At 39.4% G+C, this 129108-nt stretch overlaps 3 protein-coding genes across 9 annotated transcripts; 1 reads left to right on the forward strand and 2 right to left on the reverse strand.

The window, feature by feature from the left end:
* Positions 1–4700: 4700 nt before the first annotated feature.
* Positions 4701–11325, reverse strand: LOC119723094 (UPF0686 protein C11orf1 homolog). The gene is made up of 3 exons (XM_038193618.1): positions 10970–11325; positions 7876–7960; positions 4701–7743 (listed from the first exon to the last, which is right to left on the reverse strand). Exons 1-3 carry the CDS (start codon positions 11186–11188, stop codon positions 7601–7603), a joined length of 447 nt encoding a protein of 148 aa, XP_038049546.1. The 5' UTR covers positions 11189–11325; the 3' UTR covers positions 4701–7600.
* An 850-nt stretch (positions 11326–12175) lies between these two features.
* Positions 12176–65770, forward strand: LOC119723102 (leucine-rich repeat and IQ domain-containing protein 1-like). Of its 3 annotated transcripts, XM_038193629.1 has the most exons (29): positions 12176–12321; positions 16967–17133; positions 17610–17772; positions 20137–20225; positions 21388–21544; positions 29138–29358; positions 32086–32160; positions 32538–32677; positions 33952–34113; positions 40684–41475; positions 41760–41895; positions 42133–42285; positions 42502–42652; positions 42880–43073; positions 43208–43335; positions 44351–44424; positions 44866–44959; positions 45445–45606; positions 47678–48238; positions 48773–48872; positions 50498–50632; positions 51565–51872; positions 53228–53319; positions 53512–53610; positions 54453–54528; positions 55975–56098; positions 61282–61375; positions 65306–65393; positions 65452–65770. In XM_038193629.1, exons 2-29 carry the CDS (start codon positions 17008–17010, stop codon positions 65483–65485), a joined length of 4728 nt encoding a protein of 1575 aa, XP_038049557.1. In that variant the 5' UTR covers positions 12176–12321; positions 16967–17007; the 3' UTR covers positions 65486–65770. The 3 variants fall into 3 exon arrangements, with proteins under 3 accessions (XP_038049557.1, XP_038049566.1, XP_038049576.1); XM_038193638.1 differs by having other exon boundaries at positions 12177–12321; positions 41763–41895; positions 65306–65770; XM_038193648.1 differs by lacking the exon at positions 47678–48238 and having other exon boundaries at positions 12177–12321; positions 65306–65770.
* Positions 65771–69252: 3482 nt separating this feature from the next.
* On the reverse strand, positions 69253–110122 carry LOC119723117 (tumor protein p53-inducible protein 11-like). Of its 5 annotated transcripts, XR_005270518.1 has the most exons (7): positions 91413–91808; positions 88398–88491; positions 84147–84254; positions 80825–80924; positions 79430–79531; positions 77481–77737; positions 77205–77296 (listed from the first exon to the last, which is right to left on the reverse strand). XR_005270518.1 is itself a non-coding variant. In XM_038193686.1 (6 exons), the coding sequence occupies exons 1-6, from the start codon at positions 91445–91447 to the stop codon at positions 72834–72836; spliced, it is 627 nt and encodes a 208-aa protein (XP_038049614.1). In that variant the 5' UTR covers positions 91448–91782; the 3' UTR covers positions 69253–72833. The 5 variants fall into 5 exon arrangements, 4 of the variants coding, with proteins under 4 accessions (XP_038049614.1, XP_038049598.1, XP_038049606.1 ...); XM_038193686.1 differs by lacking the exons at positions 77205–77296; positions 77481–77737 and adding an exon at positions 69253–73021 and having other exon boundaries at positions 91413–91782; XM_038193670.1 differs by lacking the exons at positions 77481–77737; positions 91413–91808 and adding an exon at positions 109867–110122 and having other exon boundaries at positions 76774–77296.
* Between the last annotated feature and the right edge of the window lie 18986 nt (positions 110123–129108).

The raw sequence follows: 129108 nt of genomic DNA on the forward strand, positions 1-129108 counted from the left end.
TTTTTTCCGTACAGCACGTTTCCGCGGATTTTCTCCTAAACGGTATATGATATTAACTTGTAACTATTAGCATATATTGACCCTCATTCCGAGTAGTGCATATTACACTGACGTCATGATGACATCATCGGGTGTCAAATTACAAGTGATTTTCGTTGAAAAATAACGATCTTCTTTCATCTATAACTCTTCAACAAAACGATCAATTATGCTCCAACCTTGTAATCAGATAGACCATAAATTGATAAACATTTTTTGTCGTGTACGTAAACTCGCTTGACCTTTACTTCTGGTTCTATCCGGAAGGTCAAAGTTAGGTGAATTCAAAATGAGACATTAGCCTGAAATCGAAACAAAGCACAATTTCTTCCAAACGGTTTACGGTATGATCATAAAACCTTGTGTGAACTTGTACCATGTTACGAAGATGTTATAAATGCTGTTACGTCATCATGACGTCATCAGGTATCGAATTACAAGTAATTTGATTGCACGATTTGACAAAATAATTTGACCTATATTCCTTGAACTAAATGTATCGTGTTCGTTTTTTCGTGAGGTTGTAGACAGTGCCTAGAGCAACATTTCTTATTCCCGGGCACAAAACTGCTTGACCTTTACTTCCGGTGCTACCGGAAGTGCAATAGAAACTGAATCTTACTCTAAAACGGAAGCATTTTACTACAGACAAATATATTATGGAAGTGTTAAGTGAGGAATGCCAATCACAAAAACATAATTTTGACGTCATCCCACTAAAAGGCGCCCTCTAGCGGCACATCGAAAACCGTTTAATCTTTTAAAATGTTACAGCCCTCAATCAAATTTTTATGATATATTGCCCCTATATATCCCCTTATGCAACCACAAATGAATTTGCAAGGTTTCATAATCATGACGTCATCAGACCGGAAGTTACTGTAGGGAGAATTCAACAATGATCATTTTATTTTGAATTTAAATCCATCATTTGATCCCTGTCTCATGACTTTTTTTTTTGCCCCCCCCCCCCAAAATGACATCTGTTACACTTAATATTGACCTTTTGCTTCCAAATACTGTGACGTCATCAAACTGGAAGTTATCTGTTATTATTACATACACTAATTTTAACTTAATAATAAGCAAGTGTCCTCCCTTCCCTTTTTTGACTGATGATGTCATCAAACCGGAAATAACTTGTACGTGTACCTAACTGTTTACTGAAATTAATCATACCTTAAAAGATGCATTCTTTTTGTACAAAATGATTGGTACTGGAAATGTTGAAGTTCTTGGTCCTTCTGACATAAACATATCATAACTTTATTGGACAATCTCTAATAAAATGGTTGTCTACCCGACCACATTGCATTTGTAACAACAAACGCGAACCTCTAGTTATTATATTGAGTTTTATCAGAATCACATTTTATTTATGAACATTACAAATAAATGTGAAATGAAATAAAGATGTAATCTCTTCTTGTTAGCATGTGAAATGTGTTCGTGTATGATATAGGTTTGTGGTCTCCCTCTCTGCACTAATTTACCAGTACAAGCTAATGCCGCAAAAAGTGTAAATTCTGATTTATAGAGCTCTTATGTTTCTAGTCATGGCTTTAAAAGTTTTCAATCAATTCAGTTTATTTTTCCACAGGCAATAATAAACAACATCAACAGCTTGGGAAAAAAAACACCAAAATGATTTAGTCTGGCATGAATATTTGTTTAGATATGGCCACTGATTTGTCTGGGGCCGCTTTTTCTGGGACCCACTGTACACAGCTAAAAAAAAATAGTTTTATTGTATTTTACTTGTGCAAATGTGTACTTCAATATTTTTTCCCCTTGCTGCTGAAGAAAGAAATAAGGGTTTTTGTACCTTGTGCATATGAGATACCTTATATGTTAGTAATGCAAAACAAAATGTTGTTCTTGGCAAGACATTTTTAGTGAAGTCCAGTACATTGCATACATGTGCTGCAATTTCAACCATGTTACTTTATTTAGGGCTACCAACTCTCAAGCATTGAGCATCAGACTCACGCATTTCAGGTTCTTCTCACCCTCTCATGCGCACACTGGATTTCTCACGCAAAAGAAATAAATACAATTCAAAAATGATGTTTAAATGATGATCTGCTGCTAAAAAAGAATGGTTAAAGTGGTCAGAAATTACCTCAGATCACACCACAGAGCATCTAGAAAGCTGTTAGGGCTTTGCGATTTGCGCTCACATTAGCATGATTACTTCTGATCAAGCTCCATCGCCAAATTCTCACTCTCAGCTCTTACTCAAAGTTGGCAGCCCTGCTTTATTTATCAAACTATTTCTGTTTGGTATTTAATGTCACTTGTTTAATAACAAAACCTAGTGTCAAATATTAAAAGTACATTCATTGTTCAAGGCAGGGGTGAGATTTGTCAGGAATTTCCTGATTTCAGGATTTTCTTGTGAGGATTTTTTCCCAATTTGTGGATATTTTGTCAGGATTTTTCCCGATTTCAAAATGTTTTTTTATAGGAAGTTTTTGTGATTTCAGGATTTTTAAAGAATCCCTCCTTTGGAATTTGGGCGATTCACAATGCAAAGTGCCACCAAGAATTTGCAACGGAGAGTTAATTTTTCCCAGTGCATTGACATGATTGAGGGAGATGTAGTTTCAGTAGTTTCATAAGTGTATGATTCGAGTATCCGTTTGCCCATTTCTTCGCTTTTTATCAATATGGTGTTTTTTGTAAGGCGGCAGAACGTTATGCCGCAATCTATAATAAATTATCTCAAGTTGTCTACTGACATTCATTCAAATTGGCCATGTTTTGTGGACCGTAAACTTGAAAAATTGACTCTTCAAGGCAAACTCTTGGTGGCGCAATGCATTGTGAAACGCTCGAATTCCAGAGGTTTTTCTGTAAACCTGTTTTTGCCTATCAAGGTATTAAAAACAACATTGTGCAAACATATTCCATAGACCCTGTTGCCCTGGGCCCCCGGAGACCCTCAAACCCTCTGTGGATTGTTTTGTGGCTATTTCATTTTCTCCCAATCTCACCCCCGTCAAGGTTGTACACTAAATAAGTCAAAATGTTGAAAGATATGTGGAAAAATAATGCTAAATGTATATAAATGTTATTTTAAATGTTTTAGAATCATTTTAAAAATGTGAATTAGAAATAAGCTCTTATTCGTGTAAAAATCATAAATATTTGAATTACTCCAGAATGTTTGATTGTTCACAATTCTTGGGTCTTTTCTTCCATGTACAATGTGAACATCTTTTTAGTTTGACTGAAATTTGTGCTCTTGCTATCTTGAAAAATGTTGTGAATGCAATGGGAAGTATATGTCAGTTGTCTTTTTACACTCTACCATGGACCCTGGCAAGAACGGTGCAACCCTTGGTGGCATACTCCAAATTATTTGAAAATGTGATAGGAATAATATCCTTACTATAATTCCAGAAATCTGTGTGTGTCTGTCTGTACGCCGATTATCTCCTGAACCGGGCACCGTATGAAGTTGAAAATCGGCGGGTGTTTTGCTCGGGACACCAGAATGTGCAGTGTCAAGTTTGAAGTTGTTTGGACAAGCGGTTCTCGAAAAAGCTGCAAAAAAGTAATATTTTCTGAGGCAAACGTGCCAGTATATAGCCTAGACCATTACGCACTGATGTTCTTTTCAATTGTTTACCTCATGTTTAAGCTAAAGCGCGCAAACAATGCAAAAAGGACGGGCACGCGCACGTGCATTGTAGGGCAATACCATTGTCAAGTATGGGTGAATAGCACTGCATACCATGTTTCCGTGTGTACACGTCCGTGTGTGGTGGCTGCACGGGCACATGTATTATCTTTGCAGTCGACTGAGCGACCATTATTGTAGGCGGTCAACTGAGCAACCTTACTGCTGGGCGATACCATTGTCCAGTAGGGGTGAATATCTGCACTACTTTTTGCAGCTTTTTCGAGAACCACTCGCCATAGTGCAGTATGGATGAATAGCACTGCGTACGATGTTTTCGTATGTACACGTACGTGCAAGAGTGGCAGCACGGGCTCATGCATTATGCAGTCGACTTGAGCAACCGTCACTGTTGCAGTCGACTGAGCAACCCTTATCGTAGGGTGAGACCAGTGTCCAGTGGGGGTGAATATCTGTGCCAGGGGATGGCGACATGTACAAAGTGTGCGTTCAACATGCGAGTTCAAACAACACCATTGAATCGTGTGCGTTGTTTGCACGAGGAGTTCTAAATTGCTGCCCCGAACAGGCGCATTTTTGACGGGCACTGCACTAGAAATAATAAAAACCATTCTGATATGTACATGTATAGCGCATACCACTGTGAGGTCCTTTGAAATCAACAATTGTACAAATTTGAAGAGATGGTTTGACCCGGATATTGAATTGTTCTGATGTTTCGGCCCGTTTGACATCATCTGGCAACTGAACTGCGGCTGATTGGAAGGAGCCGGAACCACAGGACTTAGTTTTAATGACTTGAGGTGTCATTGACAGAGATGCGTGGATAAAACACAGATTTCTAGCTGTGTGTGAATGTAGGGTTACAGTAAACAAATATTGACTGCTTTAAGTGGTTTTGAGGCATTTATGGACTCAATCCGAGTACATATAGTCCATATACATGTATGGGCTAGCAGACAGACATATCATTGTTTCATTCCCCCAATAAGAAAAAAACAACTAGACTTTCACATTGCATACAGTCCACATACAATTTATTGTACATGTAATAATGACAAGTTGAATTACAAAAAAAAAAAATTGTTTAAAATAGTGTAAACAAAAAAACCTGAAAAATAAAAACAAAATGGAAGTTTCAAACCTCAATTGGAATGCAAAACAGCTTTTCAAATGAACATTTCCAGAGTTAGCACATCCCATATTTTAAAGGGATTGGGCCTATGGGAACAGCATACCTGCCACACCTTTTACAGTTTCCAGAAATTTAAGGAACATAAAATATTCAAAACCAGTATCTGATATTGGACCAAAATTACCGGTAACTTTGGTACAGAAAGAAAGATTTTTAGTGCTTTGACTAAAACATTGTTGCGTTGCTTCGATGCATGTCTAGAATTCACATGCCTGTGAGTTTACAGATAATTCTGGGCATCATTTTAAACCTTCGGTATGTCACAACATCCATTGAAAAAAAATGAACGATCATTTATAGACTGAGCATAAATATAAATGAAGATATGCAAGCATGACTGTCTACAATCGATTCCAACAAAAATTCTTGTTTAAACCTTTTACAATTTAATAGTGACAAAAGTAGAAACATTTTTTCATGCACGAACATTGTTATAAAAACATAAAAGATTAAAAGAAAACAACCTGTTGGTCAGCAATTCAGCCAGTGACCTTCCATGTCTTATCAAGATTAATGACTCCATCATAGCAAAAACTGATTGCTGTAAGTTTTGGGGCCTTTTTTTTGACTGTGGACTAACATGGAATAGTCATGTTGATTATGTCTGTAAAATCATTGCTAGAAATATTGGTGTGATTAACAGGATCAAACATTTTCTTCCTGGACCGGTTCTTAATTCACTTTACAAAACTCTGATTGTATCTTATCTAAACTATGGGATACTTGTATGGGGAGCTAGTTCTGTTACTAATCTGAACAGACTCCTCCTTTTGCAGAACAGGCTCTTCGAATTATAAATTTTACTGATTTCAATTCACATGCAGATCCCCTTTTCTTAAAGCATGAGACTTTAAAAGTTAAGGATATTTATCGTCATCAGCTTGGGTCCCTCATGTACCAGCTTGCTTGTAAAAATTTACCTTTTTCTATCTAAATTAGTTTTTCTCGCAATTCAGAAATTCATTCCCATTTTACCCGTCAAGCTTCCAATTTCCACATTCCTTACACCCGTACTTAGCTAGCTCATAAAGCCCGGTTCATACTTCACGCAAAAACAAGTGCGAAGCGAAATTCATGTCGTCAACAATGGTGGACGCGCTTCAAACGTATTGTTGACGTCACAAATTTCGCTTTGCTTTCGCGTGAAGTATGAACCGGGCTTAAAACTATTTAAAATGAGGGACCAATGCTTTGGAACAGGCTTAATGACCAGCTCAAAGTATCCAAAAATATTTCTGCTTTAAAACGTATTTTTAAATCTGTTTTACTGGAATCTTATTGTTGATTGTTCTACATTCTAACGCACTGATCTGATAAGACCTCTTTGTAGCTGTTGCTTTGTAGTCTTCGTCCATTGTTTGTGTTGGTCCACATTCTTGTATAAATGTTAGTGGTAAATTGTCTTTCTTCCTTTTTTCCTTGCAAACACGCGTGTGCATTGAGACCTACTATTACATTTTTTTCATTGGTTCATTGGCCACGGATGGTTGGATTAACATTCTTTTATTCCTGTCTCAATGCACGTGCATGTAAATTAGGGACCATTGAATACAAGCTGTGCTTTCTACATGAGTCCCACTGCAGTATCACAATTACCTTGTATACATACATATATTTCTGTGCATTAATTCTGCATAAAATTTACTTAGTAAAATGTATACAATTGTATTTGATTTTCTTTAAATGATTTGTAATTTGTCGGTTTTTTGGATACTGTGGAAAATAAACAAACAAACAAACAAACCTGGAACTTAAGTACATTTTTAGCCATTTGATCGATGAAAAATACAATCTGCATAGATTTGCACAGAGTCAACGCAGTTTACATTGTACAACAACATACATGTACACATGCCAGATCCTATTTTATAGTTTTGTTCAGTGCATAAATACGTGTTTGTTTGTTTTTTTTAATTTAGATTGATAATTATAAGACTCATTGTGCAAGCCTGGAAGCTGTATAAGGTTTTTTTACATTATTATGTTACTTTTCATATCACTTCTTAGAAATATCACTTCGTCTAATTTTGATTTTGGATTTGTTGGTAACAGGGGCGATGTCATAATTTTCTTAATTGATCATATCACACTAGTATTAAACTTTCTTTCATGTATACATTTTATAGTATACAAATATTAACTGGTGGTGACTTCAAGTGGTGTAGTACAATTAGCCTTGATTCTGAGTTGATCCATGGAGTATTAGAGAATGCTCCGTGGATCACCGAGGGAGGCTTGTTTTGCTACACCACAAGATATAGCACTCACTATTTGTTTTATAACACCTCTCCCACATATTCTGCTTGATTTGAAGCGATAACTGATTAATTAAATCTAAATACAATTCAAATGTACTTCAATTTGAATACAAAATTAGTTTCCTTGCACTTTCCAAATTGCCACTTCACGAAATGTCTGAAACCCATGCGCAATGCGCACACCCGTATATGCATTTGCACACAATACCCGTTCTTATGCGTATAGTTCTTTGGTTGTTACGGGTGTAGTACTTTTGGCCGTTCACAGCAAGATAGCAAAAATAGCGAAATGCCATGTGTGACTCGCTCTCGGTCAATCAAGATACATAATCTTTGGCTGAGGTGTTATAAAACAAAATATGTCTGCACGATGAATTGTATGCTTAATTGGCATGATTAAGTGGATATGCTGTACATCCTTTGTGAGTGCTCGTCTACATGTGCCGTCTTCATCCAGCCTGACTATGATGTATTGAGGGGTGTTGTTCTCAATCTGGGGTCAACATATGCAGCTCTGGATGTTGTCTGGAATGAATTATATTCTTGCTTGGTTCTTGGAGGGTCTAACTCTGGTTGTGATGCTGGAAATGCTCTGGCTTCACGAGCTGATGTCAGTACAAATAACAAATAATATTTGTCGAAACAAACTGACAAATGCATTGTATAAAGCCCAACAGGGCACATTGTCAATTTTAAAGTCCATCTATTGGTTAAAATTTATAATGGGATGCACAAACCTGCCAAATGAACGAGTGAACGAGGAACCGATTTTCTTTCCATTTTGTAGGAATCAGCATGGGTTGTTTCAAAGTAGTGCTCAAACTACAACAAATAAAAAAAAACACATCAAACTTTAGATTTTAGCATGCACATGTACATATATATATATATGCACTATACATAATCATTCAATGTGTAACAATATTGCAATTGATATCATATCACCCAAGATATAATATGCAAATTTCAAAACAATACAAATGTTATTGCAGACAATGCCAAGCTTCATGTTTTAACCATTATACTGCATGAAACATTTGAACCCATTCTCTGGGCTTTTAATTATTCAGAATTTCTTACAAAAGCCCATGTTAGATTTTGTTAAGAAGTTGATGTAATATAATTAGGTTTTCCTTCCTTCTTTTCTTGTTTAAATTTTCTTGACGTTGTTTACTTTGCTAAGCATTGCTTAGCAAAGTAAACAACGTCAAGCAAGAATTAAAAAATGATGCAGGGTTGATCAGTGCATGCAGTCTTATGAATGTGTGCATAGTTGAAAACTGCCATGACTGCAAGGCACATCAACATGGTACTTTCATGCTTTTAAAACATATAATAATTATACTTTATTAAAAAAAAACACTCAATCCTAATTCAAAATCAGTCTGAGGTCCCCTCAGGGAAGGAGTTCCATACCTGGACATCACTTGACATCCTGTGCACAAACCCTATCAGACTGGTCTGAACAATTCCAAGTGTTTTCTCAGTAAATGCTTCAATGTTTTCCTTGCTAAATTTGACTTGTTATTTAAGACATGTTATCGCTTTCTGATGGCTGATAGGTCACTGCAGGGAAAAACGAGTGATGTGCATCTATGGAATTCTTCCCCCATGGAGTTCTGAATCCTGATAAAACTCATTCCCAAATCAACACTTTGTTTTCAGGTCAACTTGATTCCAAGTTGAAACTCATTCCCAAATCAACTTGTTTTGGGGTCAGCTTGGTCCTAAGCACAACTTATTCCCAGATCAACTTGGTTTCACCTCAATTCCAAATCATCTGTTTCAACTTGGTCCCCATAAGTCCGTCTCAAATCAACATGGTTTTCCGAATCAACTTGGTTTCATCAGGTGAACTTGGTCTTAGCCATCTGTTTCAAGTTGTCCCATCCCCAAAGGTATATAAACCCAAAGGTATATAAACCCAAAGGTATATAAACCCCTTTTCACATAGAAGTCTTACTCCAATAAAGTGCCTAGTAATGCACCTATCAAAGGGGGCATAACATTTGTGGTTTCAAATTGAAATAAATTGTACGTGGACATGTACATACTTTCCTGTACAATTTTGACAGTGCTCTTTTTAGATTACCACACAGTTTCCTTTCAAAATCATAGCCCTGAAACTTCCTTGAATCTCTTGGCTTGCTATTGACGATTGCAGGTCAACTCGCCCCCTGGCCGACTCGCCTGTTACCGACTCGCCCCTTGCCGACTCACCCCCTGACCGACTCGCCCCCTGACCGACTCGACCCCTGACCGACTCGACCCTTACAAGCTCGCCCCCTGGCTGACTTGCCCCCTAGCTGACTCGCCCCCTCGCCAACTCCCCTCCTAGCCGACTCGCCCCCTGACCGACTCGCCCCCTGACCGACTCGCCCCCTGACCGACTCGCCCCCTGACCGACTCGCCCCCTGGAAAATGGTGCACCGTACGGGGACATCGTAAAAAAAAAAAAAAAAAGACAGTGGAGGGAAACACAGAGGGTCCAGCAAATCAGCTTCGTTATCTGAGTTTATTGCCCAATTCAAAATTTGGTTCTGAAAGTTCCATTTCTGAGCCTCTTTTATTGCCCAATTCAAAATTTGGTTCTGAAAGTTCCATTTCTGAGCCTCTTTTATAACTTTTTCAAAACCGTTCGGTATGTTTGAATGCTTCTAGTACTACGCGCACATGCCCAATGGGCCCTATGCCACGGGCACTCCGCGAAAATCACGCTGCGCTATATCGGTAAAGTTGTGCTAATAAGGTGTTTCCAACCCAAATTCTTTATAAAAGGATCAATAGTTTTTTGCATTGGTATCGGAAATCCTTCAAACTTGCGTTTGAGTAATTTGGCTCCATTAAGTTTCACGTTGCGACCGGGCAATTTGCTCCACTGTCTTTATTTTTATTTCACGATGTCCCCGTACGGTGCATAATTTTCAAGGGGGCGAGTCAGTCAGGGGGCGAGTCGGTCAGGGGGCGAGTCGGCTTGGAGGGGAGTTGGCAAGGGGGGGAGTCGGCCAGGGGGCGAGCTTGTAAGGGGCGAGTCGGTCAGGGGGCGAGTCGGTCAGGGGGCGACTCGGTAAGGGGCGACTCGGTAAGGGGCGAGTCGGTAAGGGGCGAGTCGGCCAGGGGGCGAGTTGACCTGACACCCTATTGACATAGACCTAACTGGAGCTGAGAAATAGAAGTGGATATTTGTTTGCTTAACAGTCACGGTCTGCAGAACTCACGGTCTGCAGAACTCACATTGCCTTAGAGTTAGACCCATACAACTCTGTCAATTATCCTAGATCCTCCTATTTCTACGCAGATAAGGCTTTGCAACCAAGTAGCTTGAAAATAGCAAAGCAACCACTCTTTTCCTCAACAAAACTCATCCACCATACTGATTAACCAAGCGAAATCTCTTTATTTGTTGCAGCAAGCGGGATTTCCAAAGCGTGCAGATTTGGCGTTGTAGAAAACTATCAAGATGTCAGATTTTAATAGTTCTGACCAAAAAAAAATCCCAAATAATGTAAGAAACGTGTCTTTTTGGTTGCACCATTTATAGTTTTACACCCCTGTAGAAACTGCAAAGTATTAATGTAGCCTACACAGTGGGAGACCAAGAAAGGTCACCTAGTTAGGGTCATATCTTGATAACTTCTGCAGGCCCAGAAGCATCTGCATGCATTTGTAGTTAGTAGAATTAGCAAAAAATAGGCAAGTTGAACTTGAAGTGTAGATAGAAAATTACACCGCAACAAAATTCTTAATTATTAAGCAGAATCAGATCAGCTGTCTGCATGGGCCAAATAGCATAAGAAAAATTAAATGCGGACAATAATGCTCCAAACAAACCTGTGACGGTAATCTCTTTGGTACCCTGATCCTTTCAATGTCAAACCTCTCTTCATTCCAATTACCAACAAGAGTTTGTGGCGAATAGCAATCTTCTTTGGTGGTTGTCCTCCATCCATACTGCTTGAATTTCAACTCATCCGATGTATGTTGCCAGACTTCTCCTAAACCCGAGGCTCGAACCATTGAGCGAAAGGCAACTTCATCTTCTGTAGCCATGTCTGATTTCGTTTGGAAACAGAAAATTACACCACAACAAAATTCCTCTTCTATTTCTAATTCAACTGGTAAATGTACACGTCGCGTGCACGTACGTACATGTAGTACTAGCGCTGTTATTGTGCGCGTGCATAAATGGATGACAGCGTCAGCCTTTACTTCTGTTGCTAGTAGCAACATAGTCTGGCTCTTTGACCTAATGAGCACATGACTGCAGCATGAGTTGTCTGGGAACCAGACTACTGTCAAAAACTATAGACTTGAATCAAGTCGTCTTACTTTGCACGCGTTTAGTCTCTTATTCGAGTCGCCATGTTTTCCATTAGACCATCATCCCAACCCCAAATATTTGAAATCCTTTTCAGTTGTATGTAGAATTTATTTATGTACTATATAAAGACAAAAGTATGTAAGTCACGGTCTGACTATACGACCTTGTAACTTGACCTTTTTTTCCCTGCAAACAGGTTTAGTCAATGCGCATGCATGTTCGTGCATCTTTCCTTTACAAAAAAACTACTCCTGCAGAGAGCCATGAATCACAAAAAGGTGAATTTTATTTCAGTACTTTATGATTTGATTAAACACAAGAAAATTAATTGTCCCCCCCCCCGAAGAGCTTGTCAAATTTTTTTTTGTAATTTTTGTTTTTAGTCCCACGATTTGACCTTGGTGATATGTATACATGAATAAAAAATGTTAACTTCTAAAAAAGTTTGAAAAAAATTGAGCCCCCCCCCCCCCCCACAAGCCAAATCCTGGCTGCACCACTGGTGTAGTGGGCATGCTGCGACTGCAATATACAGTGTACGTACATGAGCCATGGAGGTAGCAATGAACTTGAAGTGACACATCAGCGCCGACTGTTCGGACGCATGATTATAATTGTGCAGGAATCGATCAGGGTTCATACGCATTGGAGTCACGAGGAAATATCAGACTTGAACCAAGACTACATATATCATGTCATGACCCACATCCGATCCACGCACTACACTGTACTACTACTACTAGTACTAGCAGTAGCACGGAGTAGCACTCTGCACGATACACCCTCTGCATGCACACAGAACGCACGCGATCGCTGGACGAGTTACTTCATCAGTTCATGTGACAATGTACTACAGCCACAGGTAAGTTCCACTTTTGAAAAGAATGTTGCATCCTGATCCTGACGTTCCTTTTTTGGTAATCCTAACTTTTAGGACACCTCTATTTTTTTAGGAGTTCTGTTCAAAACTGACTTTTGCAGGCTAGGGTCCTAAAGCAGTCTTTTTTCTACATATTATATAAAGGCAGTGGATATTTTGCCGGAGACGGCAAACCTTCAGTAGCCTAAACGTTAGTTTGCCGGATATGTACTGAACATGTGCAGTTACTGTTTTTTTTTACTTAAACATTTTCCGGTGACAAATTTTAGTCTGGCTCCATGCCAATATTATCGTTGTATTTACAAGATGGGAATCAGACCATTTTATAATTTCGGACTTTATTTCCCTTCAAAAAAATTAACGAAATTTTGCCCCCCCCCCCCCAAAAAAGTGGGTCAAAAAATTACGGCTTGGGCTTTGGGGCCCGCTCAAGGGCCCCAAAAAATGTTTGGATTCGAGATGCTCTGTGGTGCGATTTGAGGCAATATCTGACCATTTTAACTGATGTTTTTTGAGGAAAAGATGGTGGTGTACTCATTGCCTGCCTTTATTACGACGTCACATAAAAAAAATGGTTTCGGTTTTTTTTTTGGGGGGGGGGCATGACCCCTTTTGGCCCCCTGGATCCGCCCTTATCATCACGAATTGCTCGTTACGAAGAACAACATTTCTTTAATTGCAATCAACATGCTCGCATAGGCCTACACCGTTTTATGACTGCACTGTATCTATTAAAGTATAAGTTCAGGTCTTCAATATGGTTTAACTAAAACAAAATAATGATTTACTTCTATATTGACAATTCTCCCAAGTATAACAAAAGGGGATCCAAGAAACTGATTTGGGAAATTTTTATTTGCTGGCCCAACATGGTCAGAAATATCAGCATTATCTAAAACAGATACATGCAAATCTTTAGCACTTATCAGGGAGACATATACAACCAATCAGATCTATTCCATAGTTATATGCAATTAAAGTGATCATCTCATTAGCCCCACAAGTGTACGGAATATTTTTGCAGCAAATCTATTACCATGGTAACAAAATGTGATGCTACAAAAGTGGAAGTGTGCCCAACACACAAATCTATAGGGTGCTTCCCTCCTCCATGGTAATACGATTAAAATGGTAACAGCAAAATTTCGAACAGATTTATCTGGAAAATGCAAAAATCTATGGGCCTTGAAGAGCCTTGACTCAAAATTGCAAGGCCCTGAACCCTCAAGGCCAAGGCCAAGGCTTTTGCCCTCAAGCCTCGAGGCCAAGGCCAAGGCCCTAAAATCCAGCCTTAAGGCAGCCTTAAGGCCAAGGCCCAGCATCAAGGCACTACATCACTGACAGCGCCCTCTGTTGATATGGAATTGCCACGGGCAAACCTTTAGTAAACGTTAGTTTGCCGGCGTTACCTCTGGCAAAATATCCACTACCTATTATAAACTCATGTTAGTTGTAATTTTGAAAGCACTTTCAAAGAAAATGTTACTTTCCTACCTTTGTTCGCAGTCGGACGTGCATGTAGTTCTCACAACACGAGTGAAAGCCCTACATAATGAAAGCCCGATGCTGATTGGCTGCTAAAAAAAATAAATAAGATGTTTCTTTTTGATAGTGGATATTTTGCCGGAGGTAATGACGGCAAACTAACGTTTACTAAAGGTTTGCCGGCGGCAATCCATATCAACAGAGGGCGCTGTACTCTTTAAGATAGGGCTAAATTAATAAGATACATAATTCCCACCAAAAGTTGTGTAGCACGTTTGGTGTAGTGGTTAAGCAAAAGCTCTAGTGAGCGGGATAACTCGGGTTCGATCCCGATCCCCGCCACATTTTAAAGTTTTTTTTTCCCATCCCCAAATAAATAAGAATATTCTTCTTTTATTATTTTAACATGTCTCAAACATTTTATTGCAGAGTATTACATTTTCTTTTTCAGATTTGTGGCTCTGGAGGATTTTTTTTAAAAGGGAAATTAAGTCCGAAATTATAAAATGTTCTTAATCCCATCTTGTGAATACAAGGTTACAACAATAATATTTGCATGGAGCCAGACTAAAATTTGTCACCGGAAAATGTTTAAGTACAAAAAAACAGTAACTGCGCATGTTCAGTGCATATCCGGCAAACTAACATTTACTAAAGGTTTGCCGTCTCCGGCAAAATATCCACTGCCTTTATTTTTTATCAGCCAATCAGCATCGAGCTTTAATCGCATCGAGCTTTCACGTTTGCCATCTTGCTTTTTGAGTCTGTTTTCTGGTTGTCATCGTCATCTTTTACTTCTGAATTTCCCTCATAAATCAAAGCCCTGCCCTCTGCTGATATTCAAGAAGGTGTCATTGCCAATTGTTCAGATGTGTCAAGAAGTATCAGAATGTCAATTTTGAGTGTCATTTAGTCAACTGTTTTTGGTGAGTCTTTCCCTTCCTATATAGGAACGGGGTCCTAAAAGTAAGGATTACCCCTTTTTAATCATTGTAGCTATAGCGTGGCTAAAATATCTCAGTTAAAGGTCATTTGTTGCAAACATGTCGAAAAGACATGAATCTGGGAGTGAGATGAGAAACATTTCTCGTCAGTCCACCTGTTGTGCGCTTTCTTGAAAATCACGTAATCTTAAGAATGCGCGCGCATTCTTAAGAATGAGCGCGCATTCTTAAGAATGAGTGCTCATTGTTAAGATTGCGTGGGAATATCACGTGCACAATTTATGAATTTTGCGCAATCTTAACAAACGTTGCACGACATAATTTATATGTTAGAAATAAATGAAATGTATAGCGGTTAAAAGGGAAACAATTCATATAAAGAGGAAAGAAAATGTTCTATGCTTCTGTACTCGTATAACTACGATAATTTGAATCAAATTAAACCTGTTATTATTGCTTTTTTCTGTAATAAGTTTTGTAATAACGGAGGACTGGGAACTAGTCTGGGAAGTGCTTTGTTTAGGCTAGACAAGTTACAAGTCCCTGTATGTATCATATGCATGCCACAAAAAAAAAAAAAACGATGTCCAGAAGCTGCCAAAATTGCTCTTTTGACTAGATAGAATCCAGCTCTGTGGCGTAATGGTGGGGGTGTGAACAATAAATTGGTGGCAATTTAAATGGGAAATAGCATTAGCACTATGGGATGTCACAGTATTCATTCTCATTCTTCACATTCTTCATTCTTACGTCCCCCCCCCCCCCCCCCCCCCCGCCTTTATTATCCCAAAAATCAGAATTCTTTCCAATACACTATTATTAAGTCTCTTATTTTTTTCCCGGTCTTCCCCCCCCCCCCCCCCCCAATGTGCGTACATTTTTCATATCCACTCTACTTTTCAGCGCCTTGCGTTGCAACAGTATAATGATTAAGAATCAGTGAACGAGGATGCAGCTAGACTTGCCAAGCGCAGCAGGTGCTCGGTATCGACAAGACCGTTATCTTGTCGCGCATTCTTAAGAATGTGCGCTCAATCTGGAAGAGTTATTTTTTGCGAAGATTGCGCAAGAATCCAATTGCACAATCATAAGAATGTGCATGCGCATTCTTAAGAATGCGTGATTTTCAAGAAAGCGCACAACACACCTTAAAACGACCAGGATATGTTTTGACGCACTCGCATTTAATTTGCGTTGGACAACGCGCGCGCGTTGCAAACATTATCTGCGTCAATTAAGGTGACTTGAGTTTGTTAGAAAATACTTTGAAAATGCAGTCGACTCTTGTAACAGCACTGCAGTTACACAAATAGGCACAACTATAGAAAACAGGGCCACTCCACTCTACATCCGCGCCTCTGTATGGCTGCGTGGAGCTAGCTGTGGAGCTGTAGTCGACCTACCTCCGAGAATAGCGATTCTGCAACTCGCAATTTGATGTCACGGTGACTATAATCATGTGTGTAAACCTTGCTCAGTGCAGTGACGACTGGTTCCCGCCGCGCTGCCCAGGGGCAGTAACCAGTCTGTCATGGCTATGCAATCGCTAGCGCTAACATGGCTATGCATTAGGCACGTGCACTGTCTGTGTCAACTGGTCGGATTCGACATCGTAAAAATGCCAAGAAAACACCTCGTTTGGAGTGATACATGCAGCGTGTTTCCCGAAATTTTCGACCGTAAAACGAGGTCTGTCGGCCGTGGGCCACACATGCACAGTGCATCACACACTTCGGAGTTTTGGCCAGCTTCTTGTCTTGACTAGCGAACGGCCTGAATTTTCCATTATTTTTTAAGAATTATCGAAAGTAAATATATTGACAATAATTAAGGTAGGTTTTATCCACTTTTTGTGGCCATTTTGTGTATAGCTTTCGTAGTGCAATGGAAATAGTTCAGGCTAAAACTTCACATATAATTGAATACCCCATTCAATCTGCATATAAAAAATTGGCCAAAAAAAAAAAATTCTGATTGACCAACCCTATTTTTGAAAGGCATGTAATCGAAAGCAGAACTAGTTTTTTTTCGGCCTTGTTATCGTTCAGGATCAAAAGGTCAAGTTTCTTATGGTTAGAAGTAGATTCATGCCTTAACATTCTCCTTAAAGGGTTAACGGGTTACAACATCTGTGTTGTCATTTTTTGAAGGTTAATTACAAATTACCACCTAAAAACATGTCTTTTGTTACTTTAAAGTTGCTCGTGGGACCCACGTTGATGCGAAACAAACATACATCATGAATCCTGAATATGAGGAGGATTTGATTGAGGCAGAAATCCAACAGCAGTTGAAGTTGCTTACACTTTCAGACGATGGAATAACTGTGAACGATGATTATGAGCTCAAAGACAAGCTGGATGAGGTAAAGAGTGACTTCTCTAAAAACATGGTCAAATTAAAATTTTCCCAAATCTTAAAAAAAATCAATTCTTTTCTTATTTTCTTCTAGTTTTAAACTTGTTTGTTCAATACTTTCACCCTCTGCCTGGACAAAATCCCTCATGTGCTTGTACGTGTACCATGTGCATCCCTTAGTGTGTTTATGTAGCCCGGGATACAGTCTTCACACTTACTTCTGAGTATCCATTGCAGGATTGACCTCATTCCACATGTTCAAGACATGGCAATCTATTACTTTAGGATGATGAATGTCTCATAGAACACATTGGGTGTTGTCTTTAGGCCAACCCAAGACTTAGTCTAGATTGAAAAAGAAAATCAATTTGTAACTTGGTTATTCTTTTGGTTTGGTTTGGTTTGTTTGTGTATTTGATTTTGCAAACTGTAGGCCTATTATAAACATGAGATGTTAATGAATAATTTGTCTGGTTGTTTCAGGTTGAAATGGTTGGCATGGAATATGCCGAGTTGGATGATGAAGATGACAATATGCCAGACAGTATTCAGCAATACCTTAATATGGTCAATAAACGATCAGAAGGCTTGCAGAAAGACCTGGAGGAATGCGACAACCTCTTACTGGATACCAGTACATTGCAAGGTCATTTGAATATATCGTGTTATTATGAATAGGTGGTCTTTAGTGGGTTCATATAGCCAGTGACATGTGCACCCAATGATCTTCCATGTACCTGGGTTGAAGGTTTATCCAGTGACATGTGCACCCAATGATTTACCTGGGTTGAAGGAGGTCATTCAGTTTATCCAATGACACGTGCACCAAATGATCTTCCATGTACCTGGGTGGAAGGAGGTCATTCAGTTTATCCAATGACATGTGCACCCAATGATCTTCCATGTACCTGGGTTGAAGGTTTATCCAGTGACATGTGCACCCAATGATTTACCTGGGTTGAAGGAGGTCATTCAGTTTATCCAATGACATGTGCACCAAATGATCTTCTATGTACCTGGGTTGAAGGAGGTCATTCAGTTTATCCAGTGACATGTGCACCCAATGATCTTCCATGTACCTGGGTTGAAGGTTTATCCAGTGACATGTGCACCCAATGATTTACCTGGGTTGAAGGAGGTCATTCAGTTTATCCAGTGACATGTGCACCCAATGATCTTCCATGTACCTGGGTTGCAGGAGGTCATTCAGTTTATCCAGTGACGTGCACCCAATGATCTTCCATGTACCTGGGTTGAAGGAGGTCATTCAGTTTATCCAGTGACATGTGCACCCAATGATCTTCCATGTACCTGGGTTGAAGGAGGTCATTCAGTTTATCCAGTGACATGTGCACCCAATGATCTTCCATGTACCTGGGTTGCAGGAGGTCATTCAGTTTATCCAGTGACGTGCACCCAATGATCTTCCATGTACCTGGGTTGAAGGAGGTCATTCAGTTTGTCCAGTGACATGTGCACCCAATGATCTTCCATGTACCTGGGTTGCAGGAGGTCATTCAGTTTATCCAGTGACGTGCACCCAATGATCTTCCATGTACCTGGGTTGCAGGAGGTCATTCAGTTTGTCATGCATGTCTGTGACTAATGTTAAAGGAAATGTACAACATTTGCTTTTGCTGCAATTTTCAGAAATAAATGGATTTGGAGGATTAGGCCAAAAAAGTCTCCAGTTTCTGGTATGGAGCTTGCCCATAAAGTGGTGCGGCGACGCGGCTTTTTTTTTTTTTAACCTGTTTTTTGGCTTCAAATGTCGGCTGATGACTGCAAATGGTGCCCGACTAAACTTAGTGCAAATATATGGGAGTCCAGAGAGGCCACATAAATCTTATACTCGATCATAACCCCATCTAAAAGCACGTTTAAATTGTGCGGCAGCAGGATTCCAGTCAAACCAGAGAGTTTGGCGGTTTCGAGACATCATCTTGTATTGAAAAAAACTTTTTCATTTTGACGACGTGCATGGCTATGGCGACGCGTGCGCATACCAGAAACCGGAGACTTATTTTTTTTGGCCTTAGTATGTTATAGAAAATATTGTTACACTGACTTGTTCCACGTTTTGGGTTCATAGATGCTGGAAAAACCAAGAAAACCAATCATATTATTGTATCGTTTCGGTTTGTGGTAACACCATGTGGTAATAACTACTGCTTAGAAGATATTAGTTCTGAGAAGAACTTGTCCTGTTTATTATCAACTTTGCTAAGTAGTTTTTTGTTCTGTTTAGAACAGTCCTGCTGTAAGTTCTAAAAGAACTTGTCTTTGGTCTCTTTTAGAACTTACAGCAGGACTGTTCTAAACAGAACAAAAAACTACTTAGCAAAGTTGATAATAAACAGGACAAGTTCTTCTCAGAACTAATATCTTCTAAGCAGTAGTTATTACCACATGGTGTTACCGCAAACCGAAACGATACCGATACCCCACCATGCAAAGCCTCAAATCATATTATTGTAGTCTGGTTCCCTGGCCCCACTTAAGATAAAACGGACAAATGTATAGACTTTGGGGAATTGTAAGATCAGAGAATCAGTCTAGCAGGGTTTTAGTCTTCACATGTGTGTAACCAATTGCAAAGAAAATGCAGACGAACTAAATATAGCAAAGTAGGAGCACTTTTTGAAAAAGGCCAGTTTTCTCCAACGCTGGTCAGCCGACCAGCGTTGGAAAAATACAGTTTTTCTTGAAAACGTCAGCACACCAGGAGCCACAACTTTACAGGATGCTTTAGACTGTAATTCCCTAACAATCCAGTAAGATATTTCGCTTTATAATTTGATCATTTCGTTGTTTGATGTCTGCAAATTTTGTATCTTCCCTTTAACTCTATATTGCGATTATGGATTTGTATAAAATGTGTTGTAAAAAAATTAAGTAGAATGAAAGCTAGGTCCTCACTCATTGCACGATGTTGCCTTGTGTATTTCTTTGTAATGATGATGAGTGACCATCTTTAACATTTTGTTGACTGCTCTTGTTGTCATAATAGGAGGCAGTGATGAATTATACTACCAGTCTACTGAGATGAAAGAATTAGCGTTTATGCTGGGAGAAGATCCAGAAGAGTTGCGAGACAGGGTAATAAAGTGTATGGATAATAAGTTTCCGTACTCCAAAAATATGCTTACCCTTTTGAACTTCTGATATTATGCTTGATGATTTCTCAACCTCTTTGGCTGAGGAAATTATGTCGGCATATATTACCGATGCAAACAAGCAGTAGTCAGGGTTGTCAGGATAGCCTGTCGCAGTCACTAGTTTGAATGGACGTGGAACGTGACCCCAAATAAGCTGTAGGAACTGAGTCAACTTCTATGGAGGTGATGGGACGGCTGCTGTGACGTGTACTTTTGACAGTTCAGTGCCTCTAAGTAGCTGATTTATGTGTACTGAAATCTGGTTTCAGCACACAAATGCACACAGATGTACTTCCTGTTGGCAGTTGGCAAGATAGGAATAACTAATTCAAGACTCGGCTAAATATGTAAATGTCAGAAAACATTTGTCCTATTGTGCAACTGCAACTTTATTCTTATTGCTCACTTGACTATGCAAACCTTCAAATCTGATCTGACATCGCTCTACAGGGAGCTTACCTTATCTAAGGTTAGGTTGAGTGAGCACCACTCCATCAAGTGCTTGAAATACATCAACAACCTAGCTATCTATTCAGTCTCCCGACGACGGGCAGAGCATACTGTCCAAAACATTGCGTTTCCTGTGGTTCTTTTCATAACCCCACAAACTCACAAAAGAGATACATGTACTTGACACATGGTGCAACTGTAAACGTACTCTTTTAAAGGCCCTTGTCGTTCAGCATGCACCGAGGGCGCGCGCGCATTCAGCAGGATAGATAATACAACAATTTTTCTCGCGGACACATGATTGTTTCTTTAACCTTTTTTTGCACTTCTTTAAATTCAGGGTCATGTTTCAAATTGTAAATTATATGATTATTGATGGAATATACATGTATACATTTTGTGACGATGCTTTTTTGGCGTAAAGAAAATGATGAGTGGATTCTTACTAATGTGCCACTGTTTGTAATAGATAAATCGTGTTGATTTATTGCATACAAATTTCCTATTTGTACTTGCCACCCATGGTAATGGCACACCTCTGGCTTTTCTATCAACCTCCCTCAACCTTCTATCAATCAAGTCAAAAAAAGAAAGATATTTTGTAGATCCTGTGTGTTTATTAACTATATTTTTTGTATCGTGTACATTTGCAGGTTCTGACTGAGGTGGAGAAAGAAGAACGTAAAGAGTCGGAACATGTGAGGGATCACATGACAGATCATGTGACAAACCCTGAGACAGACCTGACAGGAGAAGTAAAAGCAAATACTGGTAGATCACCAGAACAACATCAAACAGTACATACAACAGGTAAGAGCATTTAGTAGGTAAAGGCTCATCAGTATCAGAGTTGAGGACGAGCAGTAGTTTTTTCCAGTGATCAATGGGATTAAGAGCTTTGAGATATATCAAGATAATCTCTCATGCATAAAATTGATTATTTGATCATTGTCTTGAGAGGGTGAGTTAATGGGTCGTATGTATAATAACTGGTATTTGCTTGTACAACCTATTTTTAAGCATTTACTTGCATTTGTATGAATAAAATTGAAGCATTTGCTAAAACTGAAAAGTGTTACTTTTTACTTTGTAGCTTTTGCTTAGCATCTGCTTCATTTGGTATGAATGAAAAGGGGTAAATGCTTCAGATTTGGAATATTTAGTTGTCATTTTAAAAGGCTGGGTCGGGGCAACCTTGAAAAGGGAGAAGCTAATAGTAGTATGTAAAATGGCAGCGTTATGAATGTGGTTCGGCAGGAGAAAAAGGTATATATATATATAAATATATATGCATCGCACCGCGGAGGGAGTGTGTGAAATCAAAATACAAGCAGCTGTACTGGTTTAGCAAATAAATGTGGCATGGATGGCCAACCATATCTTGGAACATTCTGGAGAGCCAAGAGGGGGAACACTGACTGCAAAAGTTTGTTTTATTATGAATTTCAAGCGTAGACGCTTACACAAATGTTGTTCAAGTGTAAAAGTAAAGCTAATAAATAATTTTATTTCCAGTCACATTTAAAAAAAACCAGATCATCTTTTCTGTTTCATACCAGGAAGGAAAAACAAGTATTTGACTATAAAATAAGAATAAGATACAGTACTCTGCTCACTTTTTTTCTTTTCTTTTTTCTGGGCATACCTTCTTTCGAAGTTTATTATTCTGTATATTTCTTGGCTTTAATGAAACAAAGAATGTATGGAATAAATTCTTTTAATTTTTTTTAAATTATAAGTTTTCTTTAAACAATATTGACCAAAAGATTCAGTCGTCACTGTCCGATTCCGATAGTCCTATTTGATGTTGCTGCATTCTTATTAGTTTGAGCTGCTCCAATAGAACCAGTGTCTATAGCTCAGCTGTCGAGAGTCCCTCGGTTTCCTCTGTTTCTGGAGGAGTTGATGATTTTCTTTTTTTCACAGGCCTTGAAGGAATCACATGAGTTTCCTTCTCTGTCCTCTAAGGCTGAGACTTCATAGACGTCTTGGATGTAGAGTAGGTGTAGGGTGTTACCTAAGCCAACACGTATGGCACCTGAATGAATTAGCAATAAATCTCTTACTTTATGACGAGAAATTCCAGCAGACATAAATACATGTAATTTCAGGCCACATTATACAAATATTGAATGCTTCGAGTGGTGTAGTAAAAATAGCCTCCCGAGGTGATCCAGGCTAGTTTTACTTCACCACGAGATAAAAGCATTCCATATTTGTTTTATAACACTTCACCCACAGATTCTGCTTGGTTTTAATATTTTAAATTATTGAAATCTGAACACAGTTGAAATAAACTTCAATATCAATACAAAATTGTTGGAAAATGTATTTCTCTCTTCCAAACCACCCCTTCACGAAATGTTTGAACCCAACTCTGCGGCGCGCTCTCTTTGGAACAAAACGTGCTACGCACAACGCGCACACCATTCATTTGCTTACAAATACTGCGCCATGGATATAGTATTTTGGTTGCTAATGGTATAGTACTTTTGGCTGTGCACAGAAAGATAGCAAAAATAGAAAGTATCATGTGACTCGCTCTCGGCCAATCAAGACACAGAATCTGTGGGTGAGGTGTTATAACACAAAATATATGTCTATATATATAAAATAATAATAAACACTTATATAGCGCTGGTATACGCCAGTGGAGATACTCATGGCGCATTATACAATGTACATGTACAGCGTGTGTCAATAAAAACGCAGGATTCAAAGCGATTTTTTTTCTGAGAAAATTATGCTACTGGTGTGCCTAATTTGATAAGGATTTGATTGTCCATAATTTCATCTTTGACAAGATTTTTGTTTGGTGGAATTTGAACTTTTGGTTCAAAAGTTATGACAAGTTTTGTGAAGCCCTTCTGAAGCAGGTTGGTCTGATTCAATGACCTTAACACAACGACCAGTTATGTACAATGCAGGTATGCATTGAAGACAATTAAACCAGAACAAAACTTTCTTTGAAACAACTGATGATAAGTATCACTTAAATTTAATAACTGGACTATCATTGTTTCAAAGCATCACTTGGGCAATTATTGACTAATAACATTGATTGTGGACTAAAGGATTATGTAAGCCTAATCTTGCCACACATGTCCTTCTTTGTGATCCACAAATACTTTCACCTGTACTGAATTCAAACCTTTCATTAGGTATGTGTGATTTCACAAATCAGACCAGCTTGGAATTTATAACCCTTCTTCAATGTACTCTATCTGGACAGGATTGTCCAAATGAGATGGGATAAAAAGCATAGTGAAGAGAAGGAAAGGTACTTTGAAAAGAGGGTTAACATTATGATGAATAGGGGTGGTTTATATTCTTAATATTTTTGTTTCTAATCCTGCGTTTTTATTGACACATGCTGTATATCAATAAACAGTTGTGAAATACACAGGAAAAATGTATTAAACTGAAAAATGTGAGATGAACAAATATGTCTTAAGGGATGATTGGAATGATTGCAAAGAAGAACACTTTTGTAATTTAATTGGAAGATTGTTCCAGAATTTGGGAGCGGCATGTGAAAAAGACTGTTCCCCCATCAGTGACGTGTGCGGGGGGACAATCAGGTTGAGGCTTGGCAGGATGGCATGATTTACAGTGTCAAATTCTGATGATAAGTCAAGCAATACCAGAGCGGTCACTCTACCAACAGCCATCCGTCTGAGAACATGGTTAGCAAGGTGGACAAGAAGGGTCTCTACACTGTGGCTCTGGCGACATGCAGATCAGTAGCTGTCCATTTGATGATTTTCCAGTAGAAATGATGATGCCCTTGAAAAGGCGATGCCCTCCAGTATCTTTGAAATATAAGGCAGGTTTGAAATAGGACGATAGTTTTGGAGTTTGTGGGGTCGAGAGTAGACTTCTTGAGCAGTGGTCGCACTTGGGCATGTTTGAGATGGGGCATGTTTGTGATGGGGGGGAGGGGGGGGGGGTGGAGGGAATGACACCAGATTCCAGACTTTGATTTTTTTATTTCTGTGATTGTAGGTACAATGGAATTAGCACATTGTTTCAATAGCCACGTTGGGATGCAAGGGCGGATCCAGGGGGGGGCCAAAGGGGGCCATGGCCCCCCCCCCCCCAAAACGAAACCAATTTTTTTTTTTAATGTGACATCGCAATAAAGGAAGGCAATGAGTACACCACCATCTTTTCCTCAAAAAAAATTGGTTAAAGTGGTCAGAAATTGCCTCAGATCGCACCACAGAGCATCTAGAATCCAATAAGCCGTAATTTTTGAGACCCACTTTTTTGGGGGGGACCAAATTTTTTTTTGGCCCCCCCCAAAATTGTGTTCTGGATCCGCCCTTGTTGGGATGGGGTCTAAATCACAAATTTCGCTGGTGATTTATAAATGGATATACCAACTTCCTTGAGAGAAGCTGAGCAAAGAGTTTAATTGTCCACATTGTCTGGGAACTAGACCTGTCAGGCACAGAAGGAGATAGGGCATCCCTATTACACCAAGAAACAGCTGAAGCGATCAGTGAGAGAACTCACAGAGTCATGGGGGGGGGTAGATTAGGCACCTAGGTCCTGCGAAGAAGTTTATTTGCAATAGGAAACAGTTGTTTCTGATCCCCAGAGAACTCTGAGACTCTGCTGGCGTTGTTGGCAGTATAGTTGGTCTATTTCAAGAGATGATACCCTCCAATACCGTTCAAGGTGGCATCGCTGCTGTTTGGCCCGAGAGACCTCTTCGTTATACCAGCCAGTATTAGACCGAGGTTTGACACCTCATTTCTTAGCAGGGGCGTGTTTGTCAAGGATGCCTGAAAGTGTCCGGTTGTACGTTTCAACTGCATCCTGTATCTGGTCAGCGCAGCAATTTGAAGGGAGACTATATGCTTCAATGTCAACCATAACTCTTCCGGATTAATGGCACGCAAGTGCGTAATAGATATCACCCTGTACTGAGATTGGGGTTTACAGATCAACAAATTACATGTGATGGCAGAATGATCTGAAAGGCCGCTTATCACCTGTAGAGATGAGAAGACGAGAGCATCAGCCACTCGTATGATGAGAAGGTCAAGTGTATGACCAAGTTGATGGGTAGGGGCATGGACATGTTGTTGAAGGCTATGCGAAGCAAGTAAATCAACAAACTGTGTGGCTTCTGATGCAGAAGGATTGTCAATATTGAAGTCTCCAGTCATGATGATTGAAGAAGAATCGAATAAGAAGCTGTCAGCAAGGCTGTAAAACTCTTCAATGCTTGACATGAATGGATATCTGGAACCAGGAGGTCTGTACAGGAGCACGAGGTGGATTGTTACAGCATTGGCTATAATCTCAGTTTGCATTAATTCGGTAGTGTCTGGAGATTGTTGAGCATGCAGAAAGTGATTTGCTGATCAGATTTACTATGCCCAGATCTTGAATGTTTAGAAAGTTGAATCATGTTGTGTACATACCAGAAGGAGGGTTTGTCAGAAACAAATTCAGGATGTAGGGAGTCATTAATGACCCTGGAGAATCCCTGATTGCCGTTAATGACAGGTATAGATCTGATAGTCTTCTTCCACCTGTGTATCCTGGCCTTCATCCACGGTGTGTGCCGGCAGTTTTTACAGTTAGATGCAAGGGTTGTAACAGGTAAAGGGTGGCTTGCACAGGGTACACGTAGCAGTGTTGTAGTCGAGACCTCCATGTCCGTGACCAAGACCGAGACCAAGATTCCGAGACAGACCGAGATGGTGATGGTTAGTCGCGTCAGCGGTGGGCCAATGACGAGCTCTGGTGCATGGCCGTATGGTGTGTGTGGGAAAGGTGTAGCTGCCAACTCAATCCAGTGTACAACGTGTAGGAAGTGGGTTCACAGGTGATGTAGTGGCTTGAAGGGTAGTCTTCAGGCTGCTAGCACCACGTTCGTCTGTAAGAGATGTCGGGGTGATGGTCTACGGCCAGAGGAGAGAGAAGCGGGTCTGGAGGTCTGCGGTGACACGTATGAGGTGGTGGAGTCGTTCTGCTACCTGGGTGACATGCTGGGTGCTGAGGGAGGAGCAGATGCAGCAGTGACATCACGCGTGAGGAGTGGGTGGAAGAAGTTCAGGGAGCTGGCCCCATTTTTGACATCCAAGGCGCCGCCCCTGAAGATGAAGGGCCAGGTTTACACCGCCTGTGTCCGAAGCAGTATGGTGTACGGCTGCGAGACATGGCCCACAAGGGTGGGGCACATTCAGCAGATGGAACGAGCAGAGATGAGAATGATCAGGTGGATGTGTGGGGTGTCTCTGGCTGACAGGCTGTCAAGCGAGGAGCTGAGGAGGAGAGTGGGAGTGGAGGGGATCGGCATCGTATTGAGGAGGCACAGGCTGAGGTGGTTTGGTCATGTGGAGAGAAAGGAGGATGTCAACTGGGTCAACAGGTGTACCAACGTAATTGTGGGTGGGCCCACACCCGTCGGCCGACCGCGCAAGACTTGGCAGAGCTCCGTGTCAGATGACATGCGACTGCTTGGAGTCAATGCGAGGGATGCGACGGACAGGGCCAAGTGGAGGAGAGCCATAGGGAGAAAGCAGGCCAACCCAGAACAGACTGGACAACGGCCTTAAAACCGACATGATGATGATGACCGAGACCGAGACAAGCATAAAGAAAAAAAAACAAAGAAATCTTACATTTCCAAATATAGTATGGGCAGGTTGAAAAAAATTCAAAAATATTTTGGATGAGTTTCCTACTTACCCTGTTGATTGATTTTTAATGTAAATTTTACTAACAAACAATGCAAGACCTTGCCCCGAAAACAGTGTCTAAAATGTTGTCAGTCAGGCGAATTCCGATTTCAAAATTAGGCCCTTTAAATTACTGCCTAAATTGCAGCCAACAGAGTTTGATAAAGTCGGTGTACAACTTGCTGCAAACAAACTTCAAACTTTGTCTAGCAAATTCTCACTAAATTTCAGAAAGGAAGCACAAGAACATGTTACATTTGCACGTGCAAGCGTTGGTGGTCACGTCTAGGACAGTACAATGTGTAGGAGTGAAATACATGGGCAACATAGCTGTGCACAGGTACCGAATTGACAAGCTGAATTGACTGGTCTTTATTCCAGCTTCATTCTTCAGCATGAAAACTTACACTTAACAAATTCTTTCATGTTTGGAATAAAGACTAGACTTGTACGTATTTCAGCTTGCAAACGAATTAAGCCATACTTAAATGGTGCATTTTGTTGAGGTCTCGACAGGTCTCGGGGGTAAGACCCGAGACTTTTGCATCCGAGACCGAGACCGAGACCAGAGCTTTCAAGACCAAGACCAGCCCTCCCGAGACCGATACTTTGATAGGATGAGACTGAGACCGAGACCACAAAAAAGGTCTCAAGACGGTCTTGAGATCGAGACCAGGTCTCAAGACCTACAACACTGCTCCGTAGTAGATCGAAAGATACAATTCTACGGCAAGTTTCATAAGTAAAGGGGCACTGAATGTATGAGTCTAATTCCTTATTCAGTGAATGCATAAATGTTGGTAGATACCTCTGCTGGCAGGAACAAGCAATCGGCATTGTGATACCCTGCGTGAAATACAATGGATTCATCTGCATACAAAGTCCTAGATCCATGGAGATGTCTGAGCTGCCAATAGCTCTGAAAGGACCATTAACAAAGAATTGGTTATATACCTTTTACTCCACTGATCACCAAACTACTTTGCGTCTGCATCATGCCCAGCAGCAGTTTCTCCTACTCCTTCAGTTGGATTGGTTTGTTTCCGGTCTTTGACACATCAGACTTCAGTTTCACATTGCTCTTCATGTTGTTCAGCTTTTTATGATTTGCTTGTATGAGTCTGTCGGGGAGATGCCTGTTGCGCACTAATACTCAACTGCCAGTTTCTTAAGTGCACACTCTTTCACTGTTTTATTTTAGGTAACTGTGACATCGTAAGGCCCAACAAAAAATACCCGTGGTTCAGATCACTCGACCGACCCTATTTTTGAAAGCGATAAAATGCGACCCACACATTATTAAATTTTGCCCTTCACCGACGGAGGGAAAAACCTAATTTTGAATTGACATCACCCTGATGCAAATTCCGTCTTATGAATAGCATATTAATAGATATGTTTGGTTTCGAAAAGACAAACTCTGCCTTGGCCTTTTTCTAAAAGTCTCTTGGTTCATTTTATAGCTTTTTAATTTCAAATATTATAATAGATGTTCAATTGGAGTTGATCTAACATAGAGCACTTATATGATGATGAAACTCACTAAGGAGGAACATGTGAACGTGTTTATTGTGGTGACAGGATTCAATATTCAAAGTGATATGAAATGATTACAGATGTTGTGGTGGTTTTTATCAGTTATATTTAGAATAGAGTTAAATATTAGGTTTGATGATTGACACATAAGTACTTTTTTTGTCAAAAGGTGATGGGATAATAACAAGAGCTGCAGACTCGGAGCAAAAAGCTTGGCAAGACTTGTTGAAGCTTGATGGTAAACTGAAGCAACAGCAGCTAGATATGCAGCAAGACACACAACATGAAATCATGCTGCAAGCATCAAGAGATCAAGTCAAGGATCAGACGAGATCAGCTAAGTTAAAACAACATGCTGATGAGTTGAAGCAAATGCAGCAGAACAGAAAGGTTAATGTACAATTACTTGTTGGGTCGTTTTGTTGTTTTCAGTTCTCTGCTTTGGCTATTTCACTACTTAGCATACATTCCCAAGGAGTATACATGTACCTCCAAAATCCAAATCCTCCAAATGTACATGTAAACTTGTTAAATTTAACAAAGAAAAACACAATTTGAGCATTTCCTATTTGATCCTGTTGTTGGGAAGAGAAAATGCTTTAATTGATTGAAATAAGTTCTCAAGCCGAACCACAAAACCAAACCAAAATTTGCCATACATGGCACTTCTGAACCCAACCAAACAAACCCAATTTGGTTGTCCCGTTGGGCATAATTCAGCAATGCATCATTTAACATTGCGTATACGGATTTGCTCAAACAAACTTATCAAAACTTGCACCATAAGAAATATCAAAAGTTTCTTTTGAATTAAAAGAAAACAGTATTTAAGGCTGAAAATACCGAGTTAAAATGAACCTGAACATTGTTCAGAGATGAAACTTTTCCGATTTTAATCGGAAATCCGACTTTTTGAATTTTCCAACGAAATTTCTGATTTTCTTACAATGTGTCCCACAAAATTTGATTTTGTAACGATTTTTTCACAAAATGTCATTTTATTTCAATCATAATTTCGAAGAAAAGTCGATGAAAAGTCAATGGAAATGGCACGTTAAAATCATCGCGAACGTAGTTGTAGAAGATACCGATGGCGGCGGCTGTGCTATAAATAATTTGGTCACCGACATCACACGACTGGTGATAACTTCGTTTAATCTGTAACAATAAATATGAAAAAACAATACAAACATTACGATAGGTTCCAATTATTAAGCTACAATATACATCATATTTTGGTCATGAATATCCATGCAGTTTAAAAATGAACGAATCAATAAAGAGTATTTTAATTTACTTACGACTTTGTTGGCATTTGTAGCACACTTCTATGAACGTTGTTTATTTTACAAACATGTAAAAAATCAATGAAGAAACTAGTAATATGAATTCGAACAATTATTTGTAAGCGCAGCGCACACGCGCAAAGACGTGCGTGCACCAGGCGCGCGCGCTACAACGCCCGCTGACAAACATTTTTGACATTAACAGTAGTTTTAATCTCTTTCACCAGTCGTTATTGGAGTGTTTCAACGGTAGAAACACAGGCCATAACACTGATCGGAGCCTTTTTCCGGCTGGACAAAAGGTTAAACATTGACAGGTGACATGGAAAAATCACTGTGTCGCACGTGCGTGCATATGTACAAAGATGCAATGGCTCCAGCGTACGTACCGCACCGTCCGCTAGTGCATAGCACATGGCCGGTCGGGAACGATTAGCCTCGTGAACGATCCAGTGGATAAACTCATTATGTTGTGCGATTTTCGGAGGTTTCAGATTTTATTGTACAAAATGCAATGCTTTAAAAATCATGATGATTATCTGGAGGATAGCGAAGAGAGCATTAGGGAAACATTTCGCCGGCATTTGTTGGAACAGAAACACGATAATGTCTGATTTTTCCCCACGTACGAATGCAAGTGGAGTAGTGGAGTTGTGTGGTTGAATCATGGACATGATTGAAGCACCATGAACGGTGCCCTTGTCTTTCAGACTTTTTCCTCGACTTTTAAAGTAAGAAGTGAACTTCTTTGTTGATGACTCTATTACTCTAACCGTAATTGAGGTGTTTTATTCAATGAAAACACTGACCATTTTTTTTTTTCATCGTAAAATTTTGTTTGAATCTAAAATAATTAAGCAGGAGTTGGCGTCCGGAAATTGGGCATGAAGTGTATTGTACATGCAGGTACATGTGTGTAACTGCAGCGCGGCCCAGATTTCGGACACGTATTTTTGTTGACGTGTCTGATTTGTTTGCCATATGCCAGTTTCATCTCTGATTGTTGTCGTGCACATGCAGTAATTTATTACATGACCAATGGCCAGCACAATGTTCCGATGATTATTTGTGTTCTCTGTTGCACCGTATCACCGTATGTGAACTGACCTTGTGCACACACTGGCAGCCATTTGCAAATGCCACTTGCTGAAATCTTCAGTGTTAGATGGTATCAGAAATGTTTCCGTGACATACATCCTGCAGTCTTTAAGGTGATGCTTTCTCTGAACCGAAAGACCATTGTACTGGATATTATGTGCGAAATTTTTAAGATGAATGTTACAGTAACAGTTCACCCTTACTAAAGGGAAGCACGTGAAAACCTCCAGAGAAATTGATTGTATCATTGGCATTCAGAACACACGTATACCCAGATAGCTGAAATGGTTCAGAATTACACACTGAAAAGTTTTTATAAGATGGAATTTTGCGTCGGGGTGATGTAAATCAAATTAGGTTTGCCCTTCACCGACATATAAACACTGTATACTCAGAGTATACACTGAGTATACAGTCTTTATACGTCTTTGAAGGGCAAACCTAATTTGATGAAAGTTTTTGTATGACAAATCATTTATTCAATTCTTGAATATGAATGAGGATCTCGTATGTTGTGTTTCCTATTTGGTTTACATGAGGGAAATGTATTCAAGTAGCTATTGTAATTGTAACCAGTAATCAACAACATGCAAACCTAGATCACACTGGAACCATCTGTAACGTGCTTTACGTCTTTTAGCATTTCCAATTCACTAGAATCTAAATGATTGAAATAGTGTTAACTCATCAAAGATTCATTGATAAAACTACTTCTGTTGGTTTTTATTTGAAGGTTGTTGAGGCCAAAGCAGCACAAGAGCTGGAATTACAAAGCAAGAAAAACCAGGAGGTTCTAAATAAGCACCAGGTAGTATTATGCTTAGTGTTTAGTAAGCACTGCTAGTTATCATTAGCATCATTTTGACTAATATAGTTTGATTTGAATTCACAACCACACATCAATGCTTGTGCTGATAACAGTGCTGCTAATAATGAATGATTATACCACTGGACTCATAAGACGTAAATAACAAGTGGAGGGCATGCAGTTAACAATGAGAATTATCTCATGCAATGTGACTGCTATTATTTCCAAAGGCAGCTTCATACTCAGCATGAAATCAAATGTAAATATCAGAGAGAACAGGTATGATGCGAAATCAGGTCATTGCCTGAGTAGGATTCACATTCTACTAAGAAGAGGAACATGTAGCCACACTGATTTATCCTGTCTTTTTATTTGAGGCTGACATTGAGAAATTTGCCAAAGAAACAGAAGCGGAGAGATTGGAGTTTGAATGCCATCTTGCTGCCGACAGAGAGCTCAAACAGAAAGAAAGATTGCATGCAGCTACACTCATTCAGGCTGCAGTACGCTCATATAGGTAAGGTAGTCTTGGCAACATACTTTGTGACGCTAAGTCAATCAATACATGAATCAGTTTTGTTTGGTCCTTACTGGATGACGATGATGTAGGCTTGTGGAATGTGACCAGGCAAACATTGCTGTCACTGGTTTGAAACTATGTTTGCCATATTACAGTCTTTTCCAAAACTTGGACTTCTTATCATATGACACATCTTTCATTTTTCATATGTGGCTAACTAATCACAGGTGCCTTCTGAGTGACATTGGACAAACTGGGCATTCGTTGGGTGCCCAGTGTAGAATCTCTCTGCCATATAAGTCTAAAAATAGAGCCACATTTTGAGGTGCGCAACATACATCAAGACAAAAGGCCACAGTTCAGGCAAATTTCATAATCTGTTACTTTTTCAGTCCTGAAATTGTACTATATTTGTATACTGGTAAATGTTATGATAATTAGTGCAGTGCAAGGCCATTTTACAACATCTTTTAAGAAAGGTTTTTTTTCATCCTAACAGTATGATGTTCAAATTTTCTTGAACAATGTTTGAACAAAGCTTTCCCTTTTAAAGCCATCAAATGACAAATGAGTTGATCGCTGAAAGTGTCAACAATTAAAACTCAATCCTGTTAACTGTTCACTTGTTGTCTGCTGTGGAGATGATACAGTGCAGATACAGTGACATAGTTTGCAAGGTGTTTTCTCACGTAGTCATTCAAGTTGCACTGTGCTGGGCTGATCCCATCAGCCTTACCAACAAGCCCTGTCAAACTACCCAGGTTTTATGTCAATTAATATTCAGATGACTTTATATCGCACGCGGGGTTAAATTTTCCTTAAATTTTCCTTGACCTCTTTCAATGTTTCAGTTTTACATCACGATTATGGTGGTGTTACAAAGACATCAATTCTCCAGCTTTCCCAAAAGACTTACATCTGTGATTTTCTTGGAGAGTCTTGGAATTTTTTTATGTTAACGTGTTCCTTGAAAATGTGTTAAATGATCTAGTACATATTGACAGACAGTGATTAGGTTTTCAAGAAATATTTAGTTCATTAAATAACACTTCATTTTTGTGTCTTATGTAATAACAACCCTATCAAAGTTGAACACTATGTTCATAAATAAATTGATGAGAAATAGTTGCCTTAAGTAGTGATTCGGCTCATGCTGAAGATAGGGGTACTTGGTGTGAAAACTACATTGTCTTGATCCGTGACTAGCAATGAAGTCTCTATCCATCTGGATAGAAACTGCTTGATGACATTATATTTTTCTAAAATTGCAGAGTAAGAAAGAAGTACATTTCTCGTTTGAATCGCTTAAGAGAAGAAAGACACCAACGACAGCTTCAAAATAGACAGATGGAGATTGTTGCTGTGCGTAGAGCTGAAGAGCAGAGAAAGAAACGAGAGAGAGAAGAAAGGAAAAAGAAAGAAGAGGAGGAAAGGTAAGGAGCTAGTCAGTCATACTGGAGTAGAATCATCACAACTGAGTCTGAAGTACAGCCTTAATATGAAAGATTGTTAAGCCCTGCCTACACTATAGGAGTCTGAGTCTAGAGCTATAGCTAACTCACTGTACACAATGCAGGCTCCTGGATGCATTCATGTCTGTATTTGATACCGATTAGTACATCAATCCCATACGCCCAAAACTGAAATGCACTATCAGTCAATTGAACTCTGAAACTCCACAGCGTTTCACTTGTGGGATACTGAGGTTTCTAAATACCTTCTTGTTAGTCCCTGGGATAGGGCCATTTAATCGCAAAATTTTATGATTAATCTTAATATTATTTTCTGTTGTAGTATACCTTGGGACATCTGAAAATGGTGCTCTTAAGTTGCACAGCCGGTATTTTTGCCTTCCAGCTCCAAAAAACTGATATTTTGGGGGGCTTATTTTTTGAGAAACGGCTAAATTTATATTTTGGGCCTCTGCTCTCTCCAAAATGGTCCCGTCGTGACCTGTTTGCACTTTTTACCATTCTGATAGGATGGGTAAACAAGAAAAAATATGGTTGGTCACAAGTTTATCCGTTTTTGTGTTCCCAGGGCATATATTGCTTTGCTGACACCCCCCAAATCCTGTGACTTTGCCCTGTTTGGGGACAGAAATGAGTTTGAAACTGACACTTATTACAAAGATACACACTTTTATAATTTAAAAACTGCCTGAGGCCACAAGCTTTAATTTAAGTGGTAGATAAGCTTTCTGTCTTGAAAATTGGGCTCGCCATGGCCATTTTTGCTTCCCCTACCCCTAAATCACTCAAAACGGCTGTATAGTGGTTGGCATAGCAAACTTATTGTGCATTTTATGATAACAATGCCAAATTTGGTACAAAGATAGACCAATATCATATCAACAAATGTGGATATTAAAGCATCGCAGATCTGGCCCTTGATGGCCGTGGGAGCCATCATTTGAAAAGTGCTGAGTCATGCTGAGTCAGCACTATTTTGTAATGCGTTTTCTCGTGCAATATGGAGGCTAACATTTTTTTCTGCCTTTTTTTCTACACGCTTGGAGGCGAAACAGGCATAAACAATGGATTTTTTTTCAATACGTCATTGAAAAATCTTATTAATGCCTGCCAGGTGATGTCAGGCCTGGCTACACCTGCAAGAATTGTACTGCACTGTAATGTAGAATACAGATGTATATGTTGTCCTACACAAAGTTAGTTGGGAATTCAAGTTCTGACTCGCCAAAAATGACGTCCTGACAATGTTTAAGACCATCCACTATCATAGCAGGAATGGGTCTGGCAAAAACCTTGCCCCACAAATAAAAATCAACTGATTTTAGTCTCAAAAAATGCTGAATCAGCATTTTTTAAATGTAATTATGTTTCAAGCTTACAGTAGGTGAAAAAAAGATTGCTAGGTCATTTTCATAAAGTTAACCATAGTATCCGTTTACAGACATGCTTGTAAAATGCAGCGATGGTGATTTATGGGGTGTCGAAGGAAAACATGGTTAAAGGTTGGAGGGGGGGGGCAGGGGGCGGGGTTTGGACTATCAACAATATCTATGCATATCGAATTCCTAGTACATGCGCACTTGTGGTCTAGAATGTGCAAATGGGTGTAAATATGTCATGGGAACACCATTTAGGGAAAACTTACACAGCACATTTAGGTATACCGGTACAATGTACATTTGCTAAAAGAATAGGCCTATAATCTATATATACGCACAGGGATAATTTTTTAAGGGGGGGGGCGAACATGAACCCACCCCCCCCCCCCCCCACGATCCTCCCTCCCCTGGGGCAATGCCCCACATTCCCGATCGTGTCCAATCTGTCCATAGAAAAATGGATTTGTTTGTACATGTATTTTATTAATTACACGTTTTTTAGTGCAGCCCGGGCATGCATGGTAAACGGGTCCAACTTAACGAAGTCTTATATAGCTATAGAAACTTTTTGAAATTGCTTCCACACAACAAAATAAGCAAAATGATACCAATAAATTAGACATATGACATTTCTGTTGGTTTGGAGAAAAAAAAACCGGATGACAACAAGTGGCATAGTGGGGGTGAAGCCCCACAAACTGACCTCCCCCAACGGCGGATTAAAGGGGGAGGGCGGGGGGGGGGGGGGGGGGAATGGGGCCACGCCCCTCTTTCTTTTTAGTAACGTCGCTAAAAAGGCAGCTATTGCATACATCACACACAAAACTCAACAAAACAATAAATGTGCACCTCCTCCCCATGTTTTTCTATTAAATTTGGGGCAGACATTTTTGGACACATTTTTTTCTTCAACTAGATTCCCCCCCCCCCCAAACAAATTGTGTTTAATATGGAAAACAAGGGGAGTGGGTACAGATTTATTGTTTTTGTTGAGTTTTGTGGGCGGTGTACACAATAGCTGCCTTTTTGAGCGACGTAACTAAAAACAAAGGGGGGCGTGGCCCCGTTGCTCCCCCTCCCCCCCGCCCTCCCCCTTTAATCCACCGTTGGGGGAGGTTAGTTTGCAGGGGGTCCCTACTATGCCACATTTTGTTATCCGTTTTTCCCAAACCAACTAAAATATCATAATCCATTGGTTGTATTCGTTTTGCTTATTTCGTTGTGTGGAAGCAATTTCAAAAAGTTTCTGTAGCTGTAAGACTTCGTTAAGTTGGACCTGTCACTGACCAACATGCCCAGGCTGCACTAAAAACGTGTAATTAATGAAATACATTATACAAACCAATCCGAGAATTTTGGACATGGCCCCGGGGGAGGGAGGATCATGGGGGAGGCGGGATCATGTTCTGCCCCCCCCCCCCCCAAACAAATATCCCAGTGCATGGTCACAGACCAGTAAATCGGTCCGAAACTGCTTACCCCGGCCAAATCACGATTTGCATGCCCTCAAAATCTTCAGTATTTGAGCATGCTGTGGGTCATGAACTTGAGTGTTTGTAAAAAATATGGGTGGGAGCCGTGCACAGGACTGTGAGTTTGTAGTTCCGTTCAATTTGGATAAATTGGGGCAAAGCGCTCTATTTTGCAATGGAGTGTAGGCATCGTTTTTCATAATGGCGATGGGCTTCAGGACTATTTTCAGGGGTGATCATCTTCGGATGGAAATTTCTCCTAAAAGTCATCAGTTGACCCCCCAAAAATTGAAAAGAAAATGAAAGATAATGAAATAAGCTTTAATTTGATGTGTGTCTCAAACACCTTGGAGAGTTGTGAGTATTTTTCCCGAATTTCTGAAGTAGGAGCATTCACCATTGGGGTCTATGGAAGTTTATTTACTGGTCTGCAACCATACAGGCCTTTTCTTTTAGCAAATATATATTGTTATAAATGTGCTCTGTAAGTTTTCCCCAAATGGTGTTCCCATGACATATTTTCACTTATTTGTACATAATAGACAACAAATGCAACATATTAGGAATATGCATAGATATTGTTGACAGTCCAAACCCCGCCCCCACCCCCTCCAACGTTTAGCCAGCTTGTCCCTCGACACCCCATAAATAACAAAGAATCATCATCACTGCATTTTACAAGCATGTCTGTATACGGAAACTAAGGTTAACGGTGATAAAAATGACCTAGAAATGTTTTTTTTTTCACCGTAGCTTGAAACAGAATTGCATTTAAAAAAAAGAAGCTGATTCAGCATTTTTTGAGACTAAAATCAGTTGATTTTTATTTGTGGGGCAAGGTTTTTGCCAGACCCATTCCTGCTATGATAGTCGATGGTCTTAAACATTGTCAGGACGTCATTTTTGGCGAGTCAGAACTTGAATTCCCAACTAACTTTGTGTAGGACAACATATACGTCTGTATTCTACATTACAGTGCAGTACAATTCTTGCAGGTGTAGCCAGGCCTGACATCACCTGGCAGGCATTATTTAGTTACAAGCTGGTTTACCCGATCATAGATCGGGTAGGGCATAGTGATGGGGGTGAAAATGTGGGGAGTTAAATGTAAATGGGGGATATAGTTGGGGAGACATGCAGTTAAAGAATAGCAATTTCTGTGGTGTGATCTGAGGCAATTTCTGATCACTAACACCAATTTGAGCAAAAGATCATCTGTGAAAGTTTTGAATTTTGAGTAATTGAATCAGCTACATGTATTCTGAGCAATAGAATCATTATTGTAGGCTACAATATTTTTATTCGGGGAAGGAAAAGTGTGGGGGGAGACCAAACAATGTCCCCCCTCAAAATGTGTGTGTGTGTGTGTGGGGGGGGGGGGGGGTTCCCCTGTCCCCCGTCGATTTACGCACATGATAATTATGTACCATGGCAACTGTCTGTAAATATTGCCGTTGGTCTGTTAAATTGGCTTTTTGTGAGGCAGTCGCATTTGGAAAACGTAGTGAAAATGTTACTGTAGTACACAGGCGAAGGCTGGTTGTACAGTTTGACAATAAATCATAATGCAATAAAACGTGAAGGTGTCATTTAAAATGAAAATGTTGAGTGTTACCCAAAATTACAAACGGTCTTAATCATGGAGGAAGGTCATAATTAAGTTTCAGTATTGGACTCTTCAACAAACGTAAACTTGAACTTCTTACAATTTGCGAGACCGTCTGCGATGCAACTTTTATTTAAGTTGGTTCAACCATCTATATATAAGAGCAAGTTTTACTCGGCCTCCGAGAAATGTTTGCTTCTGAACGGATCTGAGACCGCGGCTTCACGTCCGTGGAAAAATGTGGGTGTCTTCCGCCGGGTCGCACACTTTTTCGTCGATGTTTTTGTGACTTCGTTTAAGATCGCGATATTTGAAGCAATGCATCGATCCTTCGTTGACCCCAAACAGGCCCCCGAAATTATAACGCGACACTGAATAATACGTGGCGGGCAGCGAACTCACAACGCTCAGCCTTGGTGGTGGAAGCATGGAGCTGTAAACACATTATGGAAGCAACAGCACTCTATCACGCGACGTCACATGCTTGTGCTTCAAGTAGTGAGCACCGTAGACTCAACCTCGTTTCCAAGGTGTGGAGCAGGCTGCAGTACGCGTTGCCAGTGACGGTTTTACGCATAGCCGGGAAGTACCACGCAGTGTAGACTTTCGATTGGTCAGACCGCGCTAGGCATACTAATGTGTAGTCCTTCTGAATATTCGTTGCACTCGGCGCAGGGGCGGCAAGCGAAGCATATGAAAGAATAGGGACACTTGGTTGCCACGCACCATGGACAAAAAATATTTTACCAAGGTCACCCCATACTAACGTTTGGTGAACGCTTTTGCAGAAGGGCCGAGTAGAACACGTAAACGAAACCCCTACGTTGACCTCGCTGACCTCGCACAGTCTAGACACGCAGAAAAGCCAGCACGGGGGGCGGCCAGGCAGTCAACGTGAAAGTGCACACGACGGCAAATTCCTGCGCAAAATCCAGTCACGAAAAATCGACGAAACGGATCGCCGGTCCGTACGGGAAAATTAGGACGACCCGAAGCGTCCGACCCGGCGGAAGACACCCTCCGCATTTTTCCACGGACGTGGAGCGATTTTGGGGCTGCGGGAGCCTGCGGTCTCGGATCCTTTCAGGAGCAAACATCGTCTCGGGGGCGAGTAAACTGCTCTCTTATATATATAGATTTTCAATAAGGTATTGAAAGAAAATCCATTGTTTATGCCTGTTTCCCATCCAAGCGTGTAGAAAAAAAAGGCAGAAAAACATGTTAGCCTCCATATTGCATGAGAAATCGCATTACAAAATAGTGCTGACTCAGCATGACTCAGCACTTTTCAAATGATGGCTCCCACGGCCATCAAGGGCCAGATCTGCGATGCTTTAATATCCACATTTGTTGATATGATATTGGTCTATCTTTGTACCAAATTTGGCATTGTTATCATAAAATGCACAATGGGTTTGCTATGCCAACCACTATACAGCCGTTCGGAGTGATTTAGGGGTAGGGGAAGCAAAAATGGCCATGGCGAGCCCAATTTTCAAGACAGAAAGCTTATCTACCACTTAAATTAAAGCTTGTAGCCTCAGGCAGTTTTTAAATTATAAAGAAAGTGTGTATCTTTGGAACAAGTGTCAGTTTCAAACTCATTTCTGTCCCCAAACAGGCAAAGTCACAGGATTTGGGGGGTGTCCGCAAAGCAATATATGCCCTGGGAACACAAAAACGGATAAACTTGTGACCAACCATATTTTTTCTTGTTTACCCATCCTATCAGGATGGTAAAAAGTGCAAACAGGTCACGACGGGACCATTTTGGAGAGAGCAGAGGCCCAAAATATAAATTTAGCCGTTTCTCAAAAAATAAGCCCCAAAAATATCAGTTTTTTGGAGCTGGAAGGCAAAAATACCGGCTGTGCAACTTAAGAGCACCATTTTCTGATGTCCCAAGGTACCCTACAACGGAAAATAATATTAAGATTAATCATAAAATTTTGCGATTAAATGGCCCTATCCCAGGGACTATGTGGGGTCACATAAGCCATATATGTAAAAACACACTGATGCACACATGCACTGACTTCTGCACTGTGTTTGTTTGACTTTGTATTGCTGTAAGGAGGAGAAAAGAGGAAATCCAGACACAGGAAATTGAAGCAAGGCAGAGGCAAGAGAGACTGCAGAAGGAGAGGATAGAGCAAGACAGGAAACAAATGGAGGTGTTGGAAAAACAAAAGAAAGAAGAAGAAAAACAAAGGCGAGACCAGCAACTGAAACAAGAACGGGAATTAGAGGAAAGAACACAGCAAATTTTGTCTAAAATTAAAAATGAGGGTAGTTTTCCTTCGGGGCTGACTGATGAGAAATTGACAGAGAATGAGACAATGAATGATGATGCTCAGGAAGTATTTCTAACCAACAGACAAGAAATTCAGACAACATTAGAACATCAGTACCCTGATTATGAAACGGTCACCAATCAACATGCCAGCAATGCAGCAGAAACACCCACATTGTTAATTTCAAAAGACCCATCAGATACAACAATGCCAGTCATTGCTGGTACAGACATGCTGCTACGCAATCATGAGACTAGCTCTTCTGAAGATAGAAGCCCCACACCAACATTAGACTTAGCTACAAGTTCTGGTTTAACTGAGAAAGTCAAAGCAGTAGCAACATGTTTGCAAAGTGCAACTCAAACTATCCCCTCAGAAACTACAGATGTGAACTCTGATCACAATCCAGTTGTATTAGACAGTGGCATTCAAGGTAATAGTGTCCAAGTGGTGAATGACAAGATAAGATCCACAGAGGAACTCTATCATCAAGACAGTAGCACATCCCCAACTCTTGCTGCAGACATTGAGGCAAGACGACTACAATGGATGCAGAATTCTGCCTCGTATAGGTAAGACATTGCATGTACATTATATGCTACCAAAACACATAGAAAGTGAAATAGAAAACCTAATATCACATCGGTACACTGATGATGCTGTCAGTTTTGACAGCCTTCTGCAGATACTCCAAAACAGTGCCAACTGATAACACCGGAAGGGATGTCACATAACCTTGCTGGTCAAACCTAAAACAGACACATAGCTGCCCAGTAATAATTAACATTTCAACTAAGTTTAAGTGATCAGCGTTTTCAGTCACAATAAAATGATTGGTGTGTTGTTTTTATTGAAGTAGACCTGTTGTTAGTGATTTGAGGTCTACTGAGACAAGAAGACCACTGAGGAGAGTCCCGGGTGCCAATAAGCTGCCTGCTCTGACATCATCACAATTACTTGCTGCTTCACAATCAGGAACTCAACTCTCACAGGTAAATGATCAGGTAACTCCTCGCTGGAATTGATAGTACAATGTATGTCAGAAAACAAGTAAATAATACGTGCTCCATTTCTTTGCTTGAACAGTGTGGCAGTTGTAATCAAAACAAGAGTTGACACGGTTTCTTTCTGCTGTGTCGTGTCAGTCTGCAGTATTCCTACATGGTGTAATGCTTTGGTTCATGTTTACTATCTGATTCAATTCTTCAAGTCTTATTCTTACTGACTAGGTGACAGTAGTCGTTATAGAGAAGTCTACGCCTTGCTGCTTGTCCTCTCTGGTTAGTTGTCCTGATCTCACATGTCTTCATCTTCACCGATGTGGAATCATGCTGCTGGAGGCTTTAGACCATTGTTCAAGTATCACATATATAGATTTACAGGTAAGAGCCTCAGTCATTTACGTATAGGTAAGAGTTGAACATTTACACACATTTTTTTTTTAAACCATTTTTGAAGTTAGTCGTTTTCTTATTACACAAGTGAATTGAATAGTGTTTCACTGAAATGAGTAATGTGTACAATTGTGTGTGCATGTGCCGTGTGCACTGCTGTGCATTAGGTAGTCATGATCCTTTAAAATGAATTTTGATCCACAGCACAATAAAGTTGAAGGAATTCATTGCCGAGACAGAACTCGACTTAAACAACTGATGTTGCAAAACAACAAGCTCACATCATCTTATGGACTAGAGGGATGCACTCAACTCAGATATTTACAGCTGAGTAAAAACAGTATTACCAGAACAGGTAAGAATCACACCAAACTATTAACGGGCATTCTAAATCAATCTGTGCTGTTGAAATGTAGACTTTGGATTTGTATGCCTACAGAAGTGTTTGAATAAACCATCACGGTCCGCACTTGGCCTCGCAATTAGGCAACACAGTGCCTGTACATCCATAGCCTTGAGAACATAAATTATGACCATTCCAGGATGAATAACTTGCTGATTGTTGTTTGATTGTTCTTACAGGGGGTTTGGAGTCTCTTGTTAATTTAACTCACCTAGACGTGAGTCATAATCAGCTAGTCAGCATCAATGGCATTGGTCAGCTCATTCATCTCACAGACCTCAACGTATCACACAACCATCTATCTTCTGTACAAGATCTCCAAACATGTTGCTTGTTACAGAGTCTAAACATTGAAAGCAACAGTCTTGTAGAGGTATGTCTCTTACATAGACCTTCGTTTATAAACATGTTGAATTGTTGGATTGAGCCTGTTTGAAGTGTGATTGACGTAGAATTTCATTCCAGTATTTGTAATAGACCACCGGAATTTGTTGTTTCTATATTTAGATGCCACCAGTGCAGAATCACGTGTTGCTGAATGATCTGAGACTGACTGACAACAGTATAAGCAGTATAGTGCCATTGTGTCAGGCCTGGTTACCACTGCTGCAGTATGTCTCCATAGCACAAAATGGGTAACTATATGCGCCGGTCACACAGAAACATGTTTATAAGCCATATACCTAAGACAGTTTACTCATTCCTATTTGTTGAGAACCCGTCACTTGGGTGGTTTTAAATAAGGGAATAAATGTGCGCTTGGGAGGTGTTAAACACTATGTTTAAGACTGGTTGGAGTCTGGAATGCTGATAATTACCCGAGGCGAAACCGAGGGTAATTATTGTTGTGAAAGGAACAGATGATGCTCAGTAGCTTTGGTGGACAGCCGATCCTTTCCAGAAGACTGAAAAGACCGCTTCTGCTCACTAGGTCGAAAACCTTGGTGCAGTCAATGAAGGCAATGTAAAGGGATTTTCTTTGCTTACGGCACTTCTCCTGTAATTGGCGTGTAGAGAAGATTATGTCGATTGTGGATCTGCCAGCACGGAATCCACACTGTGACTCTTGATACACACGTTCAGCTAGCTGTTGGAGTCTTTTGAGGGCTACATGAGCAAAGATCTTCCCAACATGCTGAGTAGGGAGATACCCAGGGTCGAGATTTTTCTGGATTTCCGGATTTTTGGTGAGACTGATTCCGGATTTCCAGCATTTTCTGTTTCCGTAATATCGCGCGAAGCACTAGGTGAAACATCTGGCAAAATGTAGGCGGTATTTACGATAATGGATGGACTGGTGACAAGTCTGATATGCAATGTAGTCAAGTACCAGATAGAAATCAATGTGGTTTGAGCAGTAAAACACTTGAGGACCAGACTAATAATAAGTTTCAATGGTGTGTGCACCTCATGTGTGCGTATACAAGTATTATGCACATGTGCAGTGGCAATCCGTGAGCCAACATATCGGTGTCAATTTTGCCGCAAGGAGACCCATCAGTGCCTTCGGCTCGGGTCATTATCCGCGTCCAGGCCCCTAGCCGGTTGTAAATGTACTTATTTAAAACCGACCAACTACATATTTACTCCCTCATTATTGAATGAACTGAAAGAACCGTAACATCATGTGGATTGCATTATTTGTTTCAGCTTGTCAGATCTACCAGATTTGAAGTATTGTCTTATGTTGAGAAGATTTGACATCAGTCACAACTGCATAACAGGTAAACTGAATGAAATCAGTTATTCTTGACTAGGAGTCTGCATTTTCCATGTTCTTTATTTATCACATGAAATCCAGTTGGTTTTTTTAGGACGGTGAAGATTTAAGAGTGGCACAAACCCAACGTCACAAACATGGTCATCAATGATAAACGTTTATGCAGCCATAACTTGAACTGCTTTGATCAGTTAACTGTTGAAACACATCAAAGCAAATGAGATATTCTTTGATGAATGAATTTATGGGTACAGGGAGGTCTCATAGCATATTGATCATCAAACATGGACATAATGTACTATTATGTACATAGCCAAATGTAATTGTACAAAGAAGACAGTATGTCCTTCTTATCCTGACGTTTGTTTCATCATTAATAGTCCTGATCATTCGATGCTGTTCCATTTACCTTCTTAATTGTATTTTTGGTTGGAATGCTTTACAGATATGGATATAATTGTTAATGGTTTGAGAGACTGTAATCATCTTGAAGATGTATGTCTTGAGGGTAATCCAGTCACCCAGGATGATCAGTATAGGTAAGCTGTGAAATGATAGGAATACAGGGCCGAGGCTGGTCTGTACACAGCATGACCTCATATGGTCCAGCTCAAGACTTCAGTTATCTTAAAGGAAACATGAAATAGGATTTTTATGACTTAAATACATGTAAAACAGCTTTCTTGCCATGTAGCTATGACTTTCCACCTCCTTTGTAACCACTTCCTTGTCATTTCCAGTGAAAACAAGTATTAAGATCTTGTATGTATTGTTCCAACACATAGTAATGTGCATGAAAACAAGATGAGCTGAATTTCCACTGCATGTTTCCTTTAAGAATCTGTGTACAAAGCATTTTTAAATTGAAACATACGGGTATCATTTTCAGATGTGACAATAAAACAAGTTTGCTTTGGTGATACCTTCTACGTATCTTATGCAGTGGTCTCATGATAGGCCAACCCGTACGAGTGCTTCGCCTCATGATGTATGCATTGACAATGGTTGTATGTTTACATGACAGGTCTGCTGTGTTGGGTTCTTTAAGATGGTTGCATGTACTAGATAATGAAGCTATTATCAAGCCTATCTCTGTACCATCACCAAGGACTCCATTGGAAAGAATGTGTTTATCACAGTTATATGCTCAGGAGCAGCTACATACAACATATCAACAGCATACAGCGTAAGTTGACTGACCTTTACTGGCGTTAACAGGTTCCTGATCTTATTCTGCAGCTATATAGTTTTTTACATGATGCTTGTTTAATGATGTTTCGGATTTTGTTATGTACTAAAATCGCATTCCAGTTTTCTGCATTAAATCAGTGGCATTGTAAACATGTTCAATGGTAAGCTGATATTGGCTCAGAATGGCACCTATGGAAAATAGTGTGTTGTAATCAACAACACAAGCAAGGATGCAACCAACACGCGGTGTAATAGAGTTTTGCGCTGACATTACAAATATCTTCAGAAGACTAATTGCAAAGTATTCAAAAGAAATGTTGACTGCTGTGATGTGGAATATGGCCTCTTTATCCCCCTTGGGATAACACCATCTCCCACATCACATCATCAAGTACTGTTAATTGTTGATGATGGGAGCTTAAGCAGTTATATACATCATTCAATTTTAGACAGTGTTACAGCCGTCGAGACTGGTCTTGGTCTCGAGACCAGTTTCGAGACCAGTTTGGACGTGTAATTAGGGCTGGTCTTGGTCTTGGTCTCGCACTTGATGTTCTCGGAATTTTGGACTGAGACCAGCACGAGACCAGTTTAAAAATGCACTTTGCACCTCATAACCTGACAAAATATCTTGCAGTTGCCTAAAGAAATCCAAATCTCGCGAGAACACATACAACCGTTAACGTTCGTACTGACATAATTGACTACTACGTTGGATGACTGGGCTATGGCTGCCATCAACAAGCAAACAGAATGACGTATTATGTACATGTACCTTGTGCATTTGTGTCATCATGCATACATGGATGACTGGGTGTATAGCCACATAAATTGCGTGGTCCCACCAGTTACCGTCTGTAAAAAGACGCGTATTTAATGCATGGCTGGTTGTCGGGGCCCGTAGTAACATATTGCGTGCTCCCACGGGTTACCCTCTGTAACTAGACGCATGTGGTGTGCACTGTTGGTTGATCTTGACTCACCTGACTGGCAAGGCACCATGCTATTTTAGGATAGCGTATGTACATTGCCATGTGGGAAGCGTTCTTGCATGATCCTGAAAGTCTGTAGTGCAATTGCGCAAAAGTTTGTCGCTTTTTCTATTCATCAGATCCACAGTTGAATCATGTCTGCCAATTTGGCAACCATATAGTATGCATACAAAAAGCACAAGAAGTACATCAGTGCCAAAACTGGAAGCATGTGTGACAACAAATTAGCTACATGTTCAGGCATTCTTATTCCTCAGACTTTCAGAGGAAACAGTATTGTCACTTTTATTGTAGCTACACGTACATGTAGGTACATCAGTATCTAAAAGTGCTGAAGTTACTGCATGCACTGTGAATGTTGTGAAATTCAAATTGGGCTGAAAAGTAAAAACTTTATTGAAGAATGGAAAGTAAAAACCATTTGCAATGCTACATTGCAAGGCCATTCCTGTCAAACTAACTTAGCTCTATGGTCATACCCCATACCCTAGCTGAACCTCCACAATTTTACATCACCGTACAAAGATGATTCACATCCCTTTATTTACAAGTCAGGTCTTGGTCTCGGACTCTTGGTCTTGGTCTCGGACTGCTTTTGTTGGCCTGGTCTTGGTCTTGGTCTCGGACTGTCGGTCTCGGTCTTGGTCTTGGTCTCGGACTGCTTTTGTTGGTCTGGTCTTGGTCTTGGCCTTGGTCTCGGACTGTCGGTCTTGGTCTTGGTCTTGGTCTCAGACTGCTTTTGTTGGTCTGGTCTTGGTCTTGGCCTTGGTCTCGGACTGTCGGTCTTGGTCTTGGTCTTGGTCTCGGACTGCTTTTGTTGGCCTGGTCTTGGTCTTGGTCTCGGACTGTCGGTCTCGGTCTTGGTCTTGGTCTCGGACTGCATTTGTTGGCCTGGTCTTGGTCTTGGTCTCGGACTGCTTTTGTTGGCCTGGTCTTGGTCTTGGTCTTGGTCACGGACTGCTTTTGTCGGCCTGGCCTTGGTATTGGTCTCGGACTGCGTGGTCTTGACTACAAAATTGATTTTAGACATGCACAGAAATTTACCAACTTTGTGAATTGATGTTGCATTTGTAGGTCATTGACAGGAAATTCTCCAAGAGACATCCTGCAAGCAAATCAAGCAAGAGATGCATACTTGGAAAGTAGTTTGGAGCAGGCTATCAGGCATCGATGTATGCATGAGACTGGTGATATGACAGAGATTCAACTTGTCTCATCAAGCAGTAAACAATCTACATTGTATGAACAATTGTCTATGCAAAGAAAAGAGGAACGGAGTACAGATCCATCCGATGTCATGCCATCAGGTGGATATGACTCTAAAGATGACTACACCAAGATAACACAGTGTCGTCATAGTCCTGCAGATGACTCCGTTAATACGTTACCGGGAAGACATGTTCATGTTGATTACGTTACAATGGCAGAAGGCATGCCGGGTTACCAACACCAGTCTGCAGATGGCAACTTGATCCCTGCTCATAAGGAAAGTCAAACCGATGATGTGATAACACATGAACGGTCTTCATTGAACAGTGGATGCTATGCTTTGGAGCACAGTATAACATCTCCACCAAGCAGTTCTCAAGCAGTGAATAAAGCAAAGGACTCTCACCCACCGCAGCATCCAATCAGGTTAGCTCAGCACATGAGTGCTAGGTTGTCCTTATTGGGCTTTAGCCAAGTTAATGAAGGGTACAAGCAATCCTAATGACACTGAGGTTTAACATACTGTAACCAAATTATCTTATTTTTCATTGTCATGCATTGTTCAGGAGGTTTAATGACGTAAAATTACATGGGTATATGGGAGCTCTCAAGGAAATACGAAACTTCCGTTATTACAATGTAATATTCTGTAACATATTAAATTGAACTACTCTCTTTAGGGATGATACATGGGGCTTTTATGTCAAAGCGTGCTTTCACGTCAAAGCGTGCTTTCACTGAACATCTAAAAATATTCCCAAATATTCTGACTAGTTTTTATACATTGATGGGTTGGAATGAAACAGTGTGGGGGTTGTGGCAGTGGATTGTCTGCATAATATGGACGATTTGCCTGAGAAACCTCCTTACTTAGAAATGTGAACTCCCAAGCCAAGCAATCCCACAGATACCCCAGTATTAGTCTGTTCCATCTTTGGCTTTGTTGTTCATGTATAATAGTCATGCAGCAACAGTGATCCAAGCAAGGTGGAGGGGCTACGTAGTCAGACGAGATCTGGATATCCATACTAAGCAGGACCTGGCAGCACTACACATACAGGTAATGACGTCCACACATAAACAGTGTCATTACAACCAGCCAAACTGTGTGCAGCCTTGCTCATGATTGGATTTGTTGCTTAATTCATGGATATGAGTGAAGGATTTTGCAAGCTGTGTGTGTGAGGGGGGGGGGGGAGCCTAGCTCATTACTATCAATCCTGATCCAGCTTTGATCTACCACTCGCATTCAAAGACTGCGTATCAGGTCATGGCATAAAGTCATTTCAAAAATGCTGATTACCACTGATCAACAATTCCCTGAATGGGTCATGTCAGCTTACAGGTTGTGATTCAGCAATTGAGTAATAATAATAATAATACCGAATTCTTATATACATGTAGTGCACGCATCTACCAACAGTTAGGTACTCAAGGCGCTGGAGTAGACTTGGAACACAGTGGAATGTGTGCCATATCAGCCCTGAATCTTATCCCACATGTACCATTAAAGGGACAGTACGTCCTGGAATGCGCCCAATTGGGCTACTAAACAAATTGAAACGAAATGATGAAATAGCATTTAAAAGTAGAATATAAACGTCCACACAACCATCCTTAAAAAAACTGGCGTTTTTGTGTTATTCTTGCGAGAACCATGCGAGAATGAATTTCGGGGGTAAAAAAATGTTTGACTCTTAAATGTCAAGCGTTTCAGTGCTATTTGTGAATCCTGCTGCATCACATTCTGCAGACGTGCGAGAAACAACATTGGTGTATTGGTGCTGTGTGTAGTGACACTCACACAATGTGTAGCATACATTGAATGGATACGGTTGGATGTACATATGCTTATGCCATCAAATGTCCGCGACGTCCGATGTAACTAGCTATTCTCCTGAATGGTAAGACATAAGGATAGTTTCTTTTCAACCAGACCTTTGAAATAGGATAAGTCAACTACCAAAAACATGATTTTTTTTGCAGATTTCAGGCCACATTAGTTGTCACTCCTCCAATGCTTGTCAAGCCCCCTTGCTGGATATTTGACCTTGTCAATCCCTTCATTGAGTCCACTCCTTCATTGGGAGTGTCTGGCCGAGCGGTTAAGAGCACCGGACTCAATCTCTGGTGTTTCTGATCAGCAGAGTCCCGGTCTTGACACTGGTGTGCTTAAGCAAGACACCTAACCATTATTGCTTTGTCCTTGGATGGGACGTAAAGTCCTGGGTCCGTGCGTTGTGTAATGCATAAAAGAACCTAGTAACACTTATCGCTAAGAGAAGGGGTTTGCCTTGGTGTTTCTGGCAGTGTGTTTATCTTCAACCATATGGCAGCACTTGCAAGGAAGGAGAAGAATCTGAAGACTCCAGCAGATTTATGTCATTAAAGGCATCTATTTACTAATTGTTACAGGTTTGTGTACCACTGGACAAAAATTACCGGCAACTTGTGCCAGGCAGTCTCCAAGAAGAAGTTGACAGGCAAATGTTCATTCCCTGTACTGTAATTTGCCAAAAAATGTACTTGATTCTTGCCAAGGGTTCCTTTAGGTTACACTGCATTTGGTTGCCTCCAAGTTGCCTTGTGTGACTTGGCCAAAACAAAAACTTGAATAATTGTTGAGTTTTGCTGTGTCTTACCAGCTGTCTATTTCATTCTATGCATATTTGTTGAACTGTGCAGACATTATGGAGAGGTTATAGAGTCAGGAAGATGGTAGCCGTTGCCAGACAAGCAGTACGTTATCGTGATAGTGAGGATGAGGAGGATGCTATGTTATATGATGAGATAGATCCTACATCATGGGATGCAGCCCAGGTAAGTACCATATGGCCTTCATACCAGGGTATATCCAAGTGCAATCATTCTTATTTGATTTAAGGAAGCCCTTTTATTGGATGGGCATTTTACTTCAGCAAAACTCGTTAAAATAGTTAGTGTAGTAACAGTGAAGACTTGACTCAACTAATTACACTAGCTGAATAGAGAACAAAGACAGCTGAACCTGAGCAATTGGGTTAGAACCTGTTATTTATGATTGATCTTGAGCTCAGTAACATCCAGGACCCAATTTCATGACTCGACTACACTTAAAGAAATTACTCACAAGTAGTCCAGTACTCGCGAGTAGTTAACCAAATTCCCACGAAAGCAGAAAAATGACATATACGTTAATTTCTTAATTTGAAACTTATTTGTTATCCCCACTTTTCCAGTTCAGGAAGTTGTAGTGTTTATGAAATGTTGATTTTGAATTTGAAGGAAAATTTACCTTTAACCCCCCCCCCCCCCCAATTAGATCTAAAGTGCAACAGAGAGCTTTTAAAGTAAAACAATTTTCAGGGCCCTTAAGCAGGCCCCGAACCCCACGCCGTGGCTTCGCAAGTTGTTGAATCACGATGGAACTTCCACCACAGGTTTGAAAAAATCCAGGGGAGAACCCTGCTAACAGTTAGCATATTTCACAGGTTAGCAAGGAATTCCGGCTTGTGTGCATACGTTCATCCCGTCGTAAGTAAAGGATGTTGGTATGATGGAGTTAGCGCAGAATTTCTTGGCTAGCTCAGTTAACACAGAGTTACAGGCCATAAGCGCAGAATCCAGCGTTACGGATTCTATAAAATTGGGCCCAGGTTTGGTTGTAACAACATCACAGTTCACAATTCAAGAAAATAGAGAAGTAGTGCTCTATTAGGACAGAACGATAAGTTTCTAATAACATTGTTGATTTGTTAATGTTATGATTACAGGCAAATGTTGATAGTGATTGGTTGGCATCAGAGACTCCCTGTATACCAAGATCTCATCCTTGTGTACCTGCCACTAAGAAGCCATGGAGTTCACATCAAGCAGTCATTCAGCATGACATACCACAACCACCAAGGCAAGCTTGGTATGCTTCACCCATACCAAGCACTGTATACACTAACACAGATACTCAGACATCAGTACCTCATCTAGTCAGCAAACCACCCATACCACCAGTGCATTCAAGTCCAGCCAGTGATACACCTAGGACAACAAAGAGTCATCGACAAGATCAGATATCAGAGGAATGGTAAGACAGTGGCCCCAACATTATTTGACTGTCACTAATAGCTAAACTGCCTGCATACAAAGCTTGTGGCGATTCAATGAAAGAAGTGGACTTAACTCAAAAGGATTAGTTGTTCATTCAATTATTGACTCCCATTCAATATGCGTGGAATGTTGAACAGTTCTTTGTATTGTCTCTATATTTCTGTGGTCCTTGAATAAAGATTCCTAATGTTTCAAACGGAATCTGCAATTGTTTCCTGACATGAAATATTTACAAATATCCAGGCATTCAGGATTCCTCTTTACTATTATTAAACGCATGTCTATCTTTGAAACTAACAGCCAGAACATGCTTGGTTTCAGTAATTGACCTATCACCGTTTGTGAGTTGACCACGCCCCTTAGACATTTTGGAACACGAGCTGCATATGTACTTCTGTGTGCAATGCACCATACGCGCTAGTAGTAGTAGCATACAATGGCAAAACTAGTAGCATACAACGGCGCATTAAGTGCGCGCTCTCAAAGCAGTTGCTGCACACTCAACCGAAGTTGTCTCAGATTTCTGACATAACTTTTCATTTACCAGATGTTCTTCATAATGTGTATCAGAATTACACGTTCCCCACTGGCATCTGTTTGTATGTTTACAAGAAAATTCACGAAAACAACTACGGCTTGGCCAATGTGTTGTGAACAAGATAAGCGAATGGAAACGTGGCGCACAGCGCAAAGGAAGTTCTATTGCACGGTGAATAGAACTTCCATTGCACGGTGTCACTGCTGCTGGTGGTGGCGCTGTTTCAAATTGAGATCAATTGAATATGATTGTTTTCAACCTGTTGAACAGTTTGCATTTATATAAACTTGATGAACTTGTCGAACTTTTCAACAGTTTTAAAATGAATAAACTGGCTATTAAAAAAGGATTTATTCAGGTGTTATATAAAACAAATAATGAATGTTTCACGTTCGTGCAATGGAAAGAATAATTTCATTCGGTGACATATGAAATGTTCCATTCCACCCGGCTACGCCTCGTGGAATGCAACATTTCATCTGTCACCTCATGAAATTATTCTTACCATTGCACTCACAAACATTCATTATTTGTATAATATTCAACAGAAGCTGTGATTGGATAATGGTTGTGAACGACGATAGGTCAATTACCAACTGGAAATGAGGTATTTCCAATTATTGCGAGAAAAATCTTGATGTCCCTATGATGGAACAGTCAATAGATTATTCCAGTTACAAAGAGTTTGGTTAATTTAAATCAAATTTTAAAAAGCACTTTTTCATGGTAAATCAAGCTATTTTTCATATTTAATTTTTTTCTGTTTTGTTTTGTTTTTCTTATTTATTTGGCAGGGGCTTCAAAGATGCTGCAACAGCTGAGTTAATGATGAAGCGTGCTAAGAAGTTGTCCAAGGGAAGCAGTGTACACAAGAACAAAACACTCAGTAAGGAATGGAATATACATGTACTTGATGGAATCGTCATGAAGAAAGTGAAACATGCATTAAAATTACTAGAACCAGCAGTCATTTGATGTATTTCATTTTGTTGTATTTCATCTAGCTGTACACTTTATTCTATCCACATCATTCATCTGAAATCCCTTCTGTGTCATTTATCATCTTTGCCTTTGACAGATCCTCTGCAGAGATATCAACAGATGAAAAAAGTCCATGATTCTGCTAGAGTAGTTCCCTCCCCTAAAAGGGGAGTACAGAGACAGGAGTTCTTCCAAGGTATTGTGTGTCCAGATATGGGTTGAAGAGACATGCGAATAAGACAGAAGTCAATGGAATAATGTTAAAGATCAGTCCCCTTGCATTATTTGAATACATGTAAACTTCAAAACAAGTGAAAATCTGCCTTAACAAAGTGACTGATCTTTAAGTCAGTTACATTATTATATCATATACAATGAATATTCCAACAGTTTTCAGAGGTTAAGTTTCCAATACATGTACATACAAATTTAATCCAGGTTTTCTTGTGATGCATGCCATCGGTCCATGTATATGTTATTATCTTCAAATAGAAAAGTGAATCCTCGATCGTGATTGGTCGATCCACGGATCCTTAACACAAGGATAAACGACTCATCTAAGCTTGTTATACTGGTGTACAAAATGTACAGAACAAATTGTCTACATGCATGATATGCCGCGTCCGCGCATAGAAAAACGCATAGAACATGTACAGTAGAACAATGCTGGCACCTGACAGAAATTTGACCACCGAAAGACTGCAGTCACGCGCCGAGTCTTGCGCACGCACACGCACGATGCGCAGGTGCCATTTCACGCCTCTAACCAGAAATTTGGGGAAGTGGTTTATCCTTGTGTAGAGAATCCGTGGTCGATCCATGGCACGGCTTCGGGACACAGATGCACTACATTATTCCGTGTTCCACTCGCACTTGCGGGATAACTAACAATGTCTGTATCTTTGGATATTTAAATATTAATCTTGAATGCAGACAACCCAATAATGATATCTGATAGGAATGGGATCCTGTCAACTGTTTGAGTTATGCATGTTGCAAGAAAGATTACAATGACATCCAAAACTGTTGATTTTGCAGCTCGGGAACAGGAGATACAAAAGGCAATGACAGCGCAGAGAAAGGAGAAAGAACACAAAGAAGCAAGAACATTTGAGTGAGTTTCTTGATTCATGTTGAAGCTCACATCCTGATATGTGGTGAATGGGTTCATTAATACATTGATATATGTAATGAGTATACAATAGTAGCTAGAATTCAGACAGTTAATGATTTATTGCATAGTAAACATATTGGGGACCAGCCGACGTATTGTTGACTGGAATGTACAGTGAAATCTCGGTAAGTCAAACAAAGAATCCATTGCCTTCAATAGTATAACAATGATATACAACCCTGCTTAACTCAAAACTCTGCTGAAAGTCAAATTTTGAACCTGTTCCTTTGAGGTTTGACTTATCGAGATTTCACTGTATATTATATTTAGGGATGATGCAACTGAAACTCTGCATTTTGGCCTAGATTTCATTTTGTTTGTTTGTTTCTTAGGGTATTGGGGTGTTTGTGTATTTGTTTGTTTGTTTGTTTGTTTGTTTGTAAACTGCCAAGTGATATGGCAATCTTCTTGTATGTGTGAATCCATGCTGCAGTGGCATACTGGAGGACAGGCAACACCAGGGTTGTGTAGCCATTGTTTTCACTTGAGTTGAACATTACCTAGATTGCGCCTGATCATTCCCAGAACCTGTTGTGCCTTCTACATAGCAGCTGTAGTCTGGACATCTCAACTCATTGTATATTTTAAAGAACGGATCGTCACTGATTGCAGTTGCTGACCATAGAAGGTGTAGGTGATTGCAATGGATTGCTGGAGCAGATTGACATTTGAAAATACATTTTTCCAATGCTCAAACTTGTTCAGAACACTTTGGAGGGTTTAATATGTGACTATTAAAAAGACAATCATCTGCAAACAGCCTAGTAATGATGACGAGGAGGGCCTTTAATCGAGGCTTTGGTCCAATCTACATGTAGTATAGCCATGTCGACTGTATACTTTTCTTCCAGTGCATTGGTGATGTCATGAATAGTCGGACATCACCATGGACTCCAATAGTCTCCATGGACTGCGTTGCTCAGAAACCATGTTGGCAGTCGGTCAGTATCTGATGTGACTATGCAGGATGTGGGCAAGGAGTTTCAGACTACAGATATTAGCGATACTGATCTTTAGTTGGCTGCTTCTGCTCTGTCTCCGTTCCTAAAGAGGGCTGCAACATTATCCTTCTTTCAAGTTTCTCCCCTGTGATCTCCTAAATGGTGAAAGCATGAAATAGGCTGCTTTTGATGTCACTAAAATAAGCTTGCAACAGATGTTCAAAATAGCTTTTTACTTTGATTTTTTAACCAATAAGTTGCCATTATTTAGTTTTGTAGTTAAAGAATGTTTGCAATCAGCATTGGGTGAGACCAACATGGGCAGTCACCCCTGATGCAACCCAGAATGGGGGAAGCACAGGTGTCAGCCCTTGATATTGCTGTGATATTAAACAGATTGTAACATGGATAGTCATACATGTACTTCATCATTGTTTGAATACAGCTGGGTTCATAGTCATGCTGAAGTGCATAGTGACATGATGCAAGAGTGTGGCAGACACAGCAGCAGTGAGCCTAATCTACCTGCTATAAGTCCTAATGCATTACAAGGAAGAGTCCAACTCATGGTATGTAGGAATGGTTCAAATAATTAGGGAAGTCTTCCCAGGATTTTAACATTGCTAAATAGTACTACTCAGGGCATGGTAACAGTCAGGGTGTCAAACTCCAATTTTAGACCTTGTAGATCAATATTCCAGCAGGTACCAACTTTGCACCCTTGAGCATTTTTTTGTAAACAATTAATATGCAAATTAGCTTACATCATAAAGTAAAAGATAAATTCTGTATATATCTCTACAGGGTTTCGTCCAAATTGATCAATCGAGGTGCCTAGACCATATTTGGGGTAAACAAATTCTTTAAAGCTATTTTCAATGACTAATTTATCCATTCTCAAAAATAGAAATAACATATCTATTTTCTCTGCAAGACTTTGTCCAATTGTATCAAACGAGGTGTCTGAACCCATGTTTTGGGGGTGAACGAATTCATTGAAGCCAGTCCCACAATGATAATATAAATAATGTATGCATAATATGCAAATTATCATCCGCCATTAGCAAAAATACATTTTTTTTACATACATGTATCTGTGCAGAATATCCTTCAAACCTATCAAATGAGGTGTCCAGATTCATCTTTTAGAGTCAATGGTATTGTTTTTTCATAGTTTATTGGGATTTGTTTCCAGGCGACACCCCAAACATTCCCTTCCCCCATAAAAGCATGTCTTGAGTTCTTTTTGTTAATAAATGAAGACTGAAGATTATTTTTTTGGGGGGGGCCAACTTGATAACTTAAGGTCCGTTTTATTAACACGCATTCAGCATAGCAGTATGTCCCCCTAATTCAGATTAAAATAGGGTTTGGAGAGTGAATCTTGATGTAAGGCATCATTTATTTCCATACAAAATCTGACGGGGAACTGATGAACATTTGTGATTATTCACATTCTATTGTCAAACAAAATTGGTGTTCTTTAACATGATTAAACTGCTCATTATGCAGCCTTTGCGGTGGATAATTTAAGTTTCCTTCTGTCAGTGCGCGTTTCTTGTGTTTTAAATCAGAGGACATATAGGCCTACATGATTTCATACTGAAGCTATGGAAAGGCAATCAAATGATTCCTTATGATTTTGCTGGACCCCCATCCCCCCCCCCTGCAAAAATGTTGAACAGATGCTGTGTCCATAGATTTTATGGGGAAAAAACTCTGTAAAACATATTTCCCCAAAAATTTCCTCTAAATGTCAACGTTTTCTGAAGATCAGATTTTTAAAAATAGACACGATAGAACTACATTCTGCTCAGCACCCTCTGCCCACCCCCTTTCAATCACAACCACGTCAAAATAACCTACACGCAAGGGACGGGAACATGATGACAGACAGGTACTTCAAGTACTTTTTAAACCAAAAGGGCACTTTTAATCATATATGCATTTATTTTAATCAGGGCCAAACTGCACACCCAGGGTGAAGATTTTATACAAAGGGTGTTTTTTTTTTTTGGCACTAAAAGTATTTTTTATTTTTTTTAAATGGCATGATTAGGCGTTCGTACGTACATGTAGGTAACATATGTGGTGAAGAAATGTCTGTTTTGTGGTGTAGGCTAAATGTGTGTCTCCCAAAAATAGACCAAGATCTTTAGGAAACACTGTATTTAAAATAATGATGTAAGCTAATCTGTATATTTTTTGCATAAAATATATTACTTCTTTTCAGTGTGTAGGTACTTTTAATTTAATCAGTGACCCTGAAAATGTGGGTCTGGTTCGGCACCTCATTTGATAGTATTGGTATTGAGCAAAGTCATCAGGAGATATAGATAGAAGTTATATTTCTAATAAGGATGGAGCTATTTTGAATATTATGCATAAATTACACACATTATCATTGTCAAAATGGCTTTATTGAATTAGTTGCCCTAGAAACATGGGTTTAGACACCTCGTTTGATACGAGTGGACAAATTCCTGCAGAGAAAATAGATGTTATAACTATTTCTGGTAATTGTGGTTGCTATTTTGCATAATATGCATAAAATATATACATAATCATCGTAGAAAAGACTTTAATTTGTTTGTTTTTTAAATGCTCAAGGGTGCCAAGGTGTCACCCGTCGGAATGTTGATCTACAAGGTCCAAATAACAATAAAATGCAAACACATTTTGTGCGAACCCTAATTCACGCTTCCGCGGTCAACCCCCGGACTGTAGACACTGAAGTTTGTTGCATGTTATGAGTAAGTACTGAAATTCAACTGATTGTGCTACAAACGATTAAAAGCTAGGTCAGTACCAAAGACGACATGTAAACAGACCCACACATCCATACACATCCCTGTACTGATTGCAGTGGTGTAAACTAAGGTCAAACTTGTGGGAGGGCACCTGGGGGTGCACACATTTATCACGGGGGCACTGAAGGCAAATGGTGCATATTTTTGTTCAATTCCAGAGTTAAAATTACCCCCCCCCCCAAGTTACACCAATGACTGATTGTCAGAGCATACTGCCTCAAAATACACAGAAGAATTGTTTTCAAGACGTGCGTTTAGGGTAGTGTTGCTTTACAGTTAAAATCAGCAAAAAGTGGAAGAGTTAAAAGTGAATACACTGTGAATAAAAAGCTGTTGGGGAGAAGCATCCTTGATCCATGCTTTGTCACTGTCTTCATATGGTTTTACCAACTGAGGAATCACTTGGCTTTGCATAGTGATGGTGCAGTAGCTACAGGACCATACTGTAAACAGTAAATATGAAAATAATCAAACATTCATAAATACCTAAGACAGTTTACGCATTCCTATTGGTCGAGAGCCTGTCACGTGGCCGGTCTTAAACGGATGATAAAGACATGGCTAGCTGGTCTTAAACACTTTTCCAGTGTCACATGAAATTTGGACTCCCATGAAATCCGGTGCCTTTTAACGCTTCATTGACCTTGAACGTTCACATTCCCCACATATGCATGCGCAATACTGCCAGTGAATCATTATTTCATAGTCCGATATTCACACTACACCAGCCCAGCTGCGTTTTGTGCGACATCGCATAGTACGCGCGACCATGGAGGTGGAATGCGCGACGCGCACGCAATTGTGGAGGGGCATTCCATATTATAGTCGGAGGGGTGTTTCATAAAACATGAAGTAAAATTGTTGAACAAAATGGTTAACAACGTCTAGTTTTGTACTTGTTTTGATTTTTGGACCAAAAAGATTTTTTGGGGGGACCAAAAAGGTGTTTATGAATGGGAATAAATATGTGTTCCGTCGGTATTAAACACTCTGTTTAAAACCGGTGTGAGTTTGGATGGTTGATAATTACCCTCGGCTTGGCCTCGGGTAATTATCACCCATCCAGACTCACACCGGTTTTAAAAAGAGTGTTATAATACCTCCGAAACACACATTTATTCCTTTAATAATTATATATTGGGTGGCTTTGATGGGATACGGGAATTTATGTAACACCCAAGTAAATTCTTGTCATTTGATTGGAGGATTGTAGGTCACGCGGCATTCATTAATCAGACCATTGCATGGCCTACGTCATAACCGTGCAATTTTGGTTCCATTCATCATACAGTTTCACTCACTCCCTTTTGATCTATTGCCTGCACAGGCTAGATCAGTAGCGCCCATAGATATAGACGCAAAGAGGCGCAGTGGCGCTATACGACCACATCATGCATTTTGTTCAGCAGTACAAAACTTGCCTTTGAAGTGGATGCAGTTAGGAACTGAACTTGCTGATTTTTTTGGCATTGTTTTAAGAACTAACAATTGTAACTTTCATATTGTTAATGGTTTGACTTTAAAACCTTTGTTAGCCTTGAACAAACTGAAACAAAGTAGTGGAGATAATACAATTTTGTAAATGTTGTTTGTTTTGTAGTTTTATCCTTCAATGGAATGACAAAGATCTATAACAAATAATGAATATTTTTATTCGTTGAAAGATGGAATGTTCCATTCAACTCCGCATCGCCTTCTTGAATGGAACATTCCATCTTTCAGCTCATGAAATCATTCTCACCATTGCACTCATAAACATGCATTATTTGTATAATATTGCACAAATTAAAGACAAGTGTCATATTGTTTAGTGAGTGCAATATAATCTTTTATCTCCAAGCAAACTTGAATCCTCAATACTGATTGGTCCATCCATGGCAACAAACCGTGCTACGTTATCCCATGTAGCATGGTCCATACTACATACCGCGTATCACGCTATTCCAAGATGCATGCACTATTCCTTCTGCATGCACATGTCATAGGAAAACCGCTGGAAAGTTTGTGTACAGCGTGAGTGTTCCATCTTTTACTAAGGGAATAAATGTGTGTTTGTGTTTGTTAAACACTATATTTAAGACTGGTTGGAGTCTGGAATGCTGATAATTACCCGAGGCGAAGTCGAGGGTAATTATCAGCATCCAGACTCCAACCAGTCTTTAACATAGTGTCTAATACCGACCAAGCACATATTTATTCCCATTCATAAATACCTTTTCGGTCAAAAAATCTAAACTTTTCGGTCCAAAAGTCAAAACAAGTCAAAAATGAAAAATTTCCAATGAGTTTGTTGAACAATTTTACTTTCTGTTTTTCGAAACATCCCTCTAGCTATATAATGGAGTGTCCAGCTCGCGAGTAAGATGTAAACAATTCCTTTTTATGGAGATTGGCGCGCAGATGCAGCTGTGGTGAGTGCGTTGTGAATTTAGGACTTTGAAATACTGATTCACTGGTAGTATTTCGCATGCCTTCGTGAGGATTGTGAACTTTCAACCAATAAAACGGTAAAAGGCACTGGATTTCATGTGACACTGGAAAAATTTCATGTGACACTGGAAAAGTGTTTAAGGCTAGCCAGCCATGTCTTTATCATCCGTGTCAGACCGGCCACGTGATGGACTCTGGACCAATGGGAATGGATACACTGTCTTAGGTATTTATGAATGTGTGTTAAGTTTGCTTGAAGATATAAGTTATCCCACAATTTTTTTTACCTACGTGTGTGTATTATTATTTATATCAGGCTAATGACTTGATTCAAGCAAAATAAATGTAGCTTACCTAAGTAAATATTCCAAATCCATTTTTTCCAATTCAGCATCCTAATTTCCAAGTTCAAACATTCAAAATTCAGAAATGTTGAATCAGTTCAAAAGTTAAAAGCAAAATTTACATTACCTTGAGTGTGAAACTTACAATAATTTGGTGTTTTTTTGTAGGCGAGTCCTTTACTGGAGTTACAGTCAGTTGATGGTGCTAGTAGTGTAAGCAGTATGTCACACAGAGCAAGGAGCCAGTCATTGTCAGCACAATGTAAGTATGACATATGCTGGCGTTGGCTTTACATTGTGTACCTTCCGATCCATGTGACTTTATGCTTACTAAAGCCAGGTGCATACCTTTCCGATTTTACCGGTTCAATGGATCATCGGGCCATCGCACATCAAGCCATCATGTGCTGAAAATTCAGATGGATCTGACTGTATATCAGGCGACCAGATGAAATCAGACGTGTTTGATGATTTCACATCCGATTTCACCGGACACAAATATTTATCAGATTCACCAATATCAATCAGATACACGAAGGAAGCTACATGATTGTCATCATGTGACTGGTCATCATGTGACTGGTCATCATGTGACTGATCATCACGTGTCCAATTTTAGGACAGAATCGGGCATGTGTGCGGGTAACATTGCGGTCTAACCACAACGGTAAAAAAAAACATATTAGTGATGGGGTGATGCGGGAAACCCGGTAACATCGGAAAGGTGTGCACCTGGCTTAATAACATACAGGGTGAGTCCAAATAAGGGGAACCAAAACCTCAACAAATATATTTCATATTTTAAAAAATATGTAGCACCAAAAATGAAAAAAATATTTAGATGACAAAAATATTTAAATTGCTCAATCCATTCAAAATATATCACCATTTAAACACAATGACCCTAAAACCTCTTTCGTCCAAAAATGCGATTTCAAGAATCGTCATCACAGTTGTCTTCAAACATCACCAGCGATAAAACCTCAGTTTAAAAGTTAACAAAAAGTCAACAAAGTCCTTTTGAAGGCCCGTCTTTTGTAAAAAAAAATTAGATTTTATAAATCATTGTTTGCTTATTTTGTTTCCCTGCTTAAAGCAGAGTTGTTAATAAAGATATTGTGTACTACAGTTGTTGACAGTTGTTGAAACGTATTTTGTGTCATTTTCTTTGTTGTTCCAAACAGTCGGAACACACAATAAATTGCTCTTTTTTTTACGAAACAGGTTTTAGGGTCATTGCCTTTAAATGGTGCTATTCTTCGAACGGATTGAGCAATTTCAGTAATTGTTTTCATCTAAAAGTAGTGTCTAAAATTGGCTTTCCAGTCCTAATTATTTTTGGTGCTACATATTTTTTTAAATATGAAAAACAGTTTTTGGGGTTTGGGTTCCGCTTTTTTTGACTCACCCTGTAGTAAAGATACAAACAGGCAAGCACTTTACACCTAAAAGTACTGGCATTTCACTTCATTACTGTTCATTAACTGCAAGGGTTAATGCTCTACTACCATTCCAAAGATGTTTGCATCAATTCTGTAGTAACTTCATGATAGATGTGATATTTAACAATTGTTGACTGGTGTGATGTGGGATATGACGTTTTGAACACCCGAGGGGTGCATAGCACCCGAGGCCAAAAAGCCGAGGGTGCTATGCGCCCTGAGGGGGCTAAAAAGTCACATCCCACATCACAGCAGTCAACAATTGTTTGGATATACCTCTGTCTTGGATTCTTTGGATTTTGATGTAAAACTAACAAAAACAAATAGCGGTAAAAACACAACAATCATGACAATAGAATGGCAACTCACATGCATGTCGCGTACCGTGCTCAAAACAGCTGATCGTCTGCTAGTTCGCTGCTCCCACTCAAGTGTGCAAACATGGTGAAAATAGCGTGGGTACCAACGATACAAGCGTTTCACACCGTATACCAGTGTTGGAGCAAAGGCTTAAACCTTCAAGGCCAAGGCCAAGGCTTTGACCCTCAAGGCCAAGGCTTAGACCTTCAAGCCTCAAGGGCAAGGCTTAACCCTCAAGGCTAAGGCCAAGGCCAAGGCCCTGTTTTATAAAATGACCACTGATACAAAACTAATTAAAGTCACATGACACATCATCACGAATCGCCCATTAAGAAGAACAACATGTCTTAAATTGCAATCAACATGCTCGCATACACCGTTTTAGGACTACATTAGATCTATTAAAGTATAAGTTCAGGTCTTCAATATGGTTTAACTAAAACAAAATAAAGATTTACTTCTATATTGACGCACAATTCTCCGGAGTGTAACAAAAGGGGGATCCAAGAAACTGATTTGGGTAATTTTTATTTGCTGGGCAAACATGGTCAGAAATATCAGCATTATCTAAAACAGATACATGCAAATCTTTAGCACTTATCAGGGAGACATACAACCAATCAGATCTATTCCATAATTGTATGCAATTTAAGTGATCATCTCATTAGCCCCACAAGTGTACAGAATATTTTTTGCAGCAAATCTACTACAATGGTAGCAACATGTGATGCTATAAAATTGGAAGTGTGCCCAACACACAAATCTACAAGAACAAGGGATTTCCCTCCTCCATGGAAATACGATTAAAATGGTAACAGCAAAATTTCGAACAGATTTATCTGGAAAATGCAAAAATCTATGGGCCTTGAAGCAGTGTTGGAGCAAAGGCTTTAACCCTCAAGGCCAAGGCCAAGGCTTTGACCCTCAAGGCCAAGGCTTTGACCCTCGAGGCTAAGGCCAAGGCTTAACCCTCAAGGCCAAGGCCAAGGCTCTGTTTTATGAAATGACCACTGATATAGAACTAGTTATAGTCACATGAGTGACACATCATCACGCAAGGGCGGATCCAGAACACAATTTGAGGGGGGGGGGGCAAAGAAATGTTGGTCCCCCCCCAAAAAAAAGTGGGTCAAAAAATGCTTGGGCTTCGGGGCCTGCTTAAGGGCCCCGAAAAACTTTTGGATTCGAGATGCTCTGTGGTGCGATTTGAGGCAATTTCTGACCATTTTAACCGATGTTTTTTTAGGAAAAGATGGTGGTGTACTCATTGCCTGCCTTTATTACGACGTCACATAAACAAAAATGGTTTCGGTTTTTTTTGGGGGGGGGGGCATGGCCCCTTTTGGTCCCCCTGGATCCGCCCTTATCATCACGAATCGCTCGTTACGAAGAACAACATTTCTTTAATTGCAATCAACATGCTCGCATAGGCCTACACCATTTTATGACTGCACTGTATCTATTAAAGTATAAGTTCAGGTCTTCAATATGGTTTAACTAAACAAAATGATGATTTACTTCTATATTGACACACAATTCTCCCAAGTGTAACAAAAGGGGGATCCAAGAAACTGATTTGGGAATTTTTTATTTGCTGGCCCAACATGGTCAGAAATATCAGCATTATCTAAAACAGATACATGTACATGCAAATCTTTAGCACTTATCAAGGAGACATATACAACCAATCAGATCTATTCCATAGTTATATGCAATTAAAGTGATCATCTCATTAGCCCCACAAGTGTACGGAATATTTTTGCAGCAAATCTACAACGGCAACAAAATGTGATGCTACAAAAGTGGAAGTGTGCCCAACACACAAATCTATAGGGTGCTTCCCTCCTCCATGGTAATACAATTAAAATGGTAACAGCAAAATTTCGAACAGTTTTATCTGGAAAATGCAAAAATCTATGGGCCTTGAAGAGCCTTGACTCAAAATTGCAAGGCAATGATCCCTCAAGGCCAGGGCCAAGGCTTTTGCCCTCGAGCCTCGAGGCAAAGGCCCTAAAGTCCAGCCTTAAGGCAGCCTTAAGGCCAAGGCCCAGCATCAAGGCACTACATCACTGCCTTGAAGAGCCTTGACTCAAAATTGCAAGGCCGTGATCCCTCAAGGCCAAGGCTTTTGCCCTCAAGCCTCGAGGCCCTTAAATCCAGCCTTAAGGCAGCCTTAAGGCCAAGGCCCAGCATCAAGGCACTACATCACTGCCGTATACGTACCCTAAGTCATAGCACACTCCTGCCTCACGTACGTGATATCCCACGGGTAGTGTGCCATGACTTTTTATAAACTTAACAGGTGATCATTCTAGGCCAATGAAAAAACAGTATTCAAGACAGAGGTATAACAAACATGTACATGATATGATGATTTGATTGATTTCCAGCACATGAAGAACTTCGCTTACCAGCAATAAAGACCAATTCAGCTCCAAGTGGAAGAAGCCGTGAGAGGCCAGCAGTAGGCGGTAACAGGAACCAGTCTAGAGGATGGACCAGTAAACGATGATGTCTACATGCTGACATTGGTCAGGAACCAGTCTAGAGGATGGACCAGTAAACGATGATGTCAACATGCCGACATTGGTCAGGAACCAGCCTAGAGGATGGACCAGTAAACGATGATGTCAACATGCTGACATTGGTCAGGAACCAGTCTAGAGGATGGACCAGTAAACGATGATGTCTACATGCTGACATTGGTCAGGAACCAGCCTAGAGGATGGACCAGTAAACGATGATGTCAACATGCTGACATTGGTCAGGAACCAGTCTAGAGGATGGACCAGTAAACGATGATGTCTACATGCTGACATTGGTCAGGAACCAGCCTAGAGGATGGACCAGTAAACGATGATGTCAACATGCTGACATTGGTCAGGAACCAGCCTAGAGGGTGGACCAGTAAACGATGATGTCAACATGCTGATATTGGTCAGGAACCAGCCTAGAGGATGGACCAGTAAACAATGATGTCAACATGCTGATATTGGTCAGGAACCAGCCTAGAGGATGGACCAGTAAACGATGATGTCAACACGATGACATTGGTCAAACTGTGTCAATTTACGGAGCAGTTCCCTCCTTAAAAGGAACTTGAAGCTCTTTCTAGAAGTTGATGTGTTAATCTCTCTACCTCAGACACCCCAGGTTGCATGTAGTAACCAGGTGCCAAAGCACTGCATGTAATAACATTTTATTTTTGGTGATGCAATTGTAAATATTTTCGTGCAGACATGGGCAAGTTCGCGCAAGGACTATAGTTAACCATTGGTCGACTAACGCTTGCCCGAACTCTGTCTAGTCGACGATGGTTGACTACTCTAGTCGACTATTTGGAACCAGCCTACTGGGGTTGGTTGCTTCGCTGGTAACCATAGCCGCGCGCATTCATAACGCTAGCAGGGAGCCAGGATCCAGAAGTTTTGCGATGCCATTTTGACTAGCGTTTGACTAGAGACGTTCGCACGTTGCTATCAGTGCGCAGGCGTAAGGTACGTCACAAATCAACCACTAGTCGACTAATGGTCCTTGCCCGAACTTGGCCCATGTGGGGCTCATTGCATCATTGTTAACAAAATCATCTCTCTTTTTGCATTTCCCTTTTGAAAAATGGCAAAGAAATTTCTTCCTTTGATATTTGATAATTAGAACATCTTTTGGTTCATGTCAGTGGTCTGTCTGCAATGTAAACAAGCCAATTATCACTGTGCAATAGGACATTGATGTCATGAAGGTACACTCTTGATCTGATGTGGTAGACATGACTGACTGGAGAGTTTGTATGCACATTGAGTGACAGTTGCCATCTGATGAAATGGGATTTATTCATTGCTTCATCAGTTCATGTGAAAATATAAGTTTGCTATCAATATGCCTAGGTTGTTATGTTCATTCTGTGACACTCAGCTGTCATTGCTTGTTGTATTTTACCAAAATGAAATGTGATCAGCATTAAATTAAATAAAACACATAATTCCAATCTTTATATATTTACATATTTTATTAATACAATTGTGGATTTACACAAACTTCCATAAACATGCCTTTGTTAAAGTGCAATAAAATATAAGAACTATTATAATACTTTCAGTGACTGACATCCACAGTGAGTACATAATAAGGCAAGTTTTGTACTTAGCTTAAAAAAGTTGAATGTTTCTCATTTTTGTTTGCAATGGTTCCCGCAGAGGGGAAAAGATGTAGGCATTGATATTTTCAATTTTTTTTTTTTTTCCTGTTCAAAATTTCGTACCGTGCTTTGAGCGCTTGCTTGGTTGTGTGTGCTATATTATTAACTTTCCAATAAGAACTGCATATATTAAGTTTTTTATGATCGACAACAATGCCATCAGCCTACGTTTGCTTGCTCCTTCAGTGTTATGGAAAGTATTAACATGAAGTTCATGTGTTGCAAATGGTCCAAGTCTTGGCCATTTATACAGGCCTCTCTGTAACTGTTTGCATATACAGTGGAGAAGAAAGTACATTACTATTGAGACAGATTGTGCAAAATATCAAAAATGAGAAACAATTCTTTTCTAAGTTGGTCCACATTTGTTTATCAATATACAAATATATGTGACAGTCCTGTTGACCTTTGCTTTCTTACTGTGCATAAAGATATTGTAAATCGAAATATGGATGAATATTGTGACTACATCAAACACTTAGGAACCTTACAAAAATACAGACCCATGGTATGACATGAATCCTATGTAGTGGGAGCTAATTTGTTGCACTGTAAAAGACTTTAATTTGAACAAATCCAAAATTGTAAGGTGATAAAACTAATTGACCAGGTGTGCCAAAATATACCCTTCCTTCCGGTCCAAACCGGAAGTGCCTTATAATTTGTTATATCTCATGAACGGTAAGTCCGATTGGGTTGAAACTTGGTATGTAGGTAGGCCGGGATGTGTTATAGACGAAAATTGAGGTGACATCATCATGACGTCATCGTGTGATTTTATATACATTTTTGAAATTTTGGACCTTTAAGCCATATCTCACGAATGCAATATGTTAAATTCAAAATTCTTTTTGCATTAGTTTTGTTAGGCAATAGGTATATGTACAAAAATTTTTAAATGTGTGACGTCATGATGACGTCATCAAAAATGCGTTTTCGAAACACATATAAGGGAATGTACGATCGTCATGAAACTTGGTGGGTGGGTAGATAATAACACTTGTACACAAAATCTTGAATGACGTCACGATGACGTCATCGGTAGATTTTGACAATTTTTTTGATATTGCCAATTTTATTTTGCTTACAATATTCAACACTTTTATTAATCCGATTGTTTTCATTCTTGGTATAGACTAAAACCACAATAAAATAATGAGCACTGCCAAGTATTGTTACAATGACGTCATCATTAGACATGTGACGTCATCGTTAACTTGTATATTTTAAGCCCCTATATCTCATGAACAGTAAGTCCGATTGGGTTGAAACTTGGTATGGGGGTAGGCCGGGATGTGTCATTTTGTGATTATATATATATTAGAAAATTTTGAAGACTTTTGCCGTATCTCACAAACGCAATATGTGAAAATCAAAATTCTTTTTGCAATTAGGTTTGTTAGACAAAAGGCAAATGCACACTGTTTTGCACAAAACAGAAAAAAAATTACCTCAATTTAAAAAAACATAATGCGGAAAAGCCATATGTTCTGTTGGAAACAGACATAGACCTCTAGTTATTATTTTTTTCCCTTTATTTTTTATTCTAACCCAAATCCCATAGACTTTGTACATGTTTTATTAACCATGCCACTTTTGACCTAAAACCAACTCGTATTCTGATGAAACTTACCCTGTATAACGACCCCACAGTGAGCTTGTGTCCCGAAGAATGACGTCATGATTACGTCATCATGGGTCACGTGACGTCAAATTAAACATGCAGACTTTGAGACCATACATCTAAAGAACTGTAAGTCCGATTGGGTTGAAACTCGGTATGTTGGTAGGCCAGGATGTGTTATAGGTAAAAATTGAGGTGACGTCATCATGACGTCATCGTGTGATTTTATATCGATTTTTGAAGTTTTGGACCTCTAAGCCATATTTCACGAACGCAATATGCTAAATTCAAAATTCTTTTTGTATTATGTTTGCTAGATAACAGGTATATTCACAAAATTGTGAAAATTGTGTGACGTAATTATGACGTCATCAAAAATGTGATTTTTTAAAACACATATAACTATAAGGGAATGTCGAATCGTCATGAAACTTGGTGGTTGGGTAGATAATAGTACTAGTACACAAAAGCTGAAATGACGTCGCGATGACGTCGTCAGTAGATTTTTAACGATTTTTAAAAAATATTTACAATTTTATTCTGCTTACAAAATTAAACACTTTTACTCATCCGATTGGCTTCAAACATGCTAAATCCAAATTCTTTTTGTATTAGGTTTGTTATGTAATAGGTATCTGCACAATTGTGAAAAATGTGTGACGTCACGATGATGTCATCAAAAACGCGATTTTTAAAAACACTTATAAGGGGAAGTCCGATTGTCTTGAAACTTGGTGGGTAGGTAGATAGTGTTAATAGTATGCAAAATCGGAGGTGACGTCATGATGACGGCATAACCTTTTTTTAAATTAATTTATCAACTTTTTTACATTTTCTTCTTATACAAAAATTTGACAAAGTATTTTTCTAAAAGTATTTCTTTACACGTATTATTTTAAAAATGCCTGTGTCCTGTTCATCTAACAGGCATAGCTCTAGTTCCATTGTTTAAATTGAGCATGCGCGGTTTAGCTTAAACATGACGTGAACAATTTAAAAGGACCGGTGTGTTTGCTGCCACCAACGTCTCAAAAGTCTCCCATTATCTTATCAATGGAAATACAGGTATCTGCAATGCTGTTTATCTATTTACAGTTGGATTAAGAAACCCTGTCACGACACATGGTCATATAACTCATGGTAATATGCAACTTGTGTCTTGAATTACTGTTGTGCCAACACAAACAAAATAATATTTCCAACTAAATTTATACATCAACTAAATAGTTTACATCACAATGCATGCTTCAGCTAGCCAGAGTTGGAACTCAGTCCATCCATTTGTGTCGACTGTTATGTTGCCATACCAGGTGCTTGTGTGTTGCAAGACACTTTCATCTTTAGGATGCACTGCTTGAGTTCTTGATGTGTACATTTTTTTGCCGATGCATGTCATTGTAAACTCAAGACAATTTGATCAGTTTGTACAAACAAATGAACACTCCTCCCTTTTGTGGGCCAATCAGCTGCCAAAGCACAGATGTCAAAATGTTGCACATTTGTCATGTTTGCCAATACTTTTTCTAGTAGTATGCACACACTGATCACAGATAAGTTGTTTACAATGTTCACATGAAAAAAACATTAAACCTGTCTCTATCAAAACCAATTTATGGAATTAAACTCGGTATTTTGCATTTATAAAAACCATTTCTTGATTTAAAAAAAAATTCTTGATTACATCTTCTTCCCCCAACAAGAGCTTTAACTCACACTTTGCTTCCCCCTTCTTACAATTCATCTCAGTTGCACGTAATGTAACAGTTTATTTTATCTTTTTTGTTATTGAAAATGGCTTTTTTGTGTGCTAAAGAACTAGTATTAGTATTATATAGTTTCCTTGATAATAGCATGGTGGTTGGTTTGTGCATGACATTGGTGTATACTGCCTTGTCAAGCATAACGCTGCAAGGCTTCAATAACTACTACTACCTATATCAATACCTACACTCATAATGTCATATTGTGCAATGGCAACACATTTTCATCATTTTCTGTGCATTAGCATTCATGCATAATATATAAAATAGTATGTTCTAAGTGCTTATGTTCTTTGTGTGGTTAGACTCTAGTTCTTTCTACTGTGATTACATATAGGGCAGACTTGAGGGTCTTTGCTCTGTCAGCATAACACACAGGATCAGTACAAGTAGGTTACTGCCTTCTGGAGTTGAAGGATGACCCTATTCAGTATGTATCATTGCATACAACAGTCTAGCAAATGGCATATGTAAATGTTCGGTAACAAGTGCCACCAAAAAAAAGTACTTTGAAAAGTTGTTGGGTATTTAAGAAGCAGTAATGAATGGAAAGAGAGGTATCTTGTATCCACAATCAGCTTTTAAAAGTCAATTCTACACAATGATTTCCTTCAAATTGGGGACAATTCAAAGCGGTGGCTTTGTATAGACCATGTTACATTTGTTTACAAATTGGATGTCGTCATGGTTGTGGCACGCGATGCCAACTTCCAGCACACTGTTCTCTTCTTCACTGCACGTGTATCTCTTGAAATGTGATTGGTGTTAAAGTGGTGACATATTACCTGTTTATTATTGTGGGCAAAATAACATGCACCAGATGCTGAAATGTTTGGATTGCCTGTTAGTTGCCCATTGGTATGAAGTCACAGGTGACATAGTCTATGGGCTCCGTGCGCCGACAAAGAGGGCGCCCTTTTACCCAGCAACGACGTCCCATGGGCAGGACGTTTCGATGGTTGACGCGCACCATTCCTTGTGTGTGACGCACGTACCCCAGGGGATTTGTACTAAGCACACGCAGTGGCTGTGCCGCGCGGCAATGAATTGCAGTCACTGGCAAGATGGCATCGGTCTGTCACCCCCAACTGTACTTGCTTTGCCGGTGAGGGGGTACTTGTGAACGGAGCGGATACAAAGTAAGAGTGGGGAAATTTCTCCAAGGGTTTGGAGACAGTAGGAATGATTTTGTGTGTGTGTTACATGCTGTGCAGATAATTCAATCCTCATATGAAAGGCCATTTTATGTATCATTCTACATATTTATGGTCCAACTTGTGACATTTTTCTCTCTGTTACTTCTGAACTTTGTAATTAGCCATTCAAATGTCATTAAAAATGACTTCCAACTATTTTGTGGGTAAGTTGCTTATTTCACATAATCCCTCTTAACCAGTTCGCGCCGGGATTATTTTGACATTGACCGGACCCAGACCCGGATTTGTTTTTCACGAACCTCGATGCCAGACGGGTTCAGGCCGGCATCTGCTGGTTGAACACCGGGATATTTCCGGCCTCACTCATTGCATGTTATATCCGTCATCCATTCCGAATACCGCAAAACCTTTGCGTGTATACAAGTCATCCGACGTGAACTGGTTAAGAGAGAGAGTACATTTAAGAGTGCATCCAGAAGTATAGAAGTATAGGTGCAACAGGGACAGGAAAAGAGTGGACTCCACATTTACAGAATGAACATCATCAAATCAAATGGAATTCCATAATAAACTTGTAAAGTAACTCTTCAAACATATTACCTAAGAAAAATTGAGTCAGATCTTAACAAAAGGAACCTTTAATATATCAAATAAATCTATTTCTATTCCAAATCACAGCACCATGAGTACAACATGAACAATCACAATATGTATTATCAAAGGATGCTTCACTTAATACATAACATCTGGGTTCTTTCTTCGAAACTCATCGTGTGATTTCATCTTCTGAATGTGTCCAATTACAATGTATTACTAGCCTCAATATAGAAATGTGTCTATGCTGAGGAAAGTAACACAATGCACATATACAGGAAAATATCAATGCACACAGGAGGAATAATAGGGAAGAGATGTTGGTAAAGACGGTGTTGTACATGTTGATCTCATATTGCAGTGATAAGGGGCAAATGTCTAAAGTAACGCACATACAGCAGAATTACTTCTACATGTATGATTGGAAATTCTATAATCTTAAATAAAAAAAAACTTACTTATTTCTTTGAAATAAATAAAAATACAAATTACCATACATCAAGTTCTAACAAATACGTACTTGACTGAAGTTATACTGATCATCTTCAACCTTTTTGAGGTAACATAAAATTGTACCTTGATCCTTGCTTAATCATTCTTATCCGTTGTTGACATGTCATACGTAATCATCTTCGGTTTCCATAACCACTTCACACTGAATCCAGATAGGATGGCATAGAAGTACAGGCTGATTGTGATAGCCATGAGAAGAACTAGCAGCACCAGAACACTGGAGAAATTGAAGGCTAAACTGCCATACAATGTGCACATCATCACTGTAATCAATGAACAGACAAACGTGGAATGAGTACTAGACATTGTAGACATTGTATGTACCATGAATAATTACAGTATGTACACTCAGATTCGGTAGTCAGTCCAGTCATTACGAGAGACAGGCACTTACTCCTCAAGTGCTCAATGTTTATTATGCACATATATGCCATTCTTCATGATGACATCTACAATTGTGTAAGTGTACTTGTCAATTTGTCAAGTATGCAGGAAGTCATTTGACAAGTTCAATCACCAAATCAATGACAATGCTTCATACACTAACGTAGCTTTTACTTTAGTTTCAATATATTTCATGATTTTATTTGCATTACACGATAACAATCTGGAAAAATCAAGACTGTTGGCTGTTGCATGATTATAAAATATAAAGTTCTAAAATGCAGACTTTAGTTTGGGCAATACCTGAATATTCTGGTGATAAGGCCAACAGTACCAATACAGCATGATGGTGGGAGTTCAAGTGGCCATATTTGTTGTTTGACCAACACTGTTACATTCACACCTCGTACAACCATTTATGCTAGCTGTGCTTCATTTTGTACAGCAAGCAAAATGACAAATGGTGCTCATGTGAAGTCAAGGGTGTCTTTTGCCCTCAATTGTTTTTCATATACCATGAAGTGGCAAGACCAAGCCAAACTGGGATACTTTCCAGTGCCTTATTTTCCCAAGGAGACTGCAGAAATCATACAAAGTCAAATTCACAACATACTTCCTATCACAGGAGCAACCTATCAAGTATTATTTGCTCGGTAATTCATTCAACAAATTTCAGTTTTTCAGTCTTGATAGTGGTTTTCTAAACTGAGACTCTTATGTCAGCATCCATGCTGTCATTCTGAAATTCAGAACTCTCAGTGGAGATGTAACTCTCCCAATTTATCCTCAAGCACCATAGTTGTGGGAGATACCAGAAATTTCAAAATCCGGTTATCTTAATTTTTTTCGAACCAAATAACGTTATCCCACTCAGCTCAGTATCAGTCCATATGGTTAACCATGTAAACGTGTCCTAACTGCAGCTGTAATGCAGTACCAATAAAAAACAACATATGCTGCTGGCACAGCTGTCACATGTACATGATGTAGGTTACAATGCTGAATTTCTGGCCAACTCTCAAAGGTCACCAGTGGGTCAAGATTCTGCCAATATGACTACAGACATGTAGTATGTCAAATGTTTCTCTACTGTCTATCATTCGTGCTAATAATGCATAAAATTATCTGCTGGCAGTTGAAAATATTTCTATTATCGTATCCAAATGATAACATAAAAATGATATCATTATCAGCGTTGATATATTGCTTCTTTTATCAAAATGTAATCAATTAGGTTTTGGAATATGGTATCCACTCTACTTAATTCAATTATGGTAATTGATTCCACACTCACATAACTGAAATAACTGCAATGACTGAAATACATGTACCAACAACGATACATGATACTGTACATTTCAATTTCCCCTGTGTTCTACTCAGCAAAACACTAGTGTTGAGAATAATACATCTTACAGATGTTGAAATGAACTGATGAGGCACACAATACAAACTGTAGCATTGTTTTGTTGCAGCAGAGGGCTTGCATATTTGAGACAACTCATGTAGCAGGCAACACGAGTGAGATAATATAAACTTGACAAGACACTCTTGGATTTAAGGTTCCTGACTAGTCCCCGTGATTTCAAGATAATAGAGAGGTTAAGTTAAGCGTTTTGACTGAACGCGTACGGTAAGCCGTTCGAGGACGCGATGAATAGTTTAAGTTGTCCGAGCCCCTGCTGATGTACGTGTTCGTACTATGGTTGGAACAAACCACGGGAACAACTATGGCAGCGAGTGACGACGATACTGCCTTTGCGTATTTGTTAAGTGAGGAATTAACTGATGCCGATGTAGTACAGGCAAAATACTTCATTTTTTGAGTGAACCTCAAACAAATTGCAACAGATTTTTTTTCACCACAGTGCATTTCTATAAGGTCCTTAAAATGACATACTAAAAGTCTTTAAAAATCCAGGTGGTGGAAATATGCTTAATTTGCATAAATCCAAGATGGCCGCATATTTTTTACGTATGCCAACTTTGAGATGAGCCAAAAACCAAACAAAAAATATAGTACCCACTTTTTTGATATTTTGTATAGAACATGTTTGGGTTTAATTTTCATCCAAGTTGGTCGGGTGATCCACTAGGTCAAATTCAAGTTCAAAATAAAGGTCAAAATGTCATTATACTTCAAATAATCCCGACATGAAATTAATGGTAAATTTGGATTTCTCATGATGTAACCTTTCAAAAGAAATCAAGATTAACAAATTTGGCTCACAGATTATAGATATATGGTCATTTAAAAAATGGCAGCAATGTCCATTTTGACCAAAATTGCCTGGGCGGTAGCGCGAAAACCGTTTGTCCAATGGCGCTAAAACTAAATATGAACCAATTTGTAAAGGAAAAAAAGGTAAAAGTTTTGGGTGTGATTTGACACTGAATGACCCCAATGTCAAATGACAAAATGTTGTTTAAAGTACCCCGAAGAGCAACTTAGGACGAGAGTTATTACTAGATAGTTAAATATGTCGTATTTTTGACCATTGCATTTTTCTTTGCTAAAGAAGGAATTGTTCTCATATTGGGATAGAGTTTACCATCCTAAACTGGAAATCCATTGGTAACATTTTTTCTATCTACCATGTGGCGGTCATCTTGGCATTCAAAATGGCCACCATTTCGGGCCTAATTTTATCTAACTTCGGACCTGATTGTCATATGAAGTTCATTTTGGTGGCAAACCCCATGTTTTTGATACCAAGGAACCCGAGAAAATCATTGTTGATGGGGTATACTCACTGATCTCTATATAAAGACTGGATAGCGGATATGCATACAACATTCACACAGTAGACTTTGCATATTGACCAATTCGCCCCCGGCATCACGAAGATGGCCGCGTATAATACGAACGTTCTACGCGTAAATACGCGCGCGTTGTATCAACAGTTGACGCGCATTTTGATCACGTACACATTAGATGTTCTAAAAGGGACACATTTCCGTAGTGATTATTATTTCAAAACGCCGAAAAAGTTATATTTGCGGCATTTTAGTAACCACGACGTTAGAAAAATTGTAGTTAACCTTGGTCAGTGATGGTGGTCAAAATATAAGTCAAGTGAACCGCGACGTTACAAAAGAAATCATGCTGTCTATAAAGACGGCAACTTGTCCTTTGTAGATCACCAGCCGGTCTCACCAATATGGCGTCATATTCGTACATTGTGCGGCTCTTTATTAGCTATCCAGTCTTTATATAGAGATCAGTAGGTATACTCCCAGTGGAGTACTAGACCCCATCAACAATGATTAACTTGGGTTCCTTGGTATCAAGAACATGCAGTTTGCCACCAAAATGGACTTCATGCGACATTCAGGTGCCACCTTATTATTTAAATGAAATCCAAGATGGCCGCTATTTTTGAATATCCAATATGGCTGCCATCCATTTGGGATGCCTAAATGTGTTAATTGGATTCCTTGGATTCTGTGGGCAAAACGTACGAAGTTGCGGTTCTGATGACCAACTGCCACACATGCCTCTGTGGTTCCCAGATTTCAGATTACTTTGGTGTCAGGCCCCCACGGCTGGAAGAGTATTTGGCGTAATGTTATGATTGAGTAAATTACAACAGCATTTGAAAGATGATTATTAGACACACAGGCTTTAACTAAAAGTCGTTAGCTCAAAATGTTTTATTAAATTCTTCTGTCACATGAATACGGCAAGAATCCGGGGTTTACAGTGCGTTTGTGGTAATAGCTACAATAATTTACAATAAATACAAAGCCATTCAACTTCAAAACTGTTTGCAAAATAATACACTCTTATTATTTCAATATTGAAGCCCAAATAAAATATGTTAATAAACCAGACAAGGTTTTTGCCACCTCGATATCTACATGTATAGCCTAATTACTTTAGAAGTTGCCTCCTCATGAATTCCATTATCATCTTTCTTTCCTCACTTTCCGCTTCCATTTTCTTTTCCCTTTTTTTCTCTCTAGCTCAAACTTTTCTTTCTCAAATGCGAGTTGTTCACTCTTCAATTTGATCTCCTGCTCCTTCAGTGACATTTCTTTCTCTGCCTTCGACTTAAGAAACATCATCAGATCTGAGGACGACGAAGATCTCCTTGCTTTCTGGGGTGTGACATTGTTGTCAGAATCAGAGTCACTAATCTGGCTTTCATCGGCTATAGGTAACAAATGAAATGAAATGAAATAAAAAAAGCATTATGCAGCAGTTTTAACAACTAGAATTTCAACAATGTTATATTCAAAGCTCTTAACTCACTTTCAGTTATAACTCTCTCTGTAATCATTACGCACAATGAAGTGGACTTGAGCGATTTCATGAGAAGAAATATCGGTTAGCACCTCTTCAGCGCCTCTGCATCTTCTTTCTTGTAGTAGGTCAATAAAAGGGATGTTCTTTCCCTGCAGCGTCGCCCACTCAGACCCTGGAGTTCTGTTGCGTCTGCAATTTCATCCCATTGCTTTCCAGGTTCAGCAGAGGAGTATGGATCATTAGCCATGACCTCTCGCAACCTCTCGCAACAAGATTATGTCGTCATTGGCCGAAAATCGTAATGGCTTTTTTTTTGCTCCGTCCATAGTAGTAGGCTTTATCTTTTCTGTTGGAAAGTAAACTATCGAGAATAAGATTATAGCTTTACCAAACCAAAGAATAACGAAACTGAGAGCAATCTGAGCCAAGCAAAGCATGCACATCACTGATTCAATTCACTTTAATTCATTCAAACTCACATTAATTTCCATTCCAAATAAAAAATACAGGCAGAGAATACAAGAATGAGTAAATAGATTTGTTGAAAAGATGTAATGAGGTATGGAGGCATCTTTTGTTCGACCAAGATAGAACCGAAGTACACGTATCAGGAAACGTACAAATCATCTAGAAACGTACATATATGAAGAAAAAAAAGTGAAAAACCAAATGAGAAGCAAACTATATGTCAGATGCTTGGAGATGGATGTTTGATCAACCCACAGATGAGAGTGATTTAATGGATTCGTCATCAATTGCATTCCAGAAACTAAGTGTTTTTAATGACTACGATGTGCGAGTGTATGGTACAGTCATAAAGATGTAATTACACGAACTGGTTGGGATACGTGAAATTCTTCATAGGCCTTCATGTAATAGGATTCATGCTTGTTTAACAATCACAGTGTTCCGGCCAAGCAACACGATCACCATCAAAACACACACATAAAACATACCTTTTTCAATGAGGTTAAAAAGATTGTCATTTCATTTCAAATGATACTTTTTTCTCATGAATGTGACAACGAATGAATTAACTTGCGAGAAAACTTCGTTATAACTTATTATACATGGAATGTGCCTTAAAAAAGGGAGGTTTTCCTTACCTTTCTACACGTTTTTACGAACGGCAGAACCAGTATTTTGGCATTGCGAACGGCAAGCTAGCAGTTGTACGTGTGTTGCAAACGCAAATTTTTGTGACGTTCACGCGCGTATCCATGACGCAACGCGGGCCGTAGGCGTACGCATTCTTGCGAGAACGCGTAACTTTACCTCTCTAATGATTAATTAGGAACTGCAATATTAGGGTTGGATAGCTCAGTTGAAAGAATGCCGATCATGCGACGTTCCCAATTAATTTCTCTTCTCAAATTATTATCCGATTACACTACTACAGGGGATTTTAAAGTTTAAATATGTAGTCTCTGCCATCTAATTATGTCATCTGTTATGATCTTCAAAACTGTTCTATAAATCAATCTTTTACTTACACAATACCTTTTACCGAGGGTTCAGTTTTATAGTTTAATAATCTCCCAATAAAAATAAGGCGATGTTTTTTCATTGATAGCCATTAGCAACATGACATGCTTTGCAGAGATGCCAAGATAAAGCATAGAGTGTGACAGTGCCAATGGCCAAGGCCGTCACAATGTAACCTCGGCTGGCCCCAGGGACGAGGGTGTCTCTTGTGGTCGATGGTGTTGGGGTTTGTTTTTGTGACCATAATCAGAAACATGTTTGACTGAACCACAACTGTCATTCATGCAGAACCACGCTGGCGTGGCACTATACGATCTTTGCGCAGAACCGAAGTCGCCAAAACGCTTAACCCAAACACGAAAACAACCCCCACTTTATATTTTTAGAACAATTTTGCATTAGGCATGTGATAACAATTGTCTGGTGTGTGAGCGTGTGAATTGACTCTGAGGCGTGTGACAGACGTCGGAAGCACGACACTAGGTAGGTCTGGCTTTGCCTCAAATGAATGACTTGATCCTAAACCATTTGCACTTTGAGTTCATGTATTTACCTGCAACTTGGATGGACAGATACAAGACTTGTGAAAGCAATGTCCATCTGATGATGTATCTACTGACTGACTTGACAGCACTCCAAAACAACAACCCCAGACCTGTACAATCAAACAAATCAGTCAATCTACTGATACGTACCAGCTACTTGTCTAGTTTGATACCATAAGCATAGTCAATTTGATAGGTCCACTTGCAGACCTCTGTTTGCACATGAAATTCAACCAATTTTCAACTTCTAGTAATTTAGAAATGGTTTAACAGCTTTGCTTCCACAACAAAACCCACTTCTAGTCTATCAGATTACAAGCGTGAACAGATCTCAATTGATTCATGTGTAATGCATGTACTTACACATATTTTAGAACTGGGAAAAAGATACCGAGAATTATTGTTGAAAAAAATATAATTTTGAAACAATGATCACTTACAAGTTCCATGCAACAACTTCAAATGGGTGTAAGACAATTTTCCTAAACACCTTAAACTAGGAACAGGTCAAACAGATGTCTTGCCGTATGGGCTTACAGTAAGGATGGGGGAGTTGAGGGAAATCACGTGGACTGACATTCAAACTGCCGATGCCACCTTATGCTCACACGAAGATGCAATGACTTTGTGCACAATCAGAATACAATATTAGTTTTGTGTACTGCACACTGTACCTGGGCAAACCAGTACGTACCAACCTTGCCATCCTGTGAACAAAACAGGTCCACAAGATGCAGGTTGTGTGAACCTTCTGTGGACCACGGATCCTCTACACAAGGATAAACGACTTCCACAATTTCTGGTTAGAGGCATGATAAAGGCCTGTGCGCATAGAACATACAATGCGCGTGCATGAGCCTAGAGTTGGCACGCAACTACATGTAGCAGTTGAATTTCTGTCAAGTCTCCCATGATTGGGTTTCATGTGGGGCGCGCGCGCCGAGTCTCGCACACACGCACGCATTGTATGTGATATACGCGCACAGGCCTTTATCACGCCTCTACACAAACCGTTCTGTACACTTTGTACACAAGCTCAGATAAGTCGTTTATCCTTGTGTAGAGGATCCGTGTGTGTAGAGGATCCGTGTTTGGACTGAGCACCGCCCTCTCTTAAAAACAGGTTTAGAGGCATTTTGGGGTTAGGGTTATCGGTCGCAAAATGAAGAGGAACACTCACGGAAATCATGATAAAAAATTTGGGTTGAAAGAGTGTTTACAGTGGGATTAAAAGTACTTTTTTCTCTGAATTTATTTTCCTGAACTACAAGAAAACAAATGCATGTCCACAGTAGGTAGGTGGACCTGTATGCGCACATAGTGTGTCCTGTCCACGAGACTCTCAAAAGTTGTAAAAAGTGCGCCCTCTCTTGTTGGCACACGGAGCTCATAAATGTACTTACATGTAAGAGCTGCTCCAAAGAGACGAATGGGTAAGATGGCATCAGCACTGCAGTTGGAGGCAAATATGGCATCGAATAACGCAACAGGGAAAATCATAGCCTAGGACACAGCAAGAAAGTCAAAGGTCACGATGACATGCAATCAAATAATGAATTGATCTATTCCATATTCAATTGTTTATTTTCACAGAAGCAATTTACCATACAGAGAAGGATAGGTCAAACTGCAGTGCATTATGGGAACAATTTGGACTTGTTTGTTGGCACTGCTAGATACATGTACATGTACAGGTAGTAGACACAAAGCGGCAAGGACTTGGCGGAATCAACATGCTGCTGAATGTGCATGATTCAATTTGGAGTTGATTTTGTTTTGCTTGTGAAAACGTTTGAAGTTGTAACGCACATAAACAATGAAGAACAGAGAATTTCCTTCTACGACCTCTTTGAGGCAAATGCTCACTGATGCCCTGTGATTGTGAATTAGAATTAGACTGCTCTTATGCACAAGGAATACAATTTGGTGCTCGTTTGACGTTTGTTGACTGTTTCCCCACAAATACATCGCAATAATGGTCATGGTAGCCTCTTAGTGCTGCATTGTATTGTGAATTGCTCCTGTTCCAACAAAGTTCATTTTTGGAAGACAAAATAGTGTGCAGGGTTAAAGAAGTGTTTTTTGTGTTTAATGCAAAGAGAAGTCAGCTATTAAATGGAATTACTCAGCAGATAACAGATATATGGCACCATAGGTCATACCAATAATAACTATAACTTAGCGCTATATATGTCTGTTTAAGACCAGAACGTAGGGTTTTCAACATTTTCTAGTAGCAAAAAAAATAACAAAACGAAATTATTAAATATCAGTTGATGACGTCATCTTGACATCATTTCAAATTTTGCATTCCAGTTACTTAACATTATATCTACCTTCCCAACAACTTTCATGACGATCGGACATACCCTTATGTGTTTAAAAAAATAAATAAAAAAATACAAAATACAAAACGCATTTTTTATGACGTCATTATGACGTCACACATTTGTCACAGTTTTGTGCAAATATCTATGACCTAACAAACCTATTACCAAGAGAATTTTAAATTTAGCATGTTTTGCTTTTGAGATACCTTATGGCTTAAAGGTTCAAAGATTCAAAAATCCATATAAAATCACACGATGACTTCATGACGTCACCTCAATTGACCTATCGCCGTTTGCGAGTTAGCCACGCCCCTTACACAACCCTATGGAATTGTGTACGTTAAGTTTTGTTTGTCTCAGAGTTTGGGCATTCCGTGTCCATTTGTATATCATGTAATTGGACAATATTGCACAAGCTACGTTGATGTGATTCTACCACGATAGGTTAATTTGAACCTATAACATGTCCCTGTCTACATACGTTTCTGTACATACCAAGTTACAACCCAATCTGATTTGTAGTTCTCTAGATATAGGACTTTAAAATAGCCACCTTTAAGACAACGTCACATGACACATGATGACATCATCACCACGCCCCTTTTTAATGCACACATTTACAATGTGGTCTTAGGCTGCACCAAGTTTGGAATTGATCTGATAAAAGACAGTGTCAAATTTTGTAATTAGAATACAATCTAAAAATTCAAAAGTTCATAAAAAAAATCAGCTGATGGAGTCATTGTGACGTCACTTCAGATTTTGCATATTATTAACATTACCAAACCTCCCACCAAGTTTTGTTACGATCGGACCTACCCTGATGTGTTTTAAAAAATCGTTGATGTCATCATGACGTCACACATTTGTCACATTTTTGTGGAAATACAAAGTATCTATGACCCAACACAAATAGAATTTTGAATTACGCATGTTACATTCGTGAAATATGGCGATAATCTTCAAAACTTTAAAAATCCATAGAAAACCATATGATGACGTCATCATGACGTCACCTCCATTTTCATCTACAACACATCTCTGTCTATATGCACATATGAACTTTGAACGTAATTGGCCTTGTAAATATTCACCTTTAAGAAATATGCACCTTTAAGATGATGTCACATGACACGTGATGACGACATCGTGATATCACTTTTCTAGACACAACTTTGCTATGGGGTCTTTGCCTATGCTAACTTTGATTGATTTACATGTATGATGAAGATGAATGCCCGAATAGGCCGTCAGAAAAGACGTGTACAAAGTCTATGGGATTTGGGATGGAATGTACCCAAGAAGAAAAAGAAAACAATCTGAACAAAAACAAAGGCTTTTCCACAACTACGCAGGAAAGCCAATAACGTTTTGTGCCATGTAGTCCTATTGCATGACAGGTTCAAACTGATACAGCTTCACACCACTAATGTGTAACCATAATAAAAACCTACCCTCAGTGTTTTTTTCCTGTTTGGTACCAAAATCAAATGAGATCTATTTCCTAATGTTGTAACCAATTCATTATCTACATGGTACTTGGAACTGACAATTGTAGCTCTGCAAGTAACAGCTACTGCTATATTAAAGGGCCTACACTTTCCTCAAGCAATCTCCCTACATGTGGGCATGTTCCCTGAGGAATTACCCAACAGCTTAATCTGTGGTAGCTCACAAAACTCCACAGAACCATGCTCAATCTGCCCAATTCCCCTGACAAATCCTGCAATTCCTGATCAATCTATATCACAATTCCCCCCTGTGCCAATATTGGATTTCTGGATTCAGGTTACACTGAGTGAAGTGTGGCTTTGGATTGCAGATAAGCAATTTACAAATTGGTGTTTTGGGGGTTAAGTCATATAACAAAGTCTCAATCAGTGGCGTCGCCAAGGGGGGGCCAGGGGGGGCACGTGCCCCCCCTGGAAAACCTAGTGCCCCCCCGAGTGCCCCCCCATCTGAGATTTGGGTTGGTAAAAAAATATATATATATTTTGTTATATTCAACTCCCATCATCTGAGTTGGTTAAATAGCAATTTCTGGAGATATCTTCAGATCGAATTTAGCATCAAATGTGGCACCATTTTGCATCTAGCCCATCCTCCGTATGCGAAAATTTTCCAAAGGGGAGGGGGGCACCCCCTCCCCTTAGACCCCTCCTCCAGGACGGCGATCCGTATCCACCTAAGTGCCCCCCCATCAAATGCTGGTGCCCCCCCCTTGTGCCCCCCCAGACTGAAAAGTCTGGTGACGCCACTGGTCTCAATCCAACAGTCATACCATGTGTACAGTGTATAGGCCTGCAAGAATGAATCCAGTCAGGGTAGATGGGTTATGAATGTCTACTTTATCCTATTTGATGTATGTAATAGCGATTTAAATGTGTATCTTTACCAACAATGCTACAGCAGTGAAGACTAAAGCTGTTGCAACCTGCCATAATCGGAGTCCGTTTGGCAAGGTCATCAAGTAATGATCATCGCTGCCCAGGATCTGACTGATCTGAAACAACATGAAAACACATATTTAAACATCTATTCATAGTCAAGTCAATGTCGACAAAAATTAAGTAAGAATATGGGCTTCTGGATGCACAACATTCTGAATGGAAAATAATACACAAGCAAATGAAGCACTGAAAGTCTACCCAAAGCATGTGTCTGGTCCAACATTCAAAAACAATGATGCCATGAAAAAAAACTATTTTAAGCTAGAACGGTGAAGCCATCATGGCTTGCAGTCGACGGGAGGAGGGGAAGGATGAAGATAGGGTTGGGGATGGGGGTGATGGAATAGGATTAGGGGCGTGTGCCAGGGGGTAGGGCTTAGCATATTAAATGCCTACATAAAAGTCAGCAAATGTCCTTAGGCCAAAAAAAAATACTTCTGCTTCCAATTACATGCCTTTCAAAAATAGGGTCGGTAGGTCGGAAAAAAAATTGTTTGCCAAGTTTTTGGGGGGCTGATTGAATAGGGTATCTAATTATATGTGAATTTCAGCCTGCACTATTTCCATTACACTACGAAAGCTATACAAAAAAATTGCCACAAAAAGTGCTTAAAACTTAATTATTGTCAAAATATTTACAGTCGATAATTCTTACAAATAATGAAAAAAATTCAGGTCTTGCGCACCATATGCACAACGCTAGTCAAGACGGGAAACTGGCCAACTGTCCGTACATCGCGCAGTATAGGCGTGCGTGACACACTGTGTGTTGCGGGCGACAAACCTTGTTTTTACGGTAGGAAATTTCAGGGAAACACGCTGCATCGTGTAACTCCAAATACAAGTAGTACGACCTCGAAACACGAAACACGGCAAATACATACACAGACAAGAGAGATCAAGTTCTGTGAATTAACTTTCAAAAATGTTCTTTCTCTATCGGTGTTTTCTTGACATTTTAATGATGTCTAAGGCCAAAAAAAAGAATAGTTCAGCTTCCGGTTACCCGACCGACCCTATTTTTAGGCTGCGACCCTAAAAATTTTATCGGCAATTCCAAAACAAAACAAAACAAAAAAAAAATTGAATAAATACAAATAAAATCTGTCTTTTCTGTCTTCACAAAATACCTCTCAACAACGCTTTTGCATCCAAAAATGCTTGTATTTATTTGTTTTCTTACTTACAAATTCGCTTTTTTTCAAAAGAAACCTCCGTTATTACAAATTCGCTTCGCGATATAACTACTTCGCAATTCGATGTCACGCACGGTGACTATAATCACGTGGCGACGACTGGTTCCCGCCGCGCCGCGCAGGGGCCAGACATAATGAAAATGCGGTAACCAGTCCATAGCTAGCTATGTGACCGATAGCGCGCTATCAGTACAGTGCAGGCCACTGTCAACTGGTCGGATTCGACATCGTAAAAATGCCAAGAAAACACTGATGGAGAAAGAACATTTTTGCAAGTTAATTTACAGAATTGATCTAGCTTGTCTGTGTATGTATTTTCTGTGTTCAAGAGTTCATTTTGAGATCGCACTACTCGTATTTGGAGTGATACATGCCGCGTGTTTCCCGAAATTGTTGACGGTAAAAACAGGTCTGTCGGCCCATGGTGGGCCGCTCGCCACACACGCACGCATGCATCACACACCTCGGAGTTTTGGCCAGCTCCCCGCGTCTTGACTAGCGTTGTGCATATGGTGCGAACGGCCTGAATTTTCCATTTTTTTTTGAAATTATCGAACGTAAATATATTGACAATAATTAAAGGTAGGTTTTACTCACTTTTTGTTGCCATTTCGTGTATAGCTTTCATAGTGCAATAGAAATAGTTCAGGCTAAAACTTCGCATATAATTGAATACCCCATTCAAGCTGCATAAAAAAAATTGGCCAAAAAAAAAAAATTCCGACCGACCGACCGACCCTATTTTGGAAAGGCATGTAATCGGAAGCAGAACTAGTTTTTTTTTGGCCTAATCCGACCTGCAACTGCACCGCGGCCATGCATAGACTGGTTACCACATTTTCCATCATGCCTTCTTTGGCCCTTTTAGTGCGCTGCATGGCGCGGCGGGAACCAGTCATTGCTGCATTGAGCATTACGCACGTGTTTTCATATCGTCATCGCGACATCTAATTGCAAACTTGTTATCGCGAAGTGAACTTGTAAAAACAACGGAGGTTTCTTTTTAAAAAGTAGCGAATGTAAGTAGGCAAACAAATAAATACAAGCATTTTTTTGACGCAAAAGGGTTGTTGAGAGGTGTTTTGTGAAGACAGAAAAGACAACAGGATTTTTTAAAATGTATTTATTCATTTATTATTATATATTTTTTGACTTGCTGATAAATTGTTTAGGGTTGCGGCCTAATAATGTGGTAGGTCGGGTAACCGAAAGCAGAACTATTTTTTTTTTGGCCTTATGTACATATATGTACCAAATCAACCCCTCCCACCATTGATTACATGGTGGCTTCATTGTTCTAGTTTAAAATAGTTTTTATACAGAACATGCACATTGATACTGTGAATGGTAATGAAGCAAAATCAATGTTTAATGGACACAAGGGGGTTGGGGTAGGGCTCAGGATGGATAGTGAGTTGACTATGATGACATACAAAACCAACATCACAAGTGCTTCCCCACAGGTGCAATTTGTAAAGTACCGGTACATGTCATGCATAGTTGCATACATGTGCATGTAATGTACATACCACTATACATAAAACAATATTAACAGAAATTCAAGTATTTTTTTAAATCAAAACATTAAAACAATAAATAAAACAAATATAAAAAAATCCTCAATAAACATGATAAAATCATACAATTTACTGCCAGGCAATGAACCTAATTGGAGGTTGTAGAGCTGATCAACTTCTTTTTGTCCCTTCTTCTTTTCAACTAAATTAGCTAGAAACAAAAACTTGTAACATTGTAATTGGAATGTGGACGGCCGGATGGCCGGACGGACACCCTGATGCCCTGACAATGCCTCAACGGATGGACGGACGGATGACAATTGGTGTTACATAGGCTCGCATCTGCTTCGCAGCTCGCCAAATAATGAAAATTATTGATAATATTTATTACATGTCTGTTCAAATTTTCTTTCTATTTTTTAGTAGTTCTAATTTGTAACCTTGTGTGCCCAACATGTGAAAAATCCAAAAACCATAAATCACAGCTACAGTGAAGCTTGTGGAATGGCATGGTTACACAAAATCTACGCAACGATGCATCTCTACTCAGGCAGATAATGCTGTGACCCAGCCTATGTGTAGGTTACTGCACGCAATCTCATTACATCAATATGCACTGCTAGGCTACTGCACAGACCAACATGCACATGTACATGTAGCTACACAGGTTGCCTAATCAAGTGTGTGCATTCAACGCTACACACTGTGCAAGTGCCAATCTGTGGTGTGTTCAATGGGAGATTTGTAATCTAAGAAGTAATGACACTTGAAGAACAGTTTTGACAAATGTCAACAAAACTCGGATAATTTAAGAGGCATTTCAAAATTAATTTTTTTACTCTTGTGCCATGCACAGATTTAATTACTGTAATTAATGTTTCTATTGCATTTATTGTAAATATGGATTGTTTAATATTCTTTCATGATCAAGACTGACTGCAAGAGGCATTATTTAAAAATGTTTACAAAATGACTAATGTAACATTATTGGACTTGTGTAAAGTGTTTATCATTTAGTATGCCTATTACAATGTTTCAAATGGTTTAATTTATCTTTCATTAATCTGGTCATCTTATGCTAAAGGATGTACTGTCCATGCTATTTTTGAGTTTTACCCAAAGTTGTTTTTAAAACAAGAGTTATTCACTTTTGAAGAGACATTGACCCAGAAAATCGGCCCACATTTAGTTTTGGAATAATTACATGTACTTAACAAATTATGAATTTTTTAGAGGGTCACAAATGCCCCCAAAAGAAAAAAAAAACAGCTTTCCCCCCGCTTAAAATTGGAACACTAAAAGGTAAACATCTGTAAGGAGAGCTCAAAAATCTAATTCGTTGAAAAGCACGGACAATACATGTACATCTTTCAAGAACTGATTGATCCATTATACATACATGGGGCACTCCTGATGGACTTCTAGCAACATATACAAGTACTAGTCCCATAGACAAGAAGTGAGCGATGTAGTGTGTACATACCTTAGAGACTGGTACTGAGCCATCCTCACATTCTCCTACTCCCAGTAACTTCCTTGTTTTCAGTCGGCTCTGTAGATCCCCACTGCTTTGCTTTCTGTATCAAACATTGAATCAAAGACAAGCAAATACATGTTGGTACATTCCACATGCAGGGCTAGAAAAACTGACATGACTGAAAGCAAAAGTATGTAAAGAACAAAGCGAGGTGGTTAGTAATCCAAAATCTCAAATCCATCCACCTCTCATTCAGTGCACACAGAGTGTGCAAATCATAGTTTATTTTTTCTGTAAGTTCCCAAAGACGATTCATGTTTAATTCATTTGATTTATGCCAAAAGTTGCCCAAATTGGTTTTGTTTGCTTATTTAAAGATGCATGCACATGGTTTTCAATCATGCATGTGGCGGACCATAACCCTGTTAAATGCAAGGTTATGATAAACCTGCATTTTATTGCACAAACATAGCAGGGTTATGAAGAACGAAACAGGGTCTGAAATCATTTTTAAGTTGCCCAAGATATTTTTTTCTCATTTCATTTTACTTATGGCAAAAGTTGCCAGTTTTGTGTTGTTTTTTTAAAGAGGTTGTGGAATGCTCGAAGACATTTCCGTCATTTTTCGGGTATATGTAGCCTAAGGTGTGATGAAATAAAAACGACTATTGTTTCTGTCATGAAATGAGTACAAAAGGTACTTTTGAGAGCTGTTTTTCAGGTCCAGTTTCGACCCGAACGTGCAACTGTGTAAAAGTCGTCGTTGCGGGCAGCAAACAAAACACAGTAAATCGTGACGTAATAAACAGGACTCGTGTATGCTACTGTGCATCGGGAGTCCTGTTTATTACGTCACGATTTACTGTGTTTTGTTTGCTGCCCGCAACGACGACTTTTACACAGTTGCACGTTCGGGTCGAAACTGGACCTGAAAAACAGCTTTCAAAAGTACCTTTTGTACTCATTTCATGACAGAAACAATAGTCGTTTTTATTTCATCACACCTTAGGCTACATATACCCGAAAAATGACGGAAATGTCTTCGAGCATTCCACATCCTCTTTAAGTTATTTGTATTTTTAGGCTGCCAAAGATGAGTTAAATTGTGTTCATTTTATTTATCACGCTGGAAGCTGCCAAAGATGGGTTCTTTTATATTGATTTAAAAATCATGGAAATGAAATCAATTCAGAACAAGACAGTCATATTTTTAACAGTTTGTGTCATTATATTTGCCTTTTGTGCATTCAACATGTACTTTCTTTTCCCCCAGATATTTTTTTTTTGACCGACCGACCCTCATTCAAGGCCCAACAAATATGAGAACCATAGAATTAAACAAGGACGCCCTTATGAGGATTGTTGAGTTTGATATGAATCAAGACCAACTCTCCATAATTTACACACACACAGACACACCCAAACCCTTACTCTTCACATATCCGAATCAAACGCAACATTACCCTATGGTACATGTACGGACGTACAATGTACATTTGCTAAAGATCTCAAATTGTGTCTGACTGATGGAAAGGAAGGTAAAGAGGACACAAAGAATTCAAGTAAAATAAAGAAATGATTCCATGGGTTAAGCTTCACTGTAGTTTCTTCTTCTTACACCTTGCACAAGCAACTCCTCACCAACAGCACAAGTGAACGGCCTATCCAAGGTACACCTTGTTGCATAGTTACACACTTTTTAATATTTCATGCATACATGTAGGGTGTCAGTTGGAGGTGACAAATTATCTATCAACTCATAATACATCCTATCAACTGACCCATCCAAATTATGACACCAAGTCCAACCATGGTTGTGAAGGCTGCTAAGGGTTTCAAGGGAAAAAAATCCTTTCAACCTTAATGAAGTCATAGAAATGTGTGAATGCCAGTTACGATGGTCATCAAACGTCACCAGTGCCAACTGTGCAATATTTTTCTTAATTTGACTCAAGATTCATCATCACTTCTTGGGGGTGTTTCAGGGTCATTTGGGTTTGTACTAATTACTTTTTTCATATTTAGTTAAAACAGACAGTGCCAGCATAGACAGATGTAAATGTAACTACCTGATCACATGTAGGCTGCAACAAATTCTTTTCTTTTTTTTTGGCTGCTACACCAGATTCAAACCAGCCAACCGATCCCAGCAGGCTTGGTGGTCGAGTGCTAAGACGTCTGCACTAGAAGGCAGGAGGTCGTGGGTTCGAGTCCCACTCGGGTGATTTTTTTCTCAATTTCACTCGGGGAAGGGGGGGGGGTAACACACTGAGTATATACAGTGTTTATACATGTACGTTGGTAAAGGACAAAAACCTAATATTGAATTTACATCAGCCCAACGCAAATTCTATGTTATGAATAGTTGCTTTGATCAGCTCCATTTTTTTTAATATCTTCACTTGGTTTTCTACTGAAAATAATTTAAACTATCATTTTAGCCCTCAACTGGCATGAGTTGTAGATGAAACATTTGATGACACTTGAGGTCCATTTTGTTGCAGTCACTGCCCGGAATCTATGATCTTATCAGCATGGTATTAGATATAGCCTAGAGCTGTTATCATACGAGACATCCCATGGGTAGCCATGCTAATCTCACATCTCAACAAGGTGATAGTATCCAGACTGCTAATAACATCAAACAGTGCAATTCTAGATGGATGACACTCATGGAGTGCGGTGCTCTGTGTAATATTCATGTCCAAACCTTATGGAGTACACTGTGATGACCAGAATAAAAGTGTTTTTTGTGGACTTGTGCCAACTTACATTGCAGTTAATTTATAATGAATTTTCTTAATTGACATCGAATGTTTGAGCCAATAATGGTCATCAATCCATTATGACTGGTAAGATTTCAATTCTCTTCTTCACAAAAATTTTACCAAATCGCCTGATGAATATTTCAGCCATGTTTCCATTTTCAGGGAAATTTTCTTTGTAAATCATAGTTTAAAATGAGCTAGAGTTTAATTTGTCATGACATACTATAGAATCAGTATATCGTACAGTACATACCTCCATTCATAATCACCTGGACAAAATGTACTCATTCTGCAAGCTGCAAATTCCAATTGTTGTAAGAAATATGATGATTACTGCTCAAAACAGTCCTTGTTCAGCGATGAATAGAGACAGAGCTGGGATTGCCGGTCTTCAAAGAGAAGTCGTGGGTAATTTTGCAAAGAATATTTGTGTACGCACACGGCCTTGTATCTATCACAGTGAAAGTTTGGTTTCTAAACAAGGAAGTAAATGCCAGCCTATGCTGGAAGGAAGCAAATGCCAGAAATGCTGGAAGCAAGCTATGGGTAAAGCCACATGCTTCTATGCATATACATGTATATATGCACACACACAAGAGCAACACGCTTCAATTAATTTGAATAAAACAAACACTATGACCTATCATGCAAGTACTTCAAGGGCAAAAGTAACCATACATACATGTACAATATGATGGTTCAAATGCAGCAAATGACACCTACATGTGTACTACGTCAACTGAGCACGAAATGCATTCTTTTGAGTTGAAAGAAATCAGTTTCACACATGTATGGACAAAACTAAAAAGTGACATTTTGTGGTTGTGATGATCAATGTGTGCCATGCACTTACCATCATTGTACTGTAATATTTCAGGGGACTTTTCAAACTCATACTGAACTATTTATGATCAGACACGAAGACGGCTTGAGAGTATAAGTAGGCCCTAATGATTGAGTTCAAGGGTTAGACCGGAAGGTTGAAGAATTGTTTTTCACCAATTGTTTTAACAACTGGGCTTGCACAGTACATGCATGTGCATGTACACGGTACTCAAACTGTGCGTGTTGGGAACAAGTTCAAATGTATACTTGTTACATTTCAGTTTTTAATTCTTTATCATGTTTATGGTATCTCTATCAATAAATAAACTGTTATAAAAATGTACTGTGGCCACAGTATATGGATTGTACATAGGCAACGACCGTGAGAAAATGGTGGTCGCACAATTGTTTAAACACATGATGTTTCTTAATTTGTATCTATCTATTTAAATAATAGTGACTGTGTAGTTTAGGACACCTACATGTAACATATTTATATAATATTGGATGGCTTTGAGGCGGATACAAGAATATATTGCACGAGCTATGACAATATTGCAGGAGTCAAAGACGAGTGCAATATTGTCATAGCGAGAGCAATATAATCTTGTATGATCCCCAGAAAAAAAACATCCAATATTATTATTATTTATATAAGGCTGACTTGATTAGCAAGAAATACAATTCAAGACACTGTCTTTATTTCTCCTTTTCCCTTCAATTCTAAATCCGTTTACAAATTGTTCACAAACACCTAAATGAAACCTGAATTATAAAAAAGGGACCTACGTTCACCGTTTGAGTTAAACCTACATGTACATCATAGCACAAATAATTAATGATGTTTTCAAACCTATTTAAATTAAAAAACCTTTGAAGCACTTCAATACTTAATTACATTCGGGGCAGACATAGTTAGGTGTTGGGCTTTAGCCCAAAACCTATTGTTTTTCTACGAGTTTAATATTCTTGTTTTTTTTTTTTATATTTCTCCTAGACACATTCTTCTCCAGAACTGTTTGTCAAAATGAAAAGTGATATGAACTTCAATTGTCAATACATGAATGCCCAACCCACTGCAGATGTATTTTTTTTGCAATTACGTCATGACATCATTGTAGGTCACATGACGTCACTTCAAAATAAAATAAACTTAATCTTTGGGATTCAATATAAAATCAACCGTGAGAGACCGGAACTTGAATTTTGCAGGAATCGACATGATAATACATGCTCTTCCTTTTATCCTGTGCGCGTCAAATCACGTGACCCTTCCTTCCGGTCGAAACCGGAAGTGCCTAATAATTTGAAAGTGGAAAAAGATATGAATTTGCTTTCAACGATGTTGGTGTCTGCCTGGATTATAAAAAAATAAATAATGGGTGACGCCATGAAGAGTTGGAGCGCCCTCTAGCGGCAGGTTAAAAAACGTGAAAAATGTATTTTCACTTGATGTCTGTGGCGAAGTTTGTGGTATTCGCTTCAAAATTAATTTACATGATGACCTTAATGCAGACAAGACCTATGCGCGAAAAAAATTACGTCATCAGATCGGAAGTTACAATAAAAAGACCTTTAAACCTTCAAAAATTGCTAAAAAATCAACCGTGATAGATATAATCAAGATTTGGCTATATATAGCACAGTTAAGGCCAAAAAAAAAAGTCTCCAGTTTCTGGTATGGAGCTTGCCCAAAAAGTGGTGCGGCGACACTGCTTTTTTTTTTTTTTTACCTGAATTTTTTGCTTTAAATGTCGGCTGATGACTGCAAATGGTGCCCGACTAAACTTAGTGCAAATATATGGGAGTCCAGAGAGGCCACATAAAGCTTATTCTCGACCATAACCCAATCTAAAAACACGTTAAAATTGTGCAGCAACAGGATTCCAGTCAAACCAGTGAGTTTGGCGGTTTTGAGACATCATCTTTCATTGAAATTTTTTTTTTTTCATTTTGCCGACGCGCATGGCTACGGCGACGCGCGCACATACCAGAAACTTTTTTTTTGGCCTAAAATAGCTCTTGAACTTTCTAAAAGTATTGTAGATACCGCCGGATCTACAATACTTTTGGACAAAGCAAAAAGCTAAACATAACAAAGCCGAAATAACCATTTTATTTAACTTTTATCTTTTTTACCAGTTCGCATCAGATGACGTGTATACCCGCAAAGCGAGGCCAGAAATATGAGTGTGCTGCCCGAGGGTGATGGCTACAACCTGCCTTGCATGAGGTCGAGTGAAAAGTAATCCCGCGCCTCGTTCTGTTCTTGTCAAATAATCCTGGTGGGAACTGGTTAAATATAGTGTCATAGAAAACAGAAAAACATTGCACAAAGTTTTGTGTGCTTGGCAATCTTCTGTTTCAACTACAAAGTTGCATGCTGGAAGTCTGGAAAAGCCATTGAAAACTCCCGAGCTGGGACATATACGAGCATTGACCTCAAATATCCGCTTCATTTGGGGGATTTAATTTGTTTTCCTGTGTAAAGGATAAATTGAATAGTCATGCAACATTTAAAAATATTGGGGTGGGTTGGTGGGTCAAAACAATTTCGAAAAAAGATCCCCGAACTTTTAAACATTGACTATTCTAAATGGCCCCATTTAAAAGCTCATGAATAAGCAATGGAGCTAAAGAAACTGATCAAACACTTAATGTTAATTAACTAACTAAATAACTTAATTACAAATCTCTTACCCATTATTTTTGCAATCCCATTTCTTAGGATATACCAACTAATAAGAAACTTAAGCTTCTTTACTGACCTAAGATAACATGATGTTTCACATTAAAAAGTAATCAGGTTTGATACACAGCTTCTATTTTCACTATTTTCAGTATCTGTACAATGTGTACAGTATACATATATCCATGAAAATTTATACAAGTATAATTGTACAGTGCAAAATCCTGCACTGTACAATGTTGCAAGCTTGTCTCTATTAGTAAGCATGTACAAAGTACTTTCTGCCCACTATATTCCCATTTTGGAGTTGACTTGCATACCGTACCTGTATTGCTGCGGTTCATGAAGGGTATCCATGCTGAAATCTCTCTGTATTGAGTAGAAAATCACCGTTCTCCCAATCAAGTATCATGCCAATACGTGTACATGTACAGGAGTAGAACTGAACTGCAGTCTGAATGAGAGCAAATTCCACAGCCACACTTCATCTGCCATGCATACCAGGCTGTGGTATTATCATCCACATGTCATTTAATAAGTAATATATGTGACAGCAGATGGTATGCAACCTTGTAGATTTCTAGATCACAGCAAGGGCCAAGTATATACATACATCATCGCAGCATGGAATGCTGCGTCAAATACCAGATGTACATTGTACAACATACATAACATGTACATCAAATGGAATTAAAGCTTCACGCTTGTAATTTATTCAAATTACAAATTATAATTACGAATATTCTGAAGGTGAATGGCAAAATTGAAACTAATAATTTCCTTTTAAGTTAATTACAGTACATGCTATTGAATGGAGTAAAAATGAGACCGGTGGATTCCATGTTGTCATGATACCAGGCAAGGGGGGCATGCCAAGGGATGTGCATGCCCATGATTCCATGTCATTACTCATTACAGACTCTCTCTGGGTTCATACAATTACTGTTCTTTTCATTCCCTTCACCTTTTGCACTTGACTGCAATGCACAAACGATTCTAGAGGTACATGTACATGTATGCTGAGAAAAAAAAGGTATAAATGGTATCTTCACTTTTGTAACTTTCTCTCGTGTAGGACAGGCCTATGCTTAGTACATTGATAATTATGAAATTAAAAAAATTCTTGTTATGCACTTATCAATTGTAACCCCGGCCCCCAAGGACCCGGGGATAGCAGGACACTAGCCGGGATATGACCTGGGATGTAACAGCTAGCTCATGTGCCCCGGCCCTACGGGAACCTCGCCGGGACTTATGCTGGGCTGCTGGGCCGTGCATGCGCCTCAAAAGGGCCGGGAAACGGACGGGGATCTACCCCGGGAGTGTACCTGGGACGTACTCACAACTGTGCCGGGCTGTATGCCAGGCTGTACAGTGTCTTACAAGGGCCGGGGAACGGGCAGGGGAACTACCCCGGGAGTTCACCCGAGACGTACTCACAATTGTGCCAGGCCATTATGTGAGGTTAACACTGATCTGTGCAAGAACTGAACTACGGATCGGAAGCTTAAATTGCCGCGCGCGGGAATCGCCTTCCTTTATAGACTGTGCAAGTCTGGCACGTATTCAAACTTTTTGGGACCAGTTGGTCCCACGTACATTGTTACACCTGAAGGAAACCAAATCATGCGCTTTAAACGAGACTTGCACGGGCAGCATGCATCATCACCTCATACTATCTAAATACCTGTGTCGTTTGTGTTCTGTCCTGTCTTTATATCAAAGTAAAGGAAAACAAAGTTTACCCACAACCACATTCCAACACTGGATGCACAAGAAGAGAAACATCAATGTGCTGTGTGCCTTTATTATTGCCTTGATAAAAGGGAGCTATACACACACTATACAGTCAGTCTCAATCACGTTGATCAGGCGGTATGGACCACAATGGAGTACCAAAGTGAATACGTCACGCGCACAAACTGTGTGTAAAAGACATTAGCGCGTGATTCAGCCCGAGAACCAACACGCGCGCGTACTCAATTCGTTTTGCACTACACTTTCTGGTTCTAAATGACGTCACACTTCGGTACTCCATGGGGTCGGACTGTACATGTATCTCTATGGACTCAACACATACATGTAGGCGGTTGTGCAGACCAGGTATAGCGAGACTACATGTATAAATGTGTGGTGGTCATGGTGGTGGTCCTTGGCTTTGGTTTACGGCATGCTGGAGATCGAGACAGAATCAGTAAGATGGAGGAACGCCAAAAATTCCGTATCTGACTGCCACGCCACATTTCTTCATTAATTCATAGTTCCATGATTCAAAATACCTTGAAATGCAGTGTTTATTGCCTGAGTGTGGAAACACGTCAAGAAATAATTTGCACTTTCATGCATACTTATTTTTCTAGAAAAACAAAAATTCACGAAAAATGCAAACTTTCTCCGTCTGTTTGGTCACAGTAAAAAAAACAACCACCCCAAATGTGGAGCAGTTTAAATCATTGCACAAGCGTTTCATTGCCGGTGTCATATGAAACTCCAACTCCTATGAAATTCGGACTCCTTTTCCCTATTATTGGTTAACCCCTCGCACATTACAGGTCACTCTCCCATATATGATCCTAAAAATAGCATATTACATACTTACGCATGCGCAATACCACCAATGAGTGAATATTTCATGGAGTCGGATATTCACGCTTCACCTGTCAGTTATACATGGAGCTACTGGTATAAAACACAAGCTTGATTGCACCATTGCACTGGTTTATGCATGAACCGCCATGGTTCTAGACAGGATACTCTCTGTGCGGACGGAGTCGTTCGATATATTTAGGCTACACACTATTGTAAAAACCCATTTTTATAACCTGTTTAATCGATCTTTTCCTTTTTTGACAACTGGTATACTGGTTTTATAGTAACAGTATCGCGCATGTTGGAGAGCAATAGCGCACGCGGGAGCCTAGACTCCGGGGCCGGGCGTGGGCCAGGGTACTATCGGGTAGTATGCGGGGATTCTTCCATGATGCCCAGCCCCGGGGGACAGGGAACCTGGGCTGGGGTGTACCAAAAAAAGGTGGCCAGCCCTGCAGGGACTTACCCGGGACTGTAACACGTTTGTAACACTTAACAAAATTACATCCCGGCCCAAGTCCCCACTCCCCAGGTCCTGGGGGGCCGGGGTTACAATTGACAAGCGCATAGAGTCTCGTCTGTTAGACTATCAGGCTGGCTTTGAAAACTCCCAAGACTCATGACTCACATGGATGTTACATCATGGAAATGTAAAGGATAAGAATCTGGTATCTAACAATTAATTAATAGCTGTTATCTAGAACACATACATGTACACAAGACGTGTGATATTGAAAAAAAACCCAGATAGGCCTACTGATGTATTCTGGATGCTCAACATATCTACTGAAGAATTGAATGAGCCTGAAATTGAAGAAAAAAAAATTGTATTTTTTTAGTAAATGCACCTTTATGTCCCATTTACATGGAACCTTATTTTCAATTTTCATTTTGCCATTTTTAAGGCCATTTTGGTGCCTTTTTGGTTTTTATGCTAATGAAAATTTGCATATTCTTGAGCAACAGTGTGATATAATTTCAGGCTGAAATCTCAATGTTACAGCTATTTTCAGCACTAAAATTTGCCAGAATTTTGGATATTTTGCTGTCATTAATTTGCTTTTCTTTGTTGAATTGTTGTTGTTTCAGTACATGACAGTAGGCCAATGAGCAAAGTTTTCTCACACATTTTTTTTCTTTATTAATCAGATTTTTGTATTTAAATACAAGGTTTGCTTGCCTTGGTCTGGAAAGACAAGAAAGATGTCCGCATGTAATCTACGATGCACATGGCCGCAATGGGGGACTCTGGGAAGCGCGACCGGGACAACTAGCCCATGGAGAAGCCCAAGTGCGTCATCGACTACAATGCTGGCATGAAGGGCGTGGACATGGCAGACCAACTTGCCTCATCTCATTTCTCGGTCAGGAAGTCCATCAAGTGGTACAAGAAACTCTTCTTCTACCTGCTAGATGTCTGCCTTGTGAACTCGCATCTTGTGCACAAAGCATTGGGTAGGACTGACAAATACTTGAATTTCAGGTGGACACTAGTGAACGAAATTTTCGAGTCCCATACACCTAATCTGCCTGCATATTGATCTAGAGGTACATGTAGACCACCCCGTCTTCTTGGTCCAGGTAGACTGGTAGGAAGACATTTCCCTGCTGACCCTCAACGGGGAAACGTGCCAATCCTTCAAGCATTGTGGTGTATGTACAAGAAATGGCATGAGAAAGGAAACTAGGTTCATGTGTGAAACTTTGTGAAGTTCCCCTTTGTGCTGCTCCTTGCTTCAAAGTCTATCATACCTAAACTAGTCAAGTAAGTTGTTTGATACTATCCTCTGGAAGACATCCAGTAATGCTAACCACCTTAAAACAAAAAGCCATTCACTGAACTGTATTTTACTTCACTTCAGTTTCATTTTAGTTGTAATTATCAAGAGAAAAAGACAAAACGTAGTCAAGTTAATTGTAAGGTCTAGAAATAACTTTTGTATAAGAGGGGAAAAAGAACTAATGACAATTGACATATTTTTTACTTCAACTCAGTTCATTTCATTTAATTTTTAATAAATACATGCGTGCCAACTCATATGCATGCCAACTCATATGAGTGCCAACTCATATAAGTGCCAACTCGTACACGAATCAACTCGAACAAAGATTGGTCAACTCGTACACATGCCAACTCGTACGCCTTCCAACTAGTACATGTGCCAACTCATACATGTATGTACGCGTGCCAACTCGTACACGTATTGATATAGCCAATATTATAAGGTGAAAGATAAATAAATTGTACCATCCCGTTTCCCGATCGTCATTAGTCAACAATCATCGACCTTATCAAATTTTATTGTAATTTAGTGGCCAGTTAGTATGTTTTTGGAATTCCAAAAGAGAACATTTCGTTCAGAACTTCACTGACTAAACGACCATTAATCCACGTTGCCTGAAGCAGGATTGGAACTGTGTTTTGCCCATGTGTAACGGTGGGCTGTCCGGCATAATGTTCGGTCGTATAGAAGCCATCCGAATGACAAGCACGTACATGTCTGAAGTGTTTCCAGGAAGAACAACTTACAATTAACCAAAAGAAAACAATGCCATCATAACATCACTCTTAAAGGGAATATACATCATTTGCTTTTGCTGTAATTTTCAGAAATGGATGGAATTGGGGGGTTGGAAATATATAGCAAATATAGTTACACTGACTTTTTTGAGGTTTTGGGTTCGAAAATGCTATAAAAACCAAGAAAAACAATCATTTTCCTGTAGTCTGGTTCCCAGACTCCATATAAGAAGAAACAAAGCAATTTACATACATTGGGGAATTGTAAGGTCAGGGAACCAGTCTAGCTGGCTTGTACCCATTCATAGGTGTGTAATCGATTGCAAACAAGTGCGATGGTCAATTGGGGCCAGTATTTGAGAAAAAGCCAGTTTTTTCCAACGCTGGTCGGCCGACCAGCGTTGGAAATTGATACAAAAATACCACTTTTCTTGAAAATGACAGTACATGTATACCAGGTGCCATGATTTTACAGGATGCTTTACACTGTCATTCACTAACAGTCCAGCAAGGTATTTCAAAATGATTTGGTAGTTTTATTTTTTGATGTTTGCAAATGTTGTATTTTCCCTTTAATACACCAGAACACATTCACATAAAGTGAAATCAAACCAAATTATATTTTCCACAAATGTGTTTACTTAGACCAATTTTTTAAGATATATATTAATTTGTTTTTGTGACGTCAACATGACGTCATACGTTTGTCACATTTCTGTACAAATATGCATGTTCTGTTCACGAGATACATGTATGGCTTTAAAGTTCTAAAATTCAAATATTCATCAAAAAAATCACACGATGACGTCTTCATGACGTCACCTCAATTTATACCTATAACACATCCCTGTCTACCTACATGTACATACCAAGTTTAGTTCTCTAGATATACATGTAGGACTTTAAGATATGCCCCTTTAAGATGACATCACATGACCTATGATGACGTCATGATGATGTCACCTCAAATTTTAACTAAAACATCCAGGTCTACCTACATACCAAGTTTTAAAACTCGATTGGACCTATAGTTCTCTAGATATAGGACTTTGAAATATGCACCTTTAAGATGACGTCACATGACCCATGACGACGTCATCATGATGTATCTCTTCGAGACACGAGTTCACTACATGAGTTCACCTAAGCTACATGGACATACGACTTTGTTTTATGTTGAAATTGATGGGCTTAATAAAACATGTAAAACATCTATGGAATTTGGGGGGGGGGGAGAACAAAAAGAAGAAAAATGGAAAAATAAAAAAAAGCTTTAAAACAGAAACAACTTTTCCGCTTTTAAGCTGGGTTTTCTGCTTTTAAGCTGCAAAGCCAAAAAGAAAAGAACAAACGCTTTTAAAGAGGTTGTGGGAATGCTCGAAGACATTTCCGTCATTTTTCGGGTATATGTAGCCCAAGGTGTGATGAAATAAAAACGACTATTGTGTCTGTCATGAAATGAGTACAAAAGGTACTTTTGAGAGCTGTTTTTCAGGTCCTGTTTCGACCCGAATGGGCAATTCGTGTAAAAGTTGTCATTGGGGGCAGCAAACAAAACATAGTAAATCGTGACGTAATAAACAGGACTCGTTTATACTACGCTGCATCGGGAGTCCTGTTTATTACGTCACGATTTTCTATGTTTTGTTTGCTGCCCCCAACGACGACTTCTACACAAATTGCACGTTCGGGTCGAAATAGGACCTGAAAAACAGCTCTCAAAAGTACCTTTTGTACTCATTTCATGACAGACACAATAGTCGTTTTTATTTCATCACACCTTAGGCTACATATACCCGAAAAATGACGGAAATGTCTTCGAGCATTCCACAACCTCTTTAAGCGGGAGAGCCAACAAGAACCCCCACCTCGATCCAAAAAAAAAAAAGGTTACTATATACCAAAGTGAATAGAAAGAAATGATGCTGTGGTGATGTACATGAAGGCATACATTGTAATTGGGCAGACTATTCTACAGATGTGGGGCAGCTACAGGTACATGAACACTGAAGCAAGCCCTGTCTGACGGAATAATCTAATGAATTATAACCAGTTGAAGACTAAGCATGGGACTTTGCCTTTAATTTTGTAAATGTTTAGCCAAACTATTAAGCACTGAAAAGCATTTAGCAACGTCACAAAGACTGACGCCTGCCCCATATGTTTGAACTTGGGTGTGTTTGTATGTACGTACACTAATAAACAAAATGTATAATTGGCGCCAATCTACAAAAGAGATCATAATAGACTGTCCCGTCCGTTTGCGATTTTATGATTTAGCTGTTCCTGGGTTGTAAAATGAACAGCTCAAGTTGTATCTTTACAAACAATTGAAATAAACATGTAACAGTTTGAACAACGAATATGAATTTCTCAACAGTTTCTTTTTCTTTTTAAGATGGGATAAAGGGATGGAGGAAGTATAGTTTTGAATTGCGCGCAATTTTGTATTTCATTGTTTATGTGCATTTATTAAAATCTTTTTGTTTTATCTCTTCTTCATACTATCATAAGGCTTGTGTTTTAAGCAAATTCAAACAATAAAATAAATGAGTCACAAACTCAGGTTGCAGAAGCATCGTTTAAAAATTATAATTTGTATTTATAATGGCACAATGAAACATCAAACACACATTGTATGCATTATCTGACTGTTGTTGTCAGGAACCAGTTCTAGATTATGAGATCGGGTACCCGTTACCAAATTTACAAATTACTTCTCAGACAATGAAAAAGAAAGGTTTTGAAGTCATTTGTAGGGAATTTTCAAAATAATAACCAGGATACATCTACATGGGGAAACAAAAAATATTTCACATTTATGACGCTTGCGAAAGCTGCAGTTTACACTGTGAAGCTATAAAGCTCACTGTACACACTGGTAGTGGTACCGGATATCTTGCTGTATTGATGCAGCGATGCGGTAGTATTATCGTGCAGACCTTTGCAAACAATCCCAACAGCAACTTCCGAGATTTGAATGTTGGCATGTTTGGCATTGGGTTTCTTTAACGGGTACCCAGGTACATTGTACCCGTGGTTTTTTTCAATCGGGTACCCGGTTCCTGTACTACCCGTAAATGCACACCCATAATTTTTTGTGGGGAAAAAAGTGATTGCTTGGTTATGCCAATCAACATTGATTTTTAGGTTTCCATCAGTCAAGACTGAAAAAAAATCGGTCGGGAGGGGAATTTATATTTTATATTTTATAAATTCCACTTCTTCACATTCAAAGTGAATTGAGGGGACAACGTCAGATACATGGTACTAAACCTAAAAGAAGACACAACAAACATGAAAACTACTTAATATTAAGTACCAGTCAGCTGTTTAATGACCTAGGATTTGTGTCTAGAATTTAGAAAGGGTAATGAACCTCACAGTTTACAGCAGACTAGGGCCAAGTTCGGGCAAAGACCATTGGTCGACTAGTGGTTGATTTGTGACGTACCTTACGCCTGCACACTGATAGCAACGTGCGAACGTCTCTAGTCAAACGCTGGTCAAAATGTCATCGCAAAACTTCTGGATCCTGGCTCTCTGCTAGCGCTATGAATGCGCGCGGCTATTGGTTACCAGCGAAGCAACCAACCCCAGTAGGCTGGTTCCGAATAGTCGACTAGCGTAGTCAACCACTGTCGACTAGACAGAGTTCGGGCAAGCGTTAGTTAACCATTGGTCAACTATAGTCCTTGCGCGAACTTGGCCCAGGTTTACAGTTGACTGAGTACAATAAAGTGCAGACAATAGAAGATGCATGTGCAGTCAATGTTGAGGATACTTTATTTCAACTTCACTCAGTCCCAGCCTCGCGATATTCTCAACCTGAGTTCCACTGAATACCCTTCTTCATGGAAATTAATCCCAAACCATGGCTTGAAAACCTTCACTCCACATCTGGGCGATTACAAAAGCCATGATGCAGGGTTCAACAGGGTTGGCTGATTTAAGTCACGTTGATTTAAATCACTGATTTAAATCGTGATTTTAAATCAAATGATTTTTTTTTATAAAAATCACTGATTTAAATCACTTTTTGTAAAATCTGAATTTTGGCACAAAAAATGTATTGTGGGTAATTTTTATCATTTAAATCAACTGATTCCACCTAATTACATAGTGTAAGATGTTGTTCACACATTCAAACACCCCTATAACGTACATCAGCATCGACTCAACTTACCATGCTTACATGTACAGTACGTTTTGCATAATTTTGCAAAATCATTGTATTGATTAAAGTCAAGATCTGAGTTTCAAGGTTTTGTTCAAAGTTTGAGTTTTAAAGACAGCACACTCACTCTAATCATTCCTTGATTTGTTTACAGCAATGTAGTGAATCAACTGTGCTGGTATAGGCTTACCTGAACCATCTAAAGGTGAAGTCCAAATTGATCAATCTTTAGTTTATATTCCTAACATTGATAAAAATTTACATTGAGATATTTATATAATATCTTTTAAAGATCTATGCAAGGCCTGATTTCTATATTCGACCTTGTTTGAAGGACAATCAATCAAACATAAGTTACCCAAGGATCAGTGCTACCAGTTTTGAAATAAGAAGTATTTTTATGAAATATACATGCCCATGGAGAACTGTACTTTTTTTGTATGTCATACCATACATTGTACATGCAAATCACGTTTTTCATTCATACCCACACACAATGAACATGTATCTCAGCTGTATGCTATCACCTTTAAAGTGTCTTCAGTATACCATTGAACCAATGAAGTAGACTACATGTACACATGTAGATGAAATCATGTGATTTTTTACCACTGATTCCATACATTTTCTCCAAAAATACTTATCAATTTATGGAGTTTTGTGGGTGATGGGTATTATAGGGACCTGTAAACTCCTTAGGGACATTAGCGCACTAGCTTCCGGCTCCATTCGCGCTATGCTACATCGTGTGAAGTACGTATGGTTGAATTGAGATGACAAATTAAATGAAGCAGCTATGGCATGCATAACACCTCAGTATGTCATGCACAATGTTTACATGCAAATCAGTAAAATATAAAAAAAATCTGGGCGGGAGTGAAAATCGAGGCGGGCGGTGATGAAAACCTCAAAATCAATGTTGAATGGCCTTAACACTCCTGCGCAAACATTCATTATGTGCCAAGTTGTCCTTTTGTTCAAAAGCAAACAAGCGACTGTTTTCAACAGTTAAAGGGCCCATGATAATGCACCTTGGTGTCCCATTGAACCTTATTTTCCATTTTCATTTTGCTGTTTTCAAGGTTTTTTGGTGCCTTTTTGTTTTTTATGCTAATGAAAATTTCCATATTCATGAGCAAAAGTGTGATGTCATATCAGGCAGAAACCTCAATGTTGCAATTGGCAGAGTTGTAACCAAGTCATTTTTTTCCAAGTCAAGTCAAGTCCTAAGTCAATTTTTTTTGCATTTAGCACGCTTACGGTAAACCACTTAATGTGTACGTGTAGCCTATGGTCTCTATGGAAAGACCACTCTATAACAACGAATGGTACTCAGACTACGCACGGCACAAACTTCACCTCACAGGTCGAGTATGATACGTTGTCCATAACACACGCATAGTGCTAGTCATGTACATGACGTGTGGCAGGCTCAGGATGCCCAGCTATCGCATGCTGGTTGCTAATTCGCTATGTATTGTTGCTGTACCCTAACGTGGCGCGGCCCCCAACGTGGCACACTTTGATTTTGCGCCTGTAGCGCCTACCTAGAGCAAAAGTTTTAACTGAAATTTCACAGAAAGTAACATTTTATCAAGTTCTAAACACTCCTGTTCATAAATCGCGAGTTTATTTACCCATAACAAAGTTAGAAGAAAACTTTATTTTGGCATGATTTTCCGATTATATTTTCAAGTGCGAAGTGAACCCCTTGAAAATGCCCCCGAAAAATAAGAAAATAATTTTCTGACAAACATCTGGCTGGGTATGTAGGTAGAGATACTAATTATTTATCAGAATTTATCAAGTTTACAGAAATTCTTGCATGTCAATTTGGAATTTTCCGAGATTTATTCAAGTGCGCCACGTTAGGGAACACTCCGCCAATTTGTGCCCAATTTCCGGACGCCACCGTTTTTGAATTTCAGATTAAATTTTATGAAACTGTAATTGTTCACAGAGGTTACATAGCAAGCATTAATAAGGTCAAAGTACCAGTAGCCTATTTTACTGCATGAATTCGAGGTTTGTCAACAAAGAGGTTTGGCAACACTACACGAGGAAAGTCGGGTAATAGAGCGCTTTTAGGGCTCCAATTTCATCCAAATTGCACAGAACTACAAGCTCACAGTCCTGTGCACGGCTTCCACCCATATTTTTTACAAACCCTCAAGTTCAGGGCCCACAACATGCTCAAATAGCGAAGAATTTGAGGGCATGCAAATCGTGATTTGGCCAGCGTAGGCGATTTCAGACCGATTTACTGGCCTGCAACCTTATAGGAACAGTGTCTTGCTGAAAAGGCATCACAGCAACAGCGCCCTCATTTGTCAGCAAAAGCATGGAAAATTTAAAATGTTTAAAGAAGTGCACTTTTCAGTAAAATTAACCAACAAGGGATTTCAAATAGTTTTCATACACTTAAGAGGATCAGGAAGTAGCACAAAATAAGTTCCTTAGAAATATTCACTTCATGAGCCCTTTAAGACTTCCCAACCGACAAAATAAAGCAGGGATTGATTGGCTGGGACTGTTTAAATAACGTGATGCTTTGACTCCGGGTGAGTGATAAAACAGCTGTGACCACAATTTGACTGCTTTGTCTGTTGACCCAGTTTGACTAGTCAAAGTGCTTGCTAGACATAGGCCTATGATCTGACTTCTGGTGACTAGCCTTCGTTAAAAGTATAGCAGGGGAAGTGGACGTGAATTTTGACTGTCTGTGACTGCTTAAATAGCAGGAGGGTTAAGCTATTGAGTAGTAATGAGCCCTGTTCCTCTCCGCGAACGTAAACATTTGTCCAACTAGTTAGCAACGATTTGTCAATGTGTCATAGATAGAGGGCAGTGTTTTTCATTTTTGGATGAAGAAGATGAAGATGAAGAAACTGCCGAAACAAGACTGAACTTCACTGAAGACGACAAAACAAAAAAAAGGAAAAGCAAGATGGTGATCACCACGATGTACACGTTCTGTGATTGCGTGAATGCGCAAAACCGCGTTGATTCGCATGGCATCGACTGAAAAATGCATAAGAAAACTGTATTTTCTATCCAAAGAAAATACTGTTCAAAATGACAACAAGTAAGGTCAATAACATAACACTGTTTAAGGTTGCAAAAGATTATATTTTGGCATAATTACACTCTAATTTACTTCTAGAATAATTTTCTAGAAGTAACTATAACAACGGACCATTTGCTCTAACGTATTATTATTTAAAGTTAGTCCATAGTCTAACTGTAAGGTTAGTAAGGACTAAAACACAAGAGGGGTTCTACACAATCGTTGTGTAACCATGGCAAATAGTGCCAATGAAATTTATTAAATATTTTGTATGCACACTTGTGTATGGCCTGGGCAGAGGGTTTAGTCCAGTGACCAAGGTGACTGGTCACAGACCGGTTAACCTGAGAATGAGATGACAATAATGCCTAGCAAATACCAGATTTTAAATTCAAGAAACACAACTTTGCAGAAAATTTAGTATGCATTGCATACATGGGGTTAGATGTACCGGAGTAATTGCAGAATACCCCGCCACTCGGAAATACACCCCTAAATTCTCTGGCTACGAGGTTGGAATCACTGGAAAAGAAACAATTCAAGTCCATCGCCAGCTGCCTGGGTGGCATGGGTGGCTTGTGCGTAAAGCGCTCGCCTCTCACCAAGGTGACCACGGTTCGAATCCTGGCCGCGGATCGCATGTGAGTAGAGTTGTGCGTTGGTTCTCTCCTGTGCAGTGGCGTAGCCACCGGGGGGGCGTGGGGAGCGACCGCCCCCCCCATGAAACCTTGTCGCTCCCCCAGTCGCCCCCCCCCCCCCCCCACTGAGATTTTGAGTTTCTAAAAAAATTATCATTGATCTAAATCTAAATAGTCGCGAATGATCCACATGATGACCACTGAGAAACGACCCTTCGACCGGCGACCGCGGACCAGTAAGCTGACAACCGGCGTGACATAGCGCATAATGGTAATCTAAAATGCGTATTAACACCCACTGCACTGCTCGCTCACACCACGGAACACGTATTATAGACAGGTGGTCCGTGGGTCACACAGTTTCAGTCAGCGATATCACGCGAATCGGCCACGCACAAACTTTTTCCTCCATGCATATAAGCTAAATAACAATAATAGACCAATTAAAATTCCTTGAAATCAGTGGCGTAGCCACTGGGGGGGGGGGGCCGTGGGGGGCCGCCCCCCCATGAAACCTTGTCGCCCCCCCCCCCCCCCCCCATGGGCGTCAATCCTGGGGGGACAGGGGGACTGGTTGGGGGACACAATATCAAATGCCCCCCCCCCCCCCAGATTTTTGAACTCGTGTCTCATTTACAGGGCCCTATTATGTACTACAATGTATCTTTTGCTTAGAAAATATTGGTAAAAGTGGTCAGAAATTGCCTCAGATAGCACCACAGAGCATTTAGAATCCAACAATTTTCGGGGCCCTTAAGCGGGCCCAGAACCCCACGCCTATAGCTCAGAATTCTGGTAGCTGATGCAATGACTCCAACCTCGAAAACAATGTTCACAATTTTTTCTTATGCCTTTAGCTGAGAAAACCTCGAAAATTATGTTTAAATTATTATCTTTTGTGCTAAGATAATTATTGGTTAAAGTGGTAAGAAATTGCCTCATATCACACCACAGAGCATCGAGAATCCAATTTTTTTCGGGGCCCGCCTATAGCTCAGAATACCGATAGCTGATCCAATGACTCCAACCTCGAAAACGATGTTCAAATAATTATATTTTGCTAAGAAAATATTAGTTAAAGCATGGAGGAAAGTGGTGAGAAATTGCATCAGATCACACCACAGAACATCTAGAATCCAATTTTTTTAGGGGCCCTTAAGCGGGCCCCGAACCCCCACGCTGTAAGGGCTTCGCGCTTCGCGCTCGCATCAGTTCTGATCAAGGTATGTCTCCCCCCCCCCCCGACTTTTGAGAAGCGATTGACACCCCTACATGACGCCCCCCCCCCCCCCCAATGAAATGTTCCAGCCCCCCCAGCGCCCCCCACTGAAAAATTCCAGGCTACGCCACTGCTCCTGTGCCACGAGGGTTTTTCTCCGGGCCCTCCGGTTTTCCTCCCTCCGGAAAAATCAAACACTTTCGATCTCAGGCTGTGCTCCGTGGTCATATATGGGCCGATGTGGCCGGCAGCCATAGGTGCCTTCACGTGCCAGCGGCCCGACCACGTTGTAGCCGCGTCCTTCGCAATTCAGCATCCCTGCTGCGAGTAAGGATGATTAGCCTCCCAAATTATTATTATTATTATTATTACTAGCTACGCGGATACTGAGTGGGGGTCTCCTTGAGAATGAAGCAACACGAAACGAATGGGAGTTGCTGAAAAAACTCTGAGTCCAAACCAACTACCTAATTGTTGCCGGCTACGCGGATACGAAGTGGGAGTCCTAATAAAGTTATAAATATAATGCTTGAGAACGCGGATACTGAGTGGGGGTCTCCTTGAGAATGGAGCAACACAAAATGAATGGGAGTTGCTGAAAAAAATTCTATGTCCAAACCAATTACCGTACCTTGTTGCCGGCTACGCGGATACGAAGTGGGAGTCCTTATAAAGTTATATATATAATGCTCGAGAACGAAGCAACACAAAAGTAATGGAAGTTGCTGAAAAAAAGTTTCAAGTCCAAAGCAACTACCCTGTTGCACTTGCAGGCTACGCGGATACGGAGTGGGGATGCAGTGTGGAGCATGACGCATAGTATGTATAGCGCTGAGCAATCAACCGTGACTCCGTAGCCGTAGAGTGGCGGGGTATTCTGTGTACCCTCACGTTAGTCTAGTTTTGGGCTCCACTAATGGGACCAACCCTAAGTTCATATCTACCGCCGGAACAGTGGAACTGAAAAATTATGTTCGCTCACCTATCATCCGAGAAGTCTTCGACTTGTTTCATACTTGGCTATTTATAGGCCTACATGTAGTTGTACAGTACAGTATCGTACACTTTCAACAACATGGCAATGAACATTTCCAACATACACATTGATGTCTTGCCATGCCTTTACTCGGTTTTCTCACTTTTGATTGTAGGCCTAGTACTACTTGCCAAAGCATGGAGCTAATATTAGCAACCTAATTTATGTCAGTGATATGTATGCACGTGTACGTACGTGTGCACAGCTGAGTAGCACGGTGTGTATATAGTGCGCCCTCTATCATTCAGTCCGTGTAAATTACATCCATCCGACATTCACGCGCGGCGCATTCCCATCTTGACCTTTCTCTAGACCATTCTGAGAACGCTATTAAATTAAATTTAACACTCGCAGCGGCCCCCTTTAATGGCGAAAAGCATTGGGCCATAATTGTACACACCAACTGACCCATGGAGGGTTAAATAATTTTCCTCGAACAATAATATTATGATTTGAGGGCTATGAACTAAACTGGCAGATCGTGGAGTCAAACTGGATGATGATGCCTAGCGGCGATATCCAGTCAACTTTCTGAGATTCTGAGACTTCGGAAATTAGAGGTTGATTGTTGAATTTTTATTTATTTTTAATTTTTTTTTGGAGGGGGGGGGGGAAATTGACACTCATCATTTGACCCTATTTAAAATTTTAGAAGACGGCCGGTCACTCTTCGTAAAAAGGCATTTCAAAATTAAAAGTCACAAGCCTGAGCTAAACTACCCCCCGTGTGTCAGTTCCCAACGACCAAAGCATCATTTTGCTATATATCATGGCTAAAAAGCGACATTTTTATTAGTGTATATATATCGGCCCTATGCACATGCAATATGGGAGTCGCCAGCGTTTCCTACTACATGTATCTCCATGGTCGGCACATGGAGGAAGGAATAGATTTGGCCGAGTCCCGTCTTTACTTGTGGGAATACTTCTCTCAGACACCACATGGTACCGCAAGTTTCTCCAGGTAACACATCACACCCAGCGGCGGCGATTTCTTATCAATATTTAAGAAAATTTGCCCAGAAAATTGGTTTCTGAAAATCATTCCTATTATTACAGGCTCAGCATGTGAGGAAAAAGAATTGAATGCTTTGCTGATTGTAGGTTTTAACTTAACATGTTAAACGTATAGGTTAAGCCTGTAACAATCTTCGTAAGTGATTACTTGTGTGAATACTTCTCTCAGACACCACATGGTACCGCAAGTTTCTCCAGGTAACACATCACACCCAGCGGCGGCGATTTCTTATCAATATTTAAGAAAATTTGCCCAGAAAATTGGTTTCTGAAAATCTTTCCTATTATTACAGGCTCAGCATGTGAGGAAAAAGAATTGAATGCTTTGCTGATTGTAGGTTTTAACTTAACATGTTAAACGTATAGGTTAAGCCTGTAACAATCTTCGTAAGTGATAGGTCAATATCGATGGATGTCAACAATCTGGATCCCTGAGTACATACATACACGTCCGTACTACACACGTTAAACCCCAAGGGGAACCCTGGCGAAATAGGCATGGCCTATCTACTACCTTGCACCACAACTTTTCCGGGGATTAGTCTCTTAAGAAGACCCGAGGTTAGAATTTGTACGCTAAATCGTTCTGAGCTCACAACTGCAATGCAAGAAATAAAGTGTACGTCAATCAAACACTAATAATTGCCCGTCACAAAACTTCCCTAGGCAAATTATTTGCCAATGATAAGCGTGAGAGTCTTGAATGAAATCTGAACGTTTTTCTTCCTCATTTCGATGTAAGATTTGAATGTTTCACATCTCTGTTGATATGTAGCTGACGCTCGTTGCTGGTCCCAACCAGGGCCATGTATTGTGCCTGACAGTCACGCGTGTCTTGTATAGTTGTAGACTGGTGGGGACACTCGATCAGTGTTATCGTATATATAATAGAACATGGCCAGACATCGTACTAGGAGATAAACTCGTTCTGGTTATTCGCTAACCCCCCCCCCCCCCCCCCTCCGAGGGGGTTTAAGTTGCCGTTTTATTTTCGAGTTGAACTCGATTCGGTCTAAATAAAAGAGCGTTCAGACATCGTTTTAGCAAGAAAGTTACACTGAATCGAGTTCAACTGGTGTTTTAAGGGAATTTAAAACGGTGTCTGAACGACCTAGGCTAAATCCTGCCCGTTTGACACAAAAGCCATTTTGAATTAAATAAATAGAATTGTGTTCGCTTTGGGAGTGGCTTTATAGGTTTGCCCTGTCTTGTTAACGTAACTTTGACGTGTTGCCATCTTTTTTTCAACAAATCACACCCGCTATCTTTATTTTAAAGTGAAATTTATTTTTGTTAGAAGTGATTGCGAGGTCGGTATGTTTACTCGGGGAAAAAAAGGACACATGTAAGTTTTATAACAAATACAAGTAATTCTGAACAACATCGCTTCCAAAATAACTGTGTTTTCATAGCTTCAAAGGAACCAAAAGGTATAACTGGTTTATGCAGAATATTAAAGATGCGTTTCCCCGTGCAATTTCGAGTTTCACCTCGAATTGTTTTTTTTCCCCCAATTGCTAATTTCGTATAATTATAGCAATATAAAAGTTATTCACTTTTCAATGAGACATAGAAAGAAAAAGATTCCACCGACTGTTAGTTATTTAATAAATTATTCTTTCACAGAATTACTAGCTGCCAGACAGTAACTCGGCTCTCGCTGGTTGGGTTCATTTGTGCACAAAATCAAAAAATAAAGTAGTTCTTTCGTTAAAACAAAACATAGGCCTACAGATTGAAAATTCATTAGGACTGTAGACAAAAACAAATCTCGTGTTTCGTTGAAGAGCACGGGGCATGTGCTCCGATTTGACACCGAGATTGTTGCTGTTGCTTTCTTTTCTTTCGTTCAACCGGCCGTATATGGACGTCCGGACCAACCCAAACAAGATTGTATTTGATTTGCATTGATTTCATTGACGTGGATATCATCACCTGCAGCAGTAATGCCATTCTCACTTCTGTCAATTGACTTTTTTGCGGTTAGAATTCGAGATTGAAGTTGTTCAGTCACGTCTGTGACAGTAGGTCAACATAAATACAGACTCGTCATTTCAATTTGGATCCTGGAGGTAAACACGAATAAGCCTACCAGGGATTTCACGTCTCTGACTACAACGCCTGTCAATCCATTAAGCTTTTTTTTCAATCTGCACATTTCGTCTTCTTGGAAAGCGGAAATTGGGAGGGTGGAGGTTCGAAAGGAAACCTTGGACAAAATTGCACAATTTCAGAGATATATATATGTATCTTGACAGGGAAATTTGAGAAATGCCACTCACAATTACTAGAGGATAAACAAATGTTTGAAAAGAAAGTTGATTATATTTAGAGCAGTGCCTGTATATGCCGTTTCATTCAAGTCTGCCCCCTGTAGCAGAAAAGCAGATGGCCACTTTTCGTCTTCTATAATATGACGTATAGTGCACAGAATGGAACGTTCTCGTAACGTGAAAAGTGCCGCAGTTGGAGGAACGATTGGGATAGATGTCAAGCATCAGCACGTTACTTATCAAAAGTTCAAATAGATTGGGTTGGCAGAGTGGATTGCAGGGGCGTAAATCCCGGGGGATGGGGGATATATCCCCCCCCCCACACTTTTTGACCAGGGGGATGGGCTATTGAATCATCCCCTCCCCCACTTTTCCGAGATGAGGGGAAAAATGCGGATTTCGATGTATTTGTCGAACATCCCACAACCTAAATGCATTCAATAGCACTAAAAAGTGTAGAAACAAAGTACAAAAGCTTTCAAAATGCGCCGGTATATTGATATTTATCCTTAACCCTTGTGTAATGTGGCGTCTCCAGCCCCCCCCCCCCCCTTTCGAATTTCGACGGCCGGGCAATTTTGGGATTTTGGTCATCCCCCACTCGCCGGCACAGATTTACGTCACTGATTGACTGATAACTAATTAAATAACAGTTTTGTTTTTAAAACAAGAGTGTGTCATCCCTAGCCTGCTATCCCTTGCGTCTTGCACTGATTGTTCTGTAGGGCATTGTAATGGTTACGGTTAATCAGTCCGGGCCATTTTAGCGGATAAGATTGTGGCATTGCCTCATGTCGTGTGGAATCATAATTGCCGGTTCTTACGACCATAGAGCAGATAATATTGCTTTCTTCGTTCCGTCGACGGAAGTAGACACGCTGACATTTCATCGTACCTGACTATAATGATGTTTCCCGATCACTGAACTCAATTCCGTATCTCCGTAGTACTACCAAACACTTAACCGTCAGTGTGACCGTCCAGCGGTATCAAGGGAACACTTTTTGTAGTGGACTGCAGTCTTCATTTTATCCACTCCATTTAGATACCTGGTTTTTTTTCATCCTACCGCTCGGAATCAATAGAAATGACAGGTCGTTGACTTTTTCTTACCGCGTGGTTACCTAGCAACATTCACATGCAATCCCGTAAAAAGGATACTGCATGAAATCAAGACTGAATCTGCCAAGTGAGTGAACGATGAGAAGTAAAACGACATCTATTTAGTTATTGAATTACAAATCGTTAGCGTATATAACAGTTGGACTTTTCAAACAATGGTTTATACCGGCTGTAAAACCTTTTAGTCGAGTCTAGACCGTGCAATGATGTAGGAATTAGAACTATCCATCTTTAGCGTGCGTTATTTACAAAATCTTCCTTCTTTCCAAAGAATACACATTATTATTACCCTCTTACTATTTCGTCTTTGATTGTTCTTTATTCAGATGCTTTCATCGGAAATAAAAGCAGTTCTGCGGAGTACATTCAACCTTCCAATTCCCACTCTGCATATCCGACGATGTTTTACAATCGTACATGATTCTCATTGGCATGTTTTGCTTGTGTGCACAGAGAATTATGTGGCAACAAGTAGATACATAGTCATATATATGTCGTTTGACTTTTCGTTGTGAGTGCATGCATGTCGTCCAATAATAGCTTTTTTCGACTTATGGGGGGGGGGGAGAAATATATTTTTGGCTCACTCCACATTTACCACTTGACATAATCACTCTGTCTAAATAAATACGCGACGATGATCATCTTTTAAAAATACCCATCATAACCATTAAAAAACGTGGAAAGATTTGTCCACGTGGTGAGGGGACTACATGTATAACATAATCTTTAGTTAGTATAGTCCAGGAGTATATAATATTATTTAGCAAGACTTAATAATCTGCTAGGTCAACCTGCAAGTATAAAACTAATTGAATTTTCGGCTTGACATCTCTTCAAATCTATCAAACGTGGAATGGCTCTTGCTGCGTGTACGATGCTCCGATACCCGGCATGTGTGCATGATGACCAATAGCAATCTGCCCAGTGTATATCTGATAATTAAGCATTCATGCGTGTAGCGCATGTGACTAAGAGTGGTATCAAAAGAAAGAAAAAAGAGCGGGACTTTTTTGATTACTAGAAACCTTATGGAAGCATGTACAGTACCGTTTATCAATTATTAGCGAATTTCGACACTACAATCATACTGATTTGAACGTCAAGTTCTAAACCTTTTTTACGGCCGGCGGTCCTGATATTTAAAATAACGATACGATAAGATCTGTCCATGATCCAGCACTGATCACGGAGTGACCCTATCTTTTTGCACAGATAGAGCCTTAGGCCAGTAATTCATCTGTTTGTTTTCGGATGTGAGCCTACGTGCAAACAAAAACATTGTACTCTTGTTATTCCTAAAGCATCGCTTTTCCTTGATCCGCGATCCGCTATATATAATAATATGTTAATTGGGATGTTATTTTTCTTGAGCAAAATATAATGACGTGTGAATGTGCCTTCACTGTGAACAAAAATAGAACACCAGACAAAGAGGCGCTAAGCTTATAGACAAAGACTCGACATGTACAAATCAACACAGCGACATTTTGTTTAAATTTCTCATCATTATTTCAATTTTTACAAACAAAATATTGTCTCTACTTTCGAAAAACACCTATAGTCATACTCATAACGAAAAGAAAGATATTGCTGTCATCCTGTGGGGTAAGACAGACGTGACTGAGGTGTGGGAATGCCATGGATGTGCACGTCGTATAATACTCGTGACGAAACATCCTGCGCAAACCTTTTCGCACAATGACCCTTAATTGCGGCCAGGTTTTTCACTTTTTGAGACATAATCTTTATGCGAAGAAATGTAAGTGCAAATTAACGCAATAGGTCTACTGCTGTTCATAATTAATGCAATGCTGCTTCTATATACATGTATTTGCAATGTTTACTGTGTTTTGGAACATGTATCGATTCGCGGTAGCATTAATCATACATGTATTCACGTTAAAACAAATTATCAGGTAAAACTGCAATGGGCGGAAGTGACACGGTATTTCCCTTCTTAAATGTACGGCCAGCGCTAAAATATCATACAACGGAAAGATGGTCAATCATATCGGTTGTCAATCAGCTAGGTTGTGAATGTTTTGTACATTTTATAACACAAAACACCCGTTTGCAATCTGTCCAGCTTTAATGTAAAGGCTTAGAAGGTAATCCGACACGCGATATATGCAGACAACGAATGAGAGCGGCAAATGCTCGGAAATTAAATATGACACCACGAACTATAACTGTATCCTGCCTTCCTGCCGTCAGGGTCTGCAGCCAAATGCCCTATAACACACTTCTGTGCCGATAACGATATAGCATGCACCCGTCTCACGAGCCATAATACTAACAATAATTCGATATACCCACATCATATTTCTCGGCTCACTAAATACAAACAACCGCCCGTCCCCCCCCCCCCACAAAAAAGAGGAAAAACCTTTAAGGAGCTATAAATATATGGGGTATGACATTCAATGCATTACAAACTTAACCACACTTCCCTTTTACTTGAAACATTTCCTTTTTAAGATTAAACGTCAGTATACTCCAGCAGAAACTGACAAGGTCTCGATAAAGAGAATATAGTCAATTTCGTCAAGGGAGATGCATCTCTATTAATCCACATAAGCATGTATTCTTATTTTTACGTTGGTGTCAACGTTTTTGGACGATTTTCTTGGTTCATCAAAAAAAAAAAAAAACATTAATGTGTACACATATAGGCCTCACAATACGAGGACAATCCAAAACCAGCAGGAGGTGTGATGAGATAAGCTACGGCCCCGCTCCCTCACTAATAGCAGACTTGTGAGAAAGGAGTGGTTATTGGGTAATATTACCACGGGTGACTAGGCCGCAGCACGATGATGATGGCTCTATTTCCTTGCTCTATCTATATTGCCTGAAGCAAGAGGGAGGTATCCAAATGGTAGCCAAGGGATCGAGAACTGCCTGACATGACCTTTCTATGTTCCTTTGTCGGGAATTCTAAGCGACCCTATCAAACCTCTTCTGGGATTGCAAACAGAGACGAACACTTCCGGCATGTGATACGGCTAAGATGCGTTCAGGCTTCAAGCATGCTTAACAGCTCAGGTCGTATCGTGATTGTTGAATGGTACAATGCACGAACCTTTTCAGGAAAAGAAATAGACAAAGTTCAATTAATCCTCCGATAGGGCTATGTACGAAAGCCCATTAGCGCCACTGCAAGTATATATGTTGCGGATTATTTAATTCGTTATTACGGATTATTAATTCGTTATTACGGATTACTAATTCGTTATAACGGATTATTAATTCGTTATTACGGATTATTAATTCGTTATTACGGATTACTAATTCGTTATAACGGATTATTTAATTCGTTATTACGGATTATTAATTCGTTATTACGGATTATTAATTCGTTATTACGGATTATTAATTCGTTATTACGGATTAATTAATTCGTTATTACGGATTATTAATTCGTTATTACGGATTATTAATTCGTTATTACGGATTACTAATTCGTTATCACGGATTATTAATTCGTTATTACGGATTATTTAATTCGTTATTACGGATTACTAATTCGTTATAACGGATTATTAATTCGTTATTACGGATTATTAATTCGTTGTTACGGATTACTAATTCGTTATAACGGATTATTTAATTCGTTATTACGGATTATTAATTCGTTATTACGGATTATTAATTCGTTATTACGGATTATTAATTCGTTATTACGGATTATTAATTCGTTATTACGGATTAATTAATTCGTTATTACGGATTATTAATTCGTTATTACGGATTACTAATTCGTTATCACGGATTATTAATTCGTTATTACGGATTATTTAATTCGTTATTACGGATTACTAATTCGTTATAACGGATTATTAATTCGTTATTACGGATTATTAATTCGTTGTTACGGATTACTAATTCGTTATAACGGATTATTAATTCGTTATTACGGATTATTAATTCGTTATTACGGATTATTAATTCGTTATTACGGATTACTAATTCGTTATCACGGATTATTAATTCGTTATTACGGATTATTTAATTCGTTATTACGGATTACTAATTCGTTATAACGGATTATTAATTCGTTATAACGGATTATTTAATTCGTTATTACGGATTACTAATTCGTTATTACGGATTATTAATTCGTTATTACGGATTAATTAATTCGTTATTACGGATTATTAATTCGTTATTACGGATTATTAATTCGTTATTACGGATTATTAATTCGTTATTACGGATTAATTAATTCGTTATTACGGATTATTAATTCGTTATTACGGATTACTAATTCGTTATCACGGATTATTAATTCGTTATTACGGATTATTTAATTCGTTATTACGGATTACTAATTCGTTATAACGGATTATTAATTCGTTATAACGGATTATTTAATTCGTTATTACGGATTACTAATTCGTAATAACGGATTATTAATTCGTTATTACGGATTATTAATTCGTTATTACGGATTATTAATTCGTTATTACGGATTAGTTAATTCGTTATTACGGATTATTAATTCGTTATTACGAATTACTCATACGTTCTGAGTCATTACTCGGCAAGTATGGCACAGGAGTGGTGCCGGTGTAAAGCAAACGTTGTATGCAAAGATACCGCCGCCTAGCGGCACTATATACATAGGCTCCTGGTCACGTGCTCTCTACGTGTGAGAACATCAGACTTAATTCGTAATAACGAATTAATAATCCGTAATAACGAATTAAATAATCCGTAATAACGAATTAGTAATCCGTGATAACGAATTAGTAATCCGTAATAACGAATTAATAATCCGTAATAACGAATTAATAATCCGTAATAACGAATTAATAATCCGTAATAACGAATTAAGTAATCCGTAATAACGAATTAATAATCCGTAATAACGAATTACATAATCGGTAACATATATACTTGCAGTGGCGCTAATGGGCTTTCGTACCTATGTGTTGTAACAGTGTGCATAAAAAACTTAGAATTTATCTATTTATCCCTCTTTTAGGATCAGATAAAATTAACGTAGAGCAGGAAAACCGAACTTTACAGAGGTATACACACGATGTCTCGATTACTTTTTTGTTTCAATTATGACAATCATGACATGTTCATTTAGGTATGTGATATCGAATACTTGTAAAGCAATATACATGTATGTAAGAGACATGCAACATTTTTTGGGTGAACCATAATACACTTAAGCTCAATTTAATGATACTTACAGAGAGTGAGTCTTTACATAAAGCTCCGAACCTCAACGTAGACCTCTTTGCCGTCCGACGTTCCTCCTCCGGATTTACATATTCTTCAAGGACATAGATTTTAGTCTTGATAAGCATTTATATTGAAATCCAAGAAATGATGTTTTTGAAACTTTGTCGTATACTATAGCCACGTCACCTTTTCGCTATCGATTCTCTTTACTCCCTTTGGAGCTAGCCAAGAGGACGGAACTATTATACTCAATCATACAACCTTGAGGGACTAACATTCTATTGCGATTTATTCCCCTCGGCAGTGCACTGCAGTGTACAAGAACGAAGAAGGGCACTGAATTATTTGCTTATTAGGCTAAGCCTTTTTTTTGTCCTTTAACAATGTCTTATTAACTGTACGGCGGGTGTGTAGTGACATTTATTCACATCAACAACATATGCATTTTAAGATATCTCTGAAAGCATTGAATGTTTTGAAATACATTTAGTGATATCTCTAATATTAGGATAAAACTTGAAATCAATTCAAGATAAAGTTTGAAAACAGTTTTGAGGTATCTTGAATTTTATTTGATTTCGTGATATCTAAATAACCGTACAGGTGGCTTGTTAAAATGTTTTAGAGATGTCCTGGAGAAAAAAAAAACAGATATCTGGAAATTATTGGAAATATCTAAAAACAAAACAAAACAAAATAGATATCTGGAAATTATTGGAAATATCTTAAAATGATTGATGATATCTTGAAATAAAATTCAAAAACTGTAACCGCTTTAACTTGAATAAATGCCACTTATGCATGCCATATAGTTGTACCTGAAATATATGTCTTACACTTTTAAAATTGAGTCAACACTCAATGTGCCATTACAAACCAATCCTTTCACATCAGGCTCATGCAGACGTTTCAGTTTGGCATATTTTATAAGACAGGGGTGTTTTCAGTATTGTGAATTGATACACACTTTAAAAAAAACACCGGCACTACGACATTATAGGCGTTTTTTTGTTTGTTTTTTGTTTCGAAATGCTTCATTACGATCAGGTCACTGCAGGGGATTCTAGCCATGTCATAACATTAGCAAGTACAAGAAAACACTGCCATAACAAATCGTTCCCCGCATAATTTGACGACGCTCAGCTTATTGCGGTACAGTGTATTACCCAATAAACTATCGTATTGATTTCGTCTAATGCATCATTTATTAGCGAGAGAACTAAAGTGCTGGGATTGAAGTGACAAGTCTGACATATCATAAAAAGTGAAACCCACGGCTTGCCCGCATAGTTTGTCTAATGATAAATGATGCAGGAGTCCGTTTCTATATGAGTGACTTAAGCGCATCGTCTATGGGCACTGAGTCTACCTTACTGACCTTTGCCATCCCATCCATCTTGTCTTATTCAATATACGTCATCAAGGAACCTTTGAACGACATACCCTTTATGCATGTTTGAAAAATTTATCACTCAAGATGACAAATGATACATGAAATAGTTTATGCGACAGGCTGGTTATCGGGCGTAGCTTTTGCATTCAGCAGTGCTATTATAGGCCTATTTATCATATTTGAAATGTTATTTTGTAGGATTCGACGATTGTATATGCTTTATTACATTGCAGGCATGACAGAGTCGGTCAAGAACAATACACCCAAGACAGGCTGATGTCATGTATATGTCTGTAGAGCAAGTCCCCGGTATAGATTGTGTGCCATGGTCCAAACGAGATTTAAGTCGTGTTGACGTTTTTATTAACGTTGTAGTTTTGGTCAAAGTTACCGTGACGGCAATCCTCGGTCCGATGATACATGATTATCCCAACCTACATCACTGAGTTTGCAATTAAGACGGGTTCTGGTCGTGCTTATAACGTACATTCGCATATGATTACACGTTAGGCCTGGTACTGGAGTAGTCAGCTCATGTTACCGCACGTATAAGCAAGGGCAAACACAATGCATTGCAAATTTCACTCTTTTTGTTTGTATTCGATTACTTGTTCTTCCTTATTCTAATTTAATACCTAGACCAGCTGCTGATCGGCGTCATACGTGCATATTTTGTGTATAACCTGAATCGCGCCTTATTGTTGCATTATGCTACAGACGTTGACCTCGTCATGATACAACTGATTCAAAACGCGCCCACATGCTGTGATTGAGAATAGACATCCACGTTTGCCATTACTAATATAAATTAAATACGATATTTGAAACTCATGTGGGTATACAATGTATATATGCTAAGCATCAGCGGCGAAATCACACCTCATATACATTTTGTGCCTGTAAATATAAAAATAATTGAACGTTAAACGAATGGAACCGTTTTTGTTTACCTGGATAATATGAAAAGCAATACAAAGCGTATACCATCCTCGCGTCGCTGTTTAGATAATGCAAAGCACCACGCATTATCGCAAGTTTACGGATGATGTTTTCGTAACAATTAAACATAAAACATGGTTTCAAATCGTATCACTTGTGCTAACCTAGTTAACTAAGACATTTACAACTAATATCAGTATGGATGACAGCGTAAAATACGGTACTTTACATCCCTTTTATTCCATTAATATTAATTCTACAAGCAGCAAAACAGAAAAAAAGGAAAACGTTTTTGCCCTGATAAAGGCAATGGCTCACAGAGGTTAGTCGATTTTTCCCGAAGTAATTAAACCGGAAAATGAGATTGTTTATCCACTATTTTAAAATTGTTGCTGTAGGTTACCCATACTGTTCTCCTCAGTGTCCGGATCAATATTAGACGACCAACATAACCTCTTTCGAAATAAATATTCGGATCTTCTTCCCCCTAACATTTGGTTCTATATCCGTTGGTGCATGGTTCCGTTACCTCTTTGGAAACAACTATACAAATGTGAATTGTGTACAAGCTAATGTCTCACTGCCCACACCTTCATATATTAAATCTTTATATCAAATAGACGAAATTCATGGTTACCTCAGAGGTGGAACAAAGCGTCCTCGAAGCGACTCTTGTCGAAGCAATATACTGACTTGAGTACCTCTGTCAACAAACTTTGGACGTGCTTCATCCATGCTGCATGCTGGGCTGCCACTAGATGGTCGAGATGTATACACTAAAGACATGATCAAATCTTCGGATACGTTACACGTCCAACTGCAATGCACATGTACGTGATGATGCTGCCCAGACCAGCTACATACACATTTGTGGATACTGTTTTATTAATTCATTGTTATAATCACTACCTGTCAGTCACAGTCTGAGCGATTGCTGTCCTATACAGTAACTCCAAAATGGCACGTTGCTAGTGGTAAGCTTAGTGCCCTGATTTGATTCATTATTTGGGATTATATTTGCAATGGAAGATACCATTTTCCAGCAGGGTAGTGAGACGGTATTATGAGGATGACACCTGATTTCAAATATTCCAAGTTAACATCAACAATTGCGATTATTGAACTGCGTAAGTCTATAAAATAGAGTTATACTATATCAGATTTGTTTTGAGGAAAACGAGGCAGAAATGCAATTCAGGCTGTATGATTATATTTTGTATGTCATTGCAACGAGGTCATTGTGATGTAACAGGGTCGGCCATTCTTTTTGATTACGAGGCCAGCACTTCAAGACTCCTCAGCGTTGCAGTGTTAATACATGCATTCAATAAATGAGACAATTTCACGCGCATGCAACATAATCCAAATCTCTGAAATGTTATCCTTTAATTAAACACGCAGTTCAAGCTATGATTGTGAATACTTTTTTTCTACATTAAAGGAGACGGACGCAGCTTGGTAATAACATGGAGGATGAGATTATTAGTCTGAAGCCTTAACCTTGATAGATCGATCATAGAAAGTCCCCCATGATACAATTAAGAATATGGAAAGGCTTAAGAATATTACCAATATTATAAATACTGTTCAGGCCAATAATGGGAATTAAGAAAGAAAAGAGTAACCTTCCCCAACCATTCTAGCAAAGGCATTATATTCTTGTATTCATAAATAGTTTGAATTTAAGAAGGTGATGGAGAACTCCGTAAACTATCCCAGCCCACTGCTGGCATTTCCCGCAATGCTTCGGGCTGTATGGTTAACTTTCCGATTTGCATCTTAATAGAAGAGTTAACTTAATGTATCTTTGGCAACAGGGATGCCCTTTCAATTATCGACAACCTGTTTGTTTTACCCGTCTTTTTTATCTTTTGAGTCTAGGTAGGACGGCAATAATTATACGCATACATAAAATCTACTGTCTGCCTTTCGTCAAGATTTGACTAAAAGAAACCCTGCATTTTCCTAAACAATCGTGTTCATTTTTTCCCCACTCCGTGTGAACTATTAGGAAGTTGATTGCCATTGGCGTCACCGAATTGGTGTTGTATTCGCATTTGCGTGGACAGGGCGTCGTACTATCAATCGGTCGTTGAAGCATCAGGCGAGTTTTATGTCGGCTCTTGAATACACTGTTGAAGGAGCTATACTAATGAGACAAGCAAGCACGACCTTAGGGGCATGACTGCTCCACGAACGCGCATAGTATTATCGTGGGGGCAATATTTTTTGCCTTGGGGAACGTCTTGGTTCTGATGTGGCTGCAGTGATTGAGGGTGTTATTGAAGAGAGATGATCGTGTCCAGCAGGTGTGGGTGCGTAACAGCGCGATGTGTAGGTGCTTGATGAGCCTTTAAACTCGGTACAGGTATATACGTGCGTTTTCAAAATTTCGATTTTCTTTTCCGAACGAAATTTAAAGGAATATAGTGTCCTGTAACAAATAAAAGTGCTTGCCTGTTTTTGCAGGCCTTTATACAGTTTTAAACATTAGTTTTAAATGGCGCACGTATTGGGAGCGTCTTGCTCTTAATTCAAAAGTTGAAATTAAGCAGTGTTGTAGTCGAGTACTTTTTTTCCGAGTACCGAGTTCTGCCGAGTACTTAGGTTACCGAGTACGAGTACGAGTACTTGTACTTCCGAGTACACTTAAGTTCAGGTCTCCGAGACGAGTACTTCACATTTGGTGTTCAGTTTGGCCCTAATTAAATGCAGTCATTGTCCGTTTGGTATTATTACTAAAAATTAAAAATCCAGGGATCCGCCATAGGTTCAATATTTCGGACTCATGCATTCCTTCATTTATTCGCAAAAACGAAAATGTTTCATTTCGAAAGAATAAACCAGGTTATTTCTCAATAGGCCTACTATTGCGTTATTTCGCAAAAATAAAACTATTTTTTATTTGACAAAGACAGGAACAGCAATGTAGCAAAATAGTGAAAAATACGAAAATAGGTTATAGCCATAGACATAGGTTCTTTATGTCTATGGTTATAGTAGATTGTGAAATTGCGCCCTAAACGACGCGCCCGATTGCGCCCTCAACGGCGACGGCGACGGCGACGAATTCCTGAACTCCGAGTTCAGTGGCGTAGCCATCAGGATTTGTTTTAAATTGGGGGGGGGGGGGGGGGGGGGGGGGGGGCACTAGCCTGGTATGTGGGGGCACCAAGGGTTGACACAAAAACAACATTCCCCCAAGTTTCAAGGCCACCAAGTGCAGCAAATTCGAAAGGGGGACCTCTTTTGACACTAGAGGGCGCTCTTTTTTCTTATCAATTTATTCACCGTTTCATAAAGCCGTGCTGTTCAGGGAAGTTAAGTACAATAATTCTCTTCGTTTAAATAACTCAAACAAATACTTTTTATTTGTTTGACATGACCTTGGAAAGTAGGAAATTTCAGATTTTTTTGTATGGGGGAGCTGGGGGAGGGGGCATTGGGCGTCGCGAGGGGGGGCAAGGCTAGCCTTGGTCAAGGCTCTCGTCGTTATTGGGCGCTCCCCCCCCCCCCCCCCCGAAAACGAAAAAAAAAAAAAAGAGGGGGAAAAAAGGAAAAAGAGGTGCGAAGCAATATTGATGTTAATTTGATTGGGGGAGGGGGTGTTAGGCAAATGCTCCCCTGCTCACGCTTGGAAAAAATGATAAATTAAGAATATAATGAAAAAGTTAAGGAATTTTGGGGACAAACTTACTTTGCCCCCCCCCCCCCCTGGAAACAATCCTGGTGAATCCTGGGGCACTGGGAATTTGTGGGGGACACGTGCCCCCAAGGCCCCCCCCCCCCCCTCTTTGCCAGTAGCGGAACGCTTTTCAAACTTGGGGGGGGGGGACACCAAAAAGGGGCACTTGCTCAGAAAAAGGGGCACCTTCCGTCGGTGTGAAATTGGAGAAAAAGAAGATGGTCCCGTTTTCATTTCGCTATTAACCTACGGGTGCAGTGAAGTAGGTCCTAATTGAAGTTTCTACACGAGCTCATTAGAATGAAAAGTGCCCCCACAACTTCTTTTGAAAAAGGAGACTGTTTGGCTTAAAAAGGGTGAAATTGTGTAAATATAGCTAGGGATCAACTCCCTGTTTTTTGGGCTTCCATGCATCTGAGACTGATTTGACTCACGGTTGAAAAATGGGTCCTATTTGCCTGAGGATCCATTTGTAAAATGGCTGCATGCAGTCTTGGGAAGTATCACTTCTCGGGAGGTGAGTTTGTTGTGGTGTGAATATTTAAAAATGTAACTGGCTAACCCACCAAAAATTTCAGAGAAATGGACAGATGAAGGACAAGACAATAATTTAATTGTTATTTGAGAAACCCCAGTGATGTCGGCTTGCATGTTAATATATTTGACCCTGAATTAATAATTTTACACTGTTTTCAATGGGGCTAGCTTGAATTAGTTCAGTGCACCCCTAGCTATGACGAGGAACGTTGTCCATCTTGTAGTCCAGGCAAAATACTTCATTTTTTGAGTGAACCTCAAACAAATTGCAACAGAATTTTGTTCAACACAGTGCATTTCTATAAGGTCCCTAAAATGACATACTAAAAGTCCAAAAAAATCCAAGTGGTGGAAATATGCCTAATTTGCATAAATCCAAAATGGCCGAAAATTTTAGGACTTTCACATTGATTTGGTCATATTTCTCATACTCGATAGCTTTTTGAGGTACTTAAAACGACAATTTTAGTCCGTTTACATTGATTTCATCATTATTCTAGTCCTAGGTAACTTTCAAGATCCCCATGTTTCCCAAATTTTCCATATGCCGTATATTAATTTGCATAAATGCCATATATTAAGTTGCATAAATTAAAGTTAAAATTATGGCTGCCATGTGTGGTCACAATTCAATTTTCCCTGATAATCCAAGTTCAGTTATTTATACATAAATATCACGGTGCATTTCTATAAGGCCCCTAAAATAGTCCAAAAAAATACAAGTGGTAGAAATATGCCTAATTTGCATAAATTCAAAATGACCACTTAAAAACATTGTCCTACATTGCTTTTTGGGGTGCTTTAAAGGGAATATAAAACATTTGCAAACATCAAAAAACGAAACGATCACATTATCACGAAATACCTTACTGGATTGTGAGGGAATGACAGTCAATTAAAAGCATCCTTTAAAATCGTAGCTCCTGGTGTGCTGACATTTTCAAGAAAAATTGTATTTTTCAAATGCTGGTCGGCTGACCAGCGTTGGAGAAAACTGGCTTTTTTCAAAAACTGCTCTTAATTTTTCAAATTTAGTTATTCCGCTTTTTTTGGTGCAATTGATCACACACCTGTGAAAGAGTTCAAACCTGCTAGACTGATTCTCTGACCTTACAATTCCCCAACGTCTATACATTGCTCTGATTCATCGTAAGTGGGGTCAGGGAACCAGACTACAAGAACATGATTGATTTTCTTGGTTTTTCCAGCATCTACCAGCCCAAAACGTAAAACAAGTCAGTTCAACAAAATTGCTATAACATACTAATCCTCCAAATCCATATATTTCTTAAAACTGCAGCAAAAGCAAATGTTGTATATTCCCTTTAAGCAACAATTTGTCTTTTTACATTGATTTCATCATTATGCTAGTCCTGGGTACCTTTCGAGATCCCAATGTTTCCCAAATTTGCCAAATGCCGTATAATAATTTGCATAATTTCAAATAAATTAAAGTAAAGTTACAATTATGGCACACTGATTGTGACCCATGTTGGGACTTAGGCCATGACAAATGGGTCGCGGGGGAAACTATTCCACAGGTTTCGAACTTTTATTGAGTCTGATCTGTATATTGGAGAAGAGGCGAAAGATACGAATTGAGTAATCTTCATTATTCAAGTGGTTCTCGCTAAATCACTTAACTCATAATTACAAACTACAGAATAGTAAATGAAATGAAAATGTAGCTTAACTTCTATTGTTATCATGTGATTACAAGTAAACAAATTGCCTCCAGCAGATAGGGGTTGGCAGGTCATTGATGGCAAAATCTTTCCATACAAACGGACAAACCGCCAGCACCACCATCACTACTTGAGGTCATCAGATGTGGGTGTAAGAAAGACTTGTGCGGATAGAAACTGCACTGCCGAAAGTATGGCCTCTCTTGTACAACTGCTTGCACTGAATGCCGTGGCACTAGTTGTGCCAACTCGCCTACGTACAACCAGACATTGATCCTAATGCTGCTGAAGATTATAGTCTGCCACATAAGTGTTCATTCTAAGATACAAAGATGTACGTGTAGATGATAACAACCAGACTAACATTGCATGCAAGCCAATATGGATGAAAGGTCGCCAATATGGATCTTTGTGATATTTCTGTATTCATAACTGAACTTGGATTATCAGGGAAAGTACCATTGTTTTCTCCCTTCACAGTAATCATATATGATAAGAAGTTAAGCTACAGTTTCATTTCATTTACTATTCCGTATTTTGAATTTTGGAGTTGCATAAACGAAACTGATATTAATGATTTAGCGAGAACCACTTAAATAATTGCGACTTTAACTATAATTGTGTTTTTATTTAATTGACTTGCTACTTGTTCCTTGTTAATTGTTTAGAATTAGTATTTAACTTTGTCATTCTGTTCTTGGATGAAGATTACTCAATATGTATCTTTCGCCTCTTAAATCAGACTCAATAAAAGTGCAAAACCTGATGAATAGTTACCCCCGCAACCCATTTTTTCATGGCCTAAGTCCCAACACAGATCCTAATTGTGCTGTAACTTCAACGTTACTTTATTTGAATTTATGCAAATTAGTATAAGGCATTTATGCAAATTATAATACAGCATTTGGCAAATTTGGGAAACATAGGGATCTCGGAAGGTACCCAGGACTAGAAAAATGATGAAATCAATGTAAAACGAGAATTATGTAGGACGAGAATTATGGCCAAATCAGTATGAAAATCATATAATTAGTGGACATTTTGAATTTATGCAAATTAGACTTATTTCCAGCACTTGGATTTTTTTTACTTATTTTTTTTCGGGACCACATAGAGATGCTCTGTGGTGTGATACATAACTAAACTAGAAGTTATTAGAGAAAATTCAATTGTGACATGTCCACACATGACAACAATAATTTTAACTTTAATTTATGCAAATTATTATGGCATTTATCACGGCAAATTATTACACCGCATTTGGCAAATTTAGGAAACATAGGGATCTTGAAATTTACATAGGACTTGAATAATGATGAAATCAATGTACAAGGACTA

Source organism: Patiria miniata, unplaced genomic scaffold (assembly GCF_015706575.1).
Source record: "Patiria miniata isolate m_02_andy unplaced genomic scaffold, ASM1570657v1 HiC_scaffold_1, whole genome shotgun sequence".
Classification (NCBI taxonomy): Eukaryota; Metazoa; Echinodermata; class Asteroidea; order Valvatida; family Asterinidae; genus Patiria; species Patiria miniata.

Excerpts from the sequence above, each read along its gene's own strand:
- LOC119723102 (XM_038193629.1), top strand. The coding sequence starts at position 17,008 with ATGAATCCTGAATATGAGGAGGATTTGATTGAGGCAGAAATCCAACAG. Across the intron at positions 17,773-20,136 it reads GGATACCAGTACATTGCAAG|GAGGCAGTGATGAATTATAC; the intron begins GTCATTTGAATA and ends TTGTCATAATAG. Across the intron at positions 43,336-44,350 it reads GTCTCCATAGCACAAAATGG|CTTGTCAGATCTACCAGATT; the intron begins GTAACTATATGC and ends TATTTGTTTCAG.
- LOC119723117 (XM_038193660.1), bottom strand. The coding sequence starts at position 91,447 with ATGAGTACATTTTGTCCAGGTGATTATGAATGGAG. Across the intron at positions 84,255-88,397 it reads GCTCAGTACCAGTCTCTAAG|ATCAGTCAGATCCTGGGCAG; the intron begins GTATGTACACAC and ends ATGTTGTTTCAG. Across the intron at positions 80,925-84,146 it reads TCACTGCTGTAGCATTGTTG|GCTATGATTTTCCCTGTTGC; the intron begins GTAAAGATACAC and ends GCTGTGTCCTAG.
- LOC119723094 (XM_038193618.1), bottom strand. The coding sequence starts at position 11,188 with ATGGCTACAGAAGATGAAGTTGCCTTTCGCTCAATGGTTCGAGCCTCG. Across the intron at positions 7,961-10,969 it reads CAAAGAGATTACCGTCACAG|TTTGAGCACTACTTTGAAAC; the intron begins GTTTGTTTGGAG and ends TATTTGTTGTAG. Across the intron at positions 7,744-7,875 it reads TTCACTCGTTCATTTGGCAG|CTCGTGAAGCCAGAGCATTT; the intron begins GTTTGTGCATCC and ends TACTGACATCAG.